Source organism: Aedes aegypti, chromosome 3 (assembly GCF_002204515.2).
Source record: "Aedes aegypti strain LVP_AGWG chromosome 3, AaegL5.0 Primary Assembly, whole genome shotgun sequence".
NCBI lineage: Eukaryota > Metazoa > Arthropoda > Insecta > Diptera > Culicidae > Aedes > Aedes aegypti.
In genome coordinates, this window is record NC_035109.1 from 305,552,406 (window position 1) to 305,696,584 (window position 144,179).

General features: G+C 37.6%; 6 protein-coding genes and 2 long non-coding RNA genes across 15 annotated transcripts; 3 read left to right on the forward strand and 5 right to left on the reverse strand.

Moving 5' to 3' along the window:
* Nucleotides 1-14,700: 14,700 nt before the first annotated feature.
* LOC5568767 lies at nt 14,701-39,380 on the reverse strand. 2 transcript variants are annotated; one of them, XM_021855743.1, is made up of 5 exons: nt 38,446-39,380; nt 26,222-26,321; nt 26,075-26,164; nt 25,866-26,018; nt 14,701-15,622 (listed from the first exon to the last, which is right to left on the reverse strand). In XM_021855743.1, the coding sequence occupies exons 1-5, from the start codon at nt 39,249-39,251 to the stop codon at nt 15,551-15,553; spliced, it is 1,221 nt and encodes a 406-aa protein (XP_021711435.1). In that variant the 5' UTR covers nt 39,252-39,380; the 3' UTR covers nt 14,701-15,550. The 2 variants fall into 2 exon arrangements, with proteins under 2 accessions (XP_021711435.1, XP_001652555.2); XM_001652505.2 differs by lacking the exon at nt 14,701-15,622 and adding an exon at nt 25,574-25,799 and having other exon boundaries at nt 38,446-39,370.
* A 5,128-nt stretch (nt 39,381-44,508) lies between these two features.
* On the reverse strand, nt 44,509-111,303 carry LOC110679851 (piggyBac transposable element-derived protein 1-like). Of its 4 annotated transcripts, none has more exons than XM_021855741.1 (4): nt 111,218-111,303; nt 110,472-110,796; nt 110,202-110,404; nt 109,325-110,140 (listed from the first exon to the last, which is right to left on the reverse strand). In XM_021855741.1, the coding sequence occupies exons 3-4, from the start codon at nt 110,350-110,352 to the stop codon at nt 109,374-109,376; spliced, it is 918 nt and encodes a 305-aa protein (XP_021711433.1). In that variant the 5' UTR covers nt 110,353-110,404; nt 110,472-110,796; nt 111,218-111,303; the 3' UTR covers nt 109,325-109,373. The 4 variants fall into 4 exon arrangements, with proteins under 4 accessions (XP_021711432.1, XP_021711433.1, XP_021711431.1 ...); XM_021855739.1 differs by lacking the exon at nt 111,218-111,303 and adding an exon at nt 110,920-111,205; XM_021855742.1 differs by lacking the exon at nt 111,218-111,303 and adding an exon at nt 110,920-111,205 and having other exon boundaries at nt 109,325-110,404.
* On the forward strand, nt 54,284-56,962 carry LOC110679849. Of its 2 annotated transcripts, XM_021855734.1 has the most exons (4): nt 54,284-55,367; nt 55,491-55,815; nt 55,883-56,085; nt 56,147-56,962. In XM_021855734.1, the coding sequence occupies exons 1-4, from the start codon at nt 55,355-55,357 to the stop codon at nt 56,911-56,913; spliced, it is 1,308 nt and encodes a 435-aa protein (XP_021711426.1). In that variant the 5' UTR covers nt 54,284-55,354; the 3' UTR covers nt 56,914-56,962. The 2 variants fall into 2 exon arrangements, with proteins under 2 accessions (XP_021711426.1, XP_021711428.1); XM_021855736.1 differs by having other exon boundaries at nt 55,883-56,962.
* On the reverse strand, nt 87,431-88,642 carry LOC110679660. The gene is made up of 4 exons (XM_021855069.1): nt 88,566-88,642; nt 88,118-88,442; nt 87,848-88,050; nt 87,431-87,786 (listed from the first exon to the last, which is right to left on the reverse strand). The coding sequence occupies exons 1-4, from the start codon at nt 88,576-88,578 to the stop codon at nt 87,431-87,433; spliced, it is 897 nt and encodes a 298-aa protein (XP_021710761.1). The 5' UTR covers nt 88,579-88,642.
* Nucleotides 98,149-99,820, reverse strand: LOC110679850. 2 transcript variants are annotated; one of them, XM_021855737.1, is made up of 4 exons: nt 99,744-99,820; nt 99,296-99,620; nt 99,026-99,228; nt 98,149-98,964 (listed from the first exon to the last, which is right to left on the reverse strand). In XM_021855737.1, exons 1-4 carry the CDS (start codon nt 99,754-99,756, stop codon nt 98,198-98,200), a joined length of 1,308 nt encoding a protein of 435 aa, XP_021711429.1. In that variant the 5' UTR covers nt 99,757-99,820; the 3' UTR covers nt 98,149-98,197. The 2 variants fall into 2 exon arrangements, with proteins under 2 accessions (XP_021711429.1, XP_021711430.1); XM_021855738.1 differs by having other exon boundaries at nt 98,149-99,228.
* Nucleotides 111,304-112,988: 1,685 nt separating the features above from the next.
* LOC110678993 lies at nt 112,989-113,480 on the forward strand. Its single transcript, XR_002502116.1, has 2 exons — nt 112,989-113,297; nt 113,365-113,480. It is a non-coding gene; the product is annotated as an uncharacterized LOC110678993 (long non-coding RNA).
* An 8,214-nt stretch (nt 113,481-121,694) lies between these two features.
* Nucleotides 121,695-122,446, reverse strand: LOC110679050. Its single transcript, XR_002502165.1, has 2 exons — nt 122,072-122,446; nt 121,695-121,978 (listed from the first exon to the last, which is right to left on the reverse strand). It is a non-coding gene; the product is annotated as an uncharacterized LOC110679050 (long non-coding RNA).
* A 169-nt stretch (nt 122,447-122,615) lies between these two features.
* On the forward strand, nt 122,616-124,643 carry LOC110677916 (selenide, water dikinase-like). 2 transcript variants are annotated; one of them, XM_021849924.1, is made up of 4 exons: nt 122,616-122,761; nt 122,824-123,054; nt 123,118-123,481; nt 123,860-124,643. In XM_021849924.1, exons 1-4 carry the CDS (start codon nt 122,650-122,652, stop codon nt 124,422-124,424), a joined length of 1,272 nt encoding a protein of 423 aa, XP_021705616.1. In that variant the 5' UTR covers nt 122,616-122,649; the 3' UTR covers nt 124,425-124,643. The 2 variants fall into 2 exon arrangements, with proteins under 2 accessions (XP_021705616.1, XP_021705617.1); XM_021849925.1 differs by having other exon boundaries at nt 122,663-122,761; nt 122,829-123,054.
* The last annotated feature ends 19,536 nt before the right edge of the window (nt 124,644-144,179 follow it).

Genomic DNA, 144,179 nt, shown 5'->3' on the forward strand with positions numbered 1-144,179 from the left:
TCATTTTTGCCGATTATATTTTGAAGTGGAATATTCATTTATTATCACATATTATTTCATACAACCCATATCATTTTTAACACTAAATCAACAGCCTAATAGCTCAATATCATGCAAATCATTTGATGTTAAAAAAATAATTAGTAGTGTGATTTCGAAGATACCGTGCTTTTTCGAACTTCCAGTTGCTTGGAAAGCCGGACAGTGGCCCTTTTCACGGTGTAATTGATAACTGCAAAGTCTTTGGAAAGATTTGTGAATGAAGGCCATTGTCCGGGATTGAAACGTCCGGGTACTTCGAATCAGCATAGTAACATAAATCATGTTGAGCAGGAAAAAATAAACTAATAATGACATTTTTTTTTTGCGTTCTCATAGATACTTTTTAAATAGAAGATATTGAAATTTGGTTCTTGTAAAAAACAATTACTTTAACTCCAAACAAACTGATTTGCTGTTTTTTTATTCAACAATGATAAAATTTGAACCTGTTCTTGAAAAATTTAACACACAAAACTCAACAAAAATAATAAAATAAAAAATATAGTCTTTAGCGTTTGTCATATGGTAAAAGCACCGGTTTTGGCCAGCCTTAGAGAAAATGTCACTAAAAACTATATGGGAAGCCTAATTTATACTATAGTATACAAATATTTCAAATGCAAGCTTTCAATCCGTATTATACATGTAAAATATCTAAACTGAAATAAAATCATTTTTTCTCTTTGAAAATCTCCTTGGGTAATATAGGCCACCAGAACCAGTTTCGGTCAGAGATTGAACTTCGGTTCCCTAATTGGCCAATCACATTGATTTCTCATGAGAATGGCCAAATTAGGAGTATGAGAGTCAGGAAAATGAATTGTGTTTCTTATGTTTTGAATCAATTCGGACGAGTAAATGAATGTAGCTCTATCATGTGAATGCGATCTACTGAACAGAAAAGGTTCCATGCTGACTGGCTATGTGTAACGGTGTATGATCCACTATGACTACAACTAGCGTATGGCCAGAACTGGTGCTCCTACCCTGCTGGTGGGCCGTGTCATTTCCGAACAATTGCTCAAGGCGCCACGATCTCCAAAAGTTTGGCAACTTCTGGTATAACTGGTCTATACATAACAATCAAAAGGCCGCTGGCCAAAAGTTTTTCGTGACACTTGAAAGTCAAAAATTGTCCAAACTAATGCACTATGGGCCAGGGACGCAATCTGGCAGGACAAAATTAATAACTCGGTAACGAAGCATTTTCGGCATTTGGTGCCTTCGGCGAAGTTTTTTGTAACAACGAAGACCATCAACTGACATAAACGGAAAGTTCGTAAATCGTCCGCATAAATGGCGCCAAAATCAAACTTTTTTTTTGTTACGTTCTAGAGACTTGGCATGTTCGGCAAAGTTGTTCATGTTGATAAAAAAAACTCTCGAAGACGTCAAAATTTCACAGCCAACTGTTTTCGAGTTATTTGCAAAATAAGATCAAATTAGTGAAAAAACAGGGTTTCCACCGAATTTTACATTTTCCTTAAGAACCATGCCATATATATAATTGTTGATAAAAATATAACAAACACAACTTTAGTGGAAAAATATGATAATACGATGCATAGAAATTAGGAAATAAGGCTGGTACAAATATTAATTTTCTTTTATGTCAACCCCCCCCCCCCCCTTCGAAAATCCGAAAATTTTGAAGGGGAGAAAACAAAATTCATCATTTTTTTGACATCAATTAGGTTTTTTCAATTTACGAAGTAAAAAACAAGTAAAATAATGATCCAGATATTTTTTTATTTTTATGTTTTTTTTTCTTTGCGCCATCAATATTTTCGAGGCAAATATGTAAGTGTAATTTTAAATTAGCGAAAAAAAAAATATTTTTATTTTTCATAAAATTATTATGTTTGCCTATAGGAGTAGTATTGAATCCGCTGAATCTGTTGCATGCTCCTTGTGGGCGAGCGACGGAATCTGGATTCATTGTGTCCGGTTCTCATTGCGCGGAAGAAAAAATAAAATGCGCCGGTGAAAAAAAACGCGTCAGAAGAGTTTGATAAGTTGAACCTGTTGTATGCTCCTGTCGAGCGAGCAACGAAATCAGTATCGTGTCTGGTTTGGATAGTGCGGTCATTCGTGTATATGCTCACGTATTCATTTCGAATTATGTACAGTGAATCCACAATTAAGAATCACCCACAATTTATGAATCAGCTGCCTTTAAAGGACAAAATAACAGTAAAAAATAGCACAAAACATCACGGAAACATTTTCACTTATAATTTATTTTGAGTAAAATTGTTTACGTGATGTTTTGTGTTGATTTTTGTTGTTATTTTGTCAGCTGATTCATAAATTGTGGGCGATTCTTAATTGTGGATCCACTGTATTTATCGTTTACCAAAACTAATCCTTTCCCATATCCAAACTCCCAGTGTTTTCTTGTGGAAGTGCAGAGGACTCCTCGGCTTCTGTAAAGTAAGTAACACGTCAACATTTCCCTCCCATTCCCAAATTGACCTGCATTCGGACGCAGCCGGCGCCGGTATTGTTTATTATAATAATAAGAGCACCAGTATTTACACATTGAGGATGATACTGATCCCGAGTAGCGTCTGTTGGTTCCATGTGTAAGTACAGCTGTTCTTGCAATAACGGAGTAGCAACTGCGAGCGGTCAATCATGCTCATGCTCATGCTCAAAATTATTATGTTTGCCTATAGTACAAGCAGGCCTTGGATTTCATCTGGATATTATTATGTTACTATTTTTCAAAGCTTTCCATTTAGGGAAATCACCAATTTATTTAAACAAAAATTTAAGCTTAAACAACCTAACAGTGGTCAAAGACGAAGGAATCTAAAATTTGCTACCTTGGATCTGAATCTTCTGTTTCAAAACATACAAGGATCTATCAGCGTTCTTTCCAATGAAACCGATAAAGTATTTGAAAATAACTACATATTTACCATATGAGGTAGCGAGTTGCAATGTTCAGCAAAACATATATTTTTGGTAGTTAAATAACTTTGTAGAAGACACAACGAATGTTAGATAAAAGTTATATCTTCAACTTTGTAGAAGACACAAACAATGTTAAAAATGTTAAAAAGAAAGTTAAAATGTTTATGACAGACTAAACTAAGTGGTTTCTGGTTTCAATTAAAAAAAAAATCACGGATCAAAAATTTACTGGTTATAATGTTCTTTTGAAACCAAATTGGATTCAAGATGTCCTCACATTTATTCACCAATTAGAAGAAACGAAACTTGCTCTCAATGGCTTGACGGACCCCCTAAGAACACTTCACGGCCCCCTAGGGGTCCGCGGACCACCGGTTGAGAACCCCTGCCTTAACCTATCTTTAGAACGCAAAAATATCATCTAGTCCGGTCTGTCGCCAACATTACTGAAGACCCCAATAAACACACGATCGCATATGATAAGATATAAGGGTACAAATGTGGAGGCAATATACGTACATTTTGCATGTAGCATGGCGCAAGTACGTATATCGCACTCCACTTTTGTACTCTTTTACATTATCGTATACGATTTCGTGTTGACTGGGACACCACTCGTCTATCTCAATCAGGCAACACAAATTTCTGTTATCTCACATTTGGGTGATTTAATCGCTTGACCGCTAGTGCCAAAAGGAACGCTTTTAAAAATAAAAAATCTGAACAACCTTTTTTACTAAAATCAACGGTTTAGGCACTATGCTATTTCGATCACAAAATTAGAAAAAAAATCACTGTTGCATCCAAAAAAAATGACCACAATCATAGGTATAGAATTCCCGGTCTGTTGACCGGCTATTCCTAAAACAAATTGTGGTTTACAATAGCCAATTAACTGTCAAAAGCTTAAAAAAAAAAACAAATTAAAAAGTCGTCAAAATTGAGTTGTATTTTTGGACATTTTAATTTTTTATCCATTTTTTATTTCAACACTGAACCATATGAACTTAAATTATATAACTTACACAAAAAATAAATTGATAAAATAAAGGCCAAATTTATAGTTTTGAGTTTTATATCACACTTTTATACATATTTTTCTGATTGTTCAGCCTTCAGTCGGCGTTAAGTCCGAGTGGACCAAGTGACATTTTTCATATTTTGAGAAAAATGGGCTTAAAGTCTAACGCTCTGTAATTTTTGACCTCGTAAAAATTTTGGTTCAATATTTCTACACATCTTTGTATTACTTTCAAGCAATATAATGTGAAATGATAATCATGAACAATCATAATCAAAATCTCGGATAGAACGATTTTTTGATGGACTATGTGTACTTGGTTCACTCTGACTGAACTAAAGACCACCGTTTGGTGATTTGGTTCACTCTGACTGAACAATTTCTAGGAAAATAACAATCATTCAATGCTTGCATAGTCAAACTGGGTGCATACCTCTAATACAAACAGATTATCAAGACCCTTCGACACTAGATCGTAAATTCTTCAATAATCCATATCATCAATCCCTAAATTAGTGGCATTTTGAAAGCTTGGTTTTGCAGGGTCAGGGCATTGGAGACCAGATATATTCAAATATGCTTTCAGTCAGAGTGGACTAAGTGAAAATCTTGAGTACCGACCAAAATATACTTGTCCAATAAGCGAATTCTAGGACATGCCATACATACACCATAGAACCACCATGAACTCCTATCGGACTTTGAAATCGACCCAAAAAAGCAATAATCAATCAGTTTGTTGCTTTTAAACACTTGGTCCGCTCTGCCTGCACAGAAATTGTTGCAGTTTCTGACCACCCATCAAGATATGATAAATGGCCAAAAATCAAAATCAAATGCATCGAATTAAGTAATATTTATGAATTTATATTGATAGATGAGTAGAAGAATCATTCGATGTCGACAAATCTGACAAATCTCTTGAAATGGTTTCATTTCCTCGCATTCTTCAGCGCGCTGATCATTTTTGCTGTTATGGTAATAAGCACTTGATGCACTCCGACTGCATTCTTTTATCGATTTTTATTGATCATCTAAAGTAAATTTATAACATATATCTCTCAATTTACAGCAAGCATCAAATCTGATCAAAGTTAAATGGAGATAAGGTAATTTCGCATCTAATAAAAGAATAATCCAATTTTCCCAGATTTTGTACTTGGTCCCCTCTGACTTAACGCCGACCATTTGCGGCGAAATGCTGTTTTTGAATGGTCCCTTACATTCGATTTTTAAAGTAAATGTAGGTATGGCCAGCTAATAATTTCTCATCTGTAAACAAATTTATTAGACTGTAATTGTTTTCTAATTCTTGCTAATAGCAATAGTTTAAAATCGTATTTTTCTACATCGCCTCTCGAAATAGTTTATACATAAATTACAAGCCACCTACAACTTAATTATTCAAACTAATTAAACATGCTCTGCTAATCCCAAAATTGAAATTTGATTAACACAAACTACCAAATTATATTGGAAGTATCAAGCTAATCACTTATTAAACGCACCATCTAATTATCGCGTTAATTCCATTTCTAACATAAAATCTACCAAATTATGCCAAAAATAATTATGATTAGTTATCGTTTTCATACCACCACATCGATTTTGTCGATCTCCAATAGAACGATTTTGGAATTATAGATAGCACAACCAGACCGGTCCATCAGTCCATCGCCGTGCAAATACCATGCCAAATCAACAAGTGGGGGAACATTTTTAGCAACTGAAATCTGTACATGTTCCGGAGTACCTCATCCCCCATTCACGTAATTCAACAAATTGCGGAGACCGATTAATTTTTAACATCGTCGTCCAGCACGCTATTATTGGCGTTTCAACAAGCTTTTAATTAGAGTAAATTCAATTGGAAGGGATTTTGAGCTTGGACCTCCCCTTCCATGTAGAACGACCCATCCATACTTCAGCAACTGAATTCCGGCGATCGCCATCGTTCATAGAGTGCAGTGAAAAGTATCGAATTTAATTAAGAGAAAACCGGGTATCATCGCTGTCACGATGCAAATCACGGTAACAACTCGAATGCCAAAATCAAATTAAATTCCATCAAAGAGCTACACTATCTCTCGACGCTTAGTGCACTTTTCCTAATGAGAGTATTGAACTTTTACTTTGACGATTGATGCCCTAGTGAGTGAAAAAACGCTTCGCCCCATCTCGTATATCTGGATAATGACTATTTGAAACGTAATAAATATAACAGAAGTTACGTTACTTGGGAGTGGAAACAGCTCTCCTGCCTGTCGATGGGCGTGTGCATACCTGACTCACGGTCGGGAGCCAGAGACTAATGGTTAGAAGTTTTCCCATTTATAACGAAACTTGTAAGTCAAGCCCCCGTAGCAGCGAAGTGAAAATTACAAACGATGCTCTTTGCAAGACCTGTAAAGTGTTTTAATGAAATTTCAATAGGCAGCCTTTATGCGAGTTTGAAACCCTAAGTTTTCTGTATGGTTCAAGATATGTAATTGAATATCCAAATGTTTCTTAACAAAAATTAATAAAATATTAGAAAATATGGATAAAAAGATAATTTTTGATCGATTCTCATTCGTCAATTAAGAAAAAGTTGACTTAGATTTGGATTTGGATTGGGTTTGCATTTAAAAGTCTTAACTGATATTGTCGCATCACTCGGCATCACAAATACTCTAGTTACCAATAGAACGTAGTAGCATGAACGGTGAAGCATCAAATCTATTTCCTCAAAACATTTCGGTACTAACCAGATAAACTTTATTTGATGCTGGTAAACTTGAGGGACCGACAATTAAGGAAACTACTTGCTTCGATGAGTTCGAGAAATCGCACCACTTCCGCAAAAGAAAGTGTTGCATGCTGGTTGCTTTCGCCCAACTTATACAATCTGCAATTCCTTTTACCGATCCGAAGAAAGGGCGCTGCAAAGTTTATTGCAGCCAGTATGCAAACAACCGAAAAGGAAGAACTTTTGCACCTTGCTAGATGGTGTTTGCTGGGAAAAAAATAAACTTTCTCACAAAGAAACTGGAAATGATGGTTGGTAAGAAAGCGTAATTCTTAACTAACGCAAAAAAAAACTTGTAAACCAACTATGACTATTAATGTTAGTTCCTTTCCGGTATCGTGTGATTGCTTCAAAGAATATTTTTGAGCGTTGTTGGATTTTCACATTCTAATTGATACTAGCGTTAATGGCATTTGATGTATAGGCGCAATGGTCGTTTTCTATACAAAATGGTCAAGTTTGGAGGCTCGAATCCCACATTGGCTCTTAAATCGAAACAAATACGTTTTACAATAAACATTCCAAATAACGTAGAATCAAAGAAACTATTACATAAACGCAATACAAGGCACAGTATCCAACTCATTTGTTCAATTACTGAATCTATAAAAGAGCCATTCCTGAGGACCATAAAGATCAACTTTGCTGATTCATTTCAAGCTACCACGTGCTGCCCGAAGAAACTGCATTGCTCTCATCCTATTCACGAAGGATCCAAACAAAAATCTACCCTAAATCGAAAAGAAACCCCCATTCCTTCACGTATGGTCGTTGTAGCAAAACTGAACCGGTTTAATGAGACGGAAGACGATTCCGACTTTTGCCACCGTTTTGCTGGTTCCGATAACAGACGCTGGCTGCCCAAAACATAGCTACGTATAAAAGTCCTAAAGACGGTCGTAAAGACACTGTTTCATGTCTAGTGCATCCGCCATGGACCAAACATAAGGGAGCCAGCTCGAGCAACTATCGATAATCCTAAAAATAATCGCCTTTGCCCCAATAAAATCGACTGGCGCTCTCGGTACGGCTACAGTAGGGTGTGGCTTATAGTTCGAAAGTTCTCAAAACCAAAAGTTCGTGTGCTCTCCTGAAATCAAATCATATTAAAAGGGAAACCTCAAAGTTTGAACCAAAAATGTTAAGATTTAAAGAGACTTGAAAGTGAATTTATAAAATATGACTGTCACTGAGGTTCCATAACTCCTATAGGGGAAGGGGTGGTAAAATGAACACCTTAAGGATATCATCTTATTTCTGATAGAAAAACGAAGAATTTGTATAGTTCTATCGCACAACATCAAAATTGAGGATGTAATCTATAGCAGCGACACAAATCCAAACTAAACTAGCTAAATTTTCACATATTTTTATCGCTAGCAAAAATCGATGCAAATGTTCATTTTACCTGCACTATGTGGGTAAAATGAACAGCTGTTGGTGGTAAAATGAACACCATGCAAAAAACGTGAGCAAAACAAACATTTTTGAAATTTTTTATTGCTTATCCGAAAATATATCCATTAAGGATTGTAACCCATTCAAAAATAAATCTAAAAGTTTCAAATTTGACTTCATATCATGACGATATTTACCTCACTCAAAAACCTCAAGACATTCGAGCTCAAAGTTACGTCAGTTCTAATTTCCAAACGTGGTTTTCCAAAATCTTGGTTTTCATTGATATTTTCACTTTAATTGACCTCCGTATTAACCCGTACACTACGATTTATACTCTAAATCGTCCGTGCATGATAAATTTTCATTGAAATTTGTTTTTTCTCGGTAAAAGACAAGGTGTTCATTTTACCACCCCTATTCATTTTTCCACCACTTCCCCTACTGCCCATAACTGCATGTTTGTAACATACGACAAAAGTAGGCATTGAGTAAATTGAATACAAAGTGTGTATCGTTTTGACTCATATTCCGCCGAACACTTAAGGCCAACAATGACTTCAAATGCATCTGATAGGCATAAATTGGCTGATATTCGCGTAAATTTTATTTTTTTCGCAAAGCCTCTGTTAGCTGTTGGGTGTACTAATAATAATGTTGATTTAATTAGTTTTAGTATTGTTGGAAGTATGGAACAACATTTTGATTCAAATGCCGAACACTGTGCTTATTCTGTCTCATATTCCGAACACCTTGATTCAAATTCCGAACAGCATGAATAAATCGTATTCAAAGGAATAATTTCGTAAATAAATTTATCTGAACTTTTTCTACTGGTCTCAAACTCGAGAGTCATCACTACTCCCACGGTAAACATTATTTTGGAAAGAGTTAAATTGAATTGCAATTGACTGCCATTTCCTTGTTATTTGGTGACATATTTCAGCGAAACAATTCAACCAAATCGCCATACAAAAACCGAGTGTTCGGAATATGAGTCTGTTCGGAATTTGAGACAAAACGGTATTTTATGGCAGTACGGGAGGAAACTAAAATTTCTAAAAATTACCAGTAACTCAAAAGTGCTTATTTGAGGCTGATATTTTGTACAACTCATATCGCATACAAGGTGAATAGTCAGAAAATAATTCTGATAGGAATTTCATTGCTATTACATTACGAGACTCATTTATAATCTCAATGTGACTGCTATGCGGTTATAATTACCAATGTGACAAAACAACTTGGTATTTTTTTTCGAATTTTCTAGAACAATCTCACAGATTTCAGTAAGTTGATCGAAAGTATTTATCATTTGATGACTCTCCACGGTATTAACTCGAAATCGACAAAAATGTCTAATGTGACTGTTATGCAGTTATGGGCAGTATATTTTTCAACTAATTTCGAATCTTTCAGCACCATTTTTTTTTTCAAAATTACAGTCATGACCATGAATTTGTTCAAAATTAAAATTTATTTTAGTTATATGTAGGGAGTCGATGCCGGTTATGGACCTTTTGCGTATTATGAACCCCCTACAGAAAAAAAAAACATAAAATTAACACTAAAAGCAACCTTATTCCTATGAATATTCCCCGGGGGAAATTCGATAGCATTGTTACCCAAGCAGAAGAAAATAACTACTAACAAATTGAGATATTCCATACCAGATAATTTCCAATACTCTCAACCTGAATGAGTTATGAATGAGCCCTGCATAAGAGGTAAAATACCTCAAATAATACCTTCTGCATATACTACAAATACCAAGCTGATAACTAGATCAGATATTGTAATACCTAAATAGTACGTGATGGGTTTTCATATAAAAGTGATTTTTTCGATAATAGTTTAATACCTCAAGCAGTCCTCAATACCTATCGAATACCAAAATGAAGTATTTTTAATTGTTTTAAACATTTTTTTCAAATACATACCATTATAATACCAAAATGAGGTATTGTCAACTGAACCTAATACCTAATTATGGTATGATACCAAAATATGGTATGATACCAAAATATGGTATGCATAAATTATTGCGAGTTATTCTTTCCTCCTCGGGTACCCGATTGAGTGTGATCGAGATCTTACGCAACATTCCAAGATGAAGAGATAATACTGATTTTCCTCAAATGAGAAACGGAGAAGAAGAAAACGAAACTTGAGTCGAAACCAATCCAATGGTTGTTGGCGGACATGGAGATATTACCGTTAACGTTCAAAGTGATGTGAGCCGGAATGTATAGTCAACAATAAAAATATAGTCAAAATTTCAATTCATCAGAGCTATCGATACAGCAACAATGTGAAGCCATTAATTGGAGCGGAATCGCATATGACGCATAACTCTCGTACTTAAAGGACAATGAGAGGAGCTTGGGATGAGAAAAATTAGCTACGTTCACCCTGAAGTAACCTGCATTACAGCAGCAAAGACTGAGTCTAAATGTTGGAGCCTTATGAAAGATGTCGTTAGAGTAGCCGTTCACATCGAGGGCGTGTTCTGTCAAGATGGCCGAACTGTAGTAGGCTATGATGAAATATAAGTCACTATGTCATAATCAAGTATTACTTGCTCTGAACTACACGTATTACCTATAATAAGTATAATGTTTAGTATTAACTCACTACTATCTTGGGAAGGAATCAAGCTGAACTCAAGAAAGGATTCTCACAATGAACTGCATATAGTAGTTATGAACCTACTGTACTGATCAATACTTAACATAACACAGCGTAACAAAAACGACATTTTTGCGAGTCGCAAAGATCAAATTATGTGTCTCTATTAGATATACGATTGCTGAATCTGATACCGTTCTCAGAATTGTTACTGCACGTTAAATTTTTTTAGGTACTGTAACAGGTCACTAAATTTGTATAAAACACTGGTTTTATTTATGTTTGCATTAAATTTAAAGAATGATTTATCAAACATTCTTGTCATCTTATCCACCACACATGCAGTATAGGACTTCAACTTTTATTTCAGTTATAATTTGGTGGAAGGTGCACGATTAATTCTAGATCAAATCGATTTTTTCAACATGCTTGCAGTCTCTACAAAATTCATCGATTTTCATAAAAAAAAAATAAAAAATTAAGCAGCGAAAGTATCATGAACTTTGTTGATAAGTAATGTATTTTACATTCAGTTTGAATTCTGAGGCAAATTAAGCAAATAAATTGCCATACAACCTGTCAAACTTGCATGCGGGTGCAATGACCAAAGGCCGAATGCCGTTAGGCCACGTGTCGTTAGGCCGAAGGCCATTATGCCGAATGCCGTTAGACCGAAGGGGTCGTTAGGCCGAAATGACACATCCATCAGTGTTTTTCCCTTCTTTTAATCAAAGCTTGTTCCTCTAGTTATATTTTACAGCGGATATTGTGGGCTTCTAGGTTATACAAATTATTCTGATCTAACAACTAACAATCCATTCGACCTGAAAATTCATCGGCGGCTCCAAGGTGAATTATCCTGACCTATCCCTGTTAGTTACCGATTTGACCTTACGGATCATTAGAACTATTCGCCATTTTCGGCCTAACGCCCCATTCAGCCTAACGACCCTTTCGACCTAACGGCATTTGGCCTAATGACCTTCGACCTAATAACATTAGGCCTAATGGCATTCGGCCTAACGGATAGAACCGTTGATAAGTATTGTATTTTACATTAAGTTTGAATTCTGAGGCAAATTAAGCAAATAAATTGCCATACAAGATGGCTGAAATAGTGAAATTTTGCATTTTACACAGCCAGTATCTGAAAAAAAACTAGACGTGCTATGATATTTTTGAAAATGGCAATGGATTCACCAACTCTTAATTAGGTAAATAGCAGTACTTTGGTGCTTGAGACAAAACCGTGTTCCGCAGTGTAATCTTTACTAAAAATAGGATTCTCACAAAATCTTGAACAGGAATTTTTAACAGGATTACACAGATGCAAATACAGGATTAAATCCGGGCACGAAAGAAAATCGAGGACAAGATTTTCATATGATTCTTGGGATCATTTTGACAGAAAACTAAATCAAAAATGTAGATTTCAGTATCTTATATTTTTTACTTCCGTCCTAAAGAAGGAACAACGTACTCACATCATTATTTTTTATTCTCTATTCAGATTCTGCAGAACATTAAATATAAATCTAACCATGATTCTTTAAAAATTGTGGTTGGCATACTTATACAGTTCTACACAGGATTAAAAAAAAATAACCAAGATTCTGGTACAATTCTAACAAAATACTTATCAGAGTTCATAAAACAATATACTCTCAGCTAACTTTTGTGTTGATTTGATGACTTTAAGAAAAACTGGTAAATACAAAAATTAATTACTTTAAAGTTTCTTGGAAAAAGCCTTTGTTTTTATTTAACTTTTTTTTCGCTTTTTTCTTATAAATAGTTTTGCTAGAAAATAATATTTTAATGATAACAATAAAAGTTTTCCTAAAAACGCAAAACAAGTCTTTTGCAGTTGTTGTGGAGAAGATGTGGTAAACCGTTTGTGCTTTGAGAAAAAAAAATACACTGAAAGAAATTTTTTTTTCGTTATCAATTCAAAAATTAAAATTTATTCTTATATTACACAATAATTCTATTTGATTTTTTTCCGAATTTTCCCTACATAATCTTGATAAAATACAGAAATTTCATGATGGAAAATGTTTTGATACAAAAGCTTTCTAAAAAAAAACTTTGGTCGATTTGCATTTTTTTTTTGTCAAAATAAATACATTTGGAGTCTTAAAACTATTCTAAACAATAATGATTATCATGATCAACTTTCTAGTAGTAGCCGTTTTCAAGTTATTTCTAGTTTAATACGAAAATGTAATCATTGAATAATAAAATAGGCCATTTTTATTAGTAATTCCCGATTCTTCACCAATAACAATAGATTATCTAGGATACCTGACTAGAGGCTTGTAACAAAAATATAATAAAATTTTATCAGAATATGATATGCATATTAAATTATGATATAATTTTGTTAGGCTCCGTTATCCATAGAACATAATAAAACAGAAATATAATATAATGTGTTTTATTTCCCTTTAAGATATTTTTTTTGTTCATTTTTAACAACTTTATAACAAAATAAATATATAGTTATGCATTTCAATAATATACAATATTATCGTCTATCGAACAGTATTATAATTTTGATACTTTTTATCAAACATTATAACTTGGTTTGATATGTTTTTGATAGAATTAAAACACATTTTGTTATGTTTATGTTACTATTCATACATTTTTGTTATAATTTTAGTTATTTTAACAACATCCTGCATCAAGTTTGTAACAACCTATGTTCGAAAAAAAAACTTATAACATAATAACATATGCTGATATAGATGGATAGGTACCGTAAGGGAACGGCGAGAGAAATTGGATTAGATGTTGAAGAGGGCATACCATATTAAACAGTATTACTTGAAACGTCACTTCCTTGTGGCTAACGTCCCCTATGGGAACGGCTTGGGTGTGTTTTGAGAATGACACTACCAAGACAGCCAAAGTGTCATTCTCAAAACACACCCAAGCCGTTCCCATAGGGGACGTTAGCCACAAGGAAGTGACGTTTCAAGTAATACTGTTTAATATGGTATGCCCTCTTCAACATCTAATCCAATTTCTCTCGCCGTTCCCTTACGGTACCTATCCATCTAGTATTCATTGCTTTCTTCTCCATGCTCCCTCTTACTATGCTGATATAATTTGTTATGTACCCTTAGTCGGGTATTAACCATATTTCTCTCTAATGACCTATTTTTTTAACTTTAAATAAAGTTATGATGATAATAATTTATTAAAAAAAATAAATACTCTTATAGTACCATCAAAACGATTTTATTCATTTATTTATGGACTTTTGCGTACTTTAACACATTAGTTAAATTCTAGGAATATGATAACGAATTAAATATTTTTTCAGTGTATATTTTTTCTTGTAGTCCAAACGGTTAACTACAACTACTCAATAGAACATGTTTGTTCTATATAAACAGTTTCGGAACTAGGTTTTTTTTTCAAATGCATTGCAAAATAGCCTATGTCAAAAGTCAGAATGATCGATTTATTTATGTAAAACACTTATTCTACCATATTGGAATATTGAAAGAAATCGAGTAGTGTTTGATTCTCTAATCTTGTCGCTTGCTCCTGCGGGGGCGGGCGATGAGGGCAAGATCAAACTTGTCGTACGTCGTTCGCGTAGTGAAGTGAAAAAGTGCCGCGTATCGTTAGTAGTGTTTGTTTATTATATCAGGGATCGCATCACCAAACATTGATGACTCCCAGATCTCTACCTTAGTCCTCTAACCAAATATCCTTTCCATGACAACTGTAGAGATGCAGAGGTTTACTTGGTCTCTAGCAACGGTTGTCTAACTAACATTCCTTCACTTCTTATTGACTTTTCAATTTTGAGCTCTCGATTTGTGCAAATTGAGAATGGTTAGCTATTCCCAAGCCACATTCATAAAAATCTCTGTGCAACTTTGATTGTTTTGATCAATCACGGAGTAGCAACAACGAATTGTACGGTCATCTATGCTCATGCTCATACTGGAATCATGGTACAAATCGAGATCGAAGATTATCAAGCCTCTTTTTTTTTTAGACTTAGCTGGAATTTCTATGTGTTTGAAAAACCATTTTGGCTCATTTTTTCACATAAAATGAAGAAAAACATTAATTTTAAAGAAAACAAACCAATGTTCTTCAAATTATTGCCAGTCAAGCGTTATGCTAAGATCTGGTCATTCTTATTTGCTGAATTCTTAAGAAGGTCTTGGTACTATTAAGCTCGTAGTTATAAAAGATGCCTTATAAACCTTTGTTCGATAAAAAAAACGTAAATACAGGCGAAAACAAATAAAACATAATTTGTTTGTTAAATAATTAAGTCAAAACGATATTTTAATAATATGTTTACTTCACACAGCTTAGAAACAATTAAATTATCTTCTAAATCATGTAGAAACATTTGGAGTCGGTTGACTATTGATAAAGTACAACAGAGTTCAAAATCTCTGAAAAATTGAAAAAATGAAGAAAACTACCTTTAAATAAAACTATTTTTTAATTTTTAGACAAATTTGATTTCTCACAAACTTAATATATTTAGCTCACACTTTTTAATGCAATTTGAATTCAAAACATTCGAAAATTACGCCGCACCCTATAGGCTGCAGGCACCTATCATGGTCGTCCCCCTGCACATTGCAACAAGGATCGGTGGTATGTGAGCTTCAATCAAGAAATTGGAGATGCCCAATCAAGAATCATCGCCCGCGTCGTGCGGAAAAGTCGGTCCTTGGGAAGGGTATTAGCTGAAATTTATATACGGTTTCGGGTCATAAAACTGGTTCGTACGGACGGCTTGAAGCTATTTCTGATCTGGGCGGTTGCAACCGGAAAGGCAATATCTGCAATTATATGAGGATAACAATGTGTATTACCACTTTGAGGGAGGCAGAACAATTTAGATGAAATTAGTAGTCGTATTATTTTCTCATTAAATCAAAGACAGTGCTAGCAGGCCTTTTGATCAGAGATAATTTTTATCTTCAATCACAGTCCCGCAACTTTAACAAATTCAATTGTTGAAGCAAAGAGCATTGAAATATCAACGTAAAATTTGAATATACACACTTAGATTAAATTACTGGGGTCGGTAAAATTTTACTGGGTTTTGGAACTACCGAAAGAGTCAGTAAAATGAAAACTGTCGCCACGCGTAATTGAAAAGCAAATTTGACCATGTTTAATTTTTTTTCGATGTATGATATATAAAGAAAGCTCTCTGCAAAATTCCAGAAAAAAATCTCTGTTTTTAGATGTCTGACATTTTTTTTAGTTTACTGACTTTTTCGGTAGTTCCAAAACCCAGTTATTTTTACCGAACAGATTGAGTGTGTATTATTACGATTCGGCGTTTTGTGGTAGGCTATATTGCCTTTGATCTTTTGTGATTCGACATTCTGTAATAATTCCGGCTAATACCGGTGCATCTACCTTATAAGCAGGTAAATTCATGTCAACTGTAAATTTTCTGAAACTGGTACGGAGAATGAAACGTAACATGTTGTTAACAATATATTAAAAATAGCTAAATTCAGTTTTAATAAATTAGGATAATCGTATTGGATAACACAGAACACCTAGATATGAGAAATAAATGTAACGTTACTAATAAAGGAATTTAAACAATGCTAAATCCCGGTTGAATCGTAAATTTGCGGTTCATGCCCCAAAAGTGAATGACACTAAAGACTAATTTTGATCGTGCTATTGGGTACCAACCCGCCACACATAACAAAGAATCCCACAACGACAGAACGCGATGAATCGGGGGAAAATTTTAAAAAGTCTATTAATTTTCTTGATTGCAAAAGCGCGGGCGGGTGTTGGATGACGCTGCTGTATAGAGCAGCAGGTACACGTCATGTTGAGTTGAAAATTTTACCGAATTTATTCACGTCAACGCGTTGAGCGAAGACGACGGGGGCCAGGAGGTAATGCTTTTCGGTTAAAGTTTACCAATTTATCTTCCCACGCATTAAGAATCTTCTGAAAGCCAGGCAAAAGACCCCGGCTGGGTGCCTACCTATCACTACCGTACATTCTGTTGGAATGTGGAGGCTGATTTTCACACCTGCTGAATTTTATTCAAAACTTTTGCATGGGCCCATGTGTTTTTGATGTTTTGGAAGCGGGGCGTAAATGTTCAGTAATTTTGCGCTCTGATTAAATGTTTGGTTTGTGAGAAATGACTCACAGTGGCAGAAGGTTGTTAAAAAAAATCTTTTTGAAGCCGTAGGGTAGATGTACCAGTATTGGAGTTACTGAGCACGTGCTGTAGCCTTAGTTGCAGGAGCCTCATTGCTTGCAAGCGCATGGGCGCTCTGTACATTGTGAGACCTTTTTTGGTGCGCCTCATTTTTCTTGAGATGTGTCTCACGGCGGTCTCATGTGCTCCGTCACATGTGTTGTTTAAAATTCAGCGCAATAATTGAAGTGATTACAAAAGTTTTGAACGAGGATCGAAACTGTAACTCTTGGATCGCGAGTCTACGACCATATCATGTAGACCATCTAGACTGTTACGACTAGACTGTTATCTAGACTTATCGCGACCTCCTTGCTGTTGTATTCAAGAATATGAAATCAAAAGAGTTTGAAATTGTATGTCTTGACAATTAACCTGTGAAAGATAGTCCTAAACACTTTATCCGCAAATAAAAACATCTCCTCTTTCGATAAATTTTCTAAATTTCACAAATATCAATTGCATAAACGGACAGTTTAAGCCAATTACCCTTCTCTACTAACATTTTAACCTATCCTGCATTCTATCTCAGAAACAAGGAAGGCGTAATAGAGTTAAACCCATTTCATAGCAGAAGTGTCCAATGCCAAAGCAAACTGTAACGACAACTTAATTTATTGAATTTACGATAAAAAAATAAATTAAATGATAAAATAAAATATTTAATTCTCCACTGAAGGCAGCGAAGCAAACGGATCGCTCTGCCATTCCAGGGCACAAGGGCGCTGGCTGATGTCGTCCCAAGGCTGAATCTGTTTCCAGCGCACCAAATGGGACCAATCGAGCGGATTGTTCACAGCAGATCAATCCGGGTCATCTGTCTTCCTGCTGATTCTTTTTCCGTTGCTTTCCCGATTATAACAGCTAGTAGATAGGGAAGATTGGGTAATGTGCGCACCCTAGTGAAAAACTCAATTTTAGCTGTGAATTTCATTGAAAGATTTATTTTAATAATTGTTGAGTTTACAGGGAAGTAAGTGAGCTCGCAATTGCTTGAACAGTCATTGGATTGAGGCAATCATATATAAGGAATTTAATTTTCATGAAAAGAAATTATAGGTAAACAGATTTTTTGTGGCAAAATCCAGCTGTTTCCAAATAATATCTATCCAAATTTAATACCTATGTATTTGCAGCAGATAATATGCTGTTCTATGTCTAGTTTGATTTTTGGTTTTGTGGCATAATTCAAATTTCAGCAATAGTTTCTGAGCAATCATTAAGTATGGCGCATTATGCCCCACACCATTTACTCCCAAAGTTGTCTAAATCGTTTTTGAATTTTCTGATTTTTTGATGTGCAAAGATCTTGGAATCGCGTTTGACCCCGATGGCATATTTTACACCTAGTTCCCCTACAGCTGGAAGCTTCGCTGCGTTTGGCAATCCGAGAGCAACAACAATCCTAAGACACGGAAACGGCTTTGACGGTGAGGATTTAATTCAATTTTCCTTTTTCCTCCAACAAGCGTTCACCGTGTGCAACGCTATTTACGCCCCCGTGACCCAACGTCGACGAGGAAGAAAAGGGGATGCCACTTATCGGGATACGTGTGGATGTGAAAAAAGGTCCGCACCGTTCTGGCTTCTGCCATGGCCATCGCTTGTGACTTGACAAAGTGTAAATTAAATTCAAATCAATTTATTTTCCAATGATCGTTTCTGCCATTTCGCCTCGGATGGCGCGCAGCTTCCGTCCAAACGAGGCAAGTCGTTCTGCGTGAATCCAAAAGAACAACCAATGGGCCAATGATTACCTACCTCAATCGGATTGATGATGGTGTGTAGCTCTCCTTAGTGTCTTTTATCGCTTCTCCGATGGGAAGATAGTTCTTTTTTGTTCTGGTTTTACACTCCAACTGGTTAAGAGCCTTCTTCTAAGCTTAGAGTTAGCATAGCAAGTAGATACTCTATGACCTGGTAAGTCCATTTTTTGAATCCCCGGTCATCAAACTGCAAACTCTATATTGAATTGGTTGTAACCATATATCTTGGATACCCTCCGTTCATCAAAACTGCAAGTGACTTGATTGATGCAGATAATATTTGTACCTTGTACCTAGAAGACTACAGCTTAGCGTAACGCCAATGCCGAGTGTATTGTAGAGCTCAATCTTCGTCGGTTTTGGGCGATACTTCGACGCTTGGGGTCGCCAGGTCGTCTTCCACTGCGTACAGCCAGCGTATTCGTGATCTTGCACGAACTAGTTGACCTATATCTAGTTCCCTAAGGAAACTTAAAAAAAAAAATCATATCGTTATTTTTGAATATCTCCAAGAGTACTCGACCGATTTGTATGGTTTTTTTCATCCAGAGTTGCTCGCTGTCACTATCAATGCTTGAAACTTGCTGATTTGTACAGACCAACTGCGATACAATTCGGATCATTCCATATCACATCAGCATCATACTGTGGATATCACTGAGTGGTCAAGTTTAGCCTTAAATTAAGCAAATAAAATGGCAATTTATCAGTATGATATTCTTGATAGTGCTGCAGATGGATTGAAACTGTATGTTGGTCACTGAAATTTGGTAATTACCACGTGATTACTCATTCCGCAGTGATTGTGATCTAGAGTGCGATGTCGCATAACCGCTGTTGGTTGTCAGATCAAAGTGATATTGATAGTAAGCAACTGATATTGATAATTTCAGTCCATCAGCCATCAGCTGATATGACTGATATTGTGCAGCTCTGTTTTCATCATTCCCTCATCGGGCCTGTTCCGAAAATACCCAATTGTATGGGTTTTCAAACCGGAGGTCGCCTTTTTCTTCAGGTCATTGTCTTAAATTTCAAAATGGCGTTGGATATCGGTTATCATCATCGTAGTGCCCGTTCCGAAAATACCCATATTGAAAGAATGTTTCCTGGAATTTATCCGGGGATTTCCCCCAGGAATTGCTGTGGGAATTTTCTCTAGAAATTCCTTTGGGATTTCCTCATACAATTTCTCCGGAGATATGCTTCATTCGGGAATTTCCTCCAGGAATTGCTCTGAGGATTCCCTTCAGAAATTCTTCCAAAAATTTTCTCCAGGAATTGATCCGGGGATTCCTCCCAAGAACTCCTCTTAAGGTTTTCACAAGGATTTCCTTCGGGGCTGAGGATTTCCACTAGGAATTCCTTCGCGTTTCCTCCATAGTTCCCCATTGTTTTGTTTCGGAATTTCTGCACGAATTCTCCAGAGTTTCTCAATTGATTCTTCGGAAATGCTCCGGAGCAGTGTCTGCATATTTCAATATACAGTCAACATCGCCGATCCTCAGTAGGATCCGTCATCGTTGAATTCTTCTTTGTGTGAATGTTTTTTTGACAATACATGCACGAATCTGGTAGAACGTGCATCCAGTTTTTCAATTACTTTTTCCCCACTGATTCTCATCCACCTACTGACAGCAAATTCAATTCCGCTAGTGAAAAAAATCATTTCCTTCAGAATACCCTACAAAAACATTCGCAAATTGCAAAAGTTGTATTTTTTATTATAAGACAATCATGATTCATCAACTGGAGGCATCACATTGCCGTTCTCTTGAACCAGTAATATAAAATTCATTTGTATTTTTTTATATTCAATTTTCAATTTCAGTGCCTCTAGGTGAAATTGAATTTTGAAATGACACCAACAGTGGGTGAAACTGAATGTGTGCGTGTGTTGCACCCACTCTCTTTCTCGTCGCATTCGCACTCGAAGTCAGGTTGGCTTCTTGCTAGCGGAGTTTGTTTTTGTTGGTTTTCGCACTGATCGGGTATCATTCGGCTGATTTTTTACGACACTGCTCCGGAGTTCCACTAGAAGCTCATGAGCTACTTCGAAAAATTTCCTACATTCCCTCTGAGAATTCCTCCAGAGACCCTCGTTAAATTCTTCCGAAGTTCCTCCAGTTTTTTTTAAGTCCTTTCCGAAATTCTTCCGGATTTCCTCCGGCAATTTCTTCGGATTTCATCCAACAATACTTCCTCGGGATTTTCACCGGATTTTTTTCCAAAGTTATTTCACAAAATCATTTGGGGTTCCTCTAGCGATTCCTCTGGATTTCATGCAGTAATTCCTGAAAAGTTCCTCCGGAGGTCCATCGAGAATTCATTTGAATTTTCTCTTGAGTTTCTCCAGCAATTTCTCCGGTGTTCATCAAGCAATTACCCAGTTCCTCTAGAAACGCCTCCGGTATTCTTCCAGAAACACATCCGGAGTTACTCCAGAAACACCTCCGGAGCTTCAGAGGTAATTCTCCTGATTTGCTCCAGAAATTCATCCAAATTTCAACCAGAAATTCTTCCGGATTTTAACCAGCTATACTCCGGAGTTCCTCCAGAGCTCCATAGGTAGTTCCTTTGGATTTCCTTCATAGATCCTTTTGGAATTATCCCGCAGTTCTTTCAGAAATTCATCCAGACAATTTTCTGGAATTCTCTCATGAATTCCTCAGAAGATCCTTCAACAATACTTCCGGAGTACCTTCAGAAATTTCTCCGAAGTACCTTCAGCAGTTCATCCGGAATTATTTAAGAGTTCGTCCAGGAAACCTTTTGGAGTTCCTTCAGGAATTCCTGCAGAGTTGCTTCGGGCATTCCTTCAGACTTACTCCTGGAAACCTTCCTGAGCTCCGCCGGGAATTCCTTCAGAGTAACTTCGTTACTCCAGGCATCTCTTCTTAAGAGTTCCTCCGGGATTGGCTTCCTAATTTCTTTAGGAATTTTTCGGAATTTCTCTAGGAATTCCTTTGTAGTTTCTATAGAAATTTCCCCAACATTTTTTTCAAAATATTTGCCAGGAATTCCTTCATGGATAGTCCAGGAATTCTTACAGAGTTCCTCCAGAAATTCCTCGGAGTACTTCCAAAATTTCCTTTCGAGATCCTCCAGAAATTTCTCCGGTGTTCCACCGAAATTTTCTCCATAGTTCCTTCAGGAATTTCTTCGAAGTTTCTCTAGAAAATATTTCGCAGTTCCTCTAGCACATCTTTCGGTGTTTCTCCAGGAATTCTTTTGGAGGTCCTCCAAGAATTTCTTCAAAGTTCCTCATCAAATTTCTTCGGAGTTCCTCCAGAAATTCTTTCAGATTTCCTCTGGAAATGACTTTGGAGTTCCGCCGGGAATTCCTTCGGATTTCTGTCAAAATGTTGAGTTTCTCTAGGAATGCTTCAGAGTTCCTTCAGTAATTTCTCGGAAATCTTCCGGAGTTCCTCTAGGAATTCTTCTAGAATTACTCCGGGAATTCCCCTTGAATTTCTCCGAGAAATCCTCCTGAGTTCCTCTGTTAATTTCTTAAGAGTTTCTCCTAGAATTTCTCCAGAGTTTCTTTTTCCTGGAATCCCTCCGGAGTTCCGGAGTTCCGGAGTTTTCTTTTTCCTGGAATCCCTCCGGAGTTCCTCCAGGATATTTTTTTCTTTAAGAAATCCCTCCGGAGTTCTTCCAGCAATTCTTCGGAAGTTCCACCGGGAATTCCTCTGGATTTGATCCAGCAATTCATCTGTAGTTCCTTTGGAGCGTTACCGGAAAATCTTTCGGCTTTCCTCCATAGTTTCTCTAGGAATTTCACCGGAGTTTCTTAAGTAATTACCCTGGAGTTCTCTCAGGAACGCCTCCGGTAGTCCTCTACCGATTCCCCCAGAGTTCCTCTACCGATTCCTCTGGAGTTCCTCTAGGATTTTTTTCAGCTATCTTCCAGGAATTACTTCAGAGTTCATTCGGAGCGCCACTGGTAATTTCCTCAGATTTTCTTCATGGTTCCTCTAGGAATTTCTTCGGAGTTTCTCCAGAAATTCCCTAGTGTTTCTTTAAGAATTCCTCCGGGAAATACTCCAGAGTTACTCCAGGAATTCCTCTATACATTCCTTTGAAGTTCCTCTAGCAACTCCTTCGAAGTTCCTCTGGATCTCCATCGAGGATTTCTCTGCAGTTCTTCCGGAAAAGTCTCTAGAGCTCCACCGACAATTCTTTCGAAGTTCTGCTGGAAAGTCATTCGAAGCTAAGCCGTGAATTATATTGGAATTCCTCCAGGAATTGCTTTGAAGTTCATTGGATGTTCCTTCGGGATGTTTGCTGGTTCAATAAATTTTGCTTCTTGTTCAATTCACGATTGATTTGTGTTTGTTGATCACTTTCGAAACGGATAGAAAAAAAAATACAACAACCGGTGCATGCGCGTGCGGTTTGTTCTACTTTTACTGGTCTATTTCATTTTGACAGGGGTATTTTTGGTAAAAATTTGGACCAAAAAATGGACCACCGGTGTAGTTGCCCTAACTGCCGCACACCTTTGTCTATGTCTCATAGCAATCATCGGCCATTCCTACAGTTTGACCAAAAGCATTATCGGCAGCTTTCTGGACAAGAACTGCCTAGCAGATAACTGCGCTTTCGCCGGCTCTCGATGTAATTTCTTATGTGTGCTTTATCTCCAAACTCTCCAATTCATTTGCGATAACATTTTTCTCCTCTTCGGAGCTTTCTCTGTCCTCCTTGACAACAGTGCGGGTAGTTCTCTATCCAGAAACCTGGAAGACGGGATAAAACAACTCCCAAAGCCGTAAGACTAGCAAGCCTGTTCTCTAATTGTCCAGAGGCAATGTAAAAATGATGACAAACCCAATAGAAGTGCCTTTTTGTAGATAGCGCTACAGTCGCTAGTAAATAAAAGAAAGAAATCACTTCAAGCAAAACAAATGACTGTGGCCGGAAATGATTTGTTCTGACGTATTATATGAAATAAGCACTTCAACATCATGACCGACCCAAGGTCGAAGCTTATTATCGCGTATTGAAAACAAATTAGGAAAATCAGTCCAGTTAAGGTGAAAATAAATCGAAGCCAAACTTCAATATTTTTAAGAACACAAATCTGGAGAACCGAGCACCCATTTGAGCTGAAAACTTAATCGATTGGTCACCACCAGCTAGCTATATTATTGCTGGAAATGAATTGTATGATGAGTTAACTCGCAAAGGAGCGTTGGTCGTGAGACAGCTATTCTAACTTCGAGTTGCTAGGTGAAACAGCAGCTCAATTGTTGGGCGTCAACTCTGAACAAACAATACTAAAATAGTTTGGAGTCATGTAGCAAAACCTATAAAAACCTTTCTATCGATTTCCTACCTCATCCGGTAAGACGATAAAATACACATCTACTTTATGACGATGGCATAAATCTCCCGATTGGCGAGGAACTTGCCTGTGTATTCAACCTTCAAGTAACTATCGTCCATATTTTTTTCAAAGCTTTCAACAGTACCGTACTTGTACTATCGTATTGGATCTTTAAGAAAGTTAATATTCCACTTTTCCCAAGTAGCGACATGTCTTGTTCGTAAGATTTTCTTTTTTATCTCGATACAACCTGATTAGCATTTGCTAATGCATTATTCACTGCGTGAAGATTGCCATAAACAGTGCTCCTAATTTACATGTTCATTCCAAAGTATCCTCTCAGCGGAGCTCGATAGCATCTTCGTCAAGTGGCATCGAAAATCCTTAATCTTGAAGCAGCGCTACAATAAACGAGGGCGAAATTGAACTGCATCATCGAAGGAGCCAGCTCAAGTGCCGAAACGTGAAATTAGAATTCAAATATGCTACTCACTTGTCGTCCCAATTCCAATTGACGCCGCGCATCTTCGAGATCAAATCAAGCGAATGATGAAGGCAAATGAGATGCCAAGTGGGTGACGAAATATGTTACCCCAATTGGTTCGCCTGTAAAAGTCGCTTCGGCAGTCCCTAAGTTCTTGCCAGATTTGGGGGAATTTGTTTTGATAAGGCTTTCTTTCTGTCGATGAGCGGGGTATGGATGGAAGCATGGCACGGTTTCGACCGAGATCCGATTGATTATGAGTAAATGCAAATTTCTTCTGCAGACAGTATTGAGTGAGGTAGAGGGTGGTGTGGCATTCCGATCCGGATCCTGTGTGTACTTCGAGTGTGATATTGATCTGGAGTGTCAATTTTACGACATTTTCCACTTTGGTGAACAGAAATCAAATCAAAGCATTTCACACGGCGAACCCTCCTCCCCGCAGAAAAAGAAGCAAGAATTTCATATCGAGAGCGTTGGCGAGAACGTTTCACCGCCTTTGCAAATGATAACCATGGAATCCCATATCCGGAAGCTGAGTGTTGGAAAAAACAACATATCCATCCACGAGGGGACCCAGCACAAGTACTACAAGCCCGGATATCGCCGACGACGATGGATGGAAAAGATTGAGAGAAAGTATGTTTCTGGTGTTTTTCAATTTGTGCATGAAGTTTCCCCGCAGCATTTGACTTCAGTTGGTTGAAATTGATTTTCTTTTTTTTTGCACTGACTCAATCAGAGGTGTGTTTTGATAACATTTTTTTGCTCCCCTCATCTGTTGGGGTTCCGGTTTCATATCTTGAGGGAGGAGATGGTGCCTCAACTGACGATACGGTATAACAGCAGGGTACGATGGCAAGGGATTATGATTTTCACGCGACAAAAGTTAATGGTAAATTTGCAATTTGTGGTTTCAACACATGCCACGACAAGAGCTAATAATAAATTGACAGCAGAGAGGGGTTCCTCATTGATCTTATCATATAGATCTGCGATATATTGTTTAGAAAATTAACACTCAAGCCCAATATGTTGCGGTGAGCAGAAGGAGATATAAGTGTTTTGCTAATACAGAATAAATCCATGAAAATGTAGGTACGTTCAGAAATTCTTTGAATCATGTTCAATAAATTTTCTATTCCTGCGCTGTTACAAGCATGGTGAAAAAACTGTAGATCATTTTATGGCTCTACAAAAACATGAATAGAATAATGTTAATATAAATCGATTTCAACTGCATTGCACCAATACTTACTTGTACATATGTTTCCATGTTCATAACACCGAAGCGGTAGGATATCTCTTTAACGTGCTGGGACATTAGCAGGAAAAGTTTCAAAGACCGTTGAACAGGTAGATCCATATCATACCAAGTTATTGAGTAAACCTCGTCGATCAGTTCTTCACTCTAAAATTAGAAATTTTAGATTATTTACTTGTATCAGTACAAATTCGTTCCCATACTTTAACCAATAGAAGTGTTCCCAGCAACGAGAGCGCGAAAATTTGGGATGAGGCTGCGAAGCAAATCACGAGACCGGCATACCAGCGATTCTGAACAAGAATAATAATTGATCATTTTTACTATCGCAAAGTATCAGATTCAGTTACCCAAACCAAGGCGACCAACAAAATGGCAATCGCAGTGGTCATACAAACAAGGCTCATCAAAAAGTACAAACTGAAAGTTTCATTCGAGAGCTCAAGGAATCTGAAATAACACGATGCGAGAATTTACATAGTTATCAGAATTGATCATTATTTTTTCTATATAATAAAAACTTCTTGCAATTTCTCTATTACGATTAAACATAGCAATTTCTCATAAAAAAGACTGTTTTTATTATGCCAATCCGTCTAACAATGATCAAATTATGAGTAGGTGAGAGTTCATTATAGGATGTCCCAGAAAGTATGGGCCCGACTTTACCATACTGCCATACGGAGACCAGTGCAAATGAAATTCTAATTTTCACACATTTTATGCTTGCACTTATCTAGAACAGATTGTGAACTTTGGGCGATTTTTCACTACCTGTTTGTTGATGGTGTTACATTGCTGGAAGCTCCTCTTATCCATCTTGTATAAATCGCGTTATATTTGAGCGACTTTGTTGTACGAAATTTATGCTAGGTCATAAAGTACGTACAATAAAAATATGAAAAAATATTTTTATCATTGCCGATACGATAAATGATCAGACTATCGCTTATTTTTTTGGAAATTATAAACTAAAATATATAAAATTTGAATAGAAACTAAAAATACTATTTCAGCTGTGGTCGATTCTTAAAAAGGGTCAAAACCAAGTCCTTGTAATTTTTTTAAAGAGCGAACTGAACCGAGCGAACGGAAATAAGACCGGTTCACTCCGACATGCGTCGTTTCTTTTGTATTTTTTACTCTCTCATACTTCGTACATTCTTGCCCAGAAAATCACGATACACTCGGCCGGTTTCCCCTACCCGAACCAAAAGAAAGAAACAAAAAATCTGCTTGCCATTCAAGTGGGCACTTTTTCTCTCTATCTTACATCTTCCTGTGTGCAAATGGGCGAGGCAAATTTGTCTGTCTAGGTTGAGAGCCCAGAAAGCACGGTGCAGCAGAAAACTTTACTTGCATGCATGGCGTGGCGCGCAAAGCAAGACACGTGTCCAGCGTTATAACAAAGCCGAAAAACGAACGAAGGAGAATAGGATAAAGAATGAATGGGTTCGTTCGTTTTCCGAGTCACTTTTTGTCTTTTTTGTCACATTTTGATCCGTGCTGATCTAATGAACCGACTCTCGTCAAAAAAGAACCACGGATCACTCGTTCTTTTGAGCGATCCAGATCTTTTAAATAGTTCCGATTCATTTTGCCCACCTCTAAGTCATGCAGAGTTTCATGGAATTCATGCAGGTTTTCTTGCACAATTTCCTAGATGAATGTGTTAGAAATCCCTGGAGATCTTTTCGAAACATTTTTTGGAGAAACGCCTGGAGGAATATAGGAAAAAAAACATTGGGGAAATGTAAAATTCTCCGAATGAAATGTCTCCAACATTTTGAAAAGGTTTGCTGGATAAATTCCGGAGAAACCTTAGATAAAATTTAGGAAAAGCTGGAAATATGCCTGGTGATATCTGTGAACAATTGGAGAGAAGAATCCTTGTAGCAGTGATAGGAAAAATTTGCGTTCCGGGAACATGGTCGCCGGATATCGGTTTCGGTAGGAACCCTCCCAAAACATCATGCACTGATACCTTTCGACGACTCAAAAACCACGATTCGTAACCCAAAAGTGAATAAAGTCATGTTATGAATGATGAAGTGGTTCTGATCATTTTCGGACACGCGGTGACAGCTGACAGGTTCCGAAGATGCTTCAAATGGCCTTTGTGGGACCTCTTGTGCAGATGTCGTGTGACATCTTGAATAACATTATTTTGCGCCCAGGATTTAATATAAATCCTCTCACCTTACCTCACCTTATCTCACAACCCAGCTGGAAATAAGCCTTCTTCTCAACTTGCTGTTTTATAAGTTCTTGCATGTTAAAGACCTTACAGCTCTCTTTGCAAATTCACCATTTGTCGAGTATGCTTGTAATCTCTTCCAAACTCCAAACAACTGATACATTCTGCCAAGCGGATCCATTTCACACTAATTTTATAAAATTAATTATAGGGTAAAAGCACCGGTTTTGGCCAGCCTAAGAGAAAATGTCAATAAAAACTAAATAGGAAACCGTATTTATACTACAAATATGTCAAATGCAAGCTTACAATCCATATTATGTGTGTAAAACATCAAAACTGAGCTAAAACCATTTTTTCGCTTTGAAAATCCCGTTGGTCAATATAGGCTAACGGAACCAGTTTTGGCCTGATATTTAGCTTCGGTTCCTAAATTGGCCAATTTCATTGATTTCGCATGAGAGTGGCCAAATTAGGAGTGCCCTAGCCTAATTAGGTGTATGGAAGTTAAAATTATAAGGAATAATAATTGTTTTTCTTATGTGTTGAATCAATTTGGACCAGTAAATGAATGTAGCTATATCATATGAATGTGATCTACTGAACACAAAAGCTGCCATACTGATTGGCTATGTAGAACGGTGTATAATTCACTATGGCTGCAACTGGCGTATGGCCAAAACCGGTGCTTCTACCCTAAAGCTTCTTGGATTTCCACATCATTTTCATTTCGAAGTACCCTGTACTCCAACAACTGTCCAAAACATCGAATACCAATTTTTGATTCATGAATCTAAAGAATAGATCATATGGTCGGGGTTCTGCTAAAACGCACCAAGTGCCAAAAACTTTATTCTGAGATATTTGACTTTCAATTCTTATCGTGTACTAGTTGATCGCGGACGATTAATTTAATTTTTTTATCGCTTACATGTGATTAATAGTGTCCAATAAGTAACCCGAGATGAAACATACAAGTAAATCATCATAAATTATCGATGTAATTGGATTTTATTTAAACATATGGTGCACTCAGTTCATTCTGGCTGAACAAAAATAAAAATATATGGATCTTGGTTCGGTATGGTTGGATGTGTTTGGTAGTTTTCAACAACACGAGTAAAATTGAAGTCAAATGATGTTTATCATCACTATGCATGTTGGAATCCATGTCACGCATGCTTATGTACTATGATTGGAAAGAATTCGTTACCGAAAAGCTAAACATTACATATAATCTGCAATTGGATTAGATGGACAAATTGATGTGAAGATTTGCGAAAAAATTACACGTCTTCTCAGTGAGAATCGAACTCACGACTCCCCGATCTCTAGTTGGGGCGCGTTAACCACTACGCGATGAGAGGACTCATGAACGCAGAAGTTAACCTGAATTCGATTTCAGTTAACCTGAATTCGATTTCAGCTTTCAGTGTGCTATTCCTATACCTAAAAAACAATGCGCTCTCGGGCTAGGCATTGGATATATATATAGAAAGCGTTGTGTTTGGATGGGCATCTAATTCTTCCGAAAGAGGTGCACTTTGCGAAAGAGAACCACGTGATTATTGAGCTGAAATCGAATTCAGGTTAACTTCTGCGTTCATGAGTCCTCTCATCGCGTAGTGGTTAACGCGCCCCAATTAGAGATCGGGGAGTCGTGAGTTCGATTCTCACTGAGAAGACGTGTAACTTTTTCGCAAATCTTCACATCAATTTGTCCATCTAATCCAATTGCAGATTATATGTAATGTTTAGCTTTTCGGTAGTTGTTAAACTTCCACTCGGCTGGTTAGCCGTAAAACCACGATTTATAATTAAAAACAAGTAAGAATTCGTTGTTATTCAAAGGTCTGGAAATGTTGCGTTGTGTATCTATGTGGACAATTAATGCAACGGCACTCTTACGCTTTCCATAATATATCTTTGAATAAGCGAGTTATCCATTTCCATAAATCTTATTAATATGTATTGATTCAAGCTCCTCACGCGTTCGTTCATACATAGATTCTAACAACACAACAGTAATGTGTTCAAAATGGTGATGATCGTAGAAAACCATGAATTTGCTCTGCCAAAGCGCACCAAGTTGCTCCCATTTGATGCACTTTTGCTGAACAGGTTCACAGTTCAAAGCGTGAAGTCTACACCAGAAATGGCCATCATTTCTACTGTACATTAACCTGCCGAAAATAATCACAGAATCTAAAAGTTGATTGATTTCCATTACCATCGAATAGAACAACAGAAAAAAGTTTCATCGGGATTCGAACTTGTGCCTTCTGAGTGGTAATCTAGTTCGCTAACGCTATGTTATCTTCACTTCTCGAATGAGGGATGATAAACTTGGAACAAGTCAAGCGCACTCTGTCTGACGGAGTTTGATGGCAATAACGCTATTTTTTGAACAGCTAAAGCGCACCAAGTCCACCTCAGTTGTTCATACAGTATAACATGGAATTAAATCCTTATTTCATTACGGCTCCTGTGTGAATCAATTAATACATTATATAACAAGCAAATGTAAGTATTTATTTCATGTCAATGTCTTTACATCATGTCAAAATGTGATTTTCAGATAAACAGTACTTGGTACGGTGTGGCTGGATAAAATTTCAAAGAAACTAGATAAACGGTGCCGAAGCAATATTTAATTTAAATTAATCAATTTCTGTCCAATATCACTGGCCTCTGTTTCTATGAGTTGCTTGGAATGGATAAATTGTAAGGATATAGAGGAAAATTGAAAAAATCTTGCTTTACATTAGAAAAACGAATTCCCTCTGATGGCGTGCGTTGGTTTATGGTTCACTCTGGCTGAACAAAATTACAGTTTTACATGTCATTCCAGAGAAAAATTGTGATCTAAGATTACAAGGGACTATTCAAATGACTCGATATTTTTATGGTAGAAAGGTTATGGTTATATGAGTCCTCTGGTGTAAAAAACTCAATTTTGGAAAAAAATGGCACTTGGTGCGGTTTAGCAGAACCCCGACCATATGTGATTTTTCTTGAAAATTTCATCAAAATCGATCGCACGATTACGAAGTTACAGAATTTTGATGTCAACACCCAGTATATTTACAAGTATTTCGTATTTCAACACGCCAATACGTCGATTGTGTGTCGGTTCTGTTGCTAATTTAATGAAATCAGTATAAATGGCGCTTCGGCAACTATAGGAACACCTACAACTAATGGATTGCTTACCCTATGTGAATTACAATATTTGTGAATATCCTGATTATTGTATTGCTGTTTGCGTTTGACGTACAAATCCAGCCTAACTGGGTTTTAAATGCGGTAACACAAAGTAACCAAAGGATACTTAGCAACCATGATACATATCACCGCCAACCTAGCAAAGAAACCCAATCTTTGACATCGCCTCTGGAAATCTTAGCGCATTTGGTGTTCCCGCATTTGATATTTGCGTTTCAAATGCACACAGCAATAACAAACGTTACTGAATCTATAATGCAAGCTCGAAAGACAAAAAATCGAACAGGAAAAAAAGAAGGAAAACAAGTCGATAAAAAAATGTCAAAGAAGGAAAAATGTTTCATCAAGCTAATTATTTGTCATTGAACCATCAACAAAGAGCATTGGCGTAGCTAGGATTTTTTTCTGGAGGGGGCCTAGGGGGGGGCCTAGAAAATTCTTGTTTTTTAAAAGTAATGTCGGTCGCATTAATCACAATTTTCCCAAATTTCGTAGTTCTAACAATTTCAATTTTCGCTACCGACATGATTCAATCTTTTTGTATTCCAATCAAAAGTTCTTCAAAAAGGCTAGCAAAAAAAAATCACAAGGAATGTCGTTTGTGATTCATCCAGGAAATTTTCAGGTATTCAACCATGTGTCTCCTGCATTTCTCTGACAATTCCTATGGGAATTTCTTCATGAATTATTTTCGTACTTTTCAGTGCTTTTCCCAAGAACACCGCTACCAGTTTTGACTGAGTTCGTCTTGGGCTTTCCACGAAAAATCATTCCTAGACATTCTGATATCACCAGAAAATTTCTCGAAGAATCTCTGTCGAATTGATTAAAATATCTCTTGAAGAATTCCACCAGCGAGTACATTAGAAATTCTTTTAATAATTTCTTCTGTAAGGTCCGCTACGTACTTATTACGTATAAATTTCAATGGTTTGTTTAAAGTATCTTCCAGTTATTTATTAAAAATTTAGGGGCCTATTTTGTAAATCGAGCAGATTCATGTGACTCGTCTGTAATCACTGTCGATCAAAGGAAGCATGCATATTTCAGATGTCACCCGTCGACTCCCATAGTAATCCAGTCACATAGAGTGACAACTGTCGAGAAACTCGAGTGACAGAGCCGAGTCGAGCGATTTTTTTGGTCGACAGTGACTCCACTCGAGTCATTTCGATCGACTCGACTTATTAAATAGACCCCTTCTTTAGGAAACTAGTACAAAAAATTCTAGGGGTCTCACGAAAAATGTCTTCAAGATCACCAAGTAAGGATACATTCCACAAATTATTCAGAAAGATTGCGAACAGTTTTTACAACTTTGCTTTCGAAATTCTTCCTCAAGTTGCTCTTCAGGATTGTTTGGAAAAATCTTAGCAAAAACTATACAGACTTCCTGCAAAATAAAATAAATGATTCTTACAGGAGTTCTCGTAATATTCCACAAAGTTTTCATGAGCAATAAAAAGAATTCAATTGGAAAAATGTTATTCACAATTTCTCAGAGAAATTCTCCGTAGATCTATCTGATTTTTTACGGATATTTTTTTTTTTTTATTTCTCTAAAATCAATGAACAACATCCCGAATTCCTTCAAAACTCTGTCGAAAGATATTTTTCTCATTTTCAAAATGTCTAACTAAGAAATGTTTGAAGAATTCTTACATTCCTTTACAGTTCCTTACGGAATACGTTCAACTGTTTTTACAAAAACTCCGCGAAAAATATTCAAGGATTCTCGTGTAATTTGTTCAGGGATGTCTCAGAGAATTATTATTATTGTTTCTTTAATATTCTTCCGAAAAAATGAAAGTATTTTCCAGAGATTTTTTTCTTTAAATCGCACTTACAATTCTTTTGGGATTTTTTCCAAGGCATTTTTTATCAGATTGACTAAGAAGAAACATAAAAAAAAAGGTTTGAAAAAACTTGGATGGTATTTTTTTGAATAACTGCAGTTTAAATTAAATTCGGAAAAAAATGCGAAATTCCTGTCGTAAAATTCAAGAATTAAAACGTAGCAACTACAAAAATACTTGTTCTTTTTAGAAAATGATTGGTTTTAAAACGGATGGAATTTTTACTGAAAGTATTTGTAACTAAAATTTTAGATAATATTTCGTATGAACTCGCAAGTTTCATAATACTGCGGTGAATATATTGATGTTGAATATATTGATGTAGAACCCCACCTTTAGAAATTTCAAACAAACTTTTTTTAAGGGTTGTTTATTTAATGTTTTATTGCGAAAATTGCGACAATCCCTATTTATTTAAGAGCTGTTACAGTACCGAAGATTTATTGTGGTAAAATTCGTAATGTAAAGTTTTAATGAACTTTATTATTAAGGGAAACTTTGCGTTACTTTGAAAAATTGTTAAGGAATCCGGGGATTTGAAGCAAAATTTCTAGAAAACTTTTGATGAAATTCGCTAAACAATTTATAATATTTTTTTTTTGGGAAAACTATGTAAACAAATTCACAGAAGAATTTCTAGTAGAGCTTTCAGCGAAATATCCTAGTATTCGATAATTTTAAGGAGGAATTGCGAGAAAAAACTGAAGTTTTGAAAGATTAATTAGCCTTTTTCATGTCGAGTCTAGTGCACGACACTGCAGACGGCCTTACAGTTGAGGTCGCAATACGCTTATCTGCCAAAGGATACAAACTTTAGTGGAATTACAGTGGGATTCCGTTTTTGGCAACAAAGTCGAAATTTTCAGTTGCCAAAAACGGAACCGTGCCAAAATCGGAACCCAGATTTAAATTTTGTTTTTCAACTGTTGGTTTTGAAAACATCATCAAAATGTGTTTACATTATCCTTATGGAACCATATGGCATCGAGACGTCGGGACAGTTCACATCGAAGCAGATTTCCATAGGGTTTCAGGTAGTATGCTATAAATCAATAGACCCGTAACATCAATTGTGGCAATCATTCTGCATACTTTGTAAACCTCAACGTCTTTGATATTGTTTTAGAAGTTTTGTATATAATATTTGTATAAGTGGGCTATGTAAAATCAATAATTTCATAAGTGACCTTTATTCAAGAACTGGTCATTTTCTTAAAACTGTGTTAGAATACCAAAACAATTAAATGTATTGCTGTACTTTTACTCAGACTATTTGCAAAACAAAAGCGCTGCGTATAGCAAAAAGGCATGAGCTTTTATTTTTAATTTAATGAACATCAAAAATCAGTTTGACTTTTAGGTGTTAGTGTAATATTCAACGAAATTCGATAAGTTTAGAAAGGCTCCTTCAATTTATGTTTCTGAGAAAGTAAAGCATTCATAACGATTGATTGCGGTCAAAAGGGCATAAACAATTACATCTCATGATGTAATTATGTCGAATACACAAACAAGCTTCTTATTATTTTTACTTGAAATGAGTTTAAATTGAGCTTCATATATGTTTTACACCTACCTTATGAAATCAATGGAAATCTACAGGATCCTGGTATCGAACCTCAAGAGCCTTATCAGAATATTCATGTGCTCGTAAAGAATCTACAGAAAAATGCAAGGGCTCTGAAGCATCTAGTTAGGAATCCGTAGGAACTCACCTAGAATTCTCTGGAAGAATTTACTAGGAATTAACATCTTAGGATTCCGCAATTTGCTGAAAATTATCAAGTCTCCGATGAAAATTAAGAATAATATCTTAGACTACCACTACCGCTCTTGAAATTCCTCTGGAAATCTTTTCAAAATCCCATTTTATGAATATTTCGCCAGAAATATTCATAAAACCACTAGAAATACACATTATCCCGCTAGGAATTTACAGGACACCCTAGAAATCTTAAGAGTTAATTAGAAATTATTAGATTTTGGACAAAATCCCCTATATAGATTAGAATTCTGAACTGTCTCTTAACAAATCTAACGTCTTACAGAATCTCTAACAAAGAGGGACCGTAGCTCTGAATAGTTGGCGCATAAGGATCAAAATACACAACAATACCACAGAAAAAAGTTAAAACACTATCAATCGTATTTCTCGCTCGATTCAAGGACATTAGTGAAAATAACGTGTAATTTGGACTGTGTTCGCATTTGAGATGGTGCCGGAATTCTTAAAAAATAATGTACAATATAGTAACATATGCACTGCTTTTTTAAAGATAATTTTGCAATTCACTAAAATAACGCAATTTATGTAATTAAATTCCATAAAAGTTACGGTACACGACATTTCGTTATACTTGTATCTATTGATGTGGTGTTCTCGTAATGTATGTAATTCCATAATAATAAGAACAATGAGCTAATAAAGCAAGCCGAAATTAATGATTGCAACTCTGTGTGCGTATAGACTTTCTGTTTCTCTTTTCGGTGCTTGTGCTTTGTTCAAACAAGCTGTTCCACATCTGAAGAAAAATGTTTTTTAGTGTGTCACCTACTGGTAGACTCAAGTGGGCTGGCCATTTAGTATAAATGCCTAAGAAAAGAAATTGGTCGCTAGATTCTGGTGGAGATTAATGGCCTCATGAAACGTTGCGAATGCATGACTAATGACAATCCCATAGCAAATAAGCACGTACGGGAGCCCTTAGTAGTTGGTGAGATTTGGTGAAATATCAACAAAAATGGAGCTCTGGAATGAATTCGGTGTGCAGTTGACCTGTTATTCAAATGACTATAGCAACATACATGTTAATATTTACAAACAATTAAAATTTTTAATGCTATTCAAAAATGTTGCCAAAAACGAAACCTTTTTGTTGCCAAAATCGGGGGGTGCCAAAAATGGAGCATGCCAAAAACGGAATCCCACTGTATATGGTAGAGTACTAAATTCGGTTTTTCATTTAACTTAGCATTTTTAGGTAAATCCGGGAAATCAATTTGCTAATTAAAAGTAGACATAGAATAAATGGATGTTCACTAGGGTGCGGTTAATTTTTCGAAATGTCTAAAAACCAAATCTTCGTGAGCTCTTTTGAATTCAAATCGCATAAAAATGGAAGCCTAAAATTTTGAGCCAAAATATTAAGGTTTAGAGGTAGCGCAAGCGATTTGATGATGAATTTTCAAGTTATGAAATATGATCGTCAGTGAAGTCTTCAAAACTTTGTTATTTTCCAACCAATTTTGAAGCTCTTAGCATCATTTTTTCCAATAAAAAAGGAAAGTTTTTAGAACGTAAAATTCGTCTAAAATCAAAACTAGTCTTAGTTAAAAGTAGTTTTCTCCAAATTTTCCTCTTTTTTTGTTTGTCCATAACTTCATGAGGACTCATTCGATTCCAGATATTTTAACATTCTTTTGAAGTTAACTTAGTTGTTTTCATATTGTGTATACAACAGATTTAATTAAATAAATATTTGACTAGGTTATTTAACAAAAACTACCCAAAAACATAATTTTTAATATACAGTTAACTCTCCCTTACTCGATATTCCGTATCTCGATATCGAGTTAGAGAACCATAGTAAAAGTTGGTTGTCATGGCTACCTCGATGGTCCCTTGGATCGCAGTTGCTCTGGGTTTGTGTTCTGTAACTCGATACCTCCCTAACTCGATCGTCCCTTCAATATGGGGGATGACTGTATTTTAAAAAAATTCAAAAAATTCTTGTCATAAAATTTTTGAAAAATTGCTTCTGAGCCCTTTTTAAGGTTAAACAAATGAGAAAACCCAGTTTCAGCTTACGTATTAACGTTTAACTGACAAAAATATGAAAAATATTATAATTTACGTTGAAAATTCAACGGGCAATTATGGCTAAATCAGTTAGCCAAAACAATATTTAATTCAATTTGTTGTACCCACCATTAAATTCCTTCTAAATTTGCTTCAAGAGCATGAAAAAATATTAAGAATCGGTATGGTTTTGAAAAGGTTATATTCAAACAAAAATGATTTTTTACACAAAAGAGGAAAAACATGGAGAAAACTACTTCTTACTAAGACTAGTTTTAATTTTAGACAAATTCCGCAAACTTTTCGTAAATTAAATTTTGAGAAGAATGATGCTAAGAGCTTCAAAATTGGTTGAAAAATAATAAAGTTATGAAGACTTCACTGAAGGTCATATTTCATAACTTGAAAATTCACCTTGAAGTCGCTAGAGCCACCTCAAAATCTTAATATTTTTGGCTCAAAATTAGAGGTTTCCATTTTTATTTGATTTGAATTCAAATGAGCGTACGAATTTTTGGTTTTGAGACATTTTGAAAAATAAGGATTAAGGAATTTGCTTTGAAAGTATGAACAAATCCCAAAATATTATTTGACCAGTTTTCAAGAGAATAGCAAAAGTTCTGAAGCCACTCTTCGATATTTCTTGAGAAATTTAATTATACTAATATTCTATGAAAGATATCGAAAAGTTTTTGGGAATAATTTGCTACAAAACTGTTGGAAATTAATCAAATAATTTATGAAACCATAAGTTTTCTTGGAAAAAAAATATAGTTTAAGCATATATACTTATTTATGCAAACATACTTAAAGAATTAAATCAACACTTTGTTCAATTTGGTTACAATTTTTCACACCAGGTTAAATTTCTGCCATTCATCTGAAGAAAACTTGACCATGCCGATATGTATTCCTTGAAAGTTAAGCCTTAGTTTCCGACAAAATTTTTAGCTAGGTATTGTCTGAGAAATTGCTTTATTAATTTTGTGTATTTTTTAGTTTTTTTTTTTCGGACATTATACGAGTTGATAGTTAATTCTCATAAGGGAAATCATAATCACCAGATACCTCGAACTAAGTATTCTCAAAAACCATGAGTAATCAAAATACAGAATCTAACCAATCGATCGACAGCCGGACGATTAAACCTTTCGGTTTTCGCGCGATTCACCGAAGTCAGAACCGCCACGCTGATGTTGTGTAATACAAGCGATTTCACTTTGATTGTACAACATAAAATATCATAACTACTGAAAAGATTTTTGTGAAAAACAAGAGTCATGTACATTGATTCAGAAAGTTTTGCTATATGTAAAATTTTTTTTTTTTTTAAATTTTTATTTTCACTATCGTCAAAAATTCTGGGGGGGGGCCTGGATGATTCTGGAGGGGGCCAGGCCCCCCTGGCCCCCCCTGTTCCTACGCCAATGACAAAGAGGCTCGCTAGGAAAATCTTATCGCTGCAGCTTGTCACGTAAATCACTATTTAGTACTTACTCCAGCACCTCTTGGTGTTGTTGAATGACCGACTTGATTCGTTCCTCTGCAATCCGTTTATTGGCCGAGGACTTTTCCATTTGCGACAATTTAGACAGCTCCCTCAGATCGAACATCATGCAGTCGTACATTCCCATAGCAGTTATGTACAAAACCACAATCAGTATATCATTACAGCACGAACTTATGACCACCATCAATATGCCAGCCACCTGGTAGATGTACGTCGCTAAATACCCAACCCAGTTGGATGTGTCCAAAAACGAGAACTGAAATCCAAACGACAACTGACGTTCTCCGCTAGATAACGATGAGATCAAACCTAACGAACTCATGCTGACGAAGACGAAGCCATACAGACCAATGTAGAATCTCTTCAGAAGCACCATGATTGCCACGTTTGCGGTCACGATTTCGTTCAAGCCGTCGAACATTTTCTTCTTGTTCAAAAAAGCACTAATCTGCCACACAAGTGTATGCATAGACTCCTTACGATACACGTAGGCATCAAACTTGGCGAATCCTTGCAGACCGAAGCCCAAAACGGCAATATTGTACGCAACCTCACCGACATCGCCAGCCAAAACAGCGGATTCTACATCCGCGTACAGAAACGTGCTCATTATCGCTAGGAGAAATATGAAGCGGCGATTGACGAAGGAAAATTCGAGATGTAGGGTGTCCATTCCGAGATACTTTTGAGCGACGGAGTTCAACTGATGCATCATGTCATCGTAAGTCTTTTGAGGATCTGTAATTTCCGCTCGAATATCACGAATGAGTTTGAACTTCTTAACTGTTTCCATTGCTTTTGGGGATCACAGTGTACTTATTGTAGGCAATAAAATGAAAATGATAAGGTGAGATTAGAGTTACTATTTTTATGCGGATAAAACAGGTGCCATAAAATCGTTCGTTCTCAAACAATTAGTCAAGAGTCAAATCAATTAGGTTAGGCGAAAGTGTTCATCGTTTGACCTATGCATGATAAAATGAAGTTATTAAAATAATTACTGCAAACTTAAAATGGATCAATTGTTTAATTGCTGAGAAACTAACAAATGCATATTTATTGATTTGAATTATATACAGGCAGTTTCATATCCATCACGACATATCAACTCTGTAGCATAATCTACATATTTAATCATATTAACACTTAAAACATTGTTTCATATCAGGTACAATGCAATCAATAACGATGCCATTTCTAAAACAGTAACTAATCCAAAACTTTTAAGAATAAGTACCTCTTATGCAGGTGTTGCAAAAAGAAACTAGGAAAATTTGTAGCTGTTGGTTTGTGACCAGATCAGTCGTTTCACATCCGTATCACAGATGGAAATTTATAATGCTGCAGGTATAGCTTTTTTCTTGAGCTAGGGTTTTGGGGAAAGCAGACTCATGGCGAATGAAATTAATTTCTGTGGCATACGAGAGAAATTTGTTGGGTAAACTCGGTTTATTTGTCACCCAAGAAAAGTCATTTGGGAAATGGAAAGTCTTTTGTTTGCCGTACAGGGACACTATCACTGATATCGTAAGGAGGAGCAATAACTATATCTAATTCGTCATCCTGGCGTAACAGCGCATATGAGACAAGTTTTGTTAAGCAGTTCCTGAGCATTTTAGCATTGCTTTCTTCTTCGTTCAGATATTAAGATCGAACTGGGATAGAACTTACTTCTCAGCTTAGTGTCGTTAACGACTGGACTCGAAAAAAAATGAGACAAACAAAAATGATCACCAAAATTCATTTTATATCGGATACTTCTTAAATTTTCATGGATTGAAAAACTATATATTAGCTATGTTTAAGCATAATATATTTATTGAATTTCCTCACCCAAGCTGAATGCTCGTACATTTCTCTTAACACTGCTCATGAGATCTTGGGCGAGACTTTGCCCATCTTTCTTACACAATTTCTTCCAGTTTTTCTTCAAAGCTTCATCGGTTTTGAGTGTTTTCCGCCTTTCTTCGACTTCTTCTTCATTATCGTCCAAAACTTTTCGATCGGACGAAGTTCTGGTGTATTTGGCGGGTTCGCCTCCTTCGGGATCAAGGATCCGTCATCGCAATCATCGTCATCATCGAAACTTCAAGTTTTTCCGCCAGTTTTTCCGGTCGAAACTAAAAGTTAGTCGATGAAAATGTTTTCATTGTGTTTCGATTTCGAACAGAATACAATGAATTTTCGGGTAAATTTTCTTGATTTTGAACGAAAAAACTGCTTTTGAAAATTCTTAAATCAATGACGGATCCTGTCCGCTTAACGCCCTTCGCTTCGTACCAATCCATTACAGGCTTGGCGTAATGGCACGAAGCGAGATCTTCTCTTCCGGAACTTTTCCGGAACTTCCATGCGGGACGTACCGACAGAAAACTCGAGGCCGGGGATTTGTTTAGTGTCCGTCTTGATGTATCAAGGACGACGAGACAGCCTGGCTTGACCGGTCACTCACGGTACAGCTTCCGCGCACGCAATTTGGCCACCGTGTTTTGTTTGTCAGTCCGGTTTGGCGCCTTCCTGACCCTACAAACACGTAGCCCAGCCCTCTTTATGGTCTGCTGGAACCACTTCGACGAATTGACCTTTTTGGCCATGTCCGGTTGGAAAGGTTCGGGTTATTCTTTATCTACCGCGCCTTCTCTGGTATTCCGTTTTCGGTTTTCGGCCGCTTCCAGCGCACTGCTCGATAGTCCTCGTCTCATGGAACATCTTCACAACGTGTGACATGATAGAATGGTGGATTTCAAGCTTTTTGCCGATCCATCTGTGCGACTGATCATGGTTATCGATCGCCGCACCCAAGATTTGCTGGCGTAGCTCTTTTTGTTTCGAATGCATCTTGAAAACTGCTTGACAGATCGCGATAAAGTTTTGCACACATAAACATAACACTCTAAACTAGTATTACCCAAAAATTCATTAAATTTACCCACGCGATAAAAAGTTAAATCTAAAACAAAGTGTCGCATTTTTTCGAGTTCAATCTTTACCTGGTTCCCTGTTAAATATTATTTCCGTAACTCTTTCTCTCGACATTCGCATTAAGTGACCAGCGCACTGAAGTCTGCCGTATATCACACGCTTGCGAATATTAGCATCTTCATATACTGGATACAACTCGTGATTCATTTACGCTCGAAAACACCGAAGGATTTCCAGTATGTTCTTTTCAACGTCCACGCTTCATGCCTTTAGAGAGCCACTGGAAGTATCAATGTTTCATACAGGATGAATTTTGTTTCCGTTCACATCAAACGTGTTCAAAGGTAAACAAATTCTTCGACAACTTCAAATACATTCCTCAAAACTATCTCAGCACCCACACCACCAAGCCTACCTCTATCTCTACTTGCCACCAAGTACTTTGTCTGGATAGAACTTATGGTCAGGCCTATTCTCGCCCTGCGATCGATTCCAATAAGATTGATATCGTCCGAAAAGCCAAGGAGCATATGCGACCGAGTTATGATAGTGCCGTTTTTCTGCACGCCAGATCTCCTAATGTCACCCTCGAATGCAATGTTAAACAGTAAAGTGTGTGTTTCTGTTTCAATTAGTCTAACGTCACAAACGAGGTTGACACCTCGTCTGCAATCCGAACACTTCATTTCGAACCATCAGCGTAACACGTATCAGCCTAATCAGTTTCTTCGAAAAACCATGTTCAGACATTATCTACAATTCCAGTATTTCCAGGATGCTCTTAAATATTGACTGTGCAAGCGCTTAGAATATAAAACCAAGTTCAGACATTATCTGCCACAGCTCATTTCTTTTCACTAAATCGTATGCCTTGAATTGAATGAACAGATGGTGAGTCTACAAGTTATACTCCCAGAACTTATCTAGAATCATTCGCAAGGTAACATCTAGTTCATTGTCTAGGGACTCTCACGAAAAGAAGCTTTGGTACGCCGAATTCAACAAGGTAATTCCTTTGTAAATTGCACACTCTAGTATGTGCCCTTTCTTTTAGATTGGGCGTATGAAGCCATCTAAATAGCCAGTGGGCATTTCTTTGTCCTCCCATACCTTCAGAAGCTTGAGAAACTCGACCGGGATCTCGTCCTTCCCAGCATCCTTGCAGTTCTTCAGCTCGCTGATAGCCTTTTTAACCTCTTCTATGGTCGGTGGGTCCACAGCTTGGTCTTCGTCATCAATGTTCACCCTGTTTCTCGCTACATTTCCATTTTCTCTGTACAGCAGTTGTTGAAAGTGCTCCGTTGCATAAAATCCCGGAAACCACAAAACAAATAATGTGAAAAACTTTTGCAGATGTTTATGTAAAAACTGCTTTAGGATTCTTCGGAAGATCTCCCTAGAGTAACAACTGGAGAAATCGGTGGAAGGATAAAAGGAAAAATTTCCTAATGAAATCCGAGGATAGTCTCTGGAAAAATTACTTGAGGTAGTGGCGTAAAGATTTCATGGATCAAAATCTGGGGAGAATCCCAGTATAATTAATTAAACAATCTCTGAAGAATTTTCTGAACGAACTCCTGAAATAAGTGGAGGAGTAATTTGATTTTGGAGGAATCCAAGGAGAAGCTCCTAAAAGTTTACCAGGAGAAATCCCTAGAGTAAATACTTGTGGATGAATTATACATTCTCTCGAAGAGTTTGAGAACAAATTCCTAAATAACTTGTGGAATAGTCGTGTAAAGAGCTCTGAAGATTTCCCTGGAGTCTCTAGTATATTGCACCAGAATTCACTTAAGTGGTCCGGCCGTCAGCAGAAAGGCGCTAGATTTTACCATGTCTGCAGTCGAAACTCGATTGATGAAAATGGTTTTTGTCAAATGTACCAGTAAGGTAATTCAGGATGTTCTTGAAATATAGTAAATTGTATTGAAATTTCATGGTACAGCTTATGCTCGATAACTGGGCTAAGAGAACCTTCCAGTTAGCGAGCAGTGCTCGATAACTGGACTGCCATTCCAACGCACATACACATTCAAATAAAAATCGAGGGGGACTTAGATGCAAAGTTTTGGTTGGCGTCATTTGGTTTTGGAATCGCGTCGTGTTCGTGTCATTCCGTCATTGAATTCGCGTTTTAACCCGTATCCGACCGGGTGAGGAAAAAAAATTCGAAAAATTCTCCTGAAGCTATTTTTTATCCGATTTGCAAAATTCTTTCACTATATGAAATCCAAACTCTTCTATTTTCCTATGCTGGAGAAAGTGGTCCAAAATTTTGCCTGTGGCCGGAGTTATTCCGGTGACCTCCTGGGTCAAGTCGGGTAAAAAATTGATCAACTTCCTTTCCCGAACAGTTTTATAATACTTAACTGTCATTTAACAACTCAAGTTTTGTAGGAATAGTCAATCGTGCAACATGAAAGATATTCAAGTGATTTAAGGAGTCATTTTTATGGAAGTTTCCTTGAAAAACTGAAATATGCCTTCCGGAAGATCCGGAACATCCGTAAAAGTGGTCAAATCGTTAAAAATGACTTAGAAAGCCGCGGTTTTTTTCAATCTCACTAGTTTTCAACATACATGGACATAGCCAATGCTTTGAGAGCATAAAACCATATATGGCCATTGGGGGCTCACCGGAAGATCCGGAATATCCGTAAAAGTGGTCAAATCATTTAAAATGACTTGGAAAGCCGCGGTTTTTTTCAATCTCACTAGTTTTTAACATACATGGACATAACCAATGCTTTGAGAGCATAAAACCACCGGCTCACCGGAAGATCCGGAACATCCGTAAAAGTGATCAAATCGTTAAAAATGACTTGGAAAGCCGCGGTTTTTTCATTCTTACTAGTTTTTAACATACATGGACATAACAAATGCTTTGAGAGCATAAAACCATATATGGCCATTGGGGGCTCACCGGAAGATCCGGAATATCCGTAAAAGTGGACAATTCGCGTGACTTACCCTACAACACCGCAATTTTTGAAAATGCATTGTTTTCACGTGTCATAAACGGTATCAGTATTTTGGCCACCATGTGACTCTAGTAGGCTACTGAGTGATCCCCCGAACGATCCGGAACGTCCGTAAAACTGGCCTTATTATGGAAGATGTCTTGGAAATTCTCGTTGTTTTTTTTTTTTTTATTTCAGTAGTTTTCTACATTCAAGGACGAAACTAATATTTCGAACGCTTTATGATCAGTTATGGCCACTTGGGGGTTTACCGGAAGATCCGGAACATCCGGGAAAGTAGACAGTTCACGTGACTCATCCCAGAAAACCGCATCTTTATTTTACGAGACACGTTATTTTTGTGCACTGAAAACAGTATCAGTATCGAACATACCGTGTGACCCTAGTATTATTATTAGTGACCCTGGTAGCCTAGTAGGCTACTACGAAGTCCTGGAGACAATCCGGAACATCCCTAAAAGTAGCTTTATCATGAAATCGTCATGGAAATCGCGTTTTATTTTTAGATTTTGCTAGTTTTCTTTAGTCTAGGACGAAACCAATATTGCGAACTCTCAAGACTAGCTATTGGAACTTGGAGGCTCATTGTAAAATTCAGATCATTCAAAAGTGGACTATTCGGAAAAGTTATAAAACTCATTTTTTATAAACTCTCACGCACATAAACCAGTATCGGCTTCAAATGCACCATGTAACCTTGATTAGTTCGGACAATCTGGAACATCTGTAAAAAATGCAACCGAGATAGTTGGAAACTATTTGAAAAACTTTTTTATTTTCAATAGAAACTTGATTTTATTTCGGTTAAAACTTATATCTTTGCAAATTATGTTTTACAAGATCTTGTATTACTCTTAATGTTCTTAAATTCAGATGCATCGTTTCATTGATTGCACGATTTGCACACAATTAATTTTCTCTCCACTGTACATTTGTAACAGATATGTTGCAGCATCTTCGTTGAGTTTTTCTATCCATTGAACATCTCTGACAGCGAAGCCGTTTAATGGATGGTTTGGTAAATGAAATATTGATGGTTTTCTTCTTGCTGCATGAGTAGCATACGTACACAGTTATTTCATCTAGATGATCCGAACAAGCTCTTGAAGCACAAATATGACACCTATTATTATCAAGAACAGATGACGTACAATATGTGCATTTAATGGTTACATAGGTACGTAAGTGACGGCCTGAAAAACGTTGTAGATCATTCCTAAGTGCTGCGGATGTACTCTGACATAACAATCGATCATTGACGTTGTTGTAGATCAACTCATCACATAATTCCTGTAAAAACAGGCTTCTCCATCGTTTGTCGCCTCTATGGAATTCTGGGTATTTTAATCGAAATAGACATGATGAGTTTAAGCAAGCTATACTGATAAGTTCCATCGCCAGCTTTTTGGTCCACACTTTCGTTTTCCGCACACAATTAGTTTTCCGTGTGACGAAGTCTCCGGAATCAACGGCACCTTTTGTTGCATTATAGTGCAGAACAACGTTAGGCTTATTATCTTGATCGGTTGTTGTTACATTGTTATTGATTGTTAAAATGATCACAGGTTTCTTTTTTTTACCATCTATATATGAAGTTAACACACAGGGTTCTCGATATCCAATCAATATTGAACCAGGCATTCTTCCTTTGGAGGCAACGAATTCAGGAGGCAATTCTTTTTTATTGTGCCTTACAGTCCCTGTGAGCATTATATTTTTTTCCCACAATTCTTCAGCTAGTTCAGTTGACGTGAAGAAATTATCCGTGGTTACTTCACGGCCTGTAAATATGAATGGCTCAATGAGATCATTGACTATTCGCTTTCCTTGTCCCTTTTCTGACTGCTTGTCTTTCTTGCCGGTGTAGACTTGTAAGTTACATACGTAATCGCAGTCTACGCAAGATAAACACCATACTTTCATTCCGTATTTCCCAGGTTTTGAGCGCATATACACGCGAAAAGGTACATGTCCTGTCAAAAAGGCAAAATAAAAGACTTACTCAATTAAGGGTTTTTCATATTCTAAAGCTAAAAAAGCGATTTTCTTTCAACTGTTCATGAAAATAAAATAAGTACGTTCAACTACGTTATTTTAATATACGAAAATCATAGATTTATTAGCCACTCTTAGGACTCACAAAGCCGTAGCTAAATATTAGAAATAGCATTCTTATTGTTTTGCTATGAACTGAAAATGATGTATTACGAAAGGTAGAAAATATTGAAACCAATCATAGTCCTATAATCTATTCATAGCTGTGTGGTACTGAATGAACATTGTCATAGATCTTGTCTTCCAACCCTGTTATGATGGCTGACAATCAAAAGCCTGTTGAAAGATATCCGAGAATGTAGCAGCGGATCGAACATCAAACGATCTAGTAGGCATGGCACAACTTTGACGCCTCACTCCTATAGTAACGTCAGAATGGAATGAAAGGTTTTTCGTGGGGCTCCCGCTTGCCAACATCGATTCTGAGCTTCACATTTGGCGATCCTGCCAGAATTTTAAATAATATTTCGTGTTCCTGGAGTGCCTGGATTCGTTAACAAGCGGGAGTGTCCACTAGAAAATGTGTTTGTGTCGAGTGCTTTTTAAACCGCGTGTGAAAATATGTGTTCAGAGTGATTGTGGAGTGAAGTTTGAATCTGATAAAAAAGGCATATATCTGTAAGTAAACAGCAATGTGGTATTTTTCTATGAACAAGAGAAAACTGATTGAAGAGGAAATATGACATGAATATGTATTAGCCGCTTCACTACTCGTTGAAGCAGCAATGTTTCTCTCTGTGCTTGTTGTTGTTCTTATTGAACACCAGCATCACCTCAACTATTTGAGTTGCGCGATGCAGGCTTTGAAGTGAATATTTTGTTTTGCTTTTGAATTCAAACAGATTACTTCGATGAAAATATTTGAATGTTAGTGTGTGCAAATTTTCCTAGCCATGGGCGATTTTGAATTGATATTCCAAAAGTAGATTTTTCGTTCCAATTAATCGATTTTTTTATGTTGGCACTACATGAAATCCTAATTCAAGGGATTTGGTCTTAATTTGAGCCGTTGTTGTTGTAAATTTGCTTACGATTGGAAAAATCGAATCGATTTTTAAAAAAATGGATACAAAGGATTCGATTGAATAAACGAAACGATTCGACATATCGAATTTGAATCGATTCAGTATTATCGGTGTTTTGGTCAAATTTGCCCAATAGTGCACATGATTGTTTTCTTTCCTATTTGCTTCAGTACATTGTGTATCCAGTAATGTTTACAAGTTAAGTGTGAAGCATACTGAATCGGTAATTTTTTGTGAATTTTGTGTCGATAATCGGTGAGATCCAAACTATTCAAATCTTTTCAATTCATTATTAGTTCTAAATAAATGCCATGTTAAAAAAAACATGTATGAATTCATAAAAAAAAATGTCCTTAACACAACTGGTGTTTGCAATGCAAAAAAAATGTCCTTAACGTGACAGGTGGTTGCAATAAAAATGAATATTCTTGCCGCGATTGGAGTTTGCAATAAAAAAAAAATGTCCCTAAAAGCGACTGGTGGTTGCAATATAAAAGTAATGTCTAACGCGATAAATGATTGCAAAATATGTCCTTAACGCAACTGTTGGTCGCAAACTTGTTCCTATCAATCAATGTTATTGATATTGCTAGCGCGACTGGTGGTCGCATATTTGTTCTAAGCAATGGTGGTGTACACTTGCCTCCGCGATTGGTGGTCGCATGATTGTTTCTATGAAGTGCTATTGATGTTGTTAACTCGACTGGTGGTCGCATACTTGTTCCATTGTGGTGTAAACTTGCTACCGCGACTGGTGGTCGCGTACTTGTTCTTAGTAACTGCTATTAATGTTGTTAACTCGACTGGTGGTCGTATGCTTGTTCTTAGCAAGTATTATTGATGTTGTAAGCTCGACTGGTGGTCGTATATTTGTTCTAAGCAATGGTGGTGTACACTTGCTACCGCGACTGGTGGTCGCATACTTGTTCTTAGTAACTGCTATTAATGTTGTTAACTCGACTGGTGGTCGTATGCTTGTTCTTAGCAAGTATTATTGATGTTGTAAGCTCGACTGGTGGTCGTATATTTGTTCTAAGCAATGGTGGTGTACACTTGCTACCGCGACTGGTGGTCGCATACTTGTTCTTAGTAACTGCTATTAATGTTGTTAACTCGACTGGTGGTCGTATACTTGTTCCTATCAAGTATTATTGATGTTTTAAGCTCGACTAGTGGTCGTATATTTGTTCTAAGCAATGGTGGTGTACACTTGCTACCGCGCCTGGTGGTCGCATACTTGTTCTTAGTAACTGCTATTAATGTTGTTAACTCGACTGTTGGTCGTATACTTGTCCCTATCAAGTATTATTGATGTTGTAAGCTCGACTGGTGGTCGTATATTTGTTCTAAGCAATGATGCTATACACTTGCTACCTCGACTGGTGGTCGCATACTTTTTCTTAGTAACTGCTATTGATGTTGTTAACTCGACTGGTGGTCGTATGCTTGTTTTTAGCAAGTATTATTGATGTTGTAAGCTCGACTGGTGGTCGTATATTTGTTCTAAGCAATGGTGGTGTACACTTGCTACCGCGACTGGTGGTCGCATACTTGTTCTTAGTAACTGCTATTAATGTTGTTAACTCGACTGGTGGTCGTATACTTGTTCCTATCAAGTATTTTTGATGTTGTAAGCTCGACTAGTGGTCGTATATTTGCTCTAAGCAATGGTGGTGTACACTTGCTATCGCGACTAGTGATCACAAATTGGTTCCTAATAAAAGTGATGCTCACATGCATGCGCGACTGGCGGTCGAAAATGTATCTATAGAATAATATATGTAAGCCCAATGATGTCTAGTGACTTAGTAGATCAAGGTATGTTATATCAAAACAAGTAACAACAGCCGAACAAGTCTTCGAGTGAGTATTTCCGTGAAAGTACGGTGGTTTGAATGTACAACAAGATGAGAGTCAAACGCTGATGCTACTCTGTTCAACATGTATATGTCAGTTTATTAATAGCAATATTTTGTCCAAAATTAGTTCGTCTTAGAGATGTCATTGCATAGAATTAGCTTGCCTTTTCTAATGAATGGAACGACATTCAATCGATCAATAAGTTCAACACCGTATCCTTCAGCGGAAAAATGTTTCCAAGTCGCATGTACAAGTGAACAGTTGAGATATGAGACAGTATACATCGGGGAAGTTCTTAGCGATGTGAAAGATATATCCTGAATTCTTAAAAGCTTTCGTGATGACGAAAACGATGTGAAAACTCATCACTTAAAACTTTTTTGTTTCCTGAGAAGAGGGAGGATGTGTGGTACTGAATGAACATTGTCATAGATCTTGTCTTCCAACCCTGTTATGATGGCTGACAATCAAAAGCCTGTTGAAAGATATCCGAGAATGTAGCAGCGGATCGAACATCAAACGATCTAGTAGGCATGGCACAACTTTGACGCCTCACTCCTATAGTAACGTCAGAATGGAATGAAAGGTTTTTCGTGGGGCTCCCGCTTGCCAACATCGATTCCGAGCTTCACAATAGCTAAGACAATGCAGGAAATCTTTTGAGATCGAAATACGCGTATCAGTCAAAGGACACAAACTCTAGTGAAATTAAATGGTATAGTACTAAATTCGGGTTTTCATTTACTTTTAATTGCGATGGTTTTAAATATGCAGCATTTTACTTAGTAGTTCGAAGATTTATTATATATTCATAGCTAGTTCGTTAAAATTTTTGATGGATTAACACGGTTCTTTTATTGAACGACTTTCAGGAATGGTAGTACTTAGTATTTGGAAATCTGAGGCGATGGCCTCCCGTTATGTATTTCTGGCGTTAACCTGGAGTTTAACACAGTTAGATATACTAAATTGAGATAGAAATAACAACTATAATAAAGATTGTTACGAATTAGAAACATATGTTTGATCATAAGCAAATGTATCTCATGTGTTTATTATAAGAAAAGTAGTTTATTTTACATAAGAAAAGTAGAGAAGTTTCTTGACCAAATTGACCAAGAAATTTCCTGCAAGGAGTTGCATTTGAAATTACATTTTTTCTCAACAGCGTACTGCGAAAAGCAAAATGGTTTTCTTGGCCATTTCTTAGAAATATATCATGGATCGAGATAGGCGATTAATTTCCTTTTCATGTGCAATTTCCCAAAACTATAAAAATTAGAACGAGAGAAGATTTATGTAAAGAGTGATAATCTTTTCAAATCGTTCCGAAAAAGCATTACAACCTCTTCATATTTCCAAATAACGTTATAAAATTAAATTATACTTAAGACTAACAAACGATGATATAAATTACAACTGTAGGTATCAATCTTCCGATTATGCTGCAGTAAAAAGCATCATACACTATGCGAAAAACCACACTATGCGCGTGCCTCTGGTTCTAACACAAAAAGTATTACAACATAGTCTATTTTCATAAATATTATGTCTGTTTGCCTGAGTTAATTAATAGTTATTGTTTATAATTTTCATGCAAAATTGAGATCTCAAAGGAATAATAGTTATCAGAAAGCAGTAACAATACAAATTTCAAAAAAACTTACCTCGAAAAACGCACAGTCTTTCATCAACCGTGAGGTTTTCGCCAGGGTTATAATTTTGCACACACCGTTTTACAAAATCCTGGTTCCTTTTACCTTTTACCTTTTTATTAATTGGTTCCAGTTTGTTTCTTGATTTTCTCAAACGCCGGTTTCTCATTGTTTTGTCGTCGAATCTCCAATTATTGAAAATGGTCTTAAATCGGTTTTTGGACATGGCTAGTTTATAAAACGATGGACTCCAAACGTCATCGCTACTCCACAGAAAATCAATGTTTAAATTATTCTGATGAAGTCTGCCTGCAGCTATAAGGATGCCAATGAAAGCCTCCATTTCAGCTTTCGAAACATCTTTCCATATAGCTTTAGTTTTTTTCGCACTTCTTCGACCAAAGAGGTTGGTAAATTTCACCATGTTTCCAATCATTTCTGAAGAAACGAACAGTTGGAAAACTTCTTTGGCTGTCGTGAAATGTTTTGAACTATTGGTGAGTCCGTGCTTTTCGCTGTCAAACTCCGGTCTATCCGGTTTTTCTGGGATATGAAGTAATATTTGTAATAAGATTGAAGAATCATAAAGAATAATTTCAATATTATTCGTATGTTATAAACTTACCACGACGCGGAGATTTACTCCAACGATTTCCGTTTTTAGCAATATAATAATCGGTGATATTTTCGCACGATATATTACTGCTATCATCAGACAACCTGTGACCAGAATATTGTTTATGAAAAACTTGAAATTTATATTACCAAACATATTTTGGATTATCACCCATATTCTTGTTTACTTTCGAATGTTCTTTCGATAGATTACCGATTTGCATTCCCGTTTACGCCAGCGAAATCAAGTGAGCCATGGATTCTAACGAAAAGGATTCGATCGAAAGTTGAATTCACTGTAAAGGCCGGTTTGCTACTGACAAGAAAAGGAATCGCCTATCTCGATGCGTGGAAAATTTCTCCCAAGAAATGGTCAAGAAAATCACTTTTTTCTGATCGCAGTACGCAGTTGAGAAGAAATGTCACTTCAAAAGGGGCTCTCTGTAGGAAATTTCTTGACCCATTCAGTCAAGGAATTTCTTTACTTTTCTTGAGCGAAACAGCATACTTAGCTTAAACAAGAATGAGGGTAAATAATTGAAGCATACATACATTGACTCTGCCTCTTCACCATCAATATCAGGAATTGTTTCGTCATCAGAGATTTCATCCTCCCACTCGCTATCACTACTTTCTTCAGAGTCGTTCATGTTGCCGATAAATTTTAAGCAACACCGTATTTCAGCTTCCGGAAATGACACGCACAGGAAAACATTTGAGAGCAAGCTTTCAAAACTGTCACAAACGCAACGTTTATGAGAAATGTATCGAAACATCTGTAGATGAGTGTGTGTTCGGGAGTTTTACATATACCACTAATACATATGAAAAGCCTCGATTCGTGCACTTATTGAGATCAATTCAACCACCACTAACAGATGCGAGTTGGTGTCGAGGTAAGATGCACGACTTACACTCCGAAAATGGAAGTTCAAATCTGAGTCGGGTGGAAACGTTTACAGTCGCCTCTCCACATCTCGATATCGAAGGGACCATCGAGATAGGGAGAGATCGAGACATAGAACAAATTTTTAAGGAATACTAGATCGAAAATCACTCCGTTGCCAGGAAAATCAAAAACAAACAGATGTCATTTCGTCTTCGCAAATTGTTTTGAATCTCTAAAATTTAGTCTAGTAGCCTTTGATAATGGTCATATCGACATACGGAGAGAAAATTGGGAACGAAAATCACATCGAGATAGGGAGATATCGAGATAAGGAGGATATCGAGTTATGGAGAGTGAAAATGTATGCAAATTGAAGGGACCGAAAAAGTCATCGACATAGGGAGAGATATCGAGATGTAGAACATCGAGATGTGGAGAGTCGACTGTATTTTGACTTTTTATAACTTTCAAAATATAAAATGCAACTTTGATTTCAAGAACTGTTCTATTGATATTGTCAAAATTGAACAGTAGCGCAAATCTAAGAGCAGAACTATTGATATCAACGTGCTGTATTCTACTGTGAGATCAAATGTTATCATAAACCGCAGAATCGCTAGTGTTTGAAAGGGATGTTTTCTTAGTTCTAATACCCTTCGTTATATGAACGATGGAACTTTCAGATTATTCCGATGGGCTGCTTATTGGCCACACAGAGTACCGTCGTGCGTAGTGACATTGGTCCAAAAGGGGTGCTTCGAGTTACTATTATTGCAGCAAATAATACCAGAATAATGAAAACAATGTTGTAAGCTTCATGAGTACATGCTCAATAGCTACTAGATGATCATGGATCAGTTTTTAGGCGTTCATAATAGCCTTGACATGCATCAAAAATAGCGGTCACGCCCTAGGTCCAATGTAATCCCGAACGACGATAATAATAAAGCAGTTCAGCTCTACAATAGCACTATATTAGCAAGCAGAGTGAATAAAAGTGCTTTTCGATTTCTCGGGTGATAGTACTTTCAGTGCGCGAAATCAATCGGTTTTCAAAAAATAGTAATTTTCTAAAATGAGTCACTTGAATTGTTTACTTTTCTGGATGTTCCGCATCTTCCGATAAGCTCTCAAGTACCCATATCTGGCCATACAATGTTGGCAATATTGGTTACGTCTTGGGATATAAAAAACATAGAATGAGTTACGCGAATCGTCAACTTTTCCGGGTGTTCCGGATCTTCCGGTAAACCCACAAGTGGCCATAGCTGATCATAAAGCGTTCGTAATATTAGTTTCGTCCTTGAATGTAGAAAACTAGTGAAATAAAACAACGACGAGAATTTCCAAGACATCTTCCATAATAAGGCCAGTTTTATGGACGTTCCGGATTGTTCGGGGGACCACTCAGTAGCATACTAGAGTCACATGGTGGCCTAAATACTGATACTGTTTATGACACGTGAAAACAATGCATTTTCAAAAATTGCGGTGTTGTAGGGTAAGTCACGCGAATTGTCCACTTTTACGGATATTCCGGATCTTCCGGTGAGCCCCCAATGGCCATATATGGTTTGATGCTTATTGTGTACTAACCATGATGGTTGAAAACATCTTAGCGTCAGTCATCATCATCATCAATCATTTGCTACGCGCGCGAACAATGGTCTTGTCCACTGGTGTACTAAACTTACTCGGTCGAAGAATTTTGACACTAGAGCGGGTCCAGATCACGTGGTGATCATACGGGAGCGTGCCCCGCTCAAGTGTCACAATTTTCAGCCCGAGTGAATTTAGTACACCGGTGGATTAGACCATCACGCAAAGCGTATGCGTAAGTAAACTGGCATCACTGATGCCAGTTATAAAAACAAAATAAACCGCTGAAGAAAGGTCTTCAGTTTGTACCAGAGGGATGGCATCATAGTTTTTCACTATGGTATTTGACAGGTCTTGTTGTGCCTTCTTATCGGGAGCATAAATTTATACTCCAGTTGAAATTCTCACGCACACTCATGTATTTGTTGAATGTTTACCTTCCGTATGAGTGAAAATGGTACAAAATGCGCCAAACAAGACAAAAACTGCGCAAAGCTGATATGTGAGAATGTGCATTGAAAGTCTTCGGTTTACTTATCAGTGGTTTAATCCGCGTTCGCAATGGCATTTAGCCATCTATCCCGCGCATCGATATTGGTTGGAAACTTGTGATGCGAAATGTTATCATCGTGATAATTGTTCTTCTGATTATGAGAATCGACACCGAAAGAAGGAAACAACACTTCATTGTGGTTTTTATGATATGTATATATGAAACTTACTTTTATTTTAAACCGCGAGCTACGCTGTGGAAATAATAACGAACAATATGCGTAGATTTTGTGTGCCTAGGTTCATTTTCCCACATTCACACCAGCTGCATTGCTTATAGCGTAATAGTATTGGTGAGCGCTGCTTGCGTTCGATAAGAGGCAACAAAATATGGCCATCATATCGGCCCCCTGGTTTGTACACTTCAATCGAACAACAAGTTTATTAGTGATCCAGAAGAAAACCCCCAAATTAGAAAAAGTGTTTGAGTTTGTAGTTAGCTTTCGGTTGTGGCTGTTTCTCCTCCAGCAGTTGGACTTTTGTTAGTGGTTCCTGGTCCCGGTACTCCAGATTCAGCAGTGGCGACGAGGAAAACGGAGCGGCGGAACAATTTTCGGCGACTTAAGTGACGGCAGACCGGAGTATTGACTGTCAAGCGCAAAACTCAAGACGATCGAAGCGCCATCTCCGTTTTGACATATGAACTATGTTGGAGGGGATCTTTGTTTATTTCGTACCAAGTGCATATCAGTAGTGAAAAGTATTTTCATTTTTATTAACGAATTACGGAGATAACATCGATAATGCAGCAATCAGGTAATGATAAAAAACATGTTTTATCGATTAGTTCAAACATTCTTTGTTTGTATGTAGTTTTCACCCATATATTTGAGATCCGGATTCAAATCGTGAATAAGAGGTTATGAATTATACTTTCAGATTTGAAAAAGTGCGCCCCGGATGTCGAGCTTGAAGTAACCATAGTGGATATTCTGGATTATGTGGGCGAATCTGTGCGGCCGATCAAAGAAGGTTATGCTGTATATGCCGCAAATCATGTAATCTGCATCGGGTACCGCCAGCAAGATGCAGTAAATACGGAAGTCACTGGTTACGTGACTCAGACCTCGCATCCTGGATTGGCTCCACATGAAGTGTTCTTGAAGCTGCAACAGGACATTTCTAAATGGACACTGAAATGTTCTTGCAAAGCTGGAACAGCTAAATGCAAGCATATTGTTGCATGTTTGCTCCATATAGAGAAGTAAGTACCGTTGTGGGATACAATTAAAACGCCTTCATATAACTAATCAATTTCAAATCCTTAACAGACACCCAAAACTCGAATACCTTTCATGTACAGACGTGAAACAAGCATGGGGTATGACCAAATCGAGGAAACCGGTGCCTTGGAGGGCAAAGCAAATCAAGGACCTATGCTGCGTGACTCAACCATATGGCCTTCCTTGCTCTGTTTCAAACAGTCAAACCGAGGAGGAAATTTTGTCCACGTCGTTCAACCGAATTTTATCAGGTAAAAACAAATGTAGTAAATTACTCAAAATGTATACTGATATCATCTAAATGTGTTTCAGTTTCGAAACAATCAGCAATCTTCAAACATATTGAAGGGCGTTTTTTGAACGAGCTCAAAACGTATCCTAATCGAGCCTTGCAGAATTCAGTTGAAGGTGACGAATTGAATATCTACATCACTGAAGAAGAACTCACACGATGCCTGAACCTGAACTTGTCCAAAATTTATGTTCAGGATTGTAATATGAGTTCATTCGAACAATCGGAATATTATAAAAATTACGTTAATGTTGATATCACTAAGGTAATAAGAATTGCATTGGAAACACGTGACCAATCAACCAATGACTGGAAAATTCACCGTACCAAGAGAATTACGGCAAGTTCGGCTTACAAATTATTCACCTATCTTAAAAATAAAAACCCAGATTGGGGTAAAAAAATTGAGCAATATTGGGATATAAAAGGAATAAATGTTAAAGCCACTAAGTATGGAAAGGACACCGAACAACTTGCATATGACTGCTACAAGAAAAATCGTAATCCTCTTGTGAAAAAATGTGGCTTGGTGGTTCACCCCAATGAGTGTTGGATAGCTGGCTCTCCAGATGGCGTCGACGTTTATTCTCAGGTGCTGCTTGAAATCAAATGTCCAGGCAACGAAGAAATGTCGTTAGCGGACCTCTTGGACTCTGCTGCTGTTAGACGATATATCAAAAATTCTACCACATCAGATATTAAATTGTCCGAGCAGCATATGTACTATTGTCAAATTCAGATAAACATGTGGATATTGAATTGTATTACATGCGACTTCATCATATAGGGTAGATGTACCAGTTATGGACATAGTGGTTCCCTATTTCGCCATACGGGATTACTTGAATGTTTTCACATTTTGAAAAATTTTTTGGGTTGTAGTAGTAAGATTTTAGATATATCTTGATGTTTAAACATTGAAAAAGATTTAAAATGTGAAAGTGATCGGAATTTTACGTATGGCCAAATAGGGAACCACTATGGCCATAACTGGTACACTTTCCCTACTCTAAAAAAGATGATGATTTTATAGTAATCGAAGTTCCGTTTGACAAAAGCTTCACACAAAATATGATAAATGAATTGAAAAAACTGTACTTTAACCGTATGCTGTCACAATTAGTTAAGAATAATGTGTAAATTATGCTGAGAGTAAATATGGTTTGTTTTGCGAATAACTTATTTCTAAAATAAAGAAATCATCAACTAATGGAAATCTTTATTAAGTTTCAGTATTTATAGTGATGGTAAAGAATACAATTGACAATTATATATGTTTATAATGTATATTTTTTATGACAAGGACCTAACCAGGATTGATCTTCTTGGCATACTTTCCTATTTATCTCAAATTCGGTGTAAATATTTCGCTCACTTCTTGATTTTATTTGGTTCTTCACTTGGTTTATGTTTAATTATTCAAATTTTTACAGGATTATTCCCAGTAATACATACATACAGAGCTGGTAGGCAAATATCTCTATTCTTAATGAGGACTCTAAAGTAACTTTTCTCCTCGGTGCAAAAATAACTTCTCCTTGGTGCAAAATTATAGAAACTCTAGAGGTACGCATCTCTCATGTGATAAAAGTAAACAGACCCTTAAGGGACTTTTTTCAGATGTAGTAGGTTCCCGGTGACCACAGTGACCAAATTCGGATCTCCCTTAGTGTTTCTATAACTAGATAGGTGTGTCTTTCATTTAAGCGAAACAGAAATGAAAACGGTTAACCCACTAGTTTTTGCTACTTTTTAAAATTTACGATTTCAATTTGTAACTTTTCGTTAGGGACTAAGTAGGGCGAGGGTGGCAATAGAAGCCACACCTTAAATTTTCAAGGACAGAAATATGGAGTACCAGACAACCGTTCATGCTGAAAACATGGTCGATTGGTCACTCACTAGAGTTGACCAATTGATCAAATTCAGTGCGAACGGATATGGTTCTCCAGATTTGTACTTTTGAAAATTTGAGGCTTTGCTTCGATCCATCTTTGACTTAAGTCTTTATAGTTTTACTAGAATTTATTTATTTTTATTTATAGTGTTACAGCTCATCGAGTTATGGAGAATTGAGTGCAGATGCATTCAATTGAAGTGTTCTCGGTTGTCAAATATTAACTCAGCATCAGAGACTATATAAGTGGGTCGCTGTTCAGGTTAATCTACAGTAAATCTAAGATAAACATTTTTATATGGAGAGGTTTGCTGATGAAAAAAACAATGGTTGAAATTTTAGAAATGGTTTTATTTAAGGAAAATGTCGGATTATCATGCGCTTTTGACGGTTTCAAATTTTTGGACATCCTGTGCATATTCATATTTATGTTCTACTAAAACTTGCATAAGTCAAAAACGAAACATAATTGAAACCTGATGCATAGTTGGGTGGGTTCTGAAGAACTTCCTTAAAACTTATCATCACGTAGTACTGGATTTGTTAAATTTACAATACCGCAAATTGTATCCATAATATCATCAATATGACCAAGCGTTGCTGCATTTACCGTACAGTTCAGAATGCCGAATAATTTTATTCTTTGAATCACACGTTCTACGTGTATGCGTGCCCTAGCAATCGCTTCATTTCTGCTCGCTTCGACCGCTGATAAGCGCTCTCCACGCAGAAATGGAGGCATGTGCAATTTAATACATTTGATTGAGCATTCTTTTTCGATAGACACTCCTTTGTCGACCATAATTTCATCAACATGCGGTACCATTCGATCAATGATCTTTTCTTCATTAAAAATCATTTTATCTGAAGATTTTCCAGAGTATCCTCTGCTGATGAATGTTATTAAGCCAGCTGGAGATACGCCGACTAAAAACTTAACAGTTCGTCTTGATTTATAGTTTGAATAACAGGCGATTCGACAGTTCAAGCACTTCAATGAGCATATTGGAATTTCAGTGGCATCCAAAATAACTGTTACGTTAGGGAAATGCTCCCGGAAACATAACGGTATATTTTTCTTCAACTCGTCTCTAGTCGGCCAATATACGAACCGCTTCATTATTCGTGCGAGCACCTGAATGGTGGCCGAGAAATAATGAGAAACGGTTACACCACTGATTCGGAACAAAGTTCCGAGTGCTTCAAATGATATATTCTGTTTTAACTTTGCAAGAGTTAAAATAACACGATCTGTCGCGTGCATTTTAAACTTTCTTGGGAACAAGCTACTTTCTAAAGAACGATACGCTAGGCAGATTTCTTCGAGTTGCACTATGGTGGGGATGCCAGTCCATACAGACACTTCCTTATCCGTAATAAGCAGATCTGATAAAATTTCCTTATGCTTCAATTTCTTACTGGCACGTTCGACAAGCTGAGAACTCATTCCGGAAGCATCCCATGCGGAATCATTGTCCTCGAGCTGTGAATCGTCTTGGGTCCGGTTATTAATCGAAAGCGACTGCTTCGTAGTTTTTGCAGGGGAACATTCCACATATGCTTCTTCTTCTTCTACCTTATTTTCTTTTGTTCGTTGAGTACTCATTCTGATCATTTCCAACCCGAAAGCGTTTCCACCTAGCCGGGAATCATCTTGTGTTTCATTATCGATTGTAGGCACCTGCTTTTCATTATCTCCTTCCGTATTGTTTCCTGTGATAAGATGAAAGCTTCCGGAACGATCTCCATTGAGCAGCGAATCATCGTGTTTTCGACCAACGATTGAACACTGCTGCTTCGCAATATCATTCACATCCTGATTCACATTATAAATCATTCCCACATTTGAAGAGGCAAAGTCGGTAGCATGAGATGTCGAATCCTTATCTGTCTCTACTTTCGCTTTTGAAGAACGGATATCTTCATTGTTTGCTTCATGATCCACAGAAGAAGTGTGATCATTGTCATCATCGTACCTTTCGGTAGTAGTACATGAACTTGTCGATAAATTCGTCGAAGTGTTCGTTGAAGATGAGTCATTTTCAAAGAGATGCTTCGATGGTACAGCGGTTGTCTTTAGGCGCCTACGACCTGTAATCAAAAATTTTTTACATTTGTATGACGAAAATAAGCTTTTACTTACCTGGAAGATAGTCTGTCGCAACAAAGTGATTACTGCAAATCGTTGAATTTTTCGAGGGAATTTTTCGACACTTAATTGCATTTAGCCAAAGACGGTACTGATTTTCGGTTGGTTTTGGAAATTTGTGAAGAGATGTATCTTTGCTTGCTCTTGAACAACAGCCAGGGATGAAACAAATCTTGTTGCTTTTAGGTGGCATGCTATACCATGCACAGTAGTTGTGGTCGCACAGATAAGTGGGAGGACGCTTCATCCTTTGGACTCGTTTTTTGGATTTCACTATTTTGGGGACCTTTTTAGACGGAACAGCAGAAGGTTTCAGGTACACACTTTCCACTGAAATTAAAAAAAATAATAAATAAACAAATTAGTTTTTTGTTTTTCAAATGTGTTGATCAATTTGTGAAAATTGTCTTTTCACCTGCCGCAAGCTGTGACATATTAAAAATTCACGTTTAATGTTAAATTACGTTCATCCAAATTTTGATCAACGTTTGAAGTCCAACTAAAAATCTTCTGCAAAAGATCCTACCAGACATCTTTTGAAGGTATTATCAACAGTTCACACGGGTCTTGCAATAAATCTGACAATAATTTGTTATAAACCCCTAGAAGTTATTGCCAATCATCTTTAAGTTCTTAGATGAAATGAATTCGTTCAGGAATAGGTACTTCAAGGAATTTGATAAAGGACAACTCCACATATTGGAGTCTAGCAATGCCTTCTAGGATTCCTCTTAATTTTCCACTACACATTATTACTTAGATTCTTCAAAAAATTTCTCATCGAGCTCTCAGCAATATCTCAAGATAGTTTTCTGCCTCAGCTTTTTTTTTCAAGAAAAATTTCAACCCTGAACTTGCAATTGAAGTTTACTATATTTGAGGGGCTTAAACGCAAAGGAGTGTAAGTGACATTTTGGTCGGTTTTGAGTTGGCCATATTTTTAGTCGATTTTTCCACTCAACAGAAAATAAAAGGGTGTTATACTTTCAGTAGTTACCATAATACTAAGAAAGCTTTTCGTCCTTACAGACCTCTTTCTAGAGAAACCTAAAAGGAATTAAAAAGAGGCCGAAAAAAGACTAAGCATGGACTAAAAAAACAATACGAAACCTAATAGGAACCATGAGATAAGAGTATTATTCTTCATAGCATCGAAACATACATTACTCTGAGATCAAAAAAATGTTTTTTTTTTGAAAATTTTTCGTGCCATTACGACAAGGAATTTCAACAGAAATATATTAATATGCTATTATATGCCCAAATGATTGAATATTACTCCGGAAATTTCTCAAAGGTTGGAAAATAATCAATATTTGATTGATTATTTTCCACAGAATTTCACCACTAATTTTCTTGTTTAAAGGTATCAATTAATCCAAGCCATAATTGGCTTGTTTAAAGGTATCCAGTTTTTTTTACATATTCTGATTCTTAATTAAAAATTGAACCAGGATACAAAGTTTCATAATTTTCCATGAACACGTTTGAAATTAGTATGGAAATCACTTATGGTGATGCAAACTTTACTACGGGACGAACTGTTATTATGTAAATTGAAATGTCATTGAATCTACGTATTGAAATCTTCATTTATAAAATTATGATATAGGATCGCAATAAAATTGTGATTTACTTATCAAGCTACAGAAACCTCCCCTTTGAGACATTTTTCAAGAAAGCCCTAACTCTTCAAAGATTTTATCCAGAGATGACTCCAACGATTTTCCTAGGACATTCTCCAAGATTCCCAGTCAAAAAATCTTCTGAAATTCACTCAATAACTTAGCCCCAGAGATTCTATCAAAGACTTCTACAAAAAATCCTCCAGTAATTCTTTGAGATTTTCTCAAGTAAGTTATATTTTTTCAGGAATTCTTCTAGGAATGTCTCCAGGGAAATGCCAAAAAAATGTTTCTGCAAAATAAATCCGTGAGCTGTTTGTAAGGAAAATCCTAGAGTAACCTTTGATAAAACTTGTGTAGGTTTTAAAGTCAACCCTAATGAACAAGGATCGCTTAAATACCTCCTGGATCATTAAGGGAGTTTTAAAATATTTTCTAGATAATTTGTTAAGATAAGCGAAGAAAAATTAATCGAATCTCGGGATAGTATTCCACAAGATTTTCTGGAGAAATGTCTCTAAAAACATTGGACAGAATTTTCATAGAAATTTGTGTAGGATGGAGGAATTGCTGTAGTGCAAATATTTTATTAATCTTTTAAAATTGCATGGGATATTTTTTGAGAATTTTTTGGTGAATTTGCATGAGTGGATGATATGTTGGAAAATTTCATGAAATAATATAAATTTGTTCGAAGAAACTATCAGGGAATTTTGGATTTCTGGGAAGAAACGTGTATGAATTTTTGAAGGAATCAACATGAAAATGTAGGATTCATTGGAAAAAACAAAATCCTTAAGCTATTTTTTTCAAACACTCTGGAATATATCTTTGTGGAATTTCTCGGAAGAAATACTTTAGAAATCATTGGAAGATTTACTAGAGTAACTACTGGATAATTTGGTTGAAGGATTTGTGAAAAAATATCTGGAGGAATTTTCTAAGATAGTTTTGGAAAAAATAAAAGTAATACCTGAGGAAATATCTTTGGAGATAGTACTTTAGAGTTCTCAAGGATTTATTTTAGCAAATTATCCTAAGCATTCTTTGAAAAATCGTTAGAAAAAATTCTGGAAGAATTGGTTAAGACATCTCTAGAAGATTTTATGGAGAGATCCATGTAAGAGACGCTAAAAGTATGCTAAATAAATTCACTATGATTATTCTTGAAGCTTTTCTTCGGGTAATCTGAGACGAAGTTCTTGAATAGCCCATTTTCCGTGCCACTGCATCTGAGTATATCAATGAAATCTCTACAAAAATGCCACTAATGATGTCCCACAAGAACATTTAGATATTCATGTATGGAATCTTAACGAAACTTTTTTTAAATGCAAGAAATTGCATCATGAAATGATTCAGTACTCCTAGCAAAAAACATAGTGGAAAGTTTGTAGGGATTCAACCTGATTATTGTCTAAGATGTCACCGTCGGGGGCCGAGATAGCCGTAGCAGTAAACGCGCAGCTATTCAGCATGACCATGCTGAGGGTCGTGGTTTCGAATCCCGCTGGTCGAGGATCTTTTCGTGAAGGAAATTTTCTCGTTTCCCAGGGACTCTATGCCCTCAGTATTGTTACAATTTCGGCTCTCATATAGCAAAATTCTAATGAAATTGCCGTTTTTCATACATATTTTGGCTCTTAACATTTTCAAAAAACTAAAAACAAATAGGGTAGGTGTACCAGTTATGGACATAATGGTTCTCTATTTCGCCATACGTGATAAATCTTTTTTTTTAATATAATCATTTTGATATCAAATATATCTTTATGTTTTAACAAAAGTATACAAAATGTGATGTTGATGTTGTGTCAATGTTGATGGTGTGTCAAAAGTATTCAAAATGTGAAAATGTTCGGAAATTCCCATATGGCTAAATAAGGAACCACTCTAGCCATAACTGGTACCCTTACCCTATGTAGACGAATTTCCGACGGTGACATCTTCTTTCTGCCATTACGTCCCAACTGGGACAAAGCCTACTTCTCAGCTTAGTGTTCTTATGAGCACTTCCACAGTTATTAGCTGTATATCGTGTGGCAGGTACGATGATACTCTATGCCCAGGGAAGTCAAGGAAATTTCCATTACGAAAAGATCCTGGACCGACCGCGATTCGAACCCAGACACCTTCAGCATGGCTTTGGTTTGCAGCCGCGAACTCTAACCACTCGGCTAAGGAAGGCCCCAACGACACAGATTCTGATAAATATATTGAGAAAATTTTCATAATTTTTGTCTGATATTCTCAAAAAAATATTTGGAAAAATCCTTAGATGTACTTTAACAGGAATCTCTAAAGAAGTTCCTCAAAAAAGATTGATGGATGAAACCCTGATAGAATTTTGGCATATCTATGACTGAGTCCAAAAAGAAAAAAAAACATTTGGAGTAATCTGCCGTGAATCGCAAGTCAGTCCCATCTGCATTTTCGTCAAAATTTAGTTGAGTTCAGTTTTCCACATATCTTCCTATGATCTTTCAGCTGCCCTAATGAGATAATAAGATTTGTTCAGAAAAAGTAGGAAAAAACAGCAAGTCAAATTGTCCCATAATGAAAAGTAACCGCATATAAGTCCCACTACAGATTTCAGCACCGTGTAAGACAAAAATGAATCGTGTTTTGATCATCTTTATATTTTTCTCAGAAAGATATCGAAGTGAGAAGCAAATTGAGATTGTTTCATTTAGTTTTAAACATGTTCCAATCCTCTAGAATTTTTTGAATATTCGTATGGAAAACGAGTTTGGAAACTTCACACCCCATTTTCTCAATGCCAACTTTTTTACAGATGGGACTGACTTGCGATTCACGGCAGTAATGTCTACAGAAATTTTTCAACGATATTCTCGGAATTGAGAAGAATCTTAATATTTTAAAATAAGTTTCTGAAATAAACATTGCCAGTTTCCTTGGAATTAATCCCTAAAGGAATTCTGAGTGCAATTCCCAAAGCAATTTAAGTGGGAATATCACAAGGAATCTGTTTAGAAATGGAAGGTATCATTAGTGGAACTCTTAGAAAAATTACATGAAAATTTTTTGCAATAGTTTACAGACGAATCTCTGCGACTTAAGCCTTGTATTTTTCAAGTTTCATATTTGATAGAATCCATAACAGGAGAAAAATCTAAAAACAAAATCCTGGAGAAATCTCCAATGGAATCCTAGACAGTTGTGCTTAATCTGCGCGGCGTGTGAGTCGAGACGTGACGTGAGAGGGCTAAGGGCCTATTCACAAATTTCATGACCCTGTAGGGAGTGGGTGGGTGTCCTTATCGGTGTTACGATATGTACAAAAACGGAAAAAACATCAATACAAAAAGCATTACAAGGGGGTGGGTCGGTGTTTATAATGACTAATTTTAGCGTTATGAAATATATGAACAAGCCCTAATGTTAATCAAATGGGAGCAAGTCGACAATTGTCATCTCATTCGACTCGTCTCATTTCACACGCCGCGCAGGATAAGCCCAATTTTCTAGGGAAATTTCTGACGGATTTCTTAAAGGAAGTTATTTTTAATGAACAGTTGGAGGAATGTAACTGACCAGGGCTAATGGCTGGACATTAAAATCCATATCAATCAAATTTCCACTGCTTTCCATCTAGAATTTTCCAAACCGTAAATGGACCCGTTACTCAGAAAACAAATTGAATGTCCTTCAAAATTTAAGGTTTCAGGGGTCATGTATAATAAGCGTTTTTGCGCGAAATTCGTGAATGGACTTGTAAGGTCGCTCACACCCTCCCTGACGAAAATCGTGGCTACGTCCATGGTGAAAATTCCACTTGCACAAGGATCACCAGCATAATGCTAATTCAATGTTACCTATTTTGAAGTCCTTCGTGCTGAAATGCCTATGACAAATCATCAACTTGGTTGTGTAATCTATGTCCAAGATCCTCTTCCACGCTTTCAGCCTGCGCGACTGAGATGGAAACTTCAACAAAAATTTTCGCATTTTGATTGGGCATCCTCTTATGCAGCACAACCCGTCTGGATCTACTTTTGTGCCCGTCTTTGGCAGGTGGAATGCTGGAACAGCGTTGGTTTTCATTATTCTTCGGCGATCTATAAGAGTAAGTTGCTACTAAGTGTAAAACAAGACAATTGTTTAGAGATTCTTACATGTTATGAAATCCTTGCTGGTGAAATGAGCCGCACAGATTTTTTCGTTTTGATTACCGGAAAGCGGTATGAATTTCGTCCATTTGTAGAAGAGTTTGCTGGTGGCCCGTGGTACGGCAAAGAACCGAGTTCCCGACTCGATTTCTTCATGCTGGCAAGCTGGTACGACGCACTTCATACTTGCTACTGCATACGTTTCAAAACTGGAAGAGAAAATTATGTCACTAGTACGATGTTTTTTGATGAAAATTATACAGATATGTTTCAGTAACAACTTTTCTTACCAGCTGGACGTATATTTTTCTGTAGATAGATGCTTGAAGTACACCAAAATTGAACTTTTATTCGCACGAAAATATTTGCCTTCGCGTTTTGACACTTGAAAATGTAAACATCACCTCCATGCACAAGCGCCCTCTGTGAGTGGGTGTCTGACGTTTGATCACGAATCAGGTAGTCCACTTTAATCACCACCAGCAGCAGCGTTTTATTGCGTTCGTCAAGGAGACGACAGCACCGACGGTGCAGGTAATCAAGGTAATGAAAAGTGCTGCATAAGTGGAGACTATTGAGAAAAAGTGATTTTCGGCGGAAAATTTTTTTTGTCGGTAGTGACTATTAGTGCCATTTTCTTTTGCGGCGTGGGTTTTAGTGAAACAAAAGAACAATAAATTAGCATTTCTTTTCAAAGCTAATCCTTTCAGTGGAAACCATTTTATACAATCAATTAAGAGTGTTTTTTTCTTTGTTCTTGGAGAGCCTAGGTTCTGCACAGTGGGATTGTGTGGCAGGAAATTTGGCCGGAAGTTATTCTAGAACTGCAAACCTTTCGCTAGGTGGCGAGTGGAGCTGGCCGTACGAATCGTTTCGCTGGGTGGCGGCCGTTTCTGGATTCCTTTCTCCCCGTTGGCAATTGGTGCTGGCCATTTGGCATCGTAGTGTGAGTGACGTAGTGCTTGGGTGAGTAACAAAATCTTTTTATTTCTCATTGGAAACGAACATTAGGCTGGCCCAATTTGTAATTGCATTTATTTTGTGATTTTTTTTTGTAAAAGATTTTTTCTTTGTTTTTTTTTTTCAATTGTTGCTTAGATATTGGCAAATATGGCCTATGTAGTGGCTCCCAATATTGAACCCTTCCGCAAGGGTCAAACTTTTGCAACTTGGATCCGTCGTTTAACCTATCATTTCCGTGTGAACAAGGTTCAGGATAACGATAAAAAGGATCAAATGTTCTTGTTGGGCGGTGATTACCTGTTCAGCGAGGCAGAAAAACTTTATCCGACGGAGGCACTGTTGGATGAAGTGTCCTATGAGGTGCTAGTTCAAAAGCTTAGGGAGCGTTTAGACAGAACCGATTCTGTATTGCTTCAACGGTACCATTTTAGTTCGAAATTACAACAGGCCGGTGAGTCGGCAAGCGATTTTATTTTTTCCCTTAAACTACAAGCTGAGCATTGCGAGTTTGGGGACCAGAAGAACAGGTTGATTTTGGACCGTCTTCTGGTTGGTTTGTCCGATACTAAGCTAAAGCATCGCCTCCTCACTGAGGACAGTGCCAAGTTAACGCTAGAACAGGCGGAAAAGATCATTGCGACATGGGAAATGGCGGCGACCCATACAAAAGCCTTGGCAAACAATGAGGATGTTGGCTTGGTAGGTTTTTTGAATGCAAGGTACCCTCTAACTGGAGGCAGAGGAGCAGTGATTCAACGATTCAGGGAAGCAGCCCAGGGTTTCCGTGGTCCAGTGAAAAGTCGGCTTGGTGTGCGACCGGAAATTCGACCAGCGGAGGATCGTAAGCAAGAACGTCAGTCCAATTCACGAGTTCGATTCAGATCCCAACAATCCAACCGCCGGGATGCTTCAGTTAGTCCAGCTCATCGGAGGTTCCAGCGAGGATTCCAGCGGGGCAATGAACAATGGCCGGTGGATCAGCGCTACTGTGAATATTGTCAGCGTACTGGTCATGTTCGCAGGAAATGCTACAAGTTGAGGAATGAGCGGAACAGCGAGGTCAACCATGTCGACATGCAGGAAGCGAACAGCAGCACAGGTAGCTTGAGCCAGCTGGCCGAGCGTCTGGACCGGTTGAGGTCCGGGAACTGGGATTCGGATGAAGACGATTCAGGTGATTTACATTGTATGCATGTTTCTTCTATAAATAAGATAAGTGATCCCTGTTTATTGAATATTTCCATTGAAAATCACACGGTACAAATGGAGGTTGACAGTGGCTCGTCTGTTACAGTAATGGGCAAAAATTTATTCACTTCCAATTTTGATCTTCCTTTGGTGAAAAGTTCTAAACAATTAATTGTGATAAATGGTTCTAGGTTAAAAGTTTCTGGAGAAGTTGGAGTTAAAGTTGAATACAATGGTAAAACAGCTAATTTGACACTTTTAGTGCTTGATTGTGACTACCAGTTTATTCCTTTGCTGGGTCGACCCTGGTTGGATGAATTTTTTCCCAACTGGAGAAATTTTTTTGGTAATTTGATGCCATTACACAATATTTTAGAAACTAAAAATGAAGCACTAATTGCTGACATTAAGTTAAATTTTTCTGACATTTTTGTCAAGAATTTCTCTAAGCCAATAAAACACTATGAAGCTGATTTGGTTTTGAAAAGTGACACTCCAATTTTTAAAAAGGCTTTTGACGTTCCTTATCGTTTGAGGGAGAAAGTTTTAACATATTTGGACAAGCTTGAGGCAGAAAAAGTGATTACTCCTATTCAAACCAGTGAGTGGGCATCACCTGTTGTTGTTGTCATGAAGAAAAATAATGACATACGACTAGTAATTGACTGCAAGGTTTCAATAAATAAGCTAATAATACCAAATACTTACCCATTACCTGTTTCTCAAGACATTTTCGCTAGTTTGGCGGGATGCACAGTTTTTTGTTCCCTTGATTTGGAGGGCGCATATACACAGCTATCATTATCAAAGCGATCAAGAAAATTTATGGTAATTAACACAATTAAGGGACTTTTTACTTACAATAGATTGCCACAGGGGGCTTCCTCTAGTGCATCTATTTTCCAGCAAGTTATGGATCAGGTATTGCATGGTATTGAGAACGTTTGCGTCTATTTGGATGATGTGCTTATTGCAGGTAAAGACTTGAAGGATTGTAAAGCAAAACTTTACAAAGTGTTAGATAGATTGTCTAAAGTAAACATCAAGATTAACTGGGAAAAGTGCAAGTTTTTTGTTACTGAATTGGAATATTTGGGTCATATGATTAGTGATAAAGGTTTAACTCCTTGTGCTAGCAAAATTGCTACTATAAGAGAAGCTAAAGTACCAACAAATGTGACTGAATTAAAGTCCTTTTTGGGACTCATCAATTACTATAACAAATTTATTCCCAATTTGTCTTCAAAATTGTATTACTTGTACAATTTGTTGAAGAACAATGTGAAATTTGAATGGGACAGTAATTGTGATAGAGCCTTTGAAAATTCTAAAAAGTTGTTGCTTGAAACCGATTTTCTTGAGTTTTATGACCCTGAAAAGCAAATAGTTGTAGTTACAGATGCATCTGGCTATGGTTTGGGTGGAGTAATTGCTCATGTTATTGACGAGGTTGAAAAACCAATATGTTTCACGTCTTTTTCGTTAAACGCAGCACAAAAGAAATACCCCATTTTACATTTAGAAGCACTTGCACTTGTTTGCACAATTAAGAAATTCCATAAATACTTGTATGGTCAAAAATTTACAGTTTTTACCGACCACAAACCATTAGTGGGGATTTTTGGTAAAGAAGGCAAGCATTCAATATTCGTGACAAGAATTCAACGCTATATTTTAGAACTATCAGTGTATGATTTTGAAATCCAGTATCGTCCTTCAGCCAAAATGGGTAATGCGGATTTCTGCTCACGATTCCCACTGGACGTGTCAGTTCCCAGTGAATATGACCAAGAATTTGTAAAAAGTATCAACTTTGGGGACAATTCGCCTATAGATTTTTTGGTTATTGCTGAAAAGACGAAAAAGGATGCTAGTTTACAGAAAATTTTGAGTTTTATGCTCGATGGTTGGCCAAAAAGGATAGACAAGCAATTTGTAGATATTTTTACGAATAGGCATGATTTGGAGATCGTTGAAGACTGTTTGTTGTTTCAAGAAAGGGTTGTAATACCGCAGTTACTGAAAAACGACATTTTAAAACTTTTACATGGCAACCATGCTGGTATTGTAAAAATGAAAAGATTGGCGAGAAAAACAGTTTACTGGTTTGGAATCAACACGGATATTGAAAAGTTTGTTGCTGCTTGTGATGTCTGTGCAAGTATGGCAATAGTTCCAAAACAAAACATTACGTCAAACTGGATACCTACCTTGAGACCATTTAGCAGGATACACATTGACTTCTTTTATTTTGAGCATCGTACTTTCTTATTGGTAGTGGACAGTTATTCTAAATGGTTGGAGGTAAAATGGATGAGGAAAGGTACCAACTCTTCGGAGGTTTTGACAAAACTTATCGAGTATTTTGCTCGTTTTGGATTGCCGGACGTCATAGTGTCGGACAATGGTCCTCCTTTCAACTCGCATTCATTTAAAAGCTTTCTTGAAAGACAAGGCATAAAGGTTTTGAACAGTCCTCCATACAATCCTGCTAGTAATGGCCAGGCAGAGAGACTTGTTAGAACGGTGAAAGATGTGCTTAAGAAATTCTTATTAGAACCTGGAATATTAGAGTTGAAATTGGAAGATCAGATAAACTTGTTTTTATTTAACTATAGAAATAGCAATTTGACGTTGGAAGGTAGTTTCCCTTCTGAAAAAGTGTTTGGTTATACACCAAAGATGTTGATCGATTTGATTAACCCAAAAAAAACATTATAAACAAATGCTGGTACCACGTTTCCCCGATGATGATGTTAAAACTAATCAAAATGTCAACGATCAATCTGATCCGTTGGATGCACTGATACCAGGGGATTTGGTGTGGTACAAGCATAATATACCAAATTTACGCGAAAAATGGATTAAAGCATCTTTTCTAAAACGGTTCTCTAAAAATATTCTACAGATCATGGTTGGAAACGAGGCGACGACTACCGCTCATCCAACCCAAATCCGGCTCGTTAAGGACGGAAGTGGTTCGGGTCAGCCAAAACGGTCGATGGTAGTGGTCGACAATGGTCGGTCGATGCTGACTACCGCTGAGCCCGGAGGAACGGCCGTAAACGATGACGATGTCCGGCAACTACCGGATCGAAGCAGCCCGAGAACGGTCGCTCAACCCGGAGAGAGAATCGTGGAGGAACCCGATGTCCGGCAAATACCGGATCTGAGTGTTAACGAAGAAAGAAGAAAAAGTGATCAAATAATAGATAGAAGAAATAGAAAAAGAAAATCACTGTCGGATATGGTAGAGCTCACTGGCCTACCCCGGCGTTCTAAAAGAATTAGAAATATTAAGCATGATGATGAATTCGAATATTATTAATTTTTATTTGTTGAATTATTGTTAAATCTTTGTAAGAGTGAAGAGCTATTGTGTACTAACCATGATGGTTGAAAACATCTTAGCGTCAGTCATCATCATCATCAATCATTTGCTACGCGCGCGAACAATCACGCAAAGCGTATGCGTAAGTAAACTGGCATCACTGATGCCAGTTATAAAAACAAAATAAACCGCTGAAGAAAGGTCTTCAGTTTGTACACTTCAATCGAACAACAAGTTTATTAGTGATCCAGAAGAAAACCCCCAAATTAGAAAAAGTGTTTGAGTTTGTAGTTAGCTTTCGGTTGTGGCTGTTTCTCCTCCAGCAGTTGGACTTTTGTTAGTGGTTCCTGGTCCCGGTACTCCAGATTCAGCAATGCTCTCAAAGCATTGGTTATGTCCATGTATGTTGAAAACTAGTAAGAATGAAAAAACCGCGGCTTTCCAAGTCATTTTTAACGATTTGACCACTTTTACGGATGTTCCGGATCTTCCGGTGAGCCCCCAATGGCCATATATGATTCTATGCACTCAAAGCATTGGTTATGTCCATGTATGTTAAAAACTAGTGAGATTGAAAAAAACCGCGGCTTTCCAAGTCATTTTTGACGATTTGACCACTTTTACGGATATTCCGGATCTTCCGGTGAGCCCCCAATGGCCATATATGGTTTTATGCTCTCAAAGCATTGGTTATGTCCATGTATGTTAAAAACTAGTGAGATTGAAAAAAACCGCGGCTTTCCAAGTCATTTTTAACGATTTGACCACTATTACGGATGTTCCGGATCTTCCGGAAGGCATATTTCAGTTTTTCAAGGAAACTTCCATAAAAATGACTCCTTAAATCACTTGAATATCTTTCATGTTGCACGATTGACTATTCCTACAAAACTTGAGTTGTTAAATGACAGTTAAGTATTATAAAACTGTTCGGGAAAGGAAGTTGATCAATTTTTTACCCGACTTGACCCAGGAGGTCACCGGAATAACTCCGGCCACAGGCAAAATTTTGGACCACTTTCTCCAGCATAGGAAAATAGAAGAGTTTGGATTTCATATAGTGAAAGAATTTTGCAAATCGGATAAAAAATAGCTTCAGGAGAATTTTTCGAAATTTTTTTCCTCACCCGGTCGGATACGGGTTAATATTTCTAATTCTTTTAGAACGCCGGGGTAGGCCAGTGAGCTCTACCATATCCGACAGTGATTTTCTTTTTCTATTTCTTCTATCTATTATTTGATCACTTTTTCTTCTTTCTTCGTTAACACTCAGATCCGGTATTTGCCGGACATCGGGTTCCTCCACGATTCTCTCTCCGGGTTGAGCGACCGTTCTCGGGCTGCTTCGATCCGGTAGTTGCCGGACATCGTCATCGTTTACGGCCGTTCCTCCGGGCTCAGCGGTAGTCAGCATCGACCGACCATTGTCGACCACTACCATCGACCGTTTTGGCTGACCCGAACCACTTCCGTCCTTAACGAGCCGGATTTGGGTTGGATGAGCGGTAGTCGTCGCCTCGTTTCCAACCATGATCTGTAGAATATTTTTAGAGAACCGTTTTAGAAAAGATGCTTTAATCCATTTTTCGCGTAAATTTGGTATATTATGCTTGTACCACACCAAATCCCCTGGTATCAGTGCATCCAACGGATCAGATTGATCGTTGACATTTTGATTAGTTTTAACATCATCATCGGGGAAACGTGGTACCAGCATTTGTTTATAATGTTTTTTTTGGGTTAATCAAATCGATCAACATCTTTGGTGTATAACCAAACACTTTTTCAGAAGGGAAACTACCTTCCAACGTCAAATTGCTATTTCTATAGTTAAATAAAAACAAGTTTATCTGATCTTCCAATTTCAACTCTAATATTCCAGGTTCTAATAAGAATTTCTTAAGCACATCTTTCACCGTTCTAACAAGTCTCTCTGCCTGGCCATTACTAGCAGGATTGTATGGAGGACTGTTCAAAACCTTTATGCCTTGTCTTTCAAGAAAGCTTTTAAATGAATGCGAGTTGAAAGGAGGACCATTGTCCGACACTATGACGTCCGGCAATCCAAAACGAGCAAAATACTCGATAAGTTTTGTCAAAACCTCCGAAGAGTTGGTACCTTTCCTCATCCATTTTACCTCCAACCATTTAGAATAACTGTCCACTACCAATAAGAAAGTACGATGCTCAAAATAAAAGAAGTCAATGTGTATCCTGCTAAATGGTCTCAAGGTAGGTATCCAGTTTGACGTAATGTTTTGTTTTGGAACTATTGCCATACTTGCACAGACATCACAAGCAGCAACAAACTTTTCAATATCCGTGTTGATTCCAAACCAGTAAACTGTTTTTCTCGCCAATCTTTTCATTTTTACAATACCAGCATGGTTGCCATGTAAAAGTTTTAAAATGTCGTTTTTCAGTAACTGCGGTATTACAACCCTTTCTTGAAACAACAAACAGTCTTCAACGATCTCCAAATCATGCCTATTCGTAAAAATATCTACAAATTGCTTGTCTATCCTTTTTGGCCAACCATCGAGCATAAAACTCAAAATTTTCTGTAAACTAGCATCCTTTTTCGTCTTTTCAGCAATAACCAAAAAATCTATAGGCGAATTGTCCCCAAAGTTGATACTTTTTACAAATTCTTGGTCATATTCACTGGGAACTGACACGTCCAGTGGGAATCGTGAGCAGAAATCCGCATTACCCATTTTGGCTGAAGGACGATACTGGATTTCAAAATCATACACTGATAGTTCTAAAATATAGCGTTGAATTCTTGTCACGAATATTGAATGCTTGCCTTCTTTACCAAAAATCCCCACTAATGGTTTGTGGTCGGTAAAAACTGTAAATTTTTGACCATACAAGTATTTATGGAATTTCTTAATTGTGCAAACAAGTGCAAGTGCTTCTAAATGTAAAATGGGGTATTTCTTTTGTGCTGCGTTTAACGAAAAAGACGTGAAACATATTGGTTTTTCAACCTCGTCAATAACATGAGCAATTACTCCACCCAAACCATAGCCAGATGCATCTGTAACTACAACTATTTGCTTTTCAGGGTCATAAAACTCAAGAAAATCGGTTTCAAGCAACAACTTTTTAGAATTTTCAAAGGCTCTATCACAATTACTGTCCCATTCAAATTTCACATTGTTCTTCAACAAATTGTACAAGTAATACAATTTTGAAGACAAATTGGGAATAAATTTGTTATAGTAATTGATGAGTCCCAAAAAGGACTTTAATTCAGTCACATTTGTTGGTACTTTAGCTTCTCTTATAGTAGCAATTTTGCTAGCACAAGGAGTTAAACCTTTATCACTAATCATATGACCCAAATATTCCAATTCAGTAACAAAAAACTTGCACTTTTCCCAGTTAATCTTGATGTTTACTTTAGACAATCTATCTAACACTTTGTAAAGTTTTGCTTTACAATCCTTCAAGTCTTTACCTGCAATAAGCACATCATCCAAATAGACGCAAACGTTCTCAATACCATGCAATACCTGATCCATAACTTGCTGGAAAATAGATGCACTAGAGGAAGCCCCCTGTGGCAATCTATTGTAAGTAAAAAGTCCCTTAATTGTGTTAATTACCATAAATTTTCTTGATCGCTTTGATAATGATAGCTGTGTATATGCGCCCTCCAAATCAAGGGAACAAAAAACTGTGCATCCCGCCAAACTAGCGAAAATGTCTTGAGAAACAGGTAATGGGTAAGTATTTGGTATTATTAGCTTATTTATTGAAACCTTGCAGTCAATTACTAGTCGTATGTCATTATTTTTCTTCATGACAACAACAACAGGTGATGCCCACTCACTGGTTTGAATAGGAGTAATCACTTTTTCTGCCTCAAGCTTGTCCAAATATGTTAAAACTTTCTCCCTCAAACGATAAGGAACGTCAAAAGCCTTTTTAAAAATTGGAGTGTCACTTTTCAAAACCAAATCAGCTTCATAGTGTTTTATTGGCTTAGAGAAATTCTTGACAAAAATGTCAGAAAAATTTAACTTAATGTCAGCAATTAGTGCTTCATTTTTAGTTTCTAAAATATTGTGTAATGGCATCAAATTACCAAAAAAATTTCTCCAGTTGGGAAAAAATTCATCCAACCAGGGTCGACCCAGCAAAGGAATAAACTGGTAGTCACAATCAAGCACTAAAAGTGTCAAATTAGCTGTTTTACCATTGTATTCAACTTTAACTCCAACTTCTCCAGAAACTTTTAACCTAGAACCATTTATCACAATTAATTGTTTAGAACTTTTCACCAAAGGAAGATCAAAATTGGAAGTGAATAAATTTTTGCCCATTACTGTAACAGACGAGCCACTGTCAACCTCCATTTGTACCGTGTGATTTTCAATGGAAATATTCAATAAACAGGGATCACTTATCTTATTTATAGAAGAAACATGCATACAATGTAAATCACCTGAATCGTCTTCATCCGAATCCCAGTTCCCGGACCTCAACCGGTCCAGACGCTCGGCCAGCTGGCTCAAGCTACCTGTGCTGCTGTTCGCTTCCTGCATGTCGACATGGTTGACCTCGCTGTTCCGCTCATTCCTCAACTTGTAGCATTTCCTGCGAACATGACCAGTACGCTGACAATATTCACAGTAGCGCTGATCCACCGGCCATTGTTCATTGCCCCGCTGGAATCCTCGCTGGAACCTCCGATGAGCTGGACTAACTGAAGCATCCCGGCGGTTGGATTGTTGGGATCTGAATCGAACTCGTGAATTGGACTGACGTTCTTGCTTACGATCCTCCGCTGGTCGAATTTCCGGTCGCACACCAAGCCGACTTTTCACTGGACCACGGAAACCCTGGGCTGCTTCCCTGAATCGTTGAATCACTGCTCCTCTGCCTCCAGTTAGAGGGTACCTTGCATTCAAAAAACCTACCAAGCCAACATCCTCATTGTTTGCCAAGGCTTTTGTATGGGTCGCCGCCATTTCCCATGTCGCAATGATCTTTTCCGCCTGTTCTAGCGTTAACTTGGCACTGTCCTCAGTGAGGAGGCGATGCTTTAGCTTAGTATCGGACAAACCAACCAGAAGACGGTCCAAAATCAACCTGTTCTTCTGGTCCCCAAACTCGCAATGCTCAGCTTGTAGTTTAAGGGAAAAAATAAAATCGCTTGCCGACTCACCGGCCTGTTGTAATTTCGAACTAAAATGGTACCGTTGAAGCAATACAGAATCGGTTCTGTCTAAACGCTCCCTAAGCTTTTGAACTAGCACCTCATAGGACACTTCATCCAACAGTGCCTCCGTCGGATAAAGTTTTTCTGCCTCGCTGAACAGGTAATCACCGCCCAACAAGAACATTTGATCCTTTTTATCGTTATCCTGAACCTTGTTCACACGGAAATGATAGGTTAAACGACGGATCCAAGTTGCAAAAGTTTGACCCTTGCGGAAGGGTTCAATATTGGGAGCCACTACATAGGCCATATTTGCCAATATCTAAGCAACAATTGAAAAAAAAAAACAAAGAAAAAATCTTTTACAAAAAAAAATCACAAAATAAATGCAATTACAAATTGGGCCAGCCTAATGTTCGTTTCCAATGAGAAATAAAAAGATTTTGTTACTCACCCAAGCACTACGTCACTCACACTACGATGCCAAATGGCCAGCACCAATTGCCAACGGGGAGAAAGGAATCCAGAAACGGCCGCCACCCAGCGAAACGATTCGTACGGCCAGCTCCACTCGCCACCTAGCGAAAGGTTTGCAGTTCTAGAATAACTTCCGGCCAAATTTCCTGCCACACAATCCCACTGTGCAGAACCTAGGCTCTCCAAGAACAAAGAAAAAAACACTCTTAATTGATTGTATAAAATGGTTTCCACTGAAAGGATTAGCTTTGAAAAGAAATGCTAATTTATTGTTCTTTTGTTTCACTAAAACCCACGCCGCAAAAGAAAATGGCACTAATAGTCACTACCGACAAAAAAAATTTTCCGCCGAAAATCACTTTTTCTCAATAGTCTCCACTTATGCAGCACTTTTCATTACCTTGATTACCTGCACCGTCGGTGCTGTCGTCTCCTTGACGAACGCAATAAAACGCTGCTGCTGGTGGTGATTAAAGTGGACTACCTGATTCGTGATCAAACGTCAGACACCCACTCACAGAGGGCGCTTGTGCATGGAGGTGATGTTTACATTTTCAAGTGTCAAAACGCGAAGGCAAATATTTTCGTGCGAATAAAAGTTCAATTTTGGTGTACTTCAAGCATCTATCTACAGAAAAATATACGTCCAGCTGGTAAGAAAAGTTGTTACTGAAACATATCTGTATAATTTTCATCAAAAAACATCGTACTAGTGACATAATTTTCTCTTCCAGTTTTGAAACGTATGCAGTAGCAAGTATGAAGTGCGTCGTACCAGCTTGCCAGCATGAAGAAATCGAGTCGGGAACTCGGTTCTTTGCCGTACCACGGGCCACCAGCAAACTCTTCTACAAATGGACGAAATTCATACCGCTTTCCGGTAATCAAAACGAAAAAATCTGTGCGGCTCATTTCACCAGCAAGGATTTCATAACATGTAAGAATCTCTAAACAATTGTCTTGTTTTACACTTAGTAGCAACTTACTCTTATAGATCGCCGAAGAATAATGAAAACCAACGCTGTTCCAGCATTCCACCTGCCAAAGACGGGCACAAAAGTAGATCCAGACGGGTTGTGCTGCATAAGAGGATGCCCAATCAAAATGCGAAAATTTTTGTTGAAGTTTCCATCTCAGTCGCGCAGGCTGAAAGCGTGGAAGAGGATCTTGGACATAGATTACACAACCAAGTTGATGATTTGTCATAGGCATTTCAGCACGAAGGACTTCAAAATAGGTAACATTGAATTAGCATTATGCTGGTGATCCTTGTGCAAGTGGAATTTTCACCATGGACGTAGCCACGATTTTCGTCAGGGAGGGTGTGAGCGACCTTACAAGTCCATTCACGAATTTCGCGCAAAAAACGCTTATTATACATGACCCCTGAAACCTTAAATTTTGAAGGACATTCAATTTGTTTTCTGAGTAACGGGTCCATTTACGGTTTGGAAAATTCTAGATGGAAAGCAGTGGAAATTTGATTGATATGGATTTTAATGTCCAGCCATTAGCCCTGGTCAGTTACATTCCTCCAACTGTTCATTAAAAATAACTTCCTTTAAGAAATCCGTCAGAAATTTCCCTAGAAAATTGGGCTTATCCTGCGCGGCGTGTGAAATGAGACGAGTCGAATGAGATGACAATTGTCGACTTGCTCCCATTTGATTAACATTAGGGCTTGTTCATATATTTCATAACGCTAAAATTAGTCATTATAAACACCGACCCACCCCCTTGTAATGCTTTTTGTATTGATGTTTTTTCCGTTTTTGTACATATCGTAACACCGATAAGGACACCCACCCACTCCCTACAGGGTCATGAAATTTGTGAATAGGCCCTTAGCCCTCTCACGTCACGTCTCGACTCACACGCCGCGCAGATTAAGCACAACTGTCTAGGATTCCATTGGAGATTTCTCCAGGATTTTGTTTTTAGATTTTTCTCCTGTTATGGATTCTATCAAATATGAAACTTGAAAAATACAAGGCTTAAGTCGCAGAGATTCGTCTGTAAACTATTGCAAAAAATTTTCATGTAATTTTTCTAAGAGTTCCACTAATGATACCTTCCATTTCTAAACAGATTCCTTGTGATATTCCCACTTAAATTGCTTTGGGAATTGCACTCAGAATTCCTTTAGGGATTAATTCCAAGGAAACTGGCAATGTTTATTTCAGAAACTTATTTTAAAATATTAAGATTCTTCTCAATTCCGAGAATATCGTTGAAAAATTTCTGTAGACATTACTGCCGTGAATCGCAAGTCAGTCCCATCTGTAAAAAAGTTGGCATTGAGAAAATGGGGTGTGAAGTTTCCAAACTCGTTTTCCATACGAATATTCAAAAAATTCTAGAGGATTGGAACATGTTTAAAACTAAATGAAACAATCTCAATTTGCTTCTCACTTCGATATCTTTCTGAGAAAAATATAAAGATGATCAAAACACGATTCATTTTTGTCTTACACGGTGCTGAAATCTGTAGTGGGACTTATATGCGGTTACTTTTCATTATGGGACAATTTGACTTGCTGTTTTTTCCTACTTTTTCTGAACAAATCTTATTATCTCATTAGGGCAGCTGAAAGATCATAGGAAGATATGTGGAAAACTGAACTCAACTAAATTTTGACGAAAATGCAGATGGGACTGACTTGCGATTCACGGCAGATTACTCCAAATGTTTTTTTTTCTTTTTGGACTCAGTCATAGATATGCCAAAATTCTATCAGGGTTTCATCCATCAATCTTTTTTGAGGAACTTCTTTAGAGATTCCTGTTAAAGTACATCTAAGGATTTTTCCAAATATTTTTTTGAGAATATCAGACAAAAATTATGAAAATTTTCTCAATATATTTATCAGAATCTGTGTCGTTGGGGCCTTCCTTAGCCGAGTGGTTAGAGTTCGCGGCTGCAAACCAAAGCCATGCTGAAGGTGTCTGGGTTCGAATCGCGGTCGGTCCAGGATCTTTTCGTAATGGAAATTTCCTTGACTTCCCTGGGCATAGAGTATCATCGTACCTGCCACACGATATACAGCTAATAACTGTGGAAGTGCTCATAAGAACACTAAGCTGAGAAGTAGGCTTTGTCCCAGTTGGGACGTAATGGCAGAAAGAAGATGTCACCGTCGGAAATTCGTCTACATAGGGTAAGGGTACCAGTTATGGCTAGAGTGGTTCCTTATTTAGCCATATGGGAATTTCCGAACATTTTCACATTTTGAATACTTTTGACACACCATCAACATTGACACAACATCAACATCACATTTTGTATACTTTTGTTAAAACATAAAGATATATTTGATATCAAAATGATTATATTAAAAAAAAAGATTTATCACGTATGGCGAAATAGAGAACCATTATGTCCATAACTGGTACACCTACCCTATTTGTTTTTAGTTTTTTGAAAATGTTAAGAGCCAAAATATGTATGAAAAACGGCAATTTCATTAGAATTTTGCTATATGAGAGCCGAAATTGTAACAATACTGAGGGCATAGAGTCCCTGGGAAACGAGAAAATTTCCTTCACGAAAAGATCCTCGACCAGCGGGATTCGAAACCACGACCCTCAGCATGGTCATGCTGAATAGCTGCGCGTTTACTGCTACGGCTATCTCGGCCCCCGACGGTGACATCTTAGACAATAATCAGGTTGAATCCCTACAAACTTTCCACTATGTTTTTTGCTAGGAGTACTGAATCATTTCATGATGCAATTTCTTGCATTTAAAAAAAGTTTCGTTAAGATTCCATACATGAATATCTAAATGTTCTTGTGGGACATCATTAGTGGCATTTTTGTAGAGATTTCATTGATATACTCAGATGCAGTGGCACGGAAAATGGGCTATTCAAGAACTTCGTCTCAGATTACCCGAAGAAAAGCTTCAAGAATAATCATAGTGAATTTATTTAGCATACTTTTAGCGTCTCTTACATGGATCTCTCCATAAAATCTTCTAGAGATGTCTTAACCAATTCTTCCAGAATTTTTTCTAACGATTTTTCAAAGAATGCTTAGGATAATTTGCTAAAATAAATCCTTGAGAACTCTAAAGTACTATCTCCAAAGATATTTCCTCAGGTATTACTTTTATTTTTTCCAAAACTATCTTAGAAAATTCCTCCAGATATTTTTTCACAAATCCTTCAACCAAATTATCCAGTAGTTACTCTAGTAAATCTTCCAATGATTTCTAAAGTATTTCTTCCGAGAAATTCCACAAAGATATATTCCAGAGTGTTTGAAAAAAATAGCTTAAGGATTTTGTTTTTTCCAATGAATCCTACATTTTCATGTTGATTCCTTCAAAAATTCATACACGTTTCTTCCCAGAAATCCAAAATTCCCTGATAGTTTCTTCGAACAAATTTATATTATTTCATGAAATTTTCCAACATATCATCCACTCATGCAAATTCACCAAAAAATTCTCAAAAAATATCCCATGCAATTTTAAAAGATTAATAAAATATTTGCACTACAGCAATTCCTCCATCCTACACAAATTTCTATGAAAATTCTGTCCAATGTTTTTAGAGACATTTCTCCAGAAAATCTTGTGGAATACTATCCCGAGATTCGATTAATTTTTCTTCGCTTATCTTAACAAATTATCTAGAAAATATTTTAAAACTCCCTTAATGATCCAGGAGGTATTTAAGCGATCCTTGTTCATTAGGGTTGACTTTAAAACCTACACAAGTTTTATCAAAGGTTACTCTAGGATTTTCCTTACAAACAGCTCACGGATTTATTTTGCAGAAACATTTTTTTGGCATTTCCCTGGAGACATTCCTAGAAGAATTCCTGAAAAAATATAACTTACTTGAGAAAATCTCAAAGAATTACTGGAGGATTTTTTGTAGAAGTCTTTGATAGAATCTCTGGGGCTAAGTTATTGAGTGAATTTCAGAAGATGTTTTGACTGGGAATCTTGGAGAATGTCCTAGGAAAATCGTTGGAGTCATCTCTGGATAAAATCTTTGAAGAGTTAGGGCTTTCTTGAAAAATGTCTCAAAGGGGAGGTTTCTGTAGCTTGATAAGTAAATCACAATTTTATTGCGATCCTATATCATAATTTTATAAATGAAGATTTCAATACGTAGATTCAATGACATTTCAATTTACATAATAACAGTTCGTCCCGTAGTAAAGTTTGCATCACCATAAGTGATTTCCATACTAATTTCAAACGTGTTCATGGAAAATTATGAAACTTTGTATCCTGGTTCAATTTTTAATTAAGAATCAGAATATGTAAAAAAAACTGGATACCTTTAAACAAGCCAATTATGGCTTGGATTAATTGATACCTTTAAACAAGAAAATTAGTGGTGAAATTCTGTGGAAAATAATCAATCAAATATTGATTATTTTCCAACCTTTGAGAAATTTCCGGAGTAATATTCAATCATTTGGGCATATAATAGCATATTAATATATTTCTGTTGAAATTCCTTGTCGTAATGGCACGAAAAATTTTCAAAAAAAAAAACATTTTTTTGATCTCAGAGTAATGTATGTTTCGATGCTATGAAGAATAATACTCTTATCTCATGGTTCCTATTAGGTTTCGTATTGTTTTTTTAGTCCATGCTTAGTCTTTTTTCGGCCTCTTTTTAATTCCTTTTAGGTTTCTCTAGAAAGAGGTCTGTAAGGACGAAAAGCTTTCTTAGTATTATGGTAACTACTGAAAGTATAACACCCTTTTATTTTCTGTTGAGTGGAAAAATCGACTAAAAATATGGCCAACTCAAAACCGACCAAAATGTCACTTACACTCCTTTGCGTTTAAGCCCCTCAAATATAGTAAACTTCAATTGCAAGTTCAGGGTTGAAATTTTTCTTGAAAAAAAAAGCTGAGGCAGAAAACTATCTTGAGATATTGCTGAGAGCTCGATGAGAAATTTTTTGAAGAATCTAAGTAATAATGTGTAGTGGAAAATTAAGAGGAATCCTAGAAGGCATTGCTAGACTCCAATATGTGGAGTTGTCCTTTATCAAATTCCTTGAAGTACCTATTCCTGAACGAATTCATTTCATCTAAGAACTTAAAGATGATTGGCAATAACTTCTAGGGGTTTATAACAAATTATTGTCAGATTTATTGCAAGACCCGTGTGAACTGTTGATAATACCTTCAAAAGATGTCTGGTAGGATCTTTTGCAGAAGATTTTTAGTTGGACTTCAAACGTTGATCAAAATTTGGATGAACGTAATTTAACATTAAACGTGAATTTTTAATATGTCACAGCTTGCGGCAGGTGAAAAGACAATTTTCACAAATTGATCAACACATTTGAAAAACAAAAAACTAATTTGTTTATTTATTATTTTTTTTAATTTCAGTGGAAAGTGTGTACCTGAAACCTTCTGCTGTTCCGTCTAAAAAGGTCCCCAAAATAGTGAAATCCAAAAAACGAGTCCAAAGGATGAAGCGTCCTCCCACTTATCTGTGCGACCACAACTACTGTGCATGGTATAGCATGCCACCTAAAAGCAACAAGATTTGTTTCATCCCTGGCTGTTGTTCAAGAGCAAGCAAAGATACATCTCTTCACAAATTTCCAAAACCAACCGAAAATCAGTACCGTCTTTGGCTAAATGCAATTAAGTGTCGAAAAATTCCCTCGAAAAATTCAACGATTTGCAGTAATCACTTTGTTGCGACAGACTATCTTCCAGGTAAGTAAAAGCTTATTTTCGTCATACAAATGTAAAAAATTTTTGATTACAGGTCGTAGGCGCCTAAAGACAACCGCTGTACCATCGAAGCATCTCTTTGAAAATGACTCATCTTCAACGAACACTTCGACGAATTTATCGACAAGTTCATGTACTACTACCGAAAGGTACGATGATGACAATGATCACACTTCTTCTGTGGATCATGAAGCAAACAATGAAGATATCCGTTCTTCAAAAGCGAAAGTAGAGACAGATAAGGATTCGACATCTCATGCTACCGACTTTGCCTCTTCAAATGTGGGAATGATTTATAATGTGAATCAGGATGTGAATGATATTGCGAAGCAGCAGTGTTCAATCGTTGGTCGAAAACACGATGATTCGCTGCTCAATGGAGATCGTTCCGGAAGCTTTCATCTTATCACAGGAAACAATACGGAAGGAGATAATGAAAAGCAGGTGCCTACAATCGATAATGAAACACAAGATGATTCCCGGCTAGGTGGAAACGCTTTCGGGTTGGAAATGATCAGAATGAGTACTCAACGAACAAAAGAAAATAAGGTAGAAGAAGAAGAAGCATATGTGGAATGTTCCCCTGCAAAAACTACGAAGCAGTCGCTTTCGATTAATAACCGGACCCAAGACGATTCACAGCTCGAGGACAATGATTCCGCATGGGATGCTTCCGGAATGAGTTCTCAGCTTGTCGAACGTGCCAGTAAGAAATTGAAGCATAAGGAAATTTTATCAGATCTGCTTATTACGGATAAGGAAGTGTCTGTATGGACTGGCATCCCCACCATAGTGCAACTCGAAGAAATCTGCCTAGCGTATCGTTCTTTAGAAAGTAGCTTGTTCCCAAGAAAGTTTAAAATGCACGCGACAGATCGTGTTATTTTAACTCTTGCAAAGTTAAAACAGAATATATCATTTGAAGCACTCGGAACTTTGTTCCGAATCAGTGGTGTAACCGTTTCTCATTATTTCTCGGCCACCATTCAGGTGCTCGCACGAATAATGAAGCGGTTCGTATATTGGCCGACTAGAGACGAGTTGAAGAAAAATATACCGTTATGTTTCCGGGAGCATTTCCCTAACGTAACAGTTATTTTGGATGCCACTGAAATTCCAATATGCTCATTGAAGTGCTTGAACTGTCGAATCGCCTGTTATTCAAACTATAAATCAAGACGAACTGTTAAGTTTTTAGTCGGCGTATCTCCAGCTGGCTTAATAACATTCATCAGCAGAGGATACTCTGGAAAATCTTCAGATAAAATGATTTTTAATGAAGAAAAGATCATTGATCGAATGGTACCGCATGTTGATGAAATTATGGTCGACAAAGGAGTGTCTATCGAAAAAGAATGCTCAATCAAATGTATTAAATTGCACATGCCTCCATTTCTGCGTGGAGAGCGCTTATCAGCGGTCGAAGCGAGCAGAAATGAAGCGATTGCTAGGGCACGCATACACGTAGAACGTGTGATTCAAAGAATAAAATTATTCGGCATTCTGAACTGTACGGTAAATGCAGCAACGCTTGGTCATATTGATGATATTATGGATACAATTTGCGGTATTGTAAATTTAACAAATCCAGTACTACGTGATGATAAGTTTTAAGGAAGTTCTTCAGAACCCACCCAACTATGCATCAGGTTTCAATTATGTTTCGTTTTTGACTTATGCAAGTTTTAGTAGAACATAAATATGAATATGCACAGGATGTCCAAAAATTTGAAACCGTCAAAAGCGCATGATAATCCGACATTTTCCTTAAATAAAACCATTTCTAAAATTTCAACCATTGTTTTTTTCATCAGCAAACCTCTCCATATAAAAATGTTTATCTTAGATTTACTGTAGATTAACCTGAACAGCGACCCACTTATATAGTCTCTGATGCTGAGTTAATATTTGACAACCGAGAACACTTCAATTGAATGCATCTGCACTCAATTCTCCATAACTCGATGAGCTGTAACACTATAAATAAAAATAAATAAATTCTAGTAAAACTATAAAGACTTAAGTCAAAGATGGATCGAAGCAAAGCCTCAAATTTTCAAAAGTACAAATCTGGAGAACCATATCCGTTCGCACTGAATTTGATCAATTGGTCAACTCTAGTGAGTGACCAATCGACCATGTTTTCAGCATGAACGGTTGTCTGGTACTCCATATTTCTGTCCTTGAAAATTTAAGGTGTGGCTTCTATTGCCACCCTCGCCCTACTTAGTCCCTAACGAAAAGTTACAAATTGAAATCGTAAATTTTAAAAAGTAGCAAAAACTAGTGGGTTAACCGTTTTCATTTCTGTTTCGCTTAAATGAAAGACACACCTATCTAGTTATAGAAACACTAAGGGAGATCCGAATTTGGTCACTGTGGTCACCGGGAACCTACTACATCTGAAAAAAGTCCCTTAAGGGTCTGTTTACTTTTATCACATGAGAGATGCGTACCTCTAGAGTTTCTATAATTTTGCACCAAGGAGAAGTTATTTTTGCACCGAGGAGAAAAGTTACTTTAGAGTCCTCATTAAGAATAGAGATATTTGCCTACCAGCTCTGTATGTATGTATTACTGGGAATAATCCTGTAAAAATTTGAATAATTAAACATAAACCAAGTGAAGAACCAAATAAAATCAAGAAGTGAGCGAAATATTTACACCGAATTTGAGATAAATAGGAAAGTATGCCAAGAAGATCAATCCTGGTTAGGTCCTTGTCATAAAAAATATACATTATAAACATATATAATTGTCAATTGTATTCTTTACCATCACTATAAATACTGAAACTTAATAAAGATTTCCATTAGTTGATGATTTCTTTATTTTAGAAATAAGTTATTCGCAAAACAAACCATATTTACTCTCAGCATAATTTACACATTATTCTTAACTAATTGTGACAGCATACGGTTAAAGTACAGTTTTTTCAATTCATTTATCATATTTTGTGTGAAGCTTTTGTCAAACGGAACTTCGATTACTATAAAATCATCATCTTTTTTAGAGTAGGGAAAGTGTACCAGTTATGGCCATAGTGGTTCCCTATTTGGCCATACGTAAAATTCCGATCACTTTCACATTTTAAATCTTTTTCAATGTTTAAACATCAAGATATATCTAAAATCTTACTACTACAACCCAAAAAATTTTTCAAAATGTGAAAACATTCAAGTAATCCCGTATGGCGAAATAGGGAACCACTATGTCCATAACTGGTACATCTACCCTATATGATGAAGTCGCATGTAATACAATTCAATATCCACATGTTTATCTGAATTTGACAATAGTACATATGCTGCTCGGACAATTTAATATCTGATGTGGTAGAATTTTTGATATATCGTCTAACAGCAGCAGAGTCCAAGAGGTCCGCTAACGACATTTCTTCGTTGCCTGGACATTTGATTTCAAGCAGCACCTGAGAATAAACGTCGACGCCATCTGGAGAGCCAGCTATCCAACACTCATTGGGGTGAACCACCAAGCCACATTTTTTCACAAGAGGATTACGATTTTTCTTGTAGCAGTCATATGCAAGTTGTTCGGTGTCCTTTCCATACTTAGTGGCTTTAACATTTATTCCTTTTATATCCCAATATTGCTCAATTTTTTTACCCCAATCTGGGTTTTTATTTTTAAGATAGGTGAATAATTTGTAAGCCGAACTTGCCGTAATTCTCTTGGTACGGGTGAATTTTCCAGTCATTGGTTGATTGGTCACGTGTTTCCAATGCAATTCTTATTACCTTAGTGATATCAACATTAACGTAATTTTTATAATATTCCGATTGTTCGAATGAACTCATATTACAATCCTGAACATAAATTTTGGACAAGTTCAGGTTCAGGCATCGTGTGAGTTCTTCTTCAGTGATGTAGATATTCAATTCGTCACCTTCAACTGAATTCTGCAAGGCTCGATTAGGATACGTTTTGAGCTCGTTCAAAAAACGCCCTTCAATATGTTTGAAGATTGCTGATTGTTTCGAAACTGAAACACATTTAGATGATATCAGTATACATTTTGAGTAATTTACTACATTTGTTTTTACCTGATAAAATTCGGTTGAACGACGTGGACAAAATTTCCTCCTCGGTTTGACTGTTTGAAACAGAGCAAGGAAGGCCATATGGTTGAGTCACGCAGCATAGGTCCTTGATTCGCTTTGCCCTCCAAGGCACCGGTTTCCTCGATTTGGTCATACCCCATGCTTGTTTCACGTCTGTACATGAAAGGTATTCGAGTTTTGGGTGTCTGTTAAGGATTTGAAATTGATTAGTTATATGAAGGCGTTTTAATTGTATCCCACAACGGTACTTACTTCTCTATATGGAGCAAACATGCAACAATATGCTTGCATTTAGCTGTTCCAGCTTTGCAAGAACATTTCAGTGTCCATTTAGAAATGTCCTGTTGCAGCTTCAAGAACACTTCATGTGGAGCCAATCCAGGATGCGAGGTCTGAGTCACGTAACCAGTGACTTCCGTATTTACTGCATCTTGCTGGCGGTACCCGATGCAGATTACATGATTTGCGGCATATACAGCATAACCTTCTTTGATCGGCCGCACAGATTCGCCCACATAATCCAGAATATCCACTATGGTTACTTCAAGCTCGACATCCGGGGCGCACTTTTTCAAATCTGAAAGTATAATTCATAACCTCTTATTCACGATTTGAATCCGGATCTCAAATATATGGGTGAAAACTACATACAAACAAAGAATGTTTGAACTAATCGATAAAACATGTTTTTTATCATTACCTGATTGCTGCATTATCGATGTTATCTCCGTAATTCGTTAATAAAAATGAAAATACTTTTCACTACTGATATGCACTTGGTACGAAATAAACAAAGATCCCCTCCAACATAGTTCATATGTCAAAACGGAGATGGCGCTTCGATCGTCTTGAGTTTTGCGCTTGACAGTCAAACGTCAGACACCCACTCACAGAGGGCGCTTGTGCATGGAGGTGATGTTTACATTTTCAAGTGTCAAAACGCGAAGGCAAATATTTTCGTGCGAATAAAAGTTCAATTTTGGTGTACTTCAAGCATCTATCTACAGAAAAATATACGTCCAGCTGGTAAGAAAAGTTGTTACTGAAACATATCTGTATAATTTTCATCAAAAAACATCGTACTAGTGACATAATTTTCTCTTCCAGTTTTGAAACGTATGCAGTAGCAAGTATGAAGTGCGTCGTACCAGCTTGCCAGCATGAAGAAATCGAGTCGGGAACTCGGTTCTTTGCCGTACCACGGGCCACCAGCAAACTCTTCTACAAATGGACGAAATTCATACCGCTTTCCGGTAATCAAAACGAAAAAATCTGTGCGGCTCATTTCACCAGCAAGGATTTCATAACATGTAAGAATCTCTAAACAATTGTCTTGTTTTACACTTAGTAGCAACTTACTCTTATAGATCGCCGAAGAATAATGAAAACCAACGCTGTTCCAGCATTCCACCTGCCAAAGACGGGCACAAAAGTAGATCCAGACGGGTTGTGCTGCATAAGAGGATGCCCAATCAAAATGCGAAAATTTTTGTTGAAGTTTCCATCTCAGTCGCGCAGGCTGAAAGCGTGGAAGAGGATCTTGGACATAGATTACACAACCAAGTTGATGATTTGTCATAGGCATTTCAGCACGAAGGACTTCAAAATAGGTAACATTGAATTAGCATTATGCTGGTGATCCTTGTGCAAGTGGAATTTTCACCATGGACGTAGCCACGATTTTCGTCAGGGAGGGTGTGAGCGACCTTACAAGTCCATTCACGAATTTCGCGCAAAAACGCTTATTATACATGACCCCTGAAACCTTAAATTTTGAAGGACATTCAATTTGTTTTCTGAGTAACGGGTCCATTTACGGTTTGGAAAATTCTAGATGGAAAGCAGTGGAAATTTGATTGATATGGATTTTAATGTCCAGCCATTAGCCCTGGTCAGTTACATTCCTCCAACTGTTCATTAAAAATAACTTCCTTTAAGAAATCCGTCAGAAATTTCCCTAGAAAATTGGGCTTATCCTGCGCGGCGTGTGAAATGAGACGAGTCGAATGAGATGACAATTGTCGACTTGCTCCCATTTGATTAACATTAGGGCTTGTTCATATATTTCATAACGCTAAAATTAGTCATTATAAACACCGACCCACCCCCTTGTAATGCTTTTTGTATTGATGTTTTTTCCGTTTTTGTACATATCGTAACACCGATAAGGACACCCACCCACTCCCTACAGGGTCATGAAATTTGTGAATAGGCCCTTAGCCCTCTCACGTCACGTCTCGACTCACACGCCGCGCAGATTAAGCACAACTGTCTAGGATTCCATTGGAGATTTCTCCAGGATTTTGTTTTTAGATTTTTCTCCTGTTATGGATTCTATCAAATATGAAACTTGAAAAATACAAGGCTTAAGTCGCAGAGATTCGTCTGTAAACTATTGCAAAAAATTTTCATGTAATTTTTCTAAGAGTTCCACTAATGATACCTTCCATTTCTAAACAGATTCCTTGTGATATTCCCACTTAAATTGCTTTGGGAATTGCACTCAGAATTCCTTTAGGGATTAATTCCAAGGAAACTGGCAATGTTTATTTCAGAAACTTATTTTAAAATATTAAGATTCTTCTCAATTCCGAGAATATCGTTGAAAAATTTCTGTAGACATTACTGCCGTGAATCGCAAGTCAGTCCCATCTGTAAAAAAGTTGGCATTGAGAAAATGGGGTGTGAAGTTTCCAAACTCGTTTTCCATACGAATATTCAAAAAATTCTAGAGGATTGGAACATGTTTAAAACTAAATGAAACAATCTCAATTTGCTTCTCACTTCGATATCTTTCTGAGAAAAATATAAAGATGATCAAAACACGATTCATTTTTGTCTTACACGGTGCTGAAATCTGTAGTGGGACTTATATGCGGTTACTTTTCATTATGGGACAATTTGACTTGCTGTTTTTTCCTACTTTTTCTGAACAAATCTTATTATCTCATTAGGGCAGCTGAAAGATCATAGGAAGATATGTGGAAAACTGAACTCAACTAAATTTTGACGAAAATGCAGATGGGACTGACTTGCGATTCACGGCAGATTACTCCAAATGTTTTTTTTTCTTTTTGGACTCAGTCATAGATATGCCAAAATTCTATCAGGGTTTCATCCATCAATCTTTTTGAGGAACTTCTTTAGAGATTCCTGTTAAAGTACATCTAAGGATTTTTCCAAATATTTTTTTGAGAATATCAGACAAAAATTATGAAAATTTTCTCAATATATTTATCAGAATCTGTGTCGTTGGGGCCTTCCTTAGCCGAGTGGTTAGAGTTCGCGGCTGCAAACCAAAGCCATGCTGAAGGTGTCTGGGTTCGAATCGCGGTCGGTCCCAGGATCTTTTCGTAATGGAAATTTCCTTGACTTCCCTGGGCATAGAGTATCATCGTACCTGCCACACGATATACAGCTAATAACTGTGGAAGTGCTCATAAGAACACTAAGCTGAGAAGTAGGCTTTGTCCCAGTTGGGACGTAATGGCAGAAAGAAGATGTCACCGTCGGAAATTCGTCTACATAGGGTAAGGGTACCAGTTATGGCTAGAGTGGTTCCTTATTTAGCCATATGGGAATTTCCGAACATTTTCACATTTTGAATACTTTTGACACACCATCAACATTGACACAACATCAACATCACATTTTGTATACTTTTGTTAAAACATAAAGATATATTTGATATCAAAAATGATTATATTAAAAAAAAGATTTATCACGTATGGCGAAATAGAGAACCATTATGTCCATAACTGGTACACCTACCCTATTTGTTTTTAGTTTTTTGAAAATGTTAAGAGCCAAAATATGTATGAAAAACGGCAATTTCATTAGAATTTTGCTATATGAGAGCCGAAATTGTAACAATACTGAGGGCATAGAGTCCCTGGGAAACGAGAAAATTTCCTTCACGAAAAGATCCTCGACCAGCGGGATTCGAAACCACGACCCTCAGCATGGTCATGCTGAATAGCTGCGCGTTTACTGCTACGGCTATCTCGGCCCCCGACGGTGACATCTTAGACAATAATCAGGTTGAATCCCTACAAACTTTCCACTATGTTTTTTGCTAGGAGTACTGAATCATTTCATGATGCAATTTCTTGCATTTAAAAAAAGTTTCGTTAAGATTCCATACATGAATATCTAAATGTTCTTGTGGGACATCATTAGTGGCATTTTTGTAGAGATTTCATTGATATACTCAGATGCAGTGGCACGGAAAATGGGCTATTCAAGAACTTCGTCTCAGATTACCCGAAGAAAAGCTTCAAGAATAATCATAGTGAATTTATTTAGCATACTTTTAGCGTCTCTTACATGGATCTCTCCATAAAATCTTCTAGAGATGTCTTAACCAATTCTTCCAGAATTTTTTCTAACGATTTTTCAAAGAATGCTTAGGATAATTTGCTAAAATAAATCCTTGAGAACTCTAAAGTACTATCTCCAAAGATATTTCTCAGGTATTACTTTTATTTTTTCCAAAACTATCTTAGAAAATTCCTCCAGATATTTTTTCACAAATCCTTCAACCAAATTATCCAGTAGTTACTCTAGTAAATCTTCCAATGATTTCTAAAGTATTTCTTCCGAGAAATTCCACAAAGATATATTCCAGAGTGTTTGAAAAAAATAGCTTAAGGATTTTGTTTTTTCCAATGAATCCTACATTTTCATGTTGATTCCTTCAAAAATTCATACACGTTTCTTCCCAGAAATCCAAAATTCCCTGATAGTTTCTTCGAACAAATTTATATTATTTCATGAAATTTTCCAACATATCATCCACTCATGCAAATTCACCAAAAAATTCTCAAAAAATATCCCATGCAATTTTAAAAGATTAATAAAATATTTGCACTACAGCAATTCCTCCATCCTACACAAATTTCTATGAAAATTCTGTCCAATGTTTTTAGAGACATTTCTCCAGAAAATCTTGTGGAATACTATCCCGAGATTCGATTAATTTTTCTTCGCTTATCTTAACAAATTATCTAGAAAATATTTTAAAACTCCCTTAATGATCCAGGAGGTATTTAAGCGATCCTTGTTCATTAGGGTTGACTTTAAAACCTACACAAGTTTTATCAAAGGTTACTCTAGGATTTTCCTTACAAACAGCTCACGGATTTATTTTGCAGAAACATTTTTTTGGCATTTCCCTGGAGACATTCCCTAGAAGAATTCCTGAAAAAATATAACTTACTTGAGAAAATCTCAAAGAATTACTGGAGGATTTTTTGTAGAAGTCTTTGATAGAATCTCTGGGGCTAAGTTATTGAGTGAATTTCAGAAGATGTTTTGACTGGGAATCTTGGAGAATGTCCTAGGAAAATCGTTGGAGTCATCTCTGGATAAAATCTTTGAAGAGTTAGGGCTTTCTTGAAAAATGTCTCAAAGGGGAGGTTTCTGTAGCTTGATAAGTAAATCACAATTTTATTGCGATCCTATATCATAATTTTATAAATGAAGATTTCAATACGTAGATTCAATGACATTTCAATTTACATAATAACAGTTCGTCCCGTAGTAAAGTTTGCATCACCATAAGTGATTTCCATACTAATTTCAAACGTGTTCATGGAAAATTATGAAACTTTGTATCCTGGTTCAATTTTAATTAAGAATCAGAATATGTAAAAAAAAACTGGATACCTTTAAACAAGCCAATTATGGCTTGGATTAATTGATACCTTTAAACAAGAAAATTAGTGGTGAAATTCTGTGGAAAATAATCAATCAAATATTGATTATTTTCCAACCTTTGAGAAATTTCCGGAGTAATATTCAATCATTTGGGCATATAATAGCATATTAATATATTTCTGTTGAAATTCCTTGTCGTAATGGCACGAAAAATTTTCAAAAAAAAAAACATTTTTTTGATCTCAGAGTAATGTATGTTTCGATGCTATGAAGAATAATACTCTTATCTCATGGTTCCTATTAGGTTTCGTATTGTTTTTTTAGTCCATGCTTAGTCTTTTTTCGGCCTCTTTTTAATTCCTTTTAGGTTTCTCTAGAAAGAGGTCTGTAAGGACGAAAAGCTTTCTTAGTATTATGGTAACTACTGAAAGTATAACACCCTTTTATTTTCTGTTGAGTGGAAAAATCGACTAAAAATATGGCCAACTCAAAACCGACCAAAATGTCACTTACACTCCTTTGCGTTTAAGCCCCTCAAATATAGTAAACTTCAATTGCAAGTTCAGGGTTGAAATTTTTCTTGAAAAAAAAAGCTGAGGCAGAAAACTATCTTGAGATATTGCTGAGAGCTCGATGAGAAATTTTTTGAAGAATCTAAGTAATAATGTGTAGTGGAAAATTAAGAGGAATCCTAGAAGGCATTGCTAGACTCCAATATGTGGAGTTGTCCTTTATCAAATTCCTTGAAGTACCTATTCCTGAACGAATTCATTTCATCTAAGAACTTAAAGATGATTGGCAATAACTTCTAGGGGTTTATAACAAATTATTGTCAGATTTATTGCAAGACCGTGTGAACTGTTTGATAATACCTTCAAAAGATGTCTGGTAGGATCTTTTGCAGAAGATTTTTAGTTGGACTTCAAACGTTGATCAAAATTTGGATGAACGTAATTTAACATTAAACGTGAATTTTTAATATGTCACAGCTTGCGGCAGGTGAAAAGACAATTTTCACAAATTGATCAACACATTTGAAAAAACAAAAAACTAATTTGTTTATTTATTATTTTTTTTAATTTCAGTGGAAAGTGTGTACCTGAAACCTTCTGCTGTTCCGTCTAAAAAGGTCCCCAAAATAGTGAAATCCAAAAAACGAGTCCAAAGGATGAAGCGTCCTCCCACTTATCTGTGCGACCACAACTACTGTGCATGGTATAGCATGCCACCTAAAAGCAACAAGATTTGTTTCATCCCTGGCTGTTGTTCAAGAGCAAGCAAAGATACATCTCTTCACAAATTTCCAAAACCAACCGAAAATCAGTACCGTCTTTGGCTAAATGCAATTAAGTGTCGAAAAATTCCCTCGAAAAATTCAACGATTTGCAGTAATCACTTTGTTGCGACAGACTATCTTCCAGGTAAGTAAAAGCTTATTTTCGTCATACAAATGTAAAAAATTTTTGATTACAGGTCGTAGGCGCCTAAAGACAACCGCTGTACCATCGAAGCATCTCTTTGAAAATGACTCATCTTCAACGAACACTTCGACGAATTTATCGACAAGTTCATGTACTACTACCGAAAGGTACGATGATGACAATGATCACACTTCTTCTGTGGATCATGAAGCAAACAATGAAGATATCCGTTCTTCAAAAGCGAAAGTAGAGACAGATAAGGATTCGACATCTCATGCTACCGACTTTGCCTCTTCAAATGTGGGAATGATTTATAATGTGAATCAGGATGTGAATGATATTGCGAAGCAGCAGTGTTCAATCGTTGGTCGAAAACACGATGATTCGCTGCTCAATGGAGATCGTTCCGGAAGCTTTCATCTTATCACAGGAAACAATACGGAAGGAGATAATGAAAAGCAGGTGCCTACAATCGATAATGAAACACAAGATGATTCCCGGCTAGGTGGAAACGCTTTCGGGTTGGAAATGATCAGAATGAGTACTCAACGAACAAAAGAAAATAAGGTAGAAGAAGAAGAAGCATATGTGGAATGTTCCCCTGCAAAAACTACGAAGCAGTCGCTTTCGATTAATAACCGGACCCAAGACGATTCACAGCTCGAGGACAATGATTCCGCATGGGATGCTTCCGGAATGAGTTCTCAGCTTGTCGAACGTGCCAGTAAGAAATTGAAGCATAAGGAAATTTTATCAGATCTGCTTATTACGGATAAGGAAGTGTCTGTATGGACTGGCATCCCCACCATAGTGCAACTCGAAGAAATCTGCCTAGCGTATCGTTCTTTAGAAAGTAGCTTGTTCCCAAGAAAGTTTAAAATGCACGCGACAGATCGTGTTATTTTAACTCTTGCAAAGTTAAAACAGAATATATCATTTGAAGCACTCGGAACTTTGTTCCGAATCAGTGGTGTAACCGTTTCTCATTATTTCTCGGCCACCATTCAGGTGCTCGCACGAATAATGAAGCGGTTCGTATATTGGCCGACTAGAGACGAGTTGAAGAAAAATATACCGTTATGTTTCCGGGAGCATTTCCCTAACGTAACAGTTATTTTGGATGCCACTGAAATTCCAATATGCTCATTGAAGTGCTTGAACTGTCGAATCGCCTGTTATTCAAACTATAAATCAAGACGAACTGTTAAGTTTTTAGTCGGCGTATCTCCAGCTGGCTTAATAACATTCATCAGCAGAGGATACTCTGGAAAATCTTCAGATAAAATGATTTTTAATGAAGAAAAGATCATTGATCGAATGGTACCGCATGTTGATGAAATTATGGTCGACAAAGGAGTGTCTATCGAAAAAGAATGCTCAATCAAATGTATTAAATTGCACATGCCTCCATTTCTGCGTGGAGAGCGCTTATCAGCGGTCGAAGCGAGCAGAAATGAAGCGATTGCTAGGGCACGCATACACGTAGAACGTGTGATTCAAAGAATAAAATTATTCGGCATTCTGAACTGTACGGTAAATGCAGCAACGCTTGGTCATATTGATGATATTATGGATACAATTTGCGGTATTGTAAATTTAACAAATCCAGTACTACGTGATGATAAGTTTTAAGGAAGTTCTTCAGAACCCACCCAACTATGCATCAGGTTTCAATTATGTTTCGTTTTTGACTTATGCAAGTTTTAGTAGAACATAAATATGAATATGCACAGGATGTCCAAAAATTTGAAACCGTCAAAAGCGCATGATAATCCGACATTTTCCTTAAATAAAACCATTTCTAAAATTTCAACCATTGTTTTTTTCATCAGCAAACCTCTCCATATAAAAATGTTTATCTTAGATTTACTGTAGATTAACCTGAACAGCGACCCACTTATATAGTCTCTGATGCTGAGTTAATATTTGACAACCGAGAACACTTCAATTGAATGCATCTGCACTCAATTCTCCATAACTCGATGAGCTGTAACACTATAAATAAAAATAAATAAATTCTAGTAAAACTATAAAGACTTAAGTCAAAGATGGATCGAAGCAAAGCCTCAAATTTTCAAAAGTACAAATCTGGAGAACCATATCCGTTCGCACTGAATTTGATCAATTGGTCAACTCTAGTGAGTGACCAATCGACCATGTTTTCAGCATGAACGGTTGTCTGGTACTCCATATTTCTGTCCTTGAAAATTTAAGGTGTGGCTTCTATTGCCACCCTCGCCCTACTTAGTCCCTAACGAAAAGTTACAAATTGAAATCGTAAATTTTAAAAAGTAGCAAAAACTAGTGGGTTAACCGTTTTCATTTCTGTTTCGCTTAAATGAAAGACACACCTATCTAGTTATAGAAACACTAAGGGAGATCCGAATTTGGTCACTGTGGTCACCGGGAACCTACTACATCTGAAAAAAGTCCCTTAAGGGTCTGTTTACTTTTATCACATGAGAGATGCGTACCTCTAGAGTTTCTATAATTTTGCACCAAGGAGAAGTTATTTTTGCACCGAGGAGAAAAGTTACTTTAGAGTCCTCATTAAGAATAGAGATATTTGCCTACCAGCTCTGTATGTATGTATTACTGGGAATAATCCTGTAAAAATTTGAATAATTAAACATAAACCAAGTGAAGAACCAAATAAAATCAAGAAGTGAGCGAAATATTTACACCGAATTTGAGATAAATAGGAAAGTATGCCAAGAAGATCAATCCTGGTTAGGTCCTTGTCATAAAAAATATACATTATAAACATATATAATTGTCAATTGTATTCTTTACCATCACTATAAATACTGAAACTTAATAAAGATTTCCATTAGTTGATGATTTCTTTATTTTAGAAATAAGTTATTCGCAAAACAAACCATATTTACTCTCAGCATAATTTACACATTATTCTTAACTAATTGTGACAGCATACGGTTAAAGTACAGTTTTTTCAATTCATTTATCATATTTTGTGTGAAGCTTTTGTCAAACGGAACTTCGATTACTATAAAATCATCATCTTTTTTAGAGTAGGGAAAGTGTACCAGTTATGGCCATAGTGGTTCCCTATTTGGCCATACGTAAAATTCCGATCACTTTCACATTTTAAATCTTTTTCAATGTTTAAACATCAAGATATATCTAAAATCTTACTACTACAACCCAAAAAATTTTTCAAAATGTGAAAACATTCAAGTAATCCCGTATGGCGAAATAGGGAACCACTATGTCCATAACTGGTACATCTACCCTATATGATGAAGTCGCATGTAATACAATTCAATATCCACATGTTTATCTGAATTTGACAATAGTACATATGCTGCTCGGACAATTTAATATCTGATGTGGTAGAATTTTTGATATATCGTCTAACAGCAGCAGAGTCCAAGAGGTCCGCTAACGACATTTCTTCGTTGCCTGGACATTTGATTTCAAGCAGCACCTGAGAATAAACGTCGACGCCATCTGGAGAGCCAGCTATCCAACACTCATTGGGGTGAACCACCAAGCCACATTTTTTCACAAGAGGATTACGATTTTTCTTGTAGCAGTCATATGCAAGTTGTTCGGTGTCCTTTCCATACTTAGTGGCTTTAACATTTATTCCTTTTATATCCCAATATTGCTCAATTTTTTTACCCCAATCTGGGTTTTTATTTTTAAGATAGGTGAATAATTTGTAAGCCGAACTTGCCGTAATTCTCTTGGTACGGTGAATTTTCCAGTCATTGGTTGATTGGTCACGTGTTTCCAATGCAATTCTTATTACCTTAGTGATATCAACATTAACGTAATTTTTATAATATTCCGATTGTTCGAATGAACTCATATTACAATCCTGAACATAAATTTTGGACAAGTTCAGGTTCAGGCATCGTGTGAGTTCTTCTTCAGTGATGTAGATATTCAATTCGTCACCTTCAACTGAATTCTGCAAGGCTCGATTAGGATACGTTTTGAGCTCGTTCAAAAAACGCCCTTCAATATGTTTGAAGATTGCTGATTGTTTCGAAACTGAAACACATTTAGATGATATCAGTATACATTTTGAGTAATTTACTACATTTGTTTTTACCTGATAAAATTCGGTTGAACGACGTGGACAAAATTTCCTCCTCGGTTTGACTGTTTGAAACAGAGCAAGGAAGGCCATATGGTTGAGTCACGCAGCATAGGTCCTTGATTCGCTTTGCCCTCCAAGGCACCGGTTTCCTCGATTTGGTCATACCCCATGCTTGTTTCACGTCTGTACATGAAAGGTATTCGAGTTTTGGGTGTCTGTTAAGGATTTGAAATTGATTAGTTATATGAAGGCGTTTTAATTGTATCCCACAACGGTACTTACTTCTCTATATGGAGCAAACATGCAACAATATGCTTGCATTTAGCTGTTCCAGCTTTGCAAGAACATTTCAGTGTCCATTTAGAAATGTCCTGTTGCAGCTTCAAGAACACTTCATGTGGAGCCAATCCAGGATGCGAGGTCTGAGTCACGTAACCAGTGACTTCCGTATTTACTGCATCTTGCTGGCGGTACCCGATGCAGATTACATGATTTGCGGCATATACAGCATAACCTTCTTTGATCGGCCGCACAGATTCGCCCACATAATCCAGAATATCCACTATGGTTACTTCAAGCTCGACATCCGGGGCGCACTTTTTCAAATCTGAAAGTATAATTCATAACCTCTTATTCACGATTTGAATCCGGATCTCAAATATATGGGTGAAAACTACATACAAACAAAGAATGTTTGAACTAATCGATAAAACATGTTTTTTATCATTACCTGATTGCTGCATTATCGATGTTATCTCCGTAATTCGTTAATAAAAATGAAAATACTTTTCACTACTGATATGCACTTGGTACGAAATAAACAAAGATCCCCTCCAACATAGTTCATATGTCAAAACGGAGATGGCGCTTCGATCGTCTTGAGTTTTGCGCTTGACAGTCAAACGTCAGACACCCACTCACAGAGGGCGCTTGTGCATGGAGGTGATGTTTACATTTTCAAGTGTCAAAACGCGAAGGCAAATATTTTCGTGCGAATAAAAGTTCAATTTTGGTGTACTTCAAGCATCTATCTACAGAAAAATATACGTCCAGCTGGTAAGAAAAGTTGTTACTGAAACATATCTGTATAATTTTCATCAAAAAACATCGTACTAGTGACATAATTTTCTCTTCCAGTTTTGAAACGTATGCAGTAGCAAGTATGAAGTGCGTCGTACCAGCTTGCCAGCATGAAGAAATCGAGTCGGGAACTCGGTTCTTTGCCGTACCACGGGCCACCAGCAAACTCTTCTACAAATGGACGAAATTCATACCGCTTTCCGGTAATCAAAACGAAAAAATCTGTGCGGCTCATTTCACCAGCAAGGATTTCATAACATGTAAGAATCTCTAAACAATTGTCTTGTTTTACACTTAGTAGCAACTTACTCTTATAGATCGCCGAAGAATAATGAAAACCAACGCTGTTCCAGCATTCCACCTGCCAAAGACGGGCACAAAAGTAGATCCAGACGGGTTGTGCTGCATAAGAGGATGCCCAATCAAAATGCGAAAATTTTTGTTGAAGTTTCCATCTCAGTCGCGCAGGCTGAAAGCGTGGAAGAGGATCTTGGACATAGATTACACAACCAAGTTGATGATTTGTCATAGGCATTTCAGCACGAAGGACTTCAAAATAGGTAACATTGAATTAGCATTATGCTGGTGATCCTTGTGCAAGTGGAATTTTCACCATGGACGTAGCCACGATTTTCGTCAGGGAGGGTGTGAGCGACCTTACAAGTCCATTCACGAATTTCGCGCAAAAACGCTTATTATACATGACCCCTGAAACCTTAAATTTTGAAGGACATTCAATTTGTTTTCTGAGTAACGGGTCCATTTACGGTTTGGAAAATTCTAGATGGAAAGCAGTGGAAATTTGATTGATATGGATTTTAATGTCCAGCCATTAGCCCTGGTCAGTTACATTCCTCCAACTGTTCATTAAAAATAACTTCCTTTAAGAAATCCGTCAGAAATTTCCCTAGAAAATTGGGCTTATCCTGCGCGGCGTGTGAAATGAGACGAGTCGAATGAGATGACAATTGTCGACTTGCTCCCATTTGATTAACATTAGGGCTTGTTCATATATTTCATAACGCTAAAATTAGTCATTATAAACACCGACCCACCCCCTTGTAATGCTTTTTGTATTGATGTTTTTTCCGTTTTTGTACATATCGTAACACCGATAAGGACACCCACCCACTCCCTACAGGGTCATGAAATTTGTGAATAGGCCCTTAGCCCTCTCACGTCACGTCTCGACTCACACGCCGCGCAGATTAAGCACAACTGTCTAGGATTCCATTGGAGATTTCTCCAGGATTTTGTTTTTAGATTTTTCTCCTGTTATGGATTCTATCAAATATGAAACTTGAAAAATACAAGGCTTAAGTCGCAGAGATTCGTCTGTAAACTATTGCAAAAAATTTTCATGTAATTTTTCTAAGAGTTCCACTAATGATACCTTCCATTTCTAAACAGATTCCTTGTGATATTCCCACTTAAATTGCTTTGGGAATTGCACTCAGAATTCCTTTAGGGATTAATTCCAAGGAAACTGGCAATGTTTATTTCAGAAACTTATTTTAAAATATTAAGATTCTTCTCAATTCCGAGAATATCGTTGAAAAATTTCTGTAGACATTACTGCCGTGAATCGCAAGTCAGTCCCATCTGTAAAAAAGTTGGCATTGAGAAAATGGGGTGTGAAGTTTCCAAACTCGTTTTCCATACGAATATTCAAAAAATTCTAGAGGATTGGAACATGTTTAAAACTAAATGAAACAATCTCAATTTGCTTCTCACTTCGATATCTTTCTGAGAAAAATATAAAGATGATCAAAACACGATTCATTTTTGTCTTACACGGTGCTGAAATCTGTAGTGGGACTTATATGCGGTTACTTTTCATTATGGGACAATTTGACTTGCTGTTTTTTCCTACTTTTTCTGAACAAATCTTATTATCTCATTAGGGCAGCTGAAAGATCATAGGAAGATATGTGGAAAACTGAACTCAACTAAATTTTGACGAAAATGCAGATGGGACTGACTTGCGATTCACGGCAGATTACTCCAAATGTTTTTTTTTCTTTTTGGACTCAGTCATAGATATGCCAAAATTCTATCAGGGTTTCATCCATCAATCTTTTTTGAGGAACTTCTTTAGAGATTCCTGTTAAAGTACATCTAAGGATTTTTCCAAATATTTTTTTGAGAATATCAGACAAAAATTATGAAAATTTTCTCAATATATTTATCAGAATCTGTGTCGTTGGGGCCTTCCTTAGCCGAGTGGTTAGAGTTCGCGGCTGCAAACCAAAGCCATGCTGAAGGTGTCTGGGTTCGAATCGCGGTCGGTCCAGGATCTTTTCGTAATGGAAATTTCCTTGACTTCCCTGGGCATAGAGTATCATCGTACCTGCCACACGATATACAGCTAATAACTGTGGAAGTGCTCATAAGAACACTAAGCTGAGAAGTAGGCTTTGTCCCAGTTGGGACGTAATGGCAGAAAGAAGATGTCACCGTCGGAAATTCGTCTACATAGGGTAAGGGTACCAGTTATGGCTAGAGTGGTTCCTTATTTAGCCATATGGGAATTTCCGAACATTTTCACATTTTGAATACTTTTGACACACCATCAACATTGACACAACATCAACATCACATTTTGTATACTTTTGTTAAAACATAAAGATATATTTGATATCAAAATGATTATATTAAAAAAAAAGATTTATCACGTATGGCGAAATAGAGAACCATTATGTCCATAACTGGTACACCTACCCTATTTGTTTTTAGTTTTTTGAAAATGTTAAGAGCCAAAATATGTATGAAAAACGGCAATTTCATTAGAATTTTGCTATATGAGAGCCGAAATTGTAACAATACTGAGGGCATAGAGTCCCTGGGAAACGAGAAAATTTCCTTCACGAAAAGATCCTCGACCAGCGGGATTCGAAACCACGACCCTCAGCATGGTCATGCTGAATAGCTGCGCGTTTACTGCTACGGCTATCTCGGCCCCCGACGGTGACATCTTAGACAATAATCAGGTTGAATCCCTACAAACTTTCCACTATGTTTTTTGCTAGGAGTACTGAATCATTTCATGATGCAATTTCTTGCATTTAAAAAAAGTTTCGTTAAGATTCCATACATGAATATCTAAATGTTCTTGTGGGACATCATTAGTGGCATTTTTGTAGAGATTTCATTGATATACTCAGATGCAGTGGCACGGAAAATGGGCTATTCAAGAACTTCGTCTCAGATTACCCGAAGAAAAGCTTCAAGAATAATCATAGTGAATTTATTTAGCATACTTTTAGCGTCTCTTACATGGATCTCTCCATAAAATCTTCTAGAGATGTCTTAACCAATTCTTCCAGAATTTTTTCTAACGATTTTTCAAAGAATGCTTAGGATAATTTGCTAAAATAAATCCTTGAGAACTCTAAAGTACTATCTCCAAAGATATTTCCTCAGGTATTACTTTTATTTTTTCCAAAACTATCTTAGAAAATTCCTCCAGATATTTTTTCACAAATCCTTCAACCAAATTATCCAGTAGTTACTCTAGTAAATCTTCCAATGATTTCTAAAGTATTTCTTCCGAGAAATTCCACAAAGATATATTCCAGAGTGTTTGAAAAAAATAGCTTAAGGATTTTGTTTTTTCCAATGAATCCTACATTTTCATGTTGATTCCTTCAAAAATTCATACACGTTTCTTCCCAGAAATCCAAAATTCCCTGATAGTTTCTTCGAACAAATTTATATTATTTCATGAAATTTTCCAACATATCATCCACTCATGCAAATTCACCAAAAAATTCTCAAAAAATATCCCATGCAATTTTAAAAGATTAATAAAATATTTGCACTACAGCAATTCCTCCATCCTACACAAATTTCTATGAAAATTCTGTCCAATGTTTTTAGAGACATTTCTCCAGAAAATCTTGTGGAATACTATCCCGAGATTCGATTAATTTTTCTTCGCTTATCTTAACAAATTATCTAGAAAATATTTTAAAACTCCCTTAATGATCCAGGAGGTATTTAAGCGATCCTTGTTCATTAGGGTTGACTTTAAAACCTACACAAGTTTTATCAAAGGTTACTCTAGGATTTTCCTTACAAACAGCTCACGGATTTATTTTGCAGAAACATTTTTTTGGCATTTCCCTGGAGACATTCCTAGAAGAATTCCTGAAAAAATATAACTTACTTGAGAAAATCTCAAAGAATTACTGGAGGATTTTTTGTAGAAGTCTTTGATAGAATCTCTGGGGCTAAGTTATTGAGTGAATTTCAGAAGATGTTTTGACTGGGAATCTTGGAGAATGTCCTAGGAAAATCGTTGGAGTCATCTCTGGATAAAATCTTTGAAGAGTTAGGGCTTTCTTGAAAAATGTCTCAAAGGGGAGGTTTCTGTAGCTTGATAAGTAAATCACAATTTTATTGCGATCCTATATCATAATTTTATAAATGAAGATTTCAATACGTAGATTCAATGACATTTCAATTTACATAATAACAGTTCGTCCCGTAGTAAAGTTTGCATCACCATAAGTGATTTCCATACTAATTTCAAACGTGTTCATGGAAAATTATGAAACTTTGTATCCTGGTTCAATTTTTAATTAAGAATCAGAATATGTAAAAAAAACTGGATACCTTTAAACAAGCCAATTATGGCTTGGATTAATTGATACCTTTAAACAAGAAAATTAGTGGTGAAATTCTGTGGAAAATAATCAATCAAATATTGATTATTTTCCAACCTTTGAGAAATTTCCGGAGTAATATTCAATCATTTGGGCATATAATAGCATATTAATATATTTCTGTTGAAATTCCTTGTCGTAATGGCACGAAAAATTTTCAAAAAAAAAACATTTTTTTGATCTCAGAGTAATGTATGTTTCGATGCTATGAAGAATAATACTCTTATCTCATGGTTCCTATTAGGTTTCGTATTGTTTTTTTAGTCCATGCTTAGTCTTTTTTCGGCCTCTTTTTAATTCCTTTTAGGTTTCTCTAGAAAGAGGTCTGTAAGGACGAAAAGCTTTCTTAGTATTATGGTAACTACTGAAAGTATAACACCCTTTTATTTTCTGTTGAGTGGAAAAATCGACTAAAAATATGGCCAACTCAAAACCGACCAAAATGTCACTTACACTCCTTTGCGTTTAAGCCCCTCAAATATAGTAAACTTCAATTGCAAGTTCAGGGTTGAAATTTTTCTTGAAAAAAAAAGCTGAGGCAGAAAACTATCTTGAGATATTGCTGAGAGCTCGATGAGAAATTTTTTGAAGAATCTAAGTAATAATGTGTAGTGGAAAATTAAGAGGAATCCTAGAAGGCATTGCTAGACTCCAATATGTGGAGTTGTCCTTTATCAAATTCCTTGAAGTACCTATTCCTGAACGAATTCATTTCATCTAAGAACTTAAAGATGATTGGCAATAACTTCTAGGGGTTTATAACAAATTATTGTCAGATTTATTGCAAGACCCGTGTGAACTGTTGATAATACCTTCAAAAGATGTCTGGTAGGATCTTTTGCAGAAGATTTTTAGTTGGACTTCAAACGTTGATCAAAATTTGGATGAACGTAATTTAACATTAAACGTGAATTTTTAATATGTCACAGCTTGCGGCAGGTGAAAAGACAATTTTCACAAATTGATCAACACATTTGAAAAACAAAAAACTAATTTGTTTATTTATTATTTTTTTTAATTTCAGTGGAAAGTGTGTACCTGAAACCTTCTGCTGTTCCGTCTAAAAAGGTCCCCAAAATAGTGAAATCCAAAAAACGAGTCCAAAGGATGAAGCGTCCTCCCACTTATCTGTGCGACCACAACTACTGTGCATGGTATAGCATGCCACCTAAAAGCAACAAGATTTGTTTCATCCCTGGCTGTTGTTCAAGAGCAAGCAAAGATACATCTCTTCACAAATTTCCAAAACCAACCGAAAATCAGTACCGTCTTTGGCTAAATGCAATTAAGTGTCGAAAAATTCCCTCGAAAAATTCAACGATTTGCAGTAATCACTTTGTTGCGACAGACTATCTTCCAGGTAAGTAAAAGCTTATTTTCGTCATACAAATGTAAAAAATTTTTGATTACAGGTCGTAGGCGCCTAAAGACAACCGCTGTACCATCGAAGCATCTCTTTGAAAATGACTCATCTTCAACGAACACTTCGACGAATTTATCGACAAGTTCATGTACTACTACCGAAAGGTACGATGATGACAATGATCACACTTCTTCTGTGGATCATGAAGCAAACAATGAAGATATCCGTTCTTCAAAAGCGAAAGTAGAGACAGATAAGGATTCGACATCTCATGCTACCGACTTTGCCTCTTCAAATGTGGGAATGATTTATAATGTGAATCAGGATGTGAATGATATTGCGAAGCAGCAGTGTTCAATCGTTGGTCGAAAACACGATGATTCGCTGCTCAATGGAGATCGTTCCGGAAGCTTTCATCTTATCACAGGAAACAATACGGAAGGAGATAATGAAAAGCAGGTGCCTACAATCGATAATGAAACACAAGATGATTCCCGGCTAGGTGGAAACGCTTTCGGGTTGGAAATGATCAGAATGAGTACTCAACGAACAAAAGAAAATAAGGTAGAAGAAGAAGAAGCATATGTGGAATGTTCCCCTGCAAAAACTACGAAGCAGTCGCTTTCGATTAATAACCGGACCCAAGACGATTCACAGCTCGAGGACAATGATTCCGCATGGGATGCTTCCGGAATGAGTTCTCAGCTTGTCGAACGTGCCAGTAAGAAATTGAAGCATAAGGAAATTTTATCAGATCTGCTTATTACGGATAAGGAAGTGTCTGTATGGACTGGCATCCCCACCATAGTGCAACTCGAAGAAATCTGCCTAGCGTATCGTTCTTTAGAAAGTAGCTTGTTCCCAAGAAAGTTTAAAATGCACGCGACAGATCGTGTTATTTTAACTCTTGCAAAGTTAAAACAGAATATATCATTTGAAGCACTCGGAACTTTGTTCCGAATCAGTGGTGTAACCGTTTCTCATTATTTCTCGGCCACCATTCAGGTGCTCGCACGAATAATGAAGCGGTTCGTATATTGGCCGACTAGAGACGAGTTGAAGAAAAATATACCGTTATGTTTCCGGGAGCATTTCCCTAACGTAACAGTTATTTTGGATGCCACTGAAATTCCAATATGCTCATTGAAGTGCTTGAACTGTCGAATCGCCTGTTATTCAAACTATAAATCAAGACGAACTGTTAAGTTTTTAGTCGGCGTATCTCCAGCTGGCTTAATAACATTCATCAGCAGAGGATACTCTGGAAAATCTTCAGATAAAATGATTTTTAATGAAGAAAAGATCATTGATCGAATGGTACCGCATGTTGATGAAATTATGGTCGACAAAGGAGTGTCTATCGAAAAAGAATGCTCAATCAAATGTATTAAATTGCACATGCCTCCATTTCTGCGTGGAGAGCGCTTATCAGCGGTCGAAGCGAGCAGAAATGAAGCGATTGCTAGGGCACGCATACACGTAGAACGTGTGATTCAAAGAATAAAATTATTCGGCATTCTGAACTGTACGGTAAATGCAGCAACGCTTGGTCATATTGATGATATTATGGATACAATTTGCGGTATTGTAAATTTAACAAATCCAGTACTACGTGATGATAAGTTTTAAGGAAGTTCTTCAGAACCCACCCAACTATGCATCAGGTTTCAATTATGTTTCGTTTTTGACTTATGCAAGTTTTAGTAGAACATAAATATGAATATGCACAGGATGTCCAAAAATTTGAAACCGTCAAAAGCGCATGATAATCCGACATTTTCCTTAAATAAAACCATTTCTAAAATTTCAACCATTGTTTTTTTCATCAGCAAACCTCTCCATATAAAAATGTTTATCTTAGATTTACTGTAGATTAACCTGAACAGCGACCCACTTATATAGTCTCTGATGCTGAGTTAATATTTGACAACCGAGAACACTTCAATTGAATGCATCTGCACTCAATTCTCCATAACTCGATGAGCTGTAACACTATAAATAAAAATAAATAAATTCTAGTAAAACTATAAAGACTTAAGTCAAAGATGGATCGAAGCAAAGCCTCAAATTTTCAAAAGTACAAATCTGGAGAACCATATCCGTTCGCACTGAATTTGATCAATTGGTCAACTCTAGTGAGTGACCAATCGACCATGTTTTCAGCATGAACGGTTGTCTGGTACTCCATATTTCTGTCCTTGAAAATTTAAGGTGTGGCTTCTATTGCCACCCTCGCCCTACTTAGTCCCTAACGAAAAGTTACAAATTGAAATCGTAAATTTTAAAAAGTAGCAAAAACTAGTGGGTTAACCGTTTTCATTTCTGTTTCGCTTAAATGAAAGACACACCTATCTAGTTATAGAAACACTAAGGGAGATCCGAATTTGGTCACTGTGGTCACCGGGAACCTACTACATCTGAAAAAAGTCCCTTAAGGGTCTGTTTACTTTTATCACATGAGAGATGCGTACCTCTAGAGTTTCTATAATTTTGCACCAAGGAGAAGTTATTTTTGCACCGAGGAGAAAAGTTACTTTAGAGTCCTCATTAAGAATAGAGATATTTGCCTACCAGCTCTGTATGTATGTATTACTGGGAATAATCCTGTAAAAATTTGAATAATTAAACATAAACCAAGTGAAGAACCAAATAAAATCAAGAAGTGAGCGAAATATTTACACCGAATTTGAGATAAATAGGAAAGTATGCCAAGAAGATCAATCCTGGTTAGGTCCTTGTCATAAAAAATATACATTATAAACATATATAATTGTCAATTGTATTCTTTACCATCACTATAAATACTGAAACTTAATAAAGATTTCCATTAGTTGATGATTTCTTTATTTTAGAAATAAGTTATTCGCAAAACAAACCATATTTACTCTCAGCATAATTTACACATTATTCTTAACTAATTGTGACAGCATACGGTTAAAGTACAGTTTTTTCAATTCATTTATCATATTTTGTGTGAAGCTTTTGTCAAACGGAACTTCGATTACTATAAAATCATCATCTTTTTTAGAGTAGGGAAAGTGTACCAGTTATGGCCATAGTGGTTCCCTATTTGGCCATACGTAAAATTCCGATCACTTTCACATTTTAAATCTTTTTCAATGTTTAAACATCAAGATATATCTAAAATCTTACTACTACAACCCAAAAAATTTTTCAAAATGTGAAAACATTCAAGTAATCCCGTATGGCGAAATAGGGAACCACTATGTCCATAACTGGTACATCTACCCTATATGATGAAGTCGCATGTAATACAATTCAATATCCACATGTTTATCTGAATTTGACAATAGTACATATGCTGCTCGGACAATTTAATATCTGATGTGGTAGAATTTTTGATATATCGTCTAACAGCAGCAGAGTCCAAGAGGTCCGCTAACGACATTTCTTCGTTGCCTGGACATTTGATTTCAAGCAGCACCTGAGAATAAACGTCGACGCCATCTGGAGAGCCAGCTATCCAACACTCATTGGGGTGAACCACCAAGCCACATTTTTTCACAAGAGGATTACGATTTTTCTTGTAGCAGTCATATGCAAGTTGTTCGGTGTCCTTTCCATACTTAGTGGCTTTAACATTTATTCCTTTTATATCCCAATATTGCTCAATTTTTTTACCCCAATCTGGGTTTTTATTTTTAAGATAGGTGAATAATTTGTAAGCCGAACTTGCCGTAATTCTCTTGGTACGGTGAATTTTCCAGTCATTGGTTGATTGGTCACGTGTTTCCAATGCAATTCTTATTACCTTAGTGATATCAACATTAACGTAATTTTTATAATATTCCGATTGTTCGAATGAACTCATATTACAATCCTGAACATAAATTTTGGACAAGTTCAGGTTCAGGCATCGTGTGAGTTCTTCTTCAGTGATGTAGATATTCAATTCGTCACCTTCAACTGAATTCTGCAAGGCTCGATTAGGATACGTTTTGAGCTCGTTCAAAAAACGCCCTTCAATATGTTTGAAGATTGCTGATTGTTTCGAAACTGAAACACATTTAGATGATATCAGTATACATTTTGAGTAATTTACTACATTTGTTTTTACCTGATAAAATTCGGTTGAACGACGTGGACAAAATTTCCTCCTCGGTTTGACTGTTTGAAACAGAGCAAGGAAGGCCATATGGTTGAGTCACGCAGCATAGGTCCTTGATTCGCTTTGCCCTCCAAGGCACCGGTTTCCTCGATTTGGTCATACCCCATGCTTGTTTCACGTCTGTACATGAAAGGTATTCGAGTTTTGGGTGTCTGTTAAGGATTTGAAATTGATTAGTTATATGAAGGCGTTTTAATTGTATCCCACAACGGTACTTACTTCTCTATATGGAGCAAACATGCAACAATATGCTTGCATTTAGCTGTTCCAGCTTTGCAAGAACATTTCAGTGTCCATTTAGAAATGTCCTGTTGCAGCTTCAAGAACACTTCATGTGGAGCCAATCCAGGATGCGAGGTCTGAGTCACGTAACCAGTGACTTCCGTATTTACTGCATCTTGCTGGCGGTACCCGATGCAGATTACATGATTTGCGGCATATACAGCATAACCTTCTTTGATCGGCCGCACAGATTCGCCCACATAATCCAGAATATCCACTATGGTTACTTCAAGCTCGACATCCGGGGCGCACTTTTTCAAATCTGAAAGTATAATTCATAACCTCTTATTCACGATTTGAATCCGGATCTCAAATATATGGGTGAAAACTACATACAAACAAAGAATGTTTGAACTAATCGATAAAACATGTTTTTTATCATTACCTGATTGCTGCATTATCGATGTTATCTCCGTAATTCGTTAATAAAAATGAAAATACTTTTCACTACTGATATGCACTTGGTACGAAATAAACAAAGATCCCCTCCAACATAGTTCATATGTCAAAACGGAGATGGCGCTTCGATCGTCTTGAGTTTTGCGCTTGACAGTCAATATTTGATTAGATAAAACCGGAAAATATTGCAAAAACAGCATAAAACCAAAATTTGGGCTGGACGTCAGAGATCGTAACATGAACGACGGAAAATTCTTCAAATTTCCTCCCTATACTAAACTTACCTTCTCTAGCTATTAGCTTTACTAAATGCACAGTTAACACACTAGTAACAGTTATAATTTATGCTTCCAATTGGTAGAATACTGCGAATAAAACGCCTAAATTGCTAGATCGTCGTCATTTTTTCCACTTTTTCCATGCACACACGACAAACGACGGCACCGAACTGTCAAGCAAACTATAGGGCATACTTGGCGTACAGAACAGGAGCTGTCATCTAGCGGCGCACACTGGAAATTGGATTTCGATTATACACGCAAACAAATTTTGTTGTATAATCTACACGGAGAGATATGAAAAAACTAGTTAGAGTACTAATTATTACATCTACCACATTTAAGACTTTTAATCCTTGCTAATCATATTCGTTTATACTTGCCCATGCATTTTCAAGAATTATTATTGGCGGTGCATTTGCGTTGACAGATGCTACACTTTGGACTTGGTTGTTTTTGTCTGTTGCAGATTTGTTTTATTTTCGCTCTCAGTCAGGAGCATCTTTGAGATGTCTCCCAAGTTCGCGGAATTTAGTGGATTTTCAAGTATATAGTGGCGCTTATAAGCTTTAGCTGAAAGCCTGCTGCTATTATGTACACTGTGTATGTACTTTCGAAACTGAATGCTGCTATTATTGTCGCGAAAAGTTCTTTCCCCCCCAATCGAGAATATCAGGCTCCACATGTGCGGACAAATGGTAAGTTCCGGAATAACGTACATGTACCATCGTATCAACCATCACCTTGGCGCACTAATCAGACTTATTTTCCATTTTCTCCAGGTTTCCTCCATTACCCAGCATCGGGGCGAGCCAAGTGATTCTTGAATCAGCGAGGAAGATCGCAGGAAGTTGATGAGTTCATCTTGTGGCAGCAGTATTTGCGATACAATTTGTTTTTACCGAAGGTGTCTTAGCATAACGCGATAGATGATAACAAGGATCATGTGACTTATTTTAATAAACCAATATTTATCATTTTGTTTCATTTCTTTACTTTGTTTGTTTTCATATTCTTCCTTGAAATCTTGAAGGTAAACAAAAGCATACCGCAGCATAAAAAAAGAAAGACATATATGCATCACGATTAATAAATATCGTTTATACTAAGCATGATTAATCCCCAAATATGCACCCCATGGGGTGAATAGATTGAATATCATTTTAGTATAACCTTTAAGCTTTTCAGTATATAATTATTTAAGCGTGTACCGAATCCATGGTAGAATTAAGAACTGCACCAACAATTTTCTACCGACTACAAAAATCTGTTAAGTTTACTATAATCTGGTGAATATCCCGCATAGAAAAATACAATTTGCTGTTCATTCCAAACAGTAAGTTTCTTTTAACTGTTATGGTAAGTGTATCACAAGCAGTTGCTATTTTATTAAACAATATGAAGCCTTAAGATAGGAACTGTTAAAAATTGTTAAAGTAAACTATCCTAAACAGTGACGTAACACTATAATGTGTAGATATTGTTGAACAATATAGGCATGTTTTGTTCTTTTATATGAGTAACAACTCATGTATGTGCACTTTACTATATAAGACTTCATTGCAACAGTTTGGCGAACGGTCGCCGATACACGCTTTTAAAAATATAGTTGGCAGTAAGTGAAGTAACAACAATACTTTCATTTTTCGAACAGATGCACTTTATACACGTCGACATTTGCATAACTGTGTTAATCATAATTTATTAAATTAATACGAGAAAACAAAAATAATTATTTTTTTCGATGATTGTGCGAAAGTTTTTGATCACTGAGTATATTATTTTTTAGCGTGCATTTTTCTGTGCCTCTTTCGAGACCGTGAAAAAAACAACAACCAAAACCTCGGTCACGAAAAGTTTGTTCCGTTTTTTCCTTCGAGGATGCAGAAAAACAGCGATGGTACATTGTGCGGCCTACGGCTTGAGGAAACAGGTAAGTTGGTGAACGTAAGTCATGAATACAGCGTTATTGATTACGTTTTTCTTTTTCAGTTCAACAAAAGGAGAATTGAAGACCCGGCTACCGCCTGGGCCACAAGAAAAATACGCATCAAAAACGATTTCAAACCACGTCCGTAGCAACATCGTAAGTAAAATTTAGAATTGATATTGTTAATTTGAATGGTAAAACTGGCTATCCTTTTATGTTGCAGTTCCTGTTACACCGACGGACTTGTACCCCGGCAGCAGCATCACCAGAACACCAGATATAATCCTCGGCAGGATCATATCCATAATCCCGATCCTTGCTTAATCATTCCGGGAGGGCCAGTAGACGACCGACGATTTTTTGTAATTTTCGAGCTTCTGAATGCTCAACAGAAACGAGCAGGTCGGATAATGAAAATTCTGATTTAAGCTCAAGTTTTGTGTTTATAAATAATATAGCATAATGAAATACAGAAAAAAGGTTAAACTTGTTGTTGAAATTATTTCTTATTCAATTTGTTCGAAAATAATTCTTATAATATAAACATTTAAGTACAGTACCGCATACGGTTCAAATACCGTAACAAACCATATTTCAATAATTACACATACATTACCCGTTTTCATTCCAATCATATAGGTCAACTATTCCATAGCTATTTCCAATACAGTGATTTGTGTGGAAGAGTGGACAATATATCCATCATTTGGCAAACTGTAAACGAAAAATTTTGTTCGGAGAAATCGACGTTTTTAAATGGTTACATAACTTAACCGCCTATTCTCCATATTGTGATTTTCCCGGTTACTGTTCACCAAATTGTAAAAACCGTTTTCGGTAGTGTCGGTTTATTGTTATTTTTGATGTTTAACGAAATTATTGATATATTGTTGCAAATTGTTGTGCACAGTACGGGATACAGTACGAATATAGTTCTTGATTATGCGGGATCACTCAGCAGTGCGGTAAATTTGACTATGTCCATAGTAGCATCCACTACAAAGCATTGTATTTCAATCCGTGACACCCACCATACAACACAGTGTGGTCAAAAGTATGATGCTAAACTTCTCAAATCAAGAATGTTTCTAATCAAAAATACTACAACCACAGACAAACAGACGTAACACTTAGAACAATTTTTTCAAAATCCATCGTCCAGCTTACACCATCATCATCTGGTGAGCATGTTGCACGAAAAGGTGTTTCGTGCAACAAGACCGGCAGATGGCGGTAGTGAGAAATGTCATACGCAAAGAAAAACGATGCGCGCGCCTCTGGTTGTGAGATTTGTAACATAACGAATGAGTGGTCGATGGGAATTTCGTCAGTGTTACGTCTGTTTGTCTGTGCTACAACTCTGGTTAAATCAACAGAATAAATTTTCTTGTGTAGTGATGTTGATTATGTTTTGGTAGAATTAACAGATTAATGAAGTCGGTTGAAAATCTTTGGTGTAGTTCTTAATTTTACCATGGATTCAGTAGTTTCTACAATAAAATTCATTTCAGTGTATAAAAATTAAGGTGAAACAATAGAAATAATAAACCATAGAAGAAGAATGTCGCTGGCGTCGCTGTCGGAACATCTTTTGCTGGCGGAGATAGGCGGGGTTAAATACTGTTCCACATGCGTATCCAAAAATATCAAGATAATTTTGAATAGCATATTAACCCTATCATAATTGGTTTTAACAGTTGGGTGAATGGTGATTGCAAAAATAACAATGTGGGAAATAGGCGGCTAAGCTGTGTAACAATTTAAAAATCCAGATTTTGTCGAACAAAATTTGTCGTTTACAATTTGTCAATTGAGCAATATACTATCCATTTTCCGTTCAATCTACTGTATCACAAACTGTTTCAGAATAGTTGAACCATAATGTTGCAGTACGATGAGCTTGTAGTGTTTAATAGTATTTTAACCTTTTATCGTAATATTGTGATATGTTAAAACAATAAAAGCCAAGGGGGTGGTCACTCCGCACAAAGCTGGCGCATCATTTTGCGCCAACGTTTTTTTTTACTGTGCCTTTAGGTGTGCCGATGTGTGTTTATAGTAGCAATCATAGCATTCCATGTATTTGTTGTCAACAGAAATAATATGGAAAAAAGTCAAACATATTTTTTTTTTGACGTGTCTTTTTAAATTCAGTATATCTTTGGAGCACGGAGACCACGGCAATCATATTTTGCCTATCTGAGGGAACATTAAAAAATTACGTTTATCATTTGGGAAAGAAGTGGGGGTTCATAAAAGCAGTGCTAGGCATTGGAAAAAGCGAGACAGATGGGGGAGGGCCGATAAATCCCGAAAAACAATGGACGGCAGTTTTTAATTATCCCTAGATTGAAAATTTACTATTTTTATCATTTTGCCCTTTACCATCGTAGGCTGGCAAATTTTTAAATACAATCGTGTCCTGGAATCAGCTTTAATGTGGCAAGAACTATTAGAAAAATGCCTTCAATATGAACTAAGGCAGCGTTCATATATGACGCAGTATTTTTTGGCCAATTCTCGACTCCCCCATCGTAGCCTATTTTTCATACCTAATACATAATTCGTCACAAAATCTTAGACTCACCCCTTCCCCTAAAATGGTGTGTCATTTACGGGCAGTCCCTAATATGATTTTTCTGGTTCCCCGGGGCACCTCAAATGCCATAAAATGTGTAAAATTTGTTTTCAAACATCTAAACCAAGCTAATTTGAACGCATTTTTATAACGATAATTAAAAGCTCTGAAAGGCTCAGTATCCTTCAAGGCTGTAGCTGATTCTTCCGGGGATTAAGTCCGGGTAGCCACACTTTCTCTCTCACCAAAGAGAACGTGTCTACGTGTAACCACCTGAGTTGAGAACTGCATCGATCTGAATTTTCATTCTCAAACTCCTCCATTGTTTCAGCCAGTTTTTTCGCTTGGGAAATTTCGCGTGAGTTCCAGAGCTTCGATCTAAAATAAAAATAAATTGTTGAATGGGAAAATAACATAAAACCAGTGCGTGTTTTTGCTGTAGCCCATATCAGTTTTTTCCGTTTTTTCATCAGATGACAGAACGCAAACAACTTAAAATTATCAATGGTTGCTGAGAATGAAATTTCAGTTCATTGTGATTTTTATAGCAACCCATTGTGGAAAATAGAGCCAGTCAGTGCGCCGAGATGTGCCTAAGCTGTGCAAGGCACACTGTGTAGAGTGACCACCCCCTTGATAAAAGCTTAATTTAATTATGTAACCTTTAGATTTTATTACTTGTATCGCAGACAGACGTTTAAGTAGGAACAAATTTATTTAAAATTCCTGTGTAAATTCTACCATGGTGTCACCTAGGGAGCAAATTGCTGCAGTACAGTGACAGTTCGTAAAACCACGTGGCTTCATCGTCTCGTTTACCACCCAGTCCACCACCCACTGAACAAAACTTTCAAAACAATCACTTCAAAAATGATTCACACAATTGTGATACTTTCACGCCAATTTATTTTACATGGGTAACGATCATTCAAGGGTGTTATACTAGCATGAATCTGTGAGTAAATTAAACGCCAACTTGTGGTAAAAATTACAATGGATTTAATTAACTTTTACATGAGAAATTATATCCATAAGGGAACATCACCCACCCAGCGCAAAAAAAGGGTGCACAGTTTTTAGCGTCGAGTACGTCGACTGTGGGAGCGGTTGTGTGTCATGCTGTCAACGAAATGTGATCGGGGTGGTGGCGGGACGCATACGCCACTAACGCCATCTGTTAGCTTATTGCCACTTGGCGATTTGTGGCGGCCATGTTTTTACACAAGTGGCTGAGTCTAACTTGAACGTCTGTCTGCGCTTGTATTATTGCAATGTGCAGGTATCTCTAATGCAAGTTGATCTACCTTTCCTGGTTGATTGAAATTAAAACCTGTTTAAGTGTCACTAATAAACACACAAAAAATCACTCCCGCTTGTTTTTACATGGATTCGACAGCTACACCAACTACTCAGTCTCCGAACTCAGTAATTCCGGGGAATCTGTGCGGATCATGCTCGCTATGTTTGGTTTGGGCAACTGGCTGCTGAAATCCTATCCCGTAATACATTGTTCAAACTGTTTGATATGGTATTAAGCTTGAGGATTCATACTGTTCAACATAAATGCAACTGATTAAGATACTTTAACATCAACCGGTATAAGAAGTTTACTGTTTGGAAATTGAGTGAAATGGATCATTAACATAACCAAACGGCCGCTATGGAAAGCATAGATAGCGCCACCGTAGCCTTGTGTGTTTGACGGAACAGCAATGCTGTCACAATGTTAAATCCCATATACAGTGGTGTCTTTGTTTTGATGTGGTGAGCACTGGCAAAAACTACCTTCAATGATCCATTACTGTAAACAAAGTCAGAAAAATGCAACAATGTGGATTTTTGCATGTAACTCATTTATTTAAATATTAATTAGAAATCCTTTATAGGAGAGATTCGCGGAAGCTGACATTTCTGTCAAAGTGTGAGCCATTCGAGCAGCGAGAGCTGTCAAAGTTTGAGCCAAACGGACATGCGTTATGTTTGTTTTGAACTTTTCTTGAGGAGTAATGAAATCCGCTGGATATTATTTCGGTAAAAGTAATTTTGCATGAAGCAACAAAATGAATTTTTTTTTTTTTAATTTTTGTCAACGCGATTTTTAGTTGTTGATTTTTTGGCTGTTTAGGGCCTGTTCACAAATTTCATAACGCTGAAGGGGGTGGGTGGGTGTACTCAAAATGTTACAGGTCATTCAAAATTCGTAGAAAATTATGAAATTTCCGAATGAACCCTTATTAGTTTGGATATGTAGCTCAAAGATCTATAACGAAACAAAATACACTTTTTAGCAATGAGGAAGTCATGTCCGTGTTATTGCTGTTTGCATTTGAGATGCAAATCTTGGCTAAATGTCCTCCAAACGCGGTAACACAAAACAATCAAAGGACACCTAGCAACGATTATATAAATCACCGCCGCCCTAGCAAGAAAAATCTATCTTTGACATCGCATTTCTTGTAAAATATCTTACCGCGTTTGGTGTTCCCGCATTTGATATTAGCATTTCAAACGCACACAGCAATACAATATAATTCTCGACACCGAGCAAAATCAGCACTGCTGGTCTGTTGCCAAATCATTCCATTTTACTTCCGCTTATCTCTCTATAAAGAATCGCTAATATTAATCATATAGAGTTCTATCTTTTTTTTATGCCTATTCGATTCGATTAAAATCCATTTTCCACATAATGGATCATTGAATGTAGTTTTTGTCAGTGCTCACCGCATCAAAACAAAGGCACCACTGTATATGGGATTTAACATTGTGACAGCATTGCTGTTCTTTCAAACACACAAGGCAACTGTGGCCAGGGATGCCAGGTGATTTTTTCCAATGTATTCCAATTGCATGGAAAAATGTCTTCCAATGTCTTCCACTTAAAACTTTTCAATTATCATGGTAACATTATAAACTCTATAAATTTTCGGGTTAAGGCCCAAGTAAATGCCAAAACTGAAAAAAAATACAGTTTTCTGCTTTAAAATCCCCAATTCTGAAAAAATAAATACACACAGCTGTTTTACTTTCAAACTAAAACTGCTGTGTGTGTGTTTTTTTTATTTGTTGATTTTAACTCAGAGTTCTTCTGTTTCAGTTGTGAAATTCGCTCCATGTTTACTTAACTCTGGTAAGTCAGAAAATTAGGCTGTCTTTTATCATGTTTGACATTATTGTTGAATAATTTCTTCAAAGAAATCCTAGCATACTGTTTCAAAACCATACTTGTCAGGCAATAGCTAAGCTGTGCATTGTTTTATTTTCAACAAGATTTCAATTTAATCGGAAGTTCCCTTGGTTATGAATAATTATTCTTGAGAATCCATCAGGAGTTCAACCAGAAACTCGTCTTTGAATACCTTCACAGACTGCTCCATAAACCCCTAAAAATATATCTACATTTATTTATTCACGGAATTCTCCAGTGATGTTTCATGAAATGTATCTAAAAGAATATTGAAGGATTCTTCCAAGATAATATGGATGTATTCCTCTAAGCATTGCAAAAAGGATATATTGAATGAACAATTTAATTGATAAGATTTCTAGCAGAATGCTTTTTTACGAGTTCCTTCAGAAATTTTTTATGATATTCCAGCAAATCCTCGAGAAACTTTTTGTTCTTCATCAAAGAATTTCTTCAAATGTTCGATCAGGGATTTCTGCAATAATTTATCCCGGAATTTCACAAGACTTTCTCCAGGAATTCCTCTAGAAATTTGTATACACATTTTTTTAATTTCCATGTACTCTTCTATGATTTCTTCTCGCGATCTTAAAAATTTCGTTAACAGTTTTCAAACAAGTTATCCCAAAATTCCTTTAAGCATTCTTTAGGAATTATCTGCACTATTAACTTCAGGGATTCTTCTCTGAATTTCCTGCCATAAATTCTACCATGGATTGTATTCACTAGAGATTTCTCTGAAGGTTCCTGCTGAAAAGAATTGAGGGATTTGGAACTTTTTTCCCGAAAGAACTGCCAATAAATTTCTGGTGGAGCTCCAGATGAACTTTGTAAGAATTGCTGGAAAAACTCTGGAGAAATTTCCAAATCAATTGTGGAGGAATTCCCTAAGAAACTGCGAAGGATTTCTGGAGTAATTCCCGGAGGAAAATGAAGTAATATTCAGAGAAACTCCAGAGGAATTCCTGGAAGAACCCTGGAAGAAATTCTGGTGAAACTACGAAAAAACTACTAGAGGAATTTTTGAAAGTTAGAAATCCTTAGGGATTCCTCGGGAGAATTCAAAGAATTCCCCCGGAGATTTCCCCCAAGAACTCCTCCGGGATTTTCTCCAGGATTTTCTCATGTGATTTCCAATAGCAATTTCTCCGTGGATTTCATCCAGGATTTGGATTTCCTTCATAGGTCCTTTGGAATTGGTGCGCAGTTCTTTCAGGAATTCTTCCAGGTTTTTTTTCGGATTTCCCCGATGAATTCCTTTTCGAGTCCTCCAGCAATTCTTTCGGAGTTCCTTCAGCAATTCCTCCAGAGTTTCTCCTGGAGCTTTAGAGAAACTTCGGAGGATATGCTGGAAAAAATCCAAAATAATTGCTGAAAGAACTCCTTAGGAATTTCTGGTGATGCTTCGAAGGAATTCCCGAAGGAACTCTTAAGGAATTCCTACAGAAACTCTGGACAAAATCCAAGAGAATTTCCGAAGGGAATCATGGAGGAACTACGAAGCAATTCCTGGGTGAACTCAGGAGGCGTTCTTGTACAAACTTGGGTTGTGTTTCTGGAGCGATTCCGGAGGCGTTCCTAGAGCAATTTCGGGGAACTTGCTTGACGAACTCCGGAAAAATGCCTCAAGAAACTGAGGGGGGAATTCGAAGCAATTCCCACTGTTTGGAAGGAACATCGGAGGAGCCTTCCAGGAATTACGGAGGAACTCCAGAGGATTTTTTTAAGAATTCTAGAAGAATTGCCTGTGGAAATCCGGAGAACGTTCCGAGGAATTGCTGAACGAAATCCAGAGAACATCCGAAATAATTTCTTGAAGGACTTGAAAAAACATGGAGGAACTCTGGATGAATTCCTGGAGGAAGTTTAGAGAAATTCCCGGAGATATTGTTTAGAAATTTCCTGGGGAAGTCTGGACAAATTCCCGGAGTGAATGTTGTGATTTTTTCCAAGCAATTTCAAAAGAACTCCTTAAACAGCTCTTTAGCATTTCCGAGGAATCATAGTGAAACACCCATGAGTCGATGTTTCATTTTTCGATATCGACACATGAAACCATACAAAAACCCATCATTTCATGGTTACCATGATGGTCCCCTCATACAACTTTCCAAAGCATTTCTGTTCCATGACTCGGTATTTCCATGAGTCGGTGGTCCTTTCAGATATCGACTGAGGGAGGTTTGGCTGTACTTGAGGAACTATGGAGAATTCATGGAGATATAAAAAAAAACAGGACGAACTATGGAGGAAATCTGAATGAATTCCCGGCGAAGCTCCAAAAGAATTCTCGGAGGCATTAAAGGAAAAAATCTCTGGAGAAATTCCTGGTGGAAATCCCCGATGGAATTCCTGTAGCAAATCCTCGAAAAAAATCTGATTGAAATCTCCGGAAAATTTTCTGGAGGCATTCCTGAAGTAAAACCCTGGAAGAATTGCTATTAATAATCCCCTGAGGAATTCCTGGAGAAAATCCCCGGCATATACACACTTAAAAGAAATTACCGACTTCGGTAATTTATTTACCGAAATCTCAACAGCTGAACGGTCGGTAATGCGTTCGGTAAACTAGAATTTTACCAACCAATCGGTATTTTGGATGAGCAAAAATAACTGTCAAAATTACCAATCGATCGGTAAAGTTTACCGAAGAAAATAAGCCTGCATTGTAATTCAGTTTACCGGAGATCTGTAAATTGAAACTCGACGCCTGGCCACTGAAAAATATGTGATGTTTATATTTACAGTATCATGCACTGTTTTGATATTATGAACTAAACACATAATAGAAATTTTGAAAGTGGAATATTTATTTTTCACTTGGAACGCCATGATATTAATCAGATACAAATTCAGATTCTGTTCATGCTTCATTTCCCGATCGACGCAAAAAACACTGCACGGTGGTTCATCGCAGTTCGTTGCATTGCCGGTTGGTTTGAAGCTTCCAAAGGGATGGTTCTCAACAGCAACTTCCAAGAGCAGATCTGGATCATGCAGTGTATTTGTTTCATGTTTCTGGTGTTCTGATTTCGGCGTGATCATCGCTATGAACAAGTCCAGTAACATAACCTGCGACGAAAACATAACGAAAGCAGCACTGTAGATGTATGAATTGCAATACAAGAAATTTGTGTTTCTTACGGAAAATCTCCACAACCTTACCTCGTGTAATTCTTGCACTTGTTCCATACTCTAATAATACTAAACACCCGAAATCGAAAACCTCACTTCAATCAACAAAGCCGGTCGGAAGAAAACTATCATGGCGAATTTGACGTCTCTTGCTGCTACATTACCGAAATTCGGTAATCGACGGCATTGTTTACCGAAATTTCAGCTTTCTGTTTTACCGAAATCAGTGATTAGGCTTATTTGCTGATTCATCGGTGAAATTAATCACCGTACTCGGTAAATCTGGATAAAATCACCGAAAATCAGCAATATTCTTTACAGTTTTCGGCAAACAGGCAGCTGATTACCGAAAAATTTGTATTTTATTAGATCACCGATTGAAAACGGTAAAAAAAATTACCGAACTCAGAGTGTCTGTTTGAGTGTGTCTTCAAAAATTCTGAAAAGTCTTCCAAAAATCTTTCGTCTTCCAAATGTCTTCCACACTACTCAAATGTCTTCCAATGGAAGACATGTCTTCCAACCTGGCATCCCTGACTGTGGCCTTGTGTGTGTGTAACGTAATTTGTGAGCTGTTCCTTTTTCTGGAAAGGGCTAACTTGGAACACATGGCAACAGGTGATTGTTTTCCTTTTGTCGCCTTGGTCTCATTTATTTTCAGTCTCAGATTTTCAGCTGTTTCGTTCGGAACGAACAACGCAAGGAATTTTGCTCATCATCGTGAGTATGGAAATGTTTTTTTTATGATTAAAATGTTCTAAATAATTATTTAAATTTACTAGAAAAGTTGCCCTTATCGTGGGTCGCCATGTTCGATCCGACACAACATGGTCTGAGCCGGGATTTCCGGCTCACCAAGTTCTCCACATTGCGCGGGTGAGGTTCGAAAATTCCTCAAGATGTCCTTGACCGGCTTCTTCGAGGAGTTTATAGCGAACAATTCGCCAAAGAAGAACAATCCGATCGTACTGTAGATGATAAGCAAAGTGGTTCTGATAGCGCTGAGGGAGTTGGTAAGATGATTAACTAAAATATTTAATATGATGATTTGGATTGGTAACGGATCATCTTAACAGGAATTGGACTGGATTCGTCCGTGATACCGTTGAAACATGATTTGCATTTAGTTCAGACCGTGGATTTTTTCTACCCGCTCATCGATGATCCGTACATGTTGGGCCGAATCGCGCTGGCCAATGTGGTCAGCGATGTGTACGCCGTGGGAGCCTTGGAAATCGACGAAATCAAGCTGGTTTGCTCGGCACCAACGGAATTTAGCGACGAGGAACGAGATATTGTGGTTCCAATAATCATCAAAGGCTTCCAAGATGCGGCAGCAGAATCGAAGTCGCGCGTGAAAATCGGAAGCATTGCGCTGAATCCTTGGTGTATCATTGGTGGAATTGCTACCGCCGTTTGCCACAAATCGGAGTTGATCATGTAAGGATATAGTTCTAGTTTAAGCTGTAATTAGGGTTACCATCTGATTGAGTTTCAACAGGGCTAGTAGCAGGTCTCATTTTGGAAACCTGATATCTTTCTTAATGTAAGTCGCTATTTTAAATGGAAGGTCTCTAAAGTTTATATTTTGTCTAAAATGATCTAGTGTAGAACTAGCCCTCGTGCGTTAAAATACACTCAAATAAAGTTTTTTAAAAAAAAAAAATCTAAAATGATCTAAACTTTACGCTAGAGTCTAAAAGTCCTTTTTTCTTACTCTGCTTATAGTGAATTCTGTTGTCCAAACTCTAAAGGTTCCAGAAAAACCTTCAGACTATTAAGCCACTATTTCAGGGATTTCAATATTTATACTTGCAGGCCGTACTATGCACAAGTAGGAGATTCTCTTGTTCTAACAAAGCCTCTGGGAACACAACTGGCAACCAATGCCTTCATCTGGATGACTGAAGAATCTGATAACTGGAAGAAACTAACAGATAAATTGAGTAAGTCCGATATTGAGAAAACGTACGTCATCGCAATGGAATCAATGTCCCGCCTTAACAAATCCGGAGCGGAGCTGATGCATAAATTTAAAGCTCACGCAGCAACGGATGTAACCGGTTTCGGGCTGTTTGGCCACGCGGACAATTTAGCCAAATTCCAGAAAGAAAGTGTCGATTTCGAAATCCATACGCTGCCTATTATAAAGAACGTAGTACAAATTGCCGAATTGCTTGGACGAAGTGCTAAGCTTCTGGCAGGTAAGGCAGTTGAAACATCCGGCGGACTGCTGATTAGCTTGCCTGCGGAAAATGCCCAGGGATTCTGCGAGGAATATGAGGCGGTTTCGGGTCATGCTGCATGGATAGTCGGGAGAGTAGTGGCTGGCAGTCGCACGGTCAAAATGAGTTCAAATCCAACGATCATCAGCGCAGAATGAACACTTCTGGAGGGTGCGTGGAATTTGCGAATTTTCCTCGTCAGCAATGAAGGTATCACTTGCAAAGGAGAACGTATGAAGCGGACTTTTAAAGGCTGAAATGCTGGTAAGTTTGTGGAAGTTTTTCTCTTTTGCAGATGGTAGATGTTTTTGCTTTCGAGGTTTATTCGCAATGAAGTGTGATCACATAAAAATACAGAATATATTATGAATTTTAAATATAAATTATTCAATTTGTGAAACTTCCTTAAAGCAGCCACTTTCTGTAATTATTCCTTTGTTGTTACTGGCATAGTAAAAAAGCTGTAGATCATTTTGTTGCTCTGCAAAAAAAGAGTTAATTTATAGCATTTAGAAACAACTGATGGAAGAGAATGTAATTACCTTAACGTATGTCTCCATGTTCATTACTCCGAAGCGAAAAGATATCTCTTTATAGTACTGCGACATCAGCAGCAAAAGCTTCACCGATTTTTGCACCTTCAAGTCCAAATTGTACCAATTGATATCGTACACCTGTTCCACCAATTCTTCACCCTGTTAGAAAAGAATGTGCTCTGCTCAATCAAGTACTTGAACTTTGTTAAAAACTCCTTTTGAACCACCTTTATCAGTAAGAGCGTTCCTAGAAGAGAAAGTGAAAAGATTTGGAACGAGGCAGCGAAACAGATGACAATGGCCGGATACCAGCGAACCTAAAATCGTAAAAGTTAAATAAGGGGCGGTCCATTAATTACGTAAGACAATTTTCGGGATTTTTCAACCCCCCCTCCCCCCATGATAAGATTTTTTGTATGAAAATCCAAAATAAATTGTATGGCACGTAAGAAATCTCAAACCCCCCCTCCCCCCATAACCCCTTACCTAATTAATGGACAGCCCCTAATAATTGATTCTGTATACATATGTTGATATGTTGAAACTTGTAACATTACAAAAACTAAGGCGGTGAGCAATACAGCGATAGTACCGGTCATACTGGCAAGACTCATTAGAAAGTATGAGCTGAAAACTTCATTGGATAGGTCGAGGAATCTGTAAAGGGAAATGGTTTCAAGAAGTTTCGTCAATCAAGAATTATTACAATGGTACATAGCGAGGGAGAGTCAAAGTATGTTAGTTATAAGCATTCAACTACTAATATGTAAAATTTTAAAAGTTTATCTTTTAAATGATGGAACATTACAACAAGACAACGCAGCAGGGCAGACTAGGATGAGATGAGGATCATAAAAGAACTTGAGGAGAAACCAGTGTTCTACATCAAGGCAGATAAAGGCAATGTGGTCGCCATCATGGATAAGACGGATTACGACGAACAAATGGTGAAAAAGGTAAACGAAGGCCGCTACTGACATTTGAGAGTGGATCCAGTACCCGGACTCATCAAACTTGCGGACAAAACTTTGAAGGACTGCAAGGCGGTCATCAGTGAGGCTGGTTTGTAAGAGGCAAACCCCATTCTTTCACGATTCAAAGGATTTTTGAAAATTTACAAGCCACCAAACGAAATACGAGAAATTATTTCCCCCACCCATAAACTGGCGATATGGTTAGTCAAGGAATTTCAGAGTATGTTGAATCCCTTTCTCCACCAGGTAAGTTAAAAATACCTAGGCGTTCTCTCAGAAACTCAGGAAACATCGAGGATGACGAGATAATGGTTTCTTTCGACGTAGCGGCCCTTTTATCCAGCGTTTTAGTAAAAGATTTCCTAAATCTTGTCGAGAACTAGTTATTACCCCAAATGACGGATACAGCATGTAAAGGAAAGTTTAGAGCGTACATGAGGTTGGCAAGATTGTACATGGATGAGAGAACTTCTTTCAATGTCAAGGAAACTTATACAAGCAGACAAAAGGAGCCCCCATGGAAAACCCTCTCTTATGTGCGAGCTATTCATGGCGAATCTTGAGAAAAATTCAAACAAACAAGCAATATTACCAGTTAAATGGTGGAGATACGATTTTGGATACAATCAACAACGTACACAAGGATATTGACAATTTGAGTGACAATTAGAAGTCCGGCAGTCAAAACTTCGGCGAAGTTCGGCGTCAGCATTCTAATTTAGTGCTTCGTCGACGTATAAGGATTGCGTTTGTCGGCGTAGCACTTCGTTAGAATGCCGACGTCGAACTTCGGCGAACTTTTGTTGGTGATATTGCATTTCTTTTATGAACTTCGGTCTAAAGTTAATCTGAATGCACAATATCAAGCTCACCCACGAGGAGAAGAAGGAAGGAAAAACTACCGTTTTTGGATCTTTTTTTCACCAGGGAGGGAAGTTCATCGTTGAACTTCGAAATGTATAAGAAGCCTAAAAACATTAAGCGAGTCATCTCCAAAACATCGAATCATTCGTTCCAGCATTTGACCACATGGTCCACAGGATGTAGACTGTACCCTCGAGCGAAGACGGAAAAACTGAGGAACTGGAATATATTTTCGAGACGGTAACAAGGTGGGGACGATTAAAGCCATCATCGCCAAAATAGAAAGACAGCATATTCGAAGTACTTTGTCGGCACTCACCCCAATCACCTAACCCATGAAGAGAGTTTCCTTCTCATTCGACAGAAACATCACCAATTAGCTCCGCCCAAAGCTAAGGAATTTCAGATTTGATTTGGTGTTTTCCAGCAGCGACAACCGGCATGAGACTCGGTTAGGCTCTACCAAGGATCCGATTAACACACTGAGCAAGGCTATCCATTACAAAATCAGTTGTCCTCACCGTGGCAAGTTCTACGTTGGTCAAACAAAGCGGTCCCTCTATGCTATATTCAAGGAACACTTAGCGGAAATAGGAAATGTTCAGAAGACGGTAGACAAGGGGATGACTCACGAAAAAAATTTGTGATATGTTTCTTCACCTTGGAAATGTGAATTAGCAAACAGTTACCATTGATACTACTCAACAGAAATCAAGGCCACGGCAATACATGACTCTTCAGCTTGATACCTTAATATCGTTCCAGTGATGTACCTAACAGCTCTTAAATTTTAAAGTTCCTACAAAAGGGGGAGGGGAATTATGACTATACCCATTTTAAATATATAATGTATAAATACGATTGATTCCTTCAAGTCGAGTCTAGTACACGACACTGAAGACGGCCTTACAGTTGATATCGAAATACGCGCATCTGTCAAAGTATACAAACTCTAGTGGAATTAAATGGTATATCACTAAGTTCGGTTTTTCATTTATTTAATTTTAGGTGTTTTTAATTGACGAAAATATTTGTTATCGTTCCAACTGGGACTTGTCTTGCCTGACATGACTGAGTGTTTATGCGCATTTCCACAGTAACTGAGCTGAACTGAAGCCTTCCTCTGCCTGCCATTTATTTACAATACAATACCTTACCCAGCAAAACGTGTCCGTCCGCAAAACATCCTCAACGACTAGGAATCGAGAAATATGGTGATGGAAAGGTGGAAGCAGCACTTCGATGAACACCTGAAAGGTACTGAGAGTGCAGGCAATGACGATCAACACAACGGAGATAATATCTAAATCAGTGTTGCAGATGGTGGAAATGATGGCTAAGGATGCCATTCATAAGTTCTAGATTAATGGAGCTGCTGGTAAATATGGCATCGGAACTGAACTCATAAAAATGAGCCTAGAGGGGCTGATCTTTTGTTTGCACCGGCTGATGGGCACAATCTAGAAAACAGAACCGCTACCAAAGGAATTCTACATACGGCATACAAAGTTTTATCCCAGATCATCTTTCGTCGACTATCACCTGTGGTAAACAAGTTCGTAAGGAACTGTCAATCCGGCTTCATTGACGGCCGATCGACAACCTATCAGATCCCTACTATGTGGCATACCCTAAAAATTGCCGTGAATACTACTTTTTTAAAGGTAGTATCAACCGCGTGGAGCTATGGAAAATCTTGAAAACAACTTTCTTGGGAATCTCATAAAACTGCGTGAAGATTTTAGACGAACATTTCGTCAAAAGTTTCAGACAAACATTTCGAACAACTGTTTGAATCGATTTTTTTCGGCAACCGACCTGGCAATGAAATAAGGACTATGAATGGAAACTTGGTACCTGGAATGTCAGGACGTTAAATAAACCCGGACGAGTGAGCCTTTTGGGTCGTGAACTGCAGAAGGTTGGAGTAGGCGTGGCCGCCATTCAACAAGTGCGGTGGCCTAGATCTGGAGAACAGGAATTCCGGGCGATTGATCCTATCGACACCACTACGTCACTACCCTGCCACAGCGGCGGCGATAAGGCAGAACATGGAGTCGGTTTCATAGTGATCGGGAAGTAGATGAAACGCGTTAAGTGGAAACCGATTAGCGAGAGAATCTGCACACTTAAATTATTTTACTTATTTTACCGAGATTTCGGCAATCCGAATTTTTTGCCGAGATCTCGGCGAACGTTACCGAGATTCGGTAAACGTTTACCGAGATCTCGGTAAGTTTTACCGAGAATCGTCAAATTATTACCGAGATATCAGCTGTTGGGTTCTCGGCAAAACCGTTTAAGTGTGTGTGTACTGAGAATACGGGGTAAATTCTTCAACTACAGCCTGATCAACATCTATGCACCGACGAACGACAAACCTGATGACGTGAAGGACGCGTTCTATGAAGGCCTTGATAAGGCCTATGGAGAGTGCCCAAAACACGACGTGAAAATCGTCTTCGGAGATGCGAACGCGCAGGTCGGAAGAGAGGACTTTTTCCGTCCGATAATCGGTAAGGAGAGTCTTCATTCTGTTACCAATGACAGTGGCCTACGACTTGTGACTTTCGCTGCTGCCAGGAGGATGGCCATCAGCAGCACCTACTTTGCACGCAAAGATAATCGGAAGCACACCATATGGTGATATTTGCAACCAGATAGACCGACATTTCTCAGATGTCATCGATGAAACTCCTCAGGGGTCCTAACATTAACTCGGATCACTACTTCGTTGTCAGTAAAATTCGAGCGCGGTTATCAACTGTAGCGAATTCAACACTACAGCGAACAATGCGATTCAATATCCAGTGCTTCTCAGCAGACGGTGTTCCAGCTGAATACCACCAAAAGCTGGACAAGCGGATAAGTGAGGTCAATGTGAGCGAAAACCTCAACAATCTATGGGATGCAATCTATGTACTGCCCATACTCGCAATACAGCCCCATTAGGAAAATCATCATGTCGAGAAAAACGCAACTGAACATTATTGCAAACAAATCGCCCGAATAAAAAATACAATACAAAAACAATATAACGTATTGCAACAGTACCATTCAATATATTGGAAATACAATACAGTATATGTAAAATGACAATACAATTACAGTACAATATATTGTTTTGAACAGTTCACTGTATGGTATATGAGATTTTTGCAATATAATGTATGGGTGGTTAAGTATCGTAACAATACAAATATAGATATTTTCTCATACAAACATTTTGAAAATACAATATGATATAATGTTCATGTATTGTCTTGATTAGCAATTCGTGTATTGTTGTACAATACAAAAACAATTCAACGAACTGTATCATGGTTGCATTCGTCGTCAATTACAATACGCTTTATTGTATCCAATACGTTATATTGTACATTAATGGTTTATTCCATTCACTGAATGATACGTTTTTATCCGGGCGTAACGCCGCTGCCTGCTGCAGAAAATTTTAGTGGCATCCCTCAACACATTATCATCAGAGTATAAGAAAATGATCAACAACCAAAATATTGTTAATACGTTTGTTTTTAATGTACAAATCCAAGATACTTGCATATGGGACTCGTTATCCGAGTACTTTTCCGTAGTACCGAGTACATATTCAAATATACCCGCATACCAGTCCCATTACTTGGGACTCGCTTTGTTATCGCGCACATTGACACATTTAAAGCCAAGTTTACTATAGATTCCAAGGCACTTTTACTTTTGCTACTATTAGTGCTCTCATCTTCTAGTTATAATACTTCTTGTAAAATATTAAACTTAACGGTGGATAGTGACAGTCCTGAGGACATTCCTACATTTGATGAAAGCTTTGCTGCCGGCCGATAGGAAAGGTACTCCGGATTCACTTGCAGCACGTTTATATTGGATTTGAAACACAGGTACCCAGACGGGCAAGTCATATTCAGCTAGATTTCGGCAGAGCTATTCGACATTTCTTAGACCCATAATGCTGCCTTCTTTATTGGATCTATTCATTTTTTAGCATTGGATATGGCTCATGCATAGTTTGACCAGTTGACCATACCAGTGCGCTGCAGTGGTAGGTAATTTGCGTATTCCCATGTTGACCCAAAAAGCCTTCCCCTCCATGTCGTTGGAAGATGAACGTACCGAAGATTTCGTTAATAATTGGTCAGAAGACGAGGTCAATGACAGCTGTAGGCTTGACTTGGTGGAGGGTAGCTATTTATCTTATTTCTAGTTTAGACTCTCATTAGGATTTTTCTATCACTTATCGCACCATAAGTTATTTCAAGCAATAACAATATTTGTTATGGAATAAAGATGGTTTAAAATACTATAATTTGCAGTATTTATTCTTCTTATGGGATGAAAACAACGAGCCAAAATTATAGAAATCACAACAGGAAGAGGTTTGCTTGAATGTCATCGTAAACTAGTAGTGGGACTGTTATGCGGGTACTTTCAATATGGGACGCACCTGATTTGATATTTTTTTTTCGCATTTCGTCCATACAAAAATACAATTTTAGGTATGATACCTAGAAGTACACTAATAATAAACATGATTCACGAAGAAATCTCAAAAGTGATGAAAATTCAAATGGGACTGTTATGCGAGTATAGGCAGTGTAGTGGTGAGTGAAACAGCGCGAGAAGTGATAGGTACTGCTCAAAGATGCCCCAGAAGCGGATGGTTCGACGAGGAGTGCCAGAGGGTGACGGATAAGAAGAACGCGGCCAGACGTCGGATGTTAGTGCCTGGTACCAGGCTGAACAGAGAGCGGTACAGGGAAGCAAGATCAGCCGAAAAGCGAATCCATCGCAAAACTGTATGGAACAGAACGATATGCGACGATTCTATGAAATTGTCAATGGCGTGCGGAGAAAGTAAGCGCCGTCTCCCGTTATGTAGAACTACCGTGAAGGTAATTTGCTGACAGATAAAACGAAGGTGGCTGCCAGTTGGAAAGAGCACTTCGAAACGTCACTGAATGGTGGGAACGATAGAGCATCGGAGAACAGAATGAACATCGACAACGATGGTCAAGCTGTGGAGCCTCCATCACAAGATGAGATTAAGAAGGCGATTAAAGAGCTGAAGAACAACAAGGCTGCTGGGACGGATGAGCTCCCGGCCGAACATCTCAAGCACGGTAGTGAGCAGCTGCATAGAATAATTCATTATATACTACTAAGAATATGGGAGGAAAAAGAAATGCCTGCTAGCTGGATGGATGGTCTTATTTGCCCTTTCTTCAAAAAAGGGCATAGCTTGGAGTGTGCCAATTACCGAGGAATAACGCTCCTCAATTCGGCGTACAAAATAATGTCACGTATTCTGTTCAATATATTGAGACCGTTTAAAGAGTAATCAAAGAGTCAACAGATTGAGACCGCTTAAAGAGATCGCTTAAAGGGGCGAATGCCAAGTTGGTTTTCGTGAGGGTCGATCGTCGTCGGATCAAATGTTTACCCTGCGACAGATCCTCGATAAATTGCGGAACTACAACTTGCAGACTCATCATCTGTTCATTGATTTCAAGGCGGCGTACGATTCAATTAAATGAAACGAGTTGTGGGAAATTATGATGGAACATGGTTTTTCGACGAAGCTGATTAGACTGATTCGTGCAACGTTGGAAGAATCGAAATCAAGTATACGGGTTGCGGATGAGATTTCAACATCCTACGTAACCTTAGACGGATTGAATCAGGGCGATGCACTTTCAAACCTATTGTTCAACATAGTGTTAGAAGGAACAATAAGAAGAGCATGCGTGCATAGGAATGGCACTATTATCACACGTTCGTATATGCTCCTTGGTTTTGCGGACGATATCGACATAATCGGCATCTGGCGGCGTCGCATGCATAGAAAGGAATTGTTGCCCATCAAATATCGAGTAAGTTTGCATCGATTTTCAACAGATCTAGTCAATTTGTTTGCTTCGCGGATGATATGGATTTTTTTGAGAACTTGTAATTTTGAAGAACGGTGTGTGTTTGACCTGAATTTACGAACGAATTACGTGTTCTGATGAGGCTCAAATTTCCGACTTCGTGTATGCTAGACCGGTGCTAATTCACAAACATAATTCTACAGAATAGAAAACCATACAGAATCCGAGTGCTCACAAATAACATATCTATTTTCGCTATTCCATGTCTTTTTAGGTTTAGATGCCCCCACAGTCGCAAAACGCTCGCGTTTGTACCTTACGATTACAAGCGCGAACGTATTGTTTTTAGATACTGAGTCCTTACATTCTATAGCCGTATACCTAATAGATATTACCTAGATAATTAGATAATGTCATTTGCTGACGGCTATGAAGTACGGAGGGCCTACTACGAACTGTAGAAGAAGTTGCGGTCAAAATTGATTCGTCCTCTCATCAAATGTACAACACGTCCGTTCGTCCGCTACGGGCATGAATCGTGGACTACGCTCGAGAGAGATCTTCAAGCTCTTGGGGTTTTCGAACACTAGGATTCTTTTTGATGACGCGCAGAACCACGGTGCGTAGCGATGAAGCATGAACTATAAGCTCGCCCATCTCTACGACGAACGCAGCATTCAGAAAGTGGATAAATCTGGAAGGGTACGATAGGCGGGACATGTTACAAGAATGCCGAAAAGAAACCTTGAAGAAATGATGTTTGCTTCGGATTCTGTTGCTTTTTTGAAAAATGTGGAGGATCTCCGTTGACGTTTTTGTGTTGAAAACTAGTTTGTCACTCGATAGGTGATTAAAGCTAAAGGTTGAATCTATAGTTTGTGAGGCATATATTGCACTGTTTTGGGAAGTGGCAATATAATTGATCGCAGCAAGCGGTCTGGTGCATTAACCATATTCTTTCTGGCACTTGCGAACTATCACTTGTCTGGGTAAGTTGTGTGAGCATCACGTGAAGGGTTATTCCTTCTCCGGTTAAATACTGAATCTCCACATTGGCGATCCAGCCAGATTTTCGCTATTTTGCGGAAAAGTTACCGGGCATTATTTTTTTACAGGAGGAATCACCCTGCAGCGTGCATGCAAGATTTTTTTTTTTAAAGAAGCCCATACTGGTGAATCTGGAAGGTACGTCTTGGTGCTGATTGATGTTCGTGGAAAGAAGAATATTGGCGTTCTTGTGTGGAAGCCGAGCGGAGAATCTACAGTGCAGGAGTTGGTATAAAGAACGTAACGGTGAAAACAGCAGCATGAAAAAAAAAACAAATTCCAGTCGATTCTGTTGTTTTGCTCTAGCGAATGCCAGAACGATAGCTTACAGTGTGTTGTTTGTCAGAGCACTGGCAATGTCCACCGACGAGAAGCTATAAGATTGTCGATTCTGTTGATTTGCTCAATCTAAATATCTGAAAAATAGCTTACGGTGTGTTGTTTGCCAGGAGGGACGAGGAGCCCTGGCAATGTCCGCTGATGAGAAGCTAAAATTTTGATTCTGCTGTTTTGCTTCTAGCAAATGTCAGAAACGAAGCTTACAGTATGTTGTTTGACAGGATGAAAGAGAAACCCTGGCAATGTCCACTGACGAGAAGCTGAAATTGTAGACTCTGTTGATTTGCTCAATGCAAATATCAGAAAAATAGCTTGCAGCGTGTTGTTTGTCAGTAGGAATGAGGAGCTCTGGCAATGTCCGCTAACGATAAGCAAAAATTGGCGATTCTATTGTTTTGCTTAGCGCAAATGTCAGAAAGAAAGCCGTAGTGTGTTGTTTGCTAGAAGAGGAGAAGAGGAACCCTGGCAATGACCGCTGACGAAAAGCGAGAATGGACAAATCTGTTGTTTTACTATATGCAAATGACAGTACGGAAACGTGCAGATGTTGTTCGTTCTGGGGGATGCCAAGCCCCAGCAATGGTAACTAATTGAGAACAATCATTGCTGGCAAGCGAAAGTTCCACGATAAACTTCCCATTCTGGTCTGACGTTACCGGATGAGTGAGGCGTTGACGTTTTACCATGCTTACTTAGATGTTTAATATGCAATCGGATGGAACTTTCATATATTCTGTAGGTTGATGACTATCATGAGAGTACAAGGAACTAAGTGCCATAACGATGTTAATTCAGTGTCACACAAAACCATGTTCCGGAAATATCCGTTAACAAAAAAAAAATAAATAAATATTCGTCATCAAACGTCAACATCCCACCGCAAAATCGCTAGTGTTTGGAGGGGATTTTAACCTCCAAATTGCCAAATCATCACCTCCAAGTTAGTTCTAATAACCTCCGTTATATGAAATATGGTGGCGCGTCGATCGTCGCAAGTTTATCGTTAAACAGTCAATCAGATTCTGTACAGTACAGCTTGGTATTGCCTTTAGTAAAAATGAGCTCTGATTTCCGCTAGCGAGAAATGATAATTTTCGAATATTTCGGTATGTGTCGTGGAAAAAAGATTTGCTTCGGAAACATCGCACTGAATAAATGTCAGAATTTTACATTTTTGTCATTTTGCTTTGAGCAAATACTGTATTGACAAAATATTGTTGTTTCTGCTCGCCATAGAGAAAAATCAATCCCGGAAAAATCCGGGAAAGGAAAATGAAACAAAGATTATCATTTCGCGTCACTGTGTGTAACTGTCAAATTGGAATGTAAATATGTAATGATTTGTAAATATGTGAAGCAAAATAAGCTATTGCCGTAGTTTGTTTTATTTTGGTACATGCCGATTACACTCTGTTATGCAAAAATTTTTGCCCACTGCCGGTATGAGAGATTTTGTATATCCTGTTTCCTAGACAAGTCTGTAATATTATTTGTACACATTGAGTAAAATTCGACGGCTTTATTGTAAATGCATTACGTCACGTAATAAACAGATTACAAAATAGTAAACATGGAAGTATAGCCAGCATGTAGGACAAAACATTGAGCAATAAATAGAGCTATTAATCCAAAGCGGAGTACATCTTGATAAGTAAAATTTCGAAGAATAAATAAATATATAAAAAAATTCAAGAAGAAAATTGCAGAACAAAATAAAAATTCAACATAATTGCCTATGAAAAAGATAATTAGGACATTTACGAGTTACGTGGGACGATTCACGGAGTTATTGAGCTACAGCTTGCCAAAAATGTGCAATGCTAGACAAGTTTACATAGTGTACAGTCATAAGGGATAACCAGTTCTAAAAAGCAGATTGTCATTGTTTGTAACATTTTTTTTGTTTGTTCATCATTAATTGAAAACTAACTTTTATTTCTTAGGAGCAGAGGGAGAATGTGAGGCATAGATTGCACTGTTTTGAGAAGTGGCAATATAATTGATCGCAGCAAGCGGTATGGTGCATTAACCATATTCTTTCTGGCACTTGCGAACTATCACTTGTCTGGGTAAGTTGTGTGAGCATCACGTGAAGGGTTATTCCTTCTCCGGTTAAATACTGAATCTCCACATAGTTCAGGTTGAACTTCACTAGTATTGTGAATCCAGATTAATTTTAGACCGAAGTTCATAAGAGAAATGAAATATCACCGACAAAAGTTCGCCGAAATTCAGCGTCGGCATTCTACCGAAGTGCTACGCCGACAAAGGCAATACTTATGCGTCGGCGAAGCACCAAATTAGTATGCCGACGCCGAACTTCGCCGAAGTTTTGACTGCCGAACTTCTAATTGTCACTCGAATTGTCAATATTTATCTATGTTCAAAACTGAATTCTCCACTATGTTCACTAGTTTCACAATATGATATACAGTGGGGATTCGCTCGTTGAGGCTCCGCTACATGGAATGGCTCGATGGTTGGATGTTCACTGGTTGGAATAAATTCCAACTCAAAAGCACTCGAATGTCAGAGAACATGTCAAACTGACTTTGACGTCCGAGCACCGTCGCATAGTGGTTTCTGCGCTCGTGTACATACACGGTACATGTCACCAACACTACTTAAAAATTGCTGGTGAAAAATATAAACAAAGATCAGCTGTTCCCAGCAAAATCAAATGGCAGTATTTTCAACCAGCCAATTTGCGCATGTGTTCGTGACACCGCTCGGCGAGAGCTCAATTGAAGTCTCTATATATAGAACAAATGTGCATGTATATGTGCTTTTCGTGACGATGTGCTCTCCAGATGCGTGAGTCTTGAGCATTTTCTCCAGCTGTCAATCGTTCCAACTAAAGGGTCGGATTCGCTAGCTTGGACAGCTCTCTAAGATCTGACATTATACAGTCATACATGGTCATAGCGTTAACGTACACAGCCCCTATCAAAATGTCGTTACAATATGAGCTGATAACCACCATCATTGAACTTATCACTTGGTAACAATAGGTAAACGTAAATCCAGCCCACTGAGAGGTATCATCAAAGGAGAACTGAAATCCGAACGACAGCGAGCGTTCTCTGCTGATAAGTGAAGTAATCATTCCGAAAGTACTGACAGTGACAAACACTAAGCCATACAGTTTGAAATAGAACTGCTCAATCATCACTATTACCGAAACATTATCGACCAGTAAGGGGTTCAAGCGATCGTTCCCTTTGTTCTCGCCCAGAAACCGACTGACACTCCAAATGAGCTCACTCATGGACTTTTTACGATAAACATACGCTTCGAACTTGGCGAATCCTTGCAAACCGAACCCCAGCACGGCTATATTGTACGAGAAACCTCCGATGTCTTCGGCCAATGCTGCTGCTTCGACGTCGGCGTACAGGAAACTACTCATTATGATCAGAAGTAGGATGTATCGAGGATTGACGAAAGAAAATTCCACAAATAGGGCATCCATCCCTAGATATTTGCGAGCAGCCGTATTCAACTGCATTGTGATGCCATCGTATACCATCTGAGGATCTCCAATTTCCGCACGAATTTTCTGGAACAGTTTTAATCGCTTGAGTACATCCACGGTTGTTGGAGCTGTTCGTCGGCACTTGTGTTGAATGGAAAATGAGGCTGAATTGTTTATGGTCACTAGTTTCAAAACGAATAAGTACAGCTGAGGGAAAGCATTTCTTTCCCAGCTAATTAAATCTAATAAATTAGCAACAATTTGACCTTTGTTTAAGAATTATGATCTCATGCATAAATCATATAAGTTAATTCCACTGTGATTACAACGAACTTTAAAGGGCTTGATCAATATCAGTGAGTGAAGTTGTACAAAGAATCACTTAGAAGTTCAGCTGAGATTTTTCTTAACATTCTTCAGATTGCATGCATACGCTTCCAATTTATACTGCGTCAATAGTGGCGTCGGTTTCCTCTTTGCATTTACTATTTCAATACAAGTCTCTTAAGTATCTTTCTAAATGAAGGTCTCTAACGTTCCTTTTTTTTTTAACCAAAATGGTCTCTTGATCGTAATAAAAAAAAGACTTCAATGGCTCAGCCAAACATTCCTAAAAAAAATTCAATAGCTGAAGCGGAAATCGAACCTCCACCGATTTGCTTAACTGCCTTTAAGGGTAAAAAAATCTTTCGGTAAAATAATTATTTTAACTGACTACGCCCATTTTTGAAAGTACAGCTAATGCTCGATAACTGGGTGCGACTCGTGCGATCCACTTCCTCTTTCGAAATCGTCGATAATTTTAACTTTTTCCACCAACGTAAGGGTTTTTTGTTTCCGTTTGCGGTTGGTGCCCGGTGTGATGTCCATTGCAGGAACGAAAACTGTTTAATTCACCTCAAAATTTACAAGACGGTACGATTAATCTCTTCCTTCGGTACGATTAATCGTACCGTCTTGTAAATTTTGAGGTGAATTAAACAGTTTTCGTTCCTGCAATGGACATCACACCGGGCACCAACCGCAAACGGAAACAAAAAACCCTTACGTTGGTGGAAAAAGTTAAAATTATCGACGATTTCGAAAGAGGAAGTGGATCGCACGAGTCGCACCCAGTTATCGAGCATTAGCTGTACTTTCAAAAATGGGCGTAGTCAGTTAAAATAATTATTTTACCGAAAGATTTTTTTACCCTTAAAGGCAGTTAAGCAAATCGGTGGAGGTTCGATTTCCGCTTCAGCTATTGAATTTTTTTTAGGAATGTTTGGCTGAGCCATTGAAGTCTTTTTTTTATTACGATCAAGAGACCATTTTGGTTAAAAAAAAAAGGAACGTTAGAGACCTTCATTTAGAAAGATACTTAAGAGACTTGTATTGAAATAGTAAATGCAAAGAGGAAACCGACGCCACTATTGACGCAGTATAAATTGGAAGCGTATGCATGCAATCTGAAGAATGTTAAGAAAAATCTCAGCTGAACTTCTAAGTGATTCTTTGTACAACTTCACTCACTGATATTGATCAAGCCCTTTAAAGTTCGTTGTAATCACAGTGGAATTAACTTATATGATTTATGCATGAGATCATAATTCTTAAACAAAGGTCAAATTGTTGCTAATTTATTAGATTTAATTAGCTGGGAAAGAAATGCTTTCCCTCAGCTGTACTTATTCGTTTTGAAACTAGTGACCATAAACAATTCAGCCTCATTTTCCATTCAACACAAGTGCCGACGAACAGCTCCAACAACCGTGGATGTACTCAAGCGATTAAAACTGTTCCAGAAAATTCGTGCGGAAATTGGAGATCCTCAGATGGTATACGATGGCATCACAATGCAGTTGAATACGGCTGCTCGCAAATATCTAGGGATGGATGCCCTATTTGTGGAATTTTCTTTCGTCAATCCTCGATACATCCTACTTCTGATCATAATGAGTAGTTTCCTGTACGCCGACGTCGAAGCAGCAGCATTGGCCGAAGACATCGGAGGTTTCTCGTACAATATAGCCGTGCTGGGGTTCGGTTTGCAAGGATTCGCCAAGTTCGAAGCGTATGTTTATCGTAAAAAGTCCATGAGTGAGCTCATTTGGAGTGTCAGTCGGTTTCTGGGCGAGAACAAAGGGAACGATCGCTTGAACCCCTTACTGGTCGATAATGTTTCGGTAATAGTGATGATTGAGCAGTTCTATTTCAAACTGTATGGCTTAGTGTTTGTCACTGTCAGTACTTTCGGAATGATTACTTCACTTATCAGCAGAGAACGCTCGCTGTCGTTCGGATTTCAGTTCTCCTTTGATGATACCTCTCAGTGGGCTGGATTTACGTTTACCTATTGTTACCAAGTGATAAGTTCAATGATGGTGGTTATCAGCTCATATTGTAACGACATTTTGATAGGGGCTGTGTACGTTAACGCTATGACCATGTATGACTGTATAATGTCAGATCTTAGAGAGCTGTCCAAGCTAGCGAATCCGACCCTTTAGTTGGAACGATTGACAGCTGGAGAAAATGCTCAAGACTCACGCATCTGGAGAGCACATCGTCACGAAAAGCACATATACATGCACATTTGTTCTATATATAGAGACTTCAATTGAGCTCTCGCCGAGCGGTGTCACGAACACATGCGCAAATTGGCTGGTTGAAAATACTGCCATTTGATTTTGCTGGGAACAGCTGATCTTTGTTTATATTTTTCACCAGCAATTTTTAAGTAGTGTTGGTGACATGTACCGTGTATGTACACGAGCGCAGAAACCACTATGCGACGGTGCTCGGACGTCAAAGTCAGTTTGACATGTTCTCTGACATTCGAGTGCTTTTGAGTTGGAATTTATTCCAACCAGTGAACATCCAACCATCGAGCCATTCCATGTAGCGGAGCCTCAACGAGCGAATCCCCACTGTATATCATATTGTGAAACTAGTGAACATAGTGGAGAATTCAGTTTTGAACATAGATAAATATTGACAATTCGAGTGACAATTAGAAGTTCGGCAGTCAAAACTTCGGCGAAGTTCGGCGTCGGCATACTAATTTGGTGCTTCGCCGACGCATAAGTATTGCCTTTGTCGGCGTAGCACTTCGGTAGAATGCCGACGCTGAATTTCGGCGAACTTTTGTCGGTGATATTTCATTTCTCTTATGAACTTCGGTCTAAAATTAATCTGGATTCACAATACTAGTGAAGTTCAACCTGAACTATGTGGAGATTCAGTATTTAACCGGAGAAGGAATAACCCTTCACGTGATGCTCACACAACTTACCCAGACAAGTGATAGTTCGCAAGTGCCAGAAAGAATATGGTTAATGCACCATACCGCTTGCTGCGATCAATTATATTGCCACTTCTCAAAACAGTGCAATCTATGCCTCACATTCTCCCTCTGCTCCTAAGAAATAAAAGTTAGTTTTCAATTAATGATGAACAAACAAAAAAAATGTTACAAACAATGACAATCTGCTTTTTAGAACTGGTTATCCCTTATGACTGTACACTATGTAAACTTGTCTAGCATTGCACATTTTTGGCAAGCTGTAGCTCAATAACTCCGTGAATCGTCCCACGTAACTCGTAAATGTCCTAATTATCTTTTTCATAGGCAATTATGTTGAATTTTTATTTTGTTCTTGTTCGGACGATCACCAATCTTTTTAGCAAAACACAACTGTTGTTTGTAGTGAAGCGCTTTAAGCTGAAATTTGTATTTGTGATTAGAGTTAAAGGTATAAATGATTTTATGTGGACTCACAATTTTGGTGTTCTACCACAGATACAGATTAGGTATCTTCCTCTCCTGTTATCTGACAATCCAGCTGTCAATGGGTTGGCCTATGGTTAATTATTAATTTCGTACACTGCATCTTAGAGAAATTCAATAACAAACTTACTTATAAATTTAATTTTCTTTCCAGAACTTTTCTAATTCTCCTAGTTCAACGTGGGTGGAAATGTGGATGCATAAACACCTAAACAATTCAATTTTATAATTATCAACGATAATCACGAATAAATGACTTGCTTACCAACTCGAATTCAATTACTTCACTCAATTAGCTAAACCTTTAATTCTGAAATCCGTAAACTTTATACTTTTAATCCAACAATAGCCATCGATCTACTTCAATTTTTGCCAATCATCATCATATGACAAACCTGCCATCGTTCTTCCAACACGCATAAACATTTCTCGCTGTCATAGATAGGTGCTGTCATTTCGACCTATTCACAAATGGATGTCCGTACGAGGGGCTTGCTGGTCGACGTAACATCCCCCCACCCGTAAAGGATGGTGACGGTTCTAGGAGTCCTGACCACCTTTACCAGGTAGCCCAACGTCGAGTAATGCAAGCTTAACTGCTGGTCTTCTGTATAATCCGGTAGAGGTGCGTACAAGAGCTTGACGCACACGACCATCTCGTCCAAAGAATACCTTTTCTACACGTCCTCTTATGTATTGGTTTCTCATAGTAGTATCAACAATTAATACCAAGTCTCCTTCGTTGAAGTCTCGGACATTCTCGAACCATCGACACCGCCGGGTAATGACCGGAAGATATTCTTTGATCCATCGCTTCCAAAAGGCATCAGTGATGTTTTGAACTAATGTCCAACTGCTTCTCAAATTAGGTCTAAGGTTTGTCAGTTCCGAGGGTGGTTGCTTCACTCCAGAGGAATTCCCCAACAAAAAATGATTTGGGGTTAAGGACTCTTCATCTGCAGTCTCTAGTGGCACATAAGTAAGGGGACGCGAATTAATCATCGCTTCTGCATCAAATAAGATTGTTTGAAGTGCTTCTTCATTGGGGCGTCGTGGAGCATCGACGATTGTTCCAATAGCACTTTTAACGGAGCGCACTAAACGCTCCCATGCCCCGCCCATATGTGGAGCACCCGGTGGATTGAAATTCCATCGGGTATTGGTGTTAGTGAATGTACTGGCTAGCACTTGATCTCTAGCCGCAATTTCCTGCCGCAGTTGCTTATTTGCGCCCACAAAATTGGTTCCGTTATCACTAAAGATCTCGGCCGGTGCACCGCGTCGTGCAATGAAGCGTCGAATAGCCATCACGCACGATTCACTGGATAGGCTATGTACCACTTCTAGGTGTATAGCACGCACCGTAAGGCACGTAAAAAGTGCTACCCAGCGTTTTACTTCGGAGCGTCCGACTTTCACCGTTAAAGGGCCGAAATAATCCAACCCGACAAACGTAAAGGGTCTTACAAAAGGCGTTATACGTTGTTCGGGGAGTGGAGCCATTGGAGGCGGGCGAGGAACTGCATTTGCTATATGACACTTGGCACATCTTCTCGCTACTTGCTTTACCAGCGTTCGAAGATTTGAAATTTCGTAGCGTTGTCTAATTTCATTCACCACCGTTTCGTGATTTGCGTGGCGAAAACGTCGATGATACCAATCCACCAGAAGTGATGTAATTAAATGCGTTTTGGGCAATATGACGGGGTATTTTGCTTCGTCAGTAGCATACCATGCGGCTCCAATTCTTCCACGCATCCTGATTACTCCATGCTGGTCGATGTATGGCCACAACTTGTATATGGTGCTCGACTTTTGCACTACATTGTGGCGTGCAGTCGGGCTTCCTTGTGTTTCCAGCAACAATTTCTGTTCCTGGCCGTAATATTCCTTTTGAGCTTGTTTCCAAAGATGACGCTCTGCATCCCTTATCTCCTCTTGTTTCAGCGCCCCGACATCTGCAGTTTGGCCTTTACAACGGCACCTGATGTTATTAATGAATCTTATCACGTACGCTTGTGTCCTCAGTAGGCGTTCCCATTTTTGGAAACGGGAAATTTCTATCATTGACGTGGATGTAGTATCATAATGAACATTATGAACACTAACGGATTCTTCTTCGGTGGAAGTTAAGTTTTGATTTCGTGGCCACTCAGATTCAGGATGATATAGAAAGTTGGGTCCACAAAACCAACGGCCACTGATATTGAAGCTTGGCCCCTTTCCCCACTTAGTCGCCTCATCTGCTGGATTTTGTTTTGTGGGCAGCCATCTCCATTGGTTAATCTTCGTCAAAGCAAGGATTTCTCCAATTCTCACTCCTACAAACTTAGTGTACCGTCTGTGATCCGAGTTGATCCACGCCAAAACCGTAGAAGAATCAGACCAGAAGTATATGTCAGCTATGTTGAATGAATGGGAGCTAACGATGGATTCGGCCATGCGTGCACCTATTACCGCTGCCATCAGTTCCAAACGAGGGACAGATAAAACTTTGAGTGGTGCCACCTTGCTCTTAGCACCCACAAGCGCTAGTTCTATTCCTTCAGATCCGCTGGCGCGCATATAAGCCACACAAGCGTATGCTGCATCGCTGGCGTCGACGAAGATATGGAGTTGTTTCGTCTCTTCAATTTTACCCCGAAAATAGCATCGAGGGATCTGTAAGTCGTTTAGCAAAGGTAACAGACTTATCCATTGCAACCATCTTTCGGATAAGTCACTATTGACCGGTGCATCCCAACCAATTCCAGTGGCCCAGGCATCTTGAATCAGAACTCTTCCATGGATCAAGTAAAAGGCTGCAAACCCCAAAGGATCAAAAAGGCTCATAACGAGTTTGAGCATTTCTCGCTTGGTTGGAATGTGGGTCGAATCGATAACTTCGACGAGATCATCTCGAAGGGATACTGTGTAAACAAATACGTCTTTTGATGGATTCCATTTCATGCCTAACACTGATTCCACCTTTTCAGCTCGCACCAGGTTCAGCTGCTTGGTATCTTCAATAGTAGTGTCGCTGATCGCCGC

Coding starts and splice junctions, on each gene's coding strand:
- LOC5568767 (XM_021855743.1), bottom strand. CDS start 39,251: ATGGAAACAGTTAAGAAGTTCAAACTCATTCGTGATATTCGAGCGGAA. Junction 26,322..38,445: donor CAACACCAAGAGGTGCTGGA/GTAAGTACTAAA, acceptor GTGTTATTTCAG/ATTCCTTGAGCTCTCGAATG. Junction 26,019..26,074: donor GAACACTTCTATTGGTTAAA/GTATGGGAACGA, acceptor TTCTAATTTTAG/AGTGAAGAACTGATCGACGA.
- LOC110679850 (XM_021855737.1), bottom strand. Junction 99,229..99,295: donor TGTTTGCTCCATATAGAGAA/GTAAGTACCGTT, acceptor AATCCTTAACAG/ACACCCAAAACTCGAATACC. Junction 98,965..99,025: donor GTTCAACCGAATTTTATCAG/GTAAAAACAAAT, acceptor AATGTGTTTCAG/TTTCGAAACAATCAGCAATC.
- LOC110679660 (XM_021855069.1), bottom strand. Junction 88,051..88,117: donor TGTTTGCTCCATATAGAGAA/GTAAGTACCGTT, acceptor AATCCTTAACAG/ACACCCAAAACTCGAATACC. Junction 87,787..87,847: donor GTTCAACCGAATTTTATCAG/GTAAAAACAAAT, acceptor AATGTGTTTCAG/TTTCGAAACAATCAGCAATC.
- LOC110679849 (XM_021855734.1), top strand. Junction 55,816..55,882: donor TGTTTGCTCCATATAGAGAA/GTAAGTACCGTT, acceptor AATCCTTAACAG/ACACCCAAAACTCGAATACC. Junction 56,086..56,146: donor GTTCAACCGAATTTTATCAG/GTAAAAACAAAT, acceptor AATGTGTTTCAG/TTTCGAAACAATCAGCAATC.
- LOC110679851 (XM_021855739.1), bottom strand. Junction 110,405..110,471: donor TGTTTGCTCCATATAGAGAA/GTAAGTACCGTT, acceptor AATCCTTAACAG/ACACCCAAAACTCGAATACC. Junction 110,141..110,201: donor GTTCAACCGAATTTTATCAG/GTAAAAACAAAT, acceptor AATGTGTTTCAG/TTTCGAAACAATCAGCAATC.